This window comes from Ailuropoda melanoleuca, chromosome 5 (genome assembly GCF_002007445.2).
Source record: "Ailuropoda melanoleuca isolate Jingjing chromosome 5, ASM200744v2, whole genome shotgun sequence".
In the NCBI taxonomy this organism is placed as follows: domain Eukaryota; kingdom Metazoa; phylum Chordata; class Mammalia; order Carnivora; family Ursidae; genus Ailuropoda; species Ailuropoda melanoleuca.
In genome coordinates, this window is record NC_048222.1 from 32,102,964 (window position 1) to 32,236,331 (window position 133,368).

A 133,368-nucleotide genomic window follows, 5' to 3' on the forward strand; every position below is an offset into this window, starting at 1 on the left:
GGCTTGGATGGCTATGTATTTCCCCCTTAGGACTGCCTTTGCAGTATCCCATAGGTTTTGGACCGTTGTGTATTCATTCTCGTTGGTCTCCATAAATTGTTTAATTTGTTTTTTGATTTCCTGGTTTATCGAGTCATTCTTGAGCAGGATGGTTCTTAGCCTCCAAGTGTTTGAGTTTCTTCCAGGTTTTTCCTTGTGGTTGAGTTCCAATTTCAGAGCGTTGTGGTCTGAGAATATGCAGGGGATAATTTCAATCTTTTGGTATTGGCTGAGACCTGTTTTGTGTCCCAGAGCATGATCTATTCTTGAGAATGTTCCATGGGCATTTGAATAGAATGAGTATTCTTTGGTTCTGGGGTGTAGTGTTCTATATATATCTATGAGGTCCAACTCGTCGAGTATGGCATTCAAAGCCTTTGATTCTTTGCTTAGTTTTTGCCAGGGTGTTCTGTCTATTTCTGATAGTGGGGTGTTGAGGTCCCCTACTATTACTGTGTTCTTATCTATATGTCTCTTTATTTTGGTTAAGAGTTGGCTTGTGTATCTTGCTGCTCCCCTGTTGGGGGCATATATATTAATAATTGTCATATCCACTTGTTGAATACTTCCTTTAAGAATAATATAGTGCCCTTCTGTATCTCTCTCTATGGCCTCTAGTTTAAAATCCAGTCTATCTGATATGAGAATTGCTACTCCAGCTTTCTTTTGAGGTCCATTTGCGTGGAAGATGGTACTCCATCCCCTTACTCTAAGTCTGAATGCATCTTTGGGTTCAAAATGAGTCTCTTGTAGACAGCAAATGGATGGGTCATGTCTTTTTATCCAATCTGCAACCCTGTGGCGTTTTATGGGAGAGTTTAAGCCATTTAGATTGATAGAGATTATTGACAGATATGATTTTAATGATGCCATTTCTCTTTAAAGTCTTTGTATCGGTTGTGACTTGCTGCTCTGTATCACTCTTGGGGCCTTTTTACCTTTATAGAGCCCCCCTTAATATCTCCTGTAGGGCTGGTTTCGTGGTTACGAAATTGGTTAATGATTGGCGATTTTGGAACGTCTTTATTTCTCCATCAATTCTGAATGACAGCTTTGCTGGATAAAGGATCCTTGGCTGCATGTTTTTCTCTGAAAGAGCTTTAAAAATGCCCCCCCAAGCCTTTCTCTCATTCCAGGTCTCTGTAGACAGGTCTGACGTAATCCTGATACCTTTGCCTTGGTACGTGAGAAATTTCTTTGCCCTGACCGCTTTCAATACTGTATCCTTGGATCTAATATTTGCGAATTGCACTATGACGTGACGTAGGTTTGTCATGGTTGAGCTTGGGAGGGGTCTTCTCTGCCTCTTGGATTGGACACGAATGCTTGTTTCCCTTGCTAGATTAGGGAAGTTTTCAGCTACAATTTGTTCAAATATCTCTTCTAGACCTCTGTTTTTCTCCACCCCCTCGGGGATGCCGATGATTCTGACATTGGATCGTTTCATTGAGTCAGTGATCTCCTGTAACCTACATTCGTGGGTGTGGATTTTTTTAAGTCCAGCTTCTATTTTCGTTTTTTCTTCTACTAACCCATCCTCCAATTCGCTAATACGTTCCTCTGCCTCAGTGACCCTGGCTGTCAGAGCCTCTAGTTTTGACTGATTTGGCTCATAGAATTTTTAATTTCTGCCAGATTCACTCTCATTTCCGCCCTTAGAGATTCTATATTCTCATTAACATTTTCGTTAATACTTTTTTCAAGTCTACACATCATCTTGACCATTGTTACTCTGAATTCCATTTCTGATAATTTGGTTACATCCATATCCATTAGTTCTGTGGCAGAGGCCACAGACTCATTGTCTTTTCTTTGCTGGGGGGGACTTCTTCTTGTCATTCTGATGAGGAGAGGTTGCAGGGTTGTCCAGAGCCCAAATTATTGACCGGGACCCAGGCTGTGCACCCTTGTTTAATAGGGATCTTAGGGATGTGGGCTCTTCTTTAAAGATTTTATTTATTTATGTGGCAGAGAGACAATCAGCGAGAGAGGGAACACAAGCAGGGGAGTGGGAGAGGAAGAAGCAGGCTCCCAGCGGAGGAGCCCGATGAGGGACTCCTTTCCGGAACGCCAGGATCACACCCTGAGCCGAAGACAGGTGCTCAATGACTGTGCCACCTAGGCACCCCGGGTTGTGGGCTTCTTGATTTTTCAGCCTGCCTTCTGGGGGAGGGGCCTGCCGTGCCAATGCTCAGGCAACCTTATTTGGGTAGAGTCTCCGTGTCCCCTGAAAGAGGGGATGGGGATGGGCACACTGTGAGCCCGTATTTCCAGGCTTTTGTTTTCTGGTGGCTTTCCCTGGCATTTTGCTGTGCCTCTTCTGAGAGTCAGAGCAACAGTGGCCGAATCTCAGCCTCTGTCTCAGAACAGAGGGATCACGGACCATTCTCCACTGATGTTCTGGCCACTTTAACTCTGTTACCGTTGGTGCTGCTCAACTCTGCAGCGTCCTGGGATGTGCGCCCACACCTGGCGTCCCAGCCCTCACTTCCAGGGCCGGCGCATCTCTGTCCTTTGTGTGTCTAACGCCGCCAGCCGCCCGTCGCCAGCCACCCCGTGCGCGCTCCCGGAGCCACCGGTCTCAGTCTGATCCAGTGAGCACACTGGAGTTCCGGAGTTCCGGAGTTCCGTGAGATGCCTGGTGGCGTGTGCTCCCAGCTCACGGTCTCAGTCTGCTCTCTCGTGGGTGCAGGTCCGTGAGTCCGCCTGCTCCCCCATGCGGGTGGCTACCACTTCCCAGTGCCCAAAATCGGCGGCTCCCTCCCCCTTCCGTTTATCTTCCGATATCTGTGCGCGGTTTCATGGCTCCCCGCTTCGGACCTCAATACTCAGCGCTGGAGATGTTCATTTGTAGAGATCCAGATGTATCTTCCTGTGTCTCAGGCTGATTCCGTGGACATTCAGGCTGGTCTGGTACCTATCCAGCTCGAATCAGGACCGGCTCTAATGCAACTTCTTTTCTATAATATTCCTTAATGTTTATCTGTTTATTATTAAAACACACAGATGAACGTCCAGATGGAAGAGCGGAGTAGGGAAAAGAACACAGAGCTTCCTACAGTAGCCAAATTATAGAAGCAACCCAAGTGTCCATTGACAGATGATTGGATAAAGAAGAGGTGAGAGGTATATGCAATAGAATATTACTCAGCCATGGGGGCGCCTGGGTGGCACAGCGGTTAAGCGTCTGCCTTTGGCTCAGGGCGTGATCCCGACGTTATGGGATCGAGCCCCACATCAGGCTCCTCCACTATGAGCCTGCTTCTTCCTCTCCCACTCCCCCTGCTTGTGTTCCCTCTCTCTCTGGCTGTCTCTCTCTTTGTTTAATAAATAAATAAAATCTTTAAAAAAATATTACTCAGCCATAAAAAAGAGTGAAATCTTGCCATTTGCAATAACATGGATAGACCTAGAGGGTTATCGTGCTAAGTGAAATAAGTCAGTCAGAGAAAGACAGATACCATGTGATTTCACTCGTATGTTGAATTTAAGAAACAAACAAGAAAAGACAAAGGAAAAAAAAGAGACAAACCAAAAAATGGACTCTTAACTATAGAGAACAAACTGATGGTTACCAGAGAATTGTTGAATCACTTTATTATACACCTGAAACTAACATACACTGTATGTTAACTATACTGCAATTAAAATGAAAACAAAAACAAAACAAAGATTTGTAAGTGGGTCTCCTTCACTTATGTCCTAGGCACTTTTCAACTGATGTTTAAATTGAGTCCCGAGGTGAGACTAGACACACATTTTAAGANTCTCCTTCACTTATGTCCTAGGCACTTTTCAACTGATGTTTAAATTGAGTCCCGAGGTGAGACTAGACACACGTTTTAAGAGTAGGTTCTTTTTTTTTTTTTTAAAGATTTTATTTATTTATTCAACAGAGATAGAGACAGCCAGCGAGAGAGGGAACACAAGCAGGGGGAGGGGGAGAGGAAGAAGCAGGCTCACAGCAGAGGAGCCTGATGTGGGGCTCGATCCCATAATGCCGGGATCACGCCCTGAGCTGAAGGCAGACGCTTAACCGCTGTGCCACCCAGGCGCCCCTAAGAGTAGGTTCTTTATTCCCTGTAGTTCTGTGGTTTTCCTAAATACAATCCCTTTGGTTTTCAAAGCTAGGCATGTTAGGGGCTCGTCTCTCCTCGGCAGGACCTAGGGCCTAGTGCCTGATGTCGGGCACAGACCCCTTGCTTCTCAGCAAAGTTTTGTATTTTTGAGATTCCACTATATTTTGGATTCTCATGCCTGGGGTGGGTTTTTTGATTTTGGCAAGAGTGTCTCTGCCTCTCTTATCTGTTTGATGCTGCCCTTTTATCCTTTGTTGTGGAGGCTCGGATCTTTTTCAGAGGTGATTATTCTATTTGTAGTTGTAAATTCGTTGTGTCCATGGTAGGAGATGGGTTCGGGACCTTCGTAATCTGCCATGTTGAACCAATCCCCCGACACCATCTTGATTACCATTGCTTTGCAAGAAGTTTTGAAATTGGGAATCGGAGGTCCTACTACCTTGGTCTTCTTTTTAAAGATTGACTATTTTATCTCCCTTGAATTTTCCTGTGAATTTAAAATCTGTTTGTCAAATTTTAAAAAGGAGCTGGTTAGGTATCCCATAAAGATTGTGTCGAGCCTATAAATGATTTGGGGAACATTGCCACTCGAACAATATTAAGTCTTCTGATCTGTGAACATTTTTCCATTTACTTAGGTGTTTTTAAATTTCTTTCAATTATATTTTGTGTTTTTCAGAGTATATGTTTTGCACTTCTTTTGTGAAATGTATTCCTAGTATTTTATTCATTTTGGTGCTATTGTAAATGGAGTTGTTTTCTTAATTTCATTGTTGGATTACTTATTGAAAGTGTATGGAAATATAACTGATTTTTATATATTGGCCTCTTATCCTTTAACCTTGCTGAACTTGTTTAATCATTCTAATAGCTTTTAATTAATTCCCTAGGATTTTCTATGTACAAGACATCTGCTAATAGAAATAATTTTACTTCTTTTTTTTTCTGATCATGGTGCACTTTATCTTCTTTTCTTGCTCTAGAATATCCAGCACAATTTTTAAAAAAGATTTTATTTATTTATTTGAAAGAGAGAGAGAGAACATGAATGGGGAGAAGGGTAGAGGGAGAAGCAGACTCCCCACTGAGCAGGGTGCCTGCCATGGGGCTGGATCCCAGGACCCTGAGATCATGACCTGAGCTGGGCCATAACCAACTGGGCCACACAGGCACACAGTGTTTAACAGAAGCGGTGAAAGTGGACATTCTTTTCATGTTGCTGATCCTGGGAGGAAAACAACCAATCTTTTGCCATTAAGTAAAGTGTTAGCTTAAGGGTTTTCATAAATGCTTTTATAATGAGATTGAGGAAATTCCCTTCTGTTAGTAGTTTGTTGAGTTTTTATCATGAGACAGTGTCCGATTCTATCAAATGTTTCTTCTATCTGTTGAGAGAAGCATGTAACTTTTCCCCCCTATTATATTAATATGGTGTTTTACATTGATTGCTACGGATGTTTAACCAATCTTGCATTCCTGAAATAAATTCCATTAGACATATCTGTAACGCTTTCATGTTGCTGAATTTGATTTGCTACATTTTGTTGAAATCCTTCCTTTTTTCTTTTTTCTTTTTTCTTTTTCTTTCTTTCTTTCTTTCTTTCTTTCTTTCTTTCTTTCTTTCTTTGTGTCTACATTCATAAGGGATATTGGTGTGTAGTTTTCTTGTCTTATGATATCTTTGTCTGTTTTTGGTATCTGAATAATCCTAGCCTCATAGAGAGGATTCCCTCCTCTCCATTTTGGAAGGGTTTGTAAAGAATTGTTACTAACTCTTTCAGCATTTGGTACAATTCACAAATGCAGCCATTTGGAACTGGGCTTTTTTGTGGAATAGCTTTTGACACTTGAGTCTGTCTTCTACCTCTTTATAGGTATATTCAGATGGTCTATTTCTTCTTGAGTCAGCTTTAGTCATTTGTGTCTTTCTATGAATTTGCCTATTTTATCTAAGTAAGTTAACCCTTTGGCATATATTTGCTTATGATAATCTCATGTAATTCTCCTTATTTCTGTGTGGTCAGTCATAATATCCCCTCTTTCATTTTGATCCCAGTAATTTGGGTCATTTCTCTCACTCTTTTTTTTTAGTGAGTCACGTTGAAGATTTGTCAGTTTGGTTGGTCTTTCAAAGGATCACATTTGATTTAGTCCGTTTTATATATTGTTATTTTATTCTTTTCTCTATTTCATTAACTTCCACTCTAACCTTTACTTTTTCCTTCCTTTTGCTTGCTTTTGGTTTAGTTTGCTCCCCTTTCATGACTTAATGTGGAAGTTTAAGTAATCAATTTGAGATGTTGCTTTTTCATATGGGCATTTACAGCTATAGATTTGCCTGTCAGCCCTGCTTTAGTAGGACCCTCTGGGTTTTGATATGATCTGTCTTCATTTCTATTAATTTCAAAGTATTTTCTCATTTCCATTTTGATATCTTTGACCCTTTGATTATGTAGAAGTGTGTTGTTTAATTCTGTATATTTATGAGTTTCCCAAATATTCTCGTAGTTGAAGACAGACCAGATTTAATTAGTGTCACCCTGTTCTGAGGATATGAATCACAGAACCCAGGTGTTCAGGGAGGGGCGTTTCTCCTGCTCCTCACATGAAGAAGCTCTGGGCATCGTCTCCTCTCTACGAAGCTCATGAGCCTGAGAAGCCAAGCTATGATTTTCTAGATCTGAAAAATACTCCAAGGATAACAACAGCCATTCTCTCTGGCTTACAGCCTATATTTAAAGTTTGGCCTAAATGATGATTCTCTTGATTGTTCTATGGCACTTTTTGGATGGTTTATGTTTTTTCTATAATTTTTAGTTGTTTTCAGAGAAGAGGCAGCCCTTAAACCTTAGTCTACTGTGTTACTGGAAATGGAATCCTCATTAACAGTTTTTCACTTCTGCTATTCATTAGGCACCAGAGTCAGTGCTAGAGTATAAGTCGGATTTGTGTCTTCCGTGAGCCAGCACCAGTCTGTGAACTGCTACTCAGCCCATAAAAACATACATACAGAAATTCAAAGTGAGTGTAAGCAAGAAAGCTCTACCTTCTCCTCTCTGAGACTGGTCATTGCCAAGACAAAAATGAGCGTGCAGATCATGTCATTGGATCTACTAAAACACTGTGACTGTTAGATGTTTGTGGACCAGAGATGAAATAGGACAGTGTCTATTTTTTTTTAAAGATTTTATTTATTTGTCAGGGAGAGAGCACAAGCAGGGGGAGTATTAGGCAGAGGGAGAAGCAGGCTCCCTGCTGAGCGTGGAGCCCGATGTGGGACTCGATTCCAGGACCCTGGGATCATAACCCAAGCCAAAGGCAAATGCTTAACCGACGGAGCCACCCAGGCACCCCAAAGTAGGACAGTCTAAAATGGAGTGGTTTTTTAGACTTTTGTGGAGGCCACTAAAACCTAATACAATTATGGACACTCTCCTCAGAAATATGTGCGTGTATCAAGACATGTAAAATGTCGGTGTATGTATGTGGATCGTCTGAGGTGATACAGATCTGGGTTTTTAATCCCAGGAAGAGACAAACGCCGGGAGAAGACACGATGAGCAATCACTTCATCAACCGACAATGCGACTCCACTCATGTGTGAGCAGGAGCTGGAGTGGACAAACCCGGACCCATAACCAGCATCGAGGGAAGAAGTTGAAAGGTGCCATTTATGAGTCACTCCTTCATCCAAGCAGACTCGTGTGCCTGCACTGCACCCGGTCAAGTTCTAGTCTCAGATCCTGGCTCCAGATGTGGAAACTCATCGTTCATTTCCATTCCTGATCGCCAATGACCATTCCCAGAACTTGTACCTCTCTTCCCAAGTAAAGGAGTTCCACACATAAACAATGTTGATGGGGCAGAGACCACCTCCATCCGTAGAGAGGAGAACCCAGTTTGCCAAACAGGCTCGCAGTTAGTTGGACGTGACGTGACGGGAAGCGTCAACAGTCACGTGACCACCTGCCAGTCTCTGACTCAGGACACATGACAGACACACTGACACGGCATCCATGCACTGGGCACAGGTGGTCTGAGTGGTGTCACAGTAGCGTCATGCAGCTGTCAGGGCAGCAGCGATAGCAGTCGCAGCCTCAGGGTCCAGTGTCCTGCATCAGGGGAGTCTGCGGTGTGGACAGTGGCATCAATACCCAGCAGCAGGGCACTGGCTGTATGCGGGCCTCCATCTAGGGTCCACTGTGGATTCTGTTCCTGGCTGTGTGGCCTCGAGCCTCTTTAGTGGCTTTCCTTGAAATAAAACAAGCCCTATATACCCTCTCTCTTCCCTAAGTTTCTCTGTAATTATACGTATGTATCACAAGAAGTCAAAAACCCATGTAGGAAGAGTTTCCAAGAGCAAGATCTCACACATTTTTTTCCAACTTTATAGAGATATGATTGACATACACCATTGTGTAAGCTTAGGGTACAACCTGTTGATAAATATATTTCTACACTGCAAAATGATAACAACCATTACAATCACAGCATTAGCTAACACCTGCATCATGTCACATAGTTACTGTTTCCTTTTGTGAGGTGTGAACATTTAAGACCTACATTCTTAGCTGCTCCGAGATTTTATGTTGAGCTGATAAGCCCTTCCTCATCTGCCACCTGGCTGTGCCCCATGGGAGAGAAAATATGTTTCTCCCAGCGTGTCTTGAATTTTTCTTCCTACAAAAAAAAAAATTTAAAGATTTTATTTATTTGTTTTAGAGAGAGAGAGTGGCTGCATGTTGGGGGGGCAGAGGGAGAGGGAGAGAATTTCAAGCAGACTCCACACTGAGTGGAAAGCCTGACTCAGGGCTCAATCTCATGACCCTCAGATCATGACTTGAGCCAAAACCAAGAGTTGGACACCCAACTGACTGAGCCACCCAGGCGCCCCCCAAAAACCATTTAAATGTGTAAGACCCCTTCCCACAATGAGGGCTCTCATCAATGATTTCAGTGCTTCCCTATCCGGAGGAGCCCCAGGATTGCTTGTGGCTTTGTTACAAAATACTCAGGCCCCTCCCCAGACCTACCATCTTAGAATGTTGGCCATGGGCCCAGGAATCACTTACTGAATAAGCCCTACAAGAGAGGCTGATGCACGGCCGTGTGGGGATCCTGCTTCATGTACCTGTTACTCAGTGTGGGATCTGAGACCAGCAGCAGCACCAAGCTTGTTCTGAACCCAGACTCTCACGCTCCGCTCCAGCCTGTCTAGATCTTCACAGTCCAGGAAATGCCTGTGCGCACTGAAGGCTGGGCCTCCCTGGTCTACGTGCCTTCTAGACGCAGAACCAGACTGTGCGGTATCCTCTGGGTGTGCTCTGATCAGCGTGCTTAGCCCTGAGGAGTCCCGGGTTTGGTCCTGTTCCTTTCTCTTCTATGGCCCTCACCCCCTTGGTGACCTCATCTACGCTGAAGGCTTTAAACATCTTTAATATGCCATCACCTCCCAAATCTATTTCTCCCACCCGGATATGTCTCCTACCCTGCAGTCTGTATTCAACTGCCAACCTCACTGCATTTCCAGTAGACGTCCCAGACTCCACATGCCTAACCCGGATGCCCGTGATGCTGCTTCCCCCAGTGTCCCACTTCCAGAGTCTTCCCTGTTTCCACAGAAGGCACCCCACATTTCTACCTGCAGTCTGAAATCCTGGATGCCCTCCTGGATTCCTCCTTCTCACCACCCAGAATGAACCCTTTAGCACATGCTGCAAAGTCCATCTGTAAATATCTCCAGCAGTCAATCGCTTCCTATTATTTTCCCTCCTCACACCCCAGACGGAAAGCCCATGTCCCCCCCGGGACACTGCGCTGGTTTCCTGCAGCTTCCCTACTGGTCGCTCAACCCACACCTCTCGATTCTGCACAGCAGCGAACAGGTGCTGCTACAGAAAATCGATCCCAGCGATCTGTCCTTTCTTGTAACTCCACGCCTCACTCAGAGAAAACTCAAAAGCCTTCTCATATCCTCAGGCCTCCGTGACGTGGCTGACATCTGACCTCATCTCAGCTGCTCTCTGCTCCAGCCGCGGTGGCCTCCGCACCCTTCCGTGAACACAGGCCACGCTCCCGCCCTAGTGCGTGTGCACTGGAGCTTCCCCGCCGGGAACAAGCTCCCCCCAGACCTCCTCTTACACAATTCCTTCGTGTCCTTCAGACCTCTTAGAGGTCACCTTCTCCCCTGATCGCTGAAGTAAAGTAGCTGTCCCACCGTCCCCGTCCCAGCACAGGTGCTCTCTGGGTCACCTTCCTCACAGCTCCTGCCAACTCCCTATTTAAACCCTTCCCTATAAGGGGCGCCTGGGTGGCACAGCGGTTAAGCATCTGCCTTCGGCTCAGGGCATGATCCCGGCGTTATGGGATCGAGCCCCACATCAGGCTCCTCCGCTATGAGCCTGCTTCTTCCTCTCCCACTCCCCCTGCTTGTGTTCCCTCTCTCGCTGACTGTCTCTATCTCTGTCGAATAAATAAATAAAATCTTTTAAAAAATAAGTAAATAAACCCTTCCCTATGTACTGTGCTGACACAACACACAGCTCCCCTCGGATCACCCTGGTTTGGCCTGTGCACCACCACTTACATGGGGGCTTTTATACAGTAAATACCGTCCATGCATTTTTCTTCCTTATGATTTCCTATTGTTTTCTCTAGCTTAGGTGTTAGAAGAATACAGGATATCATGTATGTAGCATATTAAATATGTGTTAAACACCTGTGTATTTTATTACTAAGGCTTCCAATCAACAGTAGGCTCTTGGTTCTTAAGTTTTGGGGAGTCAAAATTATACCTGGATTCCTGACTGCACAAGCAGGCCATTGCCCCAGTCCCCACTGACAGACAAGTGGGGTCTGCCCCTCACCACGAGAACATAGTCTCCACAAGACCAGCACGTTTTGCCTCATCTTAGTTTCACTGAGCTGTCCTAGATGAGGAAACATAGCACGGCCTGTATGAGGCACATGACGATTATCATTTGGATGAAGGAGCAGGTAGAAGACGTCCCTCTTGTAGATGAGTGTCGGGCCGCAGCTGTCCGTGGCAGCTCCCGCCTCATGTGCACCCACCTCACCATCTGTGCTGCCTCTCTCTTCTCACAGGGCGGCCCTCCCCTCCCTCACTCTGCTCAGCCATGTGTCCTGCACAGCCAGCACAGCACACCGAGTTCTCCCTTCAGAAACGCTGTACTTAGGCTTTATGGGTCCTTGTCTCCAACCGCACAGAAATCGACCTCAGACTCTGCTTCATAAATCCATGAACTTGGATCGGAGCAGCCCTGAGATCACTGGAACTAGGGGCCGGGAGAGAGGACAGAGCAGCAGGGAAGGCAGAAACTAACTGAAGTTTAATAAGGATGAGAATCTCTCAGATTCCTCCTCTCTCTACCTCCAGAATCTAAAGAATAATCCAGAAAACAGCTCTAGAAGGAGGGGAACACATGGATGAATCTGGAAGTTCATCTCTCCATACCACAGAGACTCCTGTGCGCGGGGGCTGACCGAGGCCTGTGGGAAGGACAGCCCCACGGACACCTGCTGCTGTAACTGATGGGGACATCCAAGGAAGGAGACAAAAACTCACACACAAGAGCAAGAACAGGCCTGATGCTCCAGAGAAACAAAGAGAACCCCCTCCCAAATGGGGGCTAGGGCAGGACCTAGGCCTGAGCCTAGACTGCCCCAGTCACAGGAAGCTCTGGCTGCCGAAGTTCCTGGTGACAGGTGACGTCCAAGTCCCTGTGATCACAAGTCCCAGGGAGACAAGTTTCCACAGAAGGGGGAAGGACACGGAGCAGAGAGATGACCCAGCTGAGGGGTGAGCACGTCACCCCCATGATGTACTGAGCACTGACTGGCCACAAGCCCTGTCCCTGCTCAGCTCCTCATAGCCTTCTCCTGCCCCACCTGTGGGGGCAACACAGCACAGCGACCACACGGATTCTGGAAGGTTCTCAGTGCTTTCACTTTTTTGCTGTCTCGATTTTACAAATCTCCTCTTTTATTACCTCATCAACACCACATGCCAAATGTTAAAAAACACAAACTCGGGGCACCTGGGTGGCGCAGTCATTAAGCATCTGCCTTCGGCTCAGGGCGTGATCCTGGCATTCGGGGATCGAGTCCTACGTCAGGCTCCTCCACTGGGAGCCTACTTTTTCCTCTCCCACTCCCCTGCTGTGTTCCCTCTATTGCTGGCTATCTCTCTGTCAAATAAATAAATAAAAAATCTTAAAAAAAAAAAAAAGACACAAACTCATATCTGGATTCTGATTTTCAATAGGGAAGTAAGTCATTCGTACTCAGCCCAACCTGAACTAAAGACAGGGATGAAGACAGTCCAGCCCAGCCTCTGCTGGAACAGGAGAGCACATGAGAGAAGAGAGCGTAGGTCAGTATGGGGAGGGGGTGTGGTGGGCAGGGTGGGCCAGTCTCCCCACCTCCTCACATTATGCGTATAGGAACACAGACACATTGTGACACTTTTTGCACAAAAAGGAGTCAGGGGTTGTTGGTGTCACCAAGTGGGAGTGTGGACAACTCTTGCATCGCTCAGTCCCCACAAGGCAGCTGGTCTCACTCTGTGAAAAACAATCATGTACAAATTTAGGTCAATCACATAAGTGCTGACATTCTCAATAGCCCCCTGCATGCTCACAGTGTCCCTAGTGCCCCAAGCCCTCCCCACGTCAGGCCCCCCGAGGTCTCACCTGCAGTTGCCGTGAGAGGCACATCACAGCCCTAGGCAATGTCATCACCTGGGGGGAAAGAACAGGAGCAACGGCTGGGTGAGCTCCCCACAGGGTCCTGTCTACGCTACTCCAGGGTCTCAGGGGTCACCCCCTCCACACTTACATACAGCGTGACAGTAGTTTCCTGTTCTTCTACCTGTGGAAAGAAAACATCATGTCAGAGGCCTGGACAAGGCCGGGCTAGGAGATCTAGTGGAAGCTCCTACCGTGGTCCAATATGAAGTTCGTAGAATTGTGACTGAAAACCCAGAACGGGATCAGGAAACATGAAGAACGAGGTGTGTGGTCACTGGACCACCTGACTTGCTGGAAGTCTGTCCTCAGCAGGGACCTTCCTCCCTGTCCTGTGACTGCTGGGAATCAGGTCCCCATCACCAGAATTAGCAAAATGAAAACCTGCCCTTCCTTTTCATTAGTGTCTTGCTACAGAGTGAGTGTTAGTGATCAGCTCCGGAGCGAGCAAGTCCAGGTGTGGACGGTACTTCCCAGTAACAAGGCAGGACCATCTCGGACCTGGGAAACCCCCTCAGTGGGATGAGGAAACTCAGTTCTCTACCTGAGCGCGTCTTTCTCCACATCACAGCTACAACCACCGCAGCGATCACAAAGAGATCAGACCAGCAATGACGCCCACGGTGGGCTGAGGACGTGGCTCTGGAAAGGGAAGGGAAGGTGAGAGGCCCAGACCTGTAGCCTGAGCCCTCACTTTGCCACAATTCTCCAGAAGGTCTCTGGTTTCCCTGACAAGAGGCTCTACCCCCAAACCCTCCTTACCCCATCTCAAGGTGATGGGCTCAGGCAGTGCCTCATGCTGCACATGACACGTGTATCTCTGCTCCTGTCCAGAAGGCACCACCACAGCTGCCCACTTCTGGAAGGTCCCATCTCCTGCAGGCCTGGTCTTCACAAGCTCTGTGTCCTGGGGCAGGTCCTCCCCATCACGGTGCCAGGTCAGGGTGATCTCCGCAGGGTAGAAGCCCAGGGCCCAGCACCTCAGGGTGACATCATGGTCAGAGATGGGGTGGTGGCTCACATGCGTTTTGGGCGGTTCTGAAGAAGAAGAATCAGAAAATCCACACTTTGGTTTACCTTTATGGAACAGCATTCATTTGACCACCCTGAGGTGGACAGGACAATTGGTTTGGATGAAAAAAGCCAAAACCCAGACACCATCCTAGCCTTTGGGATCTCCTAATCCTTGGAAAATTCTAGAATCAGGGAGATGGCCCAGGGTAGGACGCTGTAGGTCTAAGGGGGAGTGCACACTATTGGTCCTGACAATGGTGGCTGGTGATTGAGTCAGAAAACCTGGAGTCAGATGTCCAAAGATGTTCTCAGAGGAAGAACAAAGATATTCTCGGATGGAGGCTAGGTCATGGTACACAAGGTGGCTGCCAGGGTCAAAGGGAACCACTGATGGTCTCCACCTGGCTCCCGAGAGAGACTGGATTCCTCAATTGTCCTTTAGAGAAAAGCGGCCCTCTGGGTGAGTCACTCAATAGTAGAAATATTAACACAGAGGCGGATCTCCCTCTCCGCACCGATGGGGAAGGTGGTATTCTGACCTTAAGTCCATTTTCCCTTCCTGGTGGGAAGCCAGCCCCAGTGGAGGGGAGATGGGGAGGCCCCCAGGCCCCTGGTACCTGCGCGCTGCAGCGTCTCGTTCCGTTCTTCAGGTACCTGCGGAGGGACTCCACGCACGTGACCTCCAGGTAGTTTCTGGAGTGCTCTGCGCCACCGGCCGCCTCCCACCGTGTCCGCCGCGGTCCAGGAGCGCAGGTCCTCGTTCAGGGCGATGTAATGCGCGCCGTCGTAGGCCAACTGCTCATACCCGCGGAGGAGGCGCCCGTCCGGCCCCACGTCGCAGCCAAACATCCCCTGGAGGGCGTGAGAGCCTGGCCCCGCCCCCACGGTCAGAAGGTCACCGCCCCCAAGGATAAGCGACTAAGTCCAAATGGAAAGTAAAACCGCTTAAAAGTTCCGGCGGGCTCTTCCAAGGTCGGGGAACTGGGGTTCCCGCAGACTCGGGGTGACGATCGAACCCCGGAGACTCGGGGCGACCCCGGCACGTCGGTGGGAATGGGGGTCGTGACGTGGACCCGAACCCGCGACGCTCACCCGCCTCGCTCTGGTTGTAGCAGCCGAGAGCGACCCGTAGGTTCCGTCGCGAAATCCGTGCGTGGTCTTCGGCGCCCCGCGTCTCCTGGTCCCAATACTCCGGCCGCTCCTGCTCCACCCACGGCGCCCGCGGCTCCATCCTCGGGTTCGCCGCATCGCTGTCGAACTGCACGAACTGCGTGTCGTCCACGTAGCCGACTTCCCAGTACCGGGGCTCCCCGCGGCCGGGCCGGGACAGGGCGATGGAGAAATACCTCAGGGAGTGCGAGCCTGCGGACGCCGAGGGGCTGAGACCGCGCCCGACCCTCCTCCCGCCGCGGGGCCCGGGGCGCAGGTGCAGGCGGCCGGGAGGGCAGGGGAAGGGACACCGAGTGGGGGAGCGCAGGACGGAGGCGGGGAGGGACGGGGGAGCACAGGCGCGGGCGGGGCNGGGGGCGGCTGGGGGGTCTGCGGCGGGGGGAGGGGCGGAGAGGCAATTCCCCGGGGGTCCCGCGTCCCCGCCCGGCGGTCCCCTCGCTCCCGCCCCGCAGAGGCCCTTTCCTCCCGCCCCCGCACTCGCCCGCCCAGGTCTCGGTCACGGCCAGGGCCCCTGAGAGCAGCAGGAGGAGGGTTCGGGCCCCCACGGCCCTGACCTTCAGGGTCTGAGGTAGGTGCGTCCCTGTGGGTCTGGGGACGACTTTGGAACTTGGAACCGCGGTGCCGCTGATTGGCTTCTCCAGAAACGCGACACCCAATGGGAGTGCGAACTGTGGCTGCGTCACTAGTATGCAGGCAGAAGGGAGGCGTGAAACCCAGGGAGAGAGGGGTTCTCTAGCACTGGGCTTCCACGCCCCAGACACCGCTCGGGCCTGAGACCCTGAGCTGCAGGCCCTCCCGGGGACCTGCGACTTTGCCCCGACCCCTCGCCTACTGCACAGAGCGCTCTTTGTCACCCTGTCTCCCTGAGTCGTGGCCCAGGAGTTGTGTGTCAGTGATTCTCAAACATTTTGATCGCAGGGTATATCTATGTTCTTACAAATTACTGAGGATCCCAAGGATAATTTTGCGTCTATGGGTTATTTCTATCAATATTTACCATAGTAGGAATAAAACTGTTAAAAATTAATTAATTCATTTAGAATCATATTAATAACCCATGACATGAACAGAAGTACTGCTTTTATGAAAAATAACTGTTACCCCAAGTAAACAGGGCAGTGAGAAGAGGGGATTTTTGTTACGTTTTCCAGTTTTGCAAGTCTCTTTCTTGTTCTTGTCTGTCTCATTAGAAGACCCCTGGATGTTCAGATTTGCTTCTGCATTTATTGGGTTGTTTTGGTTGAAGTATATGAAAGTATTTACAGCCTTGCACGAATATAGGGCAATGGTATGTCTTATTACCTTTTCAGATAATTATGGATAGTCATGTTTGGTACTATATTAAAACTCCACGAGTTGTACTTTCTGTAAGGTTATTCGCAAAGTGGCACCTGAAACAGTATCATATGTCCTTCTCTGTTACATTAAAATCCACAGGCCCAGCTTGCACACTGAATGGATCTTGCACTAATGCTTGATTTGTTTTAAAGTAATGTGTTGTTTCACTAGGTTACATAGGTGTTCCTATGTTTATTAGACTGCAATCAAATGATCATAACATCCCATTTGTTTTAATATTACGACAGATCCCTACAGGAGAGTTTGTCAGTGGTGAGACGCTGTCAAGCTTATTGGTGGATCACAAGTTTTCCAAAATTCTGATTTTCTCTTGAGAATTTACAGTTGACCAAAGCAACAAGTACTCTCGGCTGTCATGTGTGAGTTGATTTTAGTGAAGGGGTGATTCATGTTCATTTTCCAGAACCTGTCAGCCAAATACCCTGTCCAAATAATCCAAGTTTCTGTGTCATTCATTCCTTCAAGTAAAAATGGCGTTTTGTAACAACAGCAACAACAAAAGCCCAGGCCAGTTAAGTTCATACAAATTATTTTCCTTGGGGTTTAGGGATATGCTGTACATCCCACATCATCAGATAAGACATGTTTAAAATGTGGATTTGAGAGTAATTTATTAAGATAATAATTTTTAATGCTTCATCCAGGATATTTTCAAATGATACTAGTTTTTTGTGTGTTTGTTTTTTCCTTTGAGGCACTTTATTTGCACGTGTGTATTACATCCCTAGAAAAAGAATCCAAGGATTTTCCCTCCTGAGTGTTTTCGTCTTGCTTCTCCGTGTTCCATGATGCCAGCTGAGGCTGTGAGGACAATGAAACCAAACTGGAGGGATGGGGGCAGATTCTTCTGCCATTTTTGTTTTTTCTTTTTTAATGTTTATTTTTAGTGATCTCTACACCCAACATGGGGTTTCAACTCATGACACTGGATCAGTAGTCATACACTCTTCTAACCGAGCAAGCCAGGTGCACCTATTCTGCCATTTTTCTAGATTTTTGCGTTGTACATCAAATCTGGGGCTGATCACTCCACACACGTTTAACCTGCCTGTGAGGTTCACGGCAATGTTCCCAGCTCGGCGATCACTGATGATTTCAAATTCACCAATATGACTGTGCTTTATCACAGCTGGAAACGGGACGATGACTTTGGAGCATGGCCTGAGAAGAACCAGGCATTTGCCTATCTTTTTGGCATTGTTACTGCTCTTGAAAGAGTCTGGCATGGGACTGTTATGGTGGCTTGGAAAGATGGTGGAAAGAGTGTTTTTGTTTTCTATGGAAGTAAGTAGTGGTGGAGAATAACAGCTATTGCCCTGTGGACCAACACCTCCATTCTTGCTAAGTTTTACCTCAGTGCGAATGTCAACGTGGTGAAAAGGCAAATAATGTCTAAGTAATGTTACCAAAATAGATTTAACGTCATGGATTCTGCGAAAGGGCCTCAGGGACGTCAAGCGTTCCAGGGACCACACTTTGAGAACGGCTGCTCTGAATGACCCTGGGAGAGTCTCCCAGCTGGTCCTGCCCTGGCCTCCTCTTCACTCAGCAGAATCCCTTTCCTGAGCTGCACGCTGCCTCTGAAAACAGCTCTGACTCTAGCCCCTGCGTGCGTCTAGAAGAGAACTCACCTCCTGGAAATGTGCTGGCAGAGAGTGTCCCCAGTCTGGGAAGGGAGGTGGAGGGACAGGGATTTCCCTTTGGGAATTGGGAACAGTTTGCACTTGAAAGCGCCAGACCCACGCATAAGCGACTTCGATTTTGTGACACACCAGCCTCATATGTATTCACAACCCAGATGGAGTCTTCTGTCGTCTGTAGGAGAAATCTCGTTGGTCTTTTCCCTTGACATCTGACTCGAGGCCCGCAAAGCACGCAGAGCGGTACCGTCCAATGCAACGTTCTGTGCGGAGGGAATTGTTCTGTGTCTCGCCGTCCAGTACGGTGGCCACAACAGCATGTGGCTCTAGAGATGCGGGGGGCACTTGAAGTGGGCCTGGGGTGCTGCATTTATAGTTGTTTTAAACGAATAGGAATTTAAGTAGCCATAGGTGGCTCGTAGCTACTATTCAGACAGTACGTATCTAGAACGCTCTTAGTTTTCAGGATTCTCCTCAAGGAAGATACTGTGTGACTCATAGGTGTATGCGTATTAAATTTATCTTCAAATGGAAGTCATGGGTTTGTCTATGTGGGTCTGAGACATATGCTTAAAATACAGCCTGAAAGTGTAATTAATATGCATTATAACAGCTGAAGTGCACAGATATTAACCAAGACATGATGTATCACATCAAGGTCATAAGTGTTCAAAAATGCCCATCCCTGGGGCTAATCGACGTGTCTGTTATTTTCAGTGTCTTGTTGGTGTTTGTGAATACATGGTAAACATTGGAGGCACGTAAATCTTCACTGAGCCCAAGCGAGAACAATTATTGAACACAGCATACATCAGATACCTTGGAGGCCCTGTACATACTTGCAAAAATCATAAAGCAGAAGATGGGCATCTTAGATTCCACCCGCCTAGAGACTTTTACTTCTTTCACTTCCCCATGCTTTTGCCCAAATTCAGACAATTCTCTGTGTTTCCCTTCACCCTCGACACCCTCTGCTCTTCATTTCTACCCAGGGGAAAATATACATGAAATGTTTGCAGCTGTGGGATGAGGAATCTCTAAGCATGGCCCAATGTTGAAAACCCATAAAGAAAAACATGAAATTTCGGCATGTCAACCACACACGCACAAAGATACAAACACGTGTCATGATCAAACTAAAAGACACAAAACAGTTGTGACAGACAAAAGGGCAACCTTCTTCAGTGTTCTTCAGCCCAAGAACACCCGGCGCACCTGTGGGCATTCAAGTTGGATCTATGCCTTGTTGCAGTGGGAGAGAACGCACCCCTTTGGGGGCCGGGGACATCTTAATATGAAGGTGTTGGAACCTGTAAGGGCATGGGCTTTGGAGGGGTGTTCTTTTGTTTTTGTTTTTGGGGTTTTTTGACAGCTTATTTTATTTTTTTCCAGTTTTTAAATATAAATTCAATTAATTAACATACAGTGTATTATTGGTTTCAGAGGTAGAGGTCAGTGATTGGTCCGTCTTATATAATACCCAGTGCTCATTACATCACGTGCCCTCCTTAATCTCCATCATGCAATTATCCCATCCCTCCATCCCCCTCCCCTCCAGCAACCCTCAGTCGTTTCCTATGATTAAGAGTCCCTTATGGTTTTTCTCCCTCTCTGATTTCATTGTTTTATTTTTTCCTCTCTTCCCCCATGATTCTCTGTTGTTTCTTAAATTCCGCATATCAGAGAGATCATATGATAATCGTCTTTCTCTGATTGACTTATTTCGCTTAGCATAACACCCTCTAGTTCCCTTTTGGGTGGGGGTTTTTGAAGAAGATCTGCGGAAGCTGGGGCCCACTCCCGACTGCGCGTTGTCGGACGTGTGGGCGATTCCATGGCGATTCAGTGAATCCCCTCTGCAGGCAGGGCCAGACCAGAGCGAGGATAGAGCCGTCACGGTAAAGAAGCAGTGATTGCTCACACTGGCTGACACAGGGAGATGTGTGTTGTGTTGTGGGCTGTACAGCGCCTTGTTTTTGTCTCTAATGACACAAAGTGATGTCGTGGTTTCCGAGTAGCCTTGTCTGATGCTGATGTTCTGTGGGATGACTGGCTTATGTCCCACAGGAGAACAATATGGCCAAGGGGTGGGCATTAGCCAGCTTCTGGCTACACTGAGGGCCAGCTCTTAGTGTCAGACCAGTTCCCAATGTTGGTGGCTGCTGTTTCTTCTCTGTTAATTCCATATTTTAAAGATTTTATTAATTTATTTATTTGAGAGAGAGAGAGCTAGAGCAGGGGGAGGGATAGAGGAAGAGGGAAAGGTTCTCAAGAAGCTTCCATGAGAGTGTAGAGCCTAACAGAGGGCTCGATCTCATAACCCTGAGATCAGAACCCGAGCTGAAATCAAGAGTTGGACGCTTAACCGACTGATCCACCCAGGCACCCTTTAAATTCCATATTTTAAAATAGCTACATCTTATGGGGCGCCTGGGTGGCACAGCGGTTAAGCGTCTGCCTTCAGCTCAGGGCGTGATCCCGGCGTTATGGGATCGCCCCACATCAGGCTCCTCTGCTATGAGCCTGCTTCTTCCTCTCCCACTCCCCCTGCTTGTGTTCCCTCTCTTGCTGGCTGTCTCTCTGTCGAATAAATAAATAAAACCTTTAAAAAAAATAAAAAATAAAATAAAATAGCTACATCTTATTCAAAAAATAATTAAAGAATTGATGTTTTTGTTTTCTTTGGATAAACACCCAAGATCAGAATTATTGGGTTACATGGCAATTTGCTATTTTTGTACACTTGGAAAGAATGGAACATTTTTTCTTTTTTTTTTGGTTTTTGCATCTTTGGCTCTTTAAAATATTTTATTTTATTTCAATTAATTAACATATAGTGTATTATTACTTTCAGAGGTAGACTTCGTGATTCACCAGTTGACTATAACACTCAGTGCCCTAATTCTCATCACCCAGTTACCCCATCCCCCCACCCATCTCCCCTCCAGCAACCCTCAGTTTGTTTCCTAGAGTTAAGAGTCTCTTATGGTTTGTCTCCTTCTCTCTTTTCATCTTATTTTTCTTTACTTTCCCCTATGTTCATACGTTTTGGTTCTTAAATTACACATATGAGTTAAATCATATGATATTTGCTTTTCTCTGGCATACTTTGCTTAGCATAATACCCTCTAGTTCCATCCATGTCATTGCAAATGGTAAGATTTCATTTTTTGATGGCTGAGTACTACTCCATTGTATGTATACACCACATCTTCTTTATCCATTCATCTGTCGATGGACATCTGGGCTCTTTCCATATTTTGGCTATTGTGGACATTGCCGCTATAAACATCGGGGTGCAAGTTGCCGTTCGGATCACTACGTTTGTATCCTTTGGAAAAATACCTAGTAGTACAATTGCTGGGTTGTAGGGTAGCTCGATTTTTAACTTTTTGAGGAACCTCCATACTGTTTTCCAGAGTGACTGCACCATCTTGCATTCCCACCAAGAGCGCGGGAGGGTTCCCCTTTCTCTGCATCCTCACCAACATCTGTTGTTTACTGAGTTGTTAATTTTAGCCATTCTGACTGGTGTGAGGGTGTGAGGTGGTAACTTGTTGCAGTTTTGATTTGTATCTCCATGATGCCTACTGCTGTTGAGCATTTTTTCATGTGTCTGTTGGTATTTATATGTCTTCTTTGGAGAAATGTCTGTTCACGTCTTCTGCCCATTTCTTGACTGGATTATTTGTTTTTGGGGTGTTGAATTTGATATGTTTTCTATAGATATTGGATGCTAGCCCTTTATCTGATAGACATTTGCAAATACCTTCTCCCATTCGGTAGGTTGTCTTTTGGTTTTGTCAACTATTTCCTTTGTTGTAGAAAAGTTTTTATCTTGATGAAGTCCCAATAGTTCATTTTTTAAAAGATTTTATTTATTTATTTATTTGAGAGAGAGAATGCACAAGCGTGAGAAGGGGGTAGGGGCAGAGGGAGAGGGAGAAGCAGACTCCCCACTGAGTTGGGAGCCCAATGTGGTACTCGATCCTAGGACCCTGGGATCATGACTTGAGCTGAAGGCAGACTCTTTTTTTTGTTTTAAGATTTTATTTATTTATGTGACAGAGACAGCCAGTGAGAGAGGGAACACAGCAGGGGGAGTGGGAGAGGAAGAAGCAGGCTCCCAGTGGAGGAGCCCAATGTGGGACTCGATCCCGGAATGCCGGGATCACGCCCTGAGCCAAAGGCAGACGCTTAACGACTGAGCTACCCAGGTGCCCCCTGAAGGCAGACTCTTTTTTTTTTTTTTTAAGATTTTTTAATTTCTTTATTCGACAGAGATAGAGACAGCCAGCGAGAAAGGGAACACAAGCAGGGGGAGTGGGAGAGGAAGAAGCAGGCTCATAGAGGAAGAGCCTGATGTGGGGCTTGATCCCATAATGCCGGGATCACGCCCTGAGCCGAAGGCAGACGCTTAACTGCTGTGCCACCCAGGCGCCCCTGAAGGCAGACTCTTAACCGACTGAGCCACCCAGGCACCCAACCAATAGTTCATTTTTGCCTTTGTTTCCCTTATCTTTGGAGACATGTCTAGTAAGAAGTTTCTGGGGCCGAGGTCAAAGAGGTTGCTGCCTCTGTCCTCCTCTAGGTTTTTGATGGATTCCTGTCTCACGTTTAGGCTGTTCATCCATTTTTAGTTTATTTTTGTGTCTGGTATAAGAAAGTGGCCCAATTTCATTCTTCTGCATGTGGCTGTCTAGTTTACCCAACACCATTTGTTGAAGAGACTGTCTTTTTTCTACTGGATATTCTTTCCTGCTTTGTTGAAGATTAGTTGACCATAGAGTCGAGGGTCCATTTCTGGGCTTTCTATTCTGTTTCATTGACGTATGTGTCTGTTTTCGTGCCAGTACCACACTATCTTGATGACTGAAGCTTTGTAATATCTCTTGAAGTCCGGAATTGTGATGCTACCAGCTTTGGTTTCGTTTTCAACATTCCTCTGACTACTCAGTCTTTTCTGGTTCCATAAAAATTTTAGGATTATTTGTTCCAGCTCTGTGAAAAAGGTCAATGGTATTTTGGTAGGGATTGCGTTGAAAGTGTAGATTGCTCTGGGTGGCATAGACATTTTAACAATGTTTGTTCTTCCAATCCGTGAGCATGGAACATTTTTCCATTTCTTTGTGTCTTCTTCATTTCTTTTGTAAGTGCTCTATAGTTTCCAAAGTACAAATCCTTTACCTCTTTGGTTAAGTTTATTCCTAGGTATCTTACGGTTTTTGGTGCAATCATAAGTGGAATCGATTCCTTGGTTTCTCTTTCTTTAGTCTCACTCTTAGTGTATAGATATGCAACTGATTTTTGTGTGTTGATTTCATATCCTGCCACTTTGCTGAATTCCTGTATGAGTTCTAGCAATTTTTGGGTGGAATCGTTTGGATTTCCCACATAAAGTATCACGTCATCTGCAAAGAGTGAGAGTTTCACTTCTTTGCCGATTTGGAAGTCATTTATTTCTTTATTATTTCTTTTTTTATTTCTTTCTATAGTGGATGTTGAACAATGGTGGTGAGAGTGGACATCCCTGTTGTTTTCCTGACCTCATGGGAAAAGTTCTCAGTTTTTCCCCATGGAGAATGATATTTGCTGTGGGCTTTTCATAATGGCTTTTATGATATTGAGGTATGTTCCCTCTATCCCTACACTTCGGAGAGTTTTAATCAAGAAAGGATGCTGTATTTTGTCCAATGTTTTTTTCTACATCCATTGAGAGGATCATATGGTTCTTGTCCTTTTTCTTATTAATGTGGTGTATCATATTGATTGATTTGTGGTTGTTGAACCACCCTGGCAGCCCAGGGATAAACCCCACTTGGTCGTGGGGAATCATCCTTTCAATGAACTGTTGGATCCTACTGGTTAGGATCTTGGTGAGAATTTTGGCATCCATGTTCATCAGGGATATTGGTCTGTAATTCTCCTTTTTGGTGGGGTCTTTGGTTTTGGGATCAAGGTAATACTGGCCTCATAGAATGAGTTTGGAAGTTTTCCTTCCTTTTCTGTTTTTTGAAACGGCTTCAGAAGAATAGGTATTAATTCTTCTTTAAATGTTTGGTATAATTCCCCTGTGGAGCCATTGGGTCCTGGACTCTTGTTTGTTGAGAGATTTTTTATTTCTGCTACAATTTCTTTGCTGGTTATGGGGTCTCTTCTTGTTTTCTATTTCTTCTTGTTTCAGTTTTGGTAGTTCATATGTTTCTAGAAATGCATCCATTTCTTCAGATTGCCTAATTTGTTGTCATATAGTTGCTCATAATATGTTCTTTTTTTTTTTTTTAAGATTTTACTTATTTATTTGAGAGAGAGAGTGAGAGAGATCACAGAAGGAGATGGAGAAGCCAACTTGCTGCTGAACAGAGAGTCCAACGCAGGACTTGATCCCAGGACCCTGGGATCATGACCTGAGCTAAAGGCAGATGCTTAACCAACTGAGCCGCCTGGGTGTCCCAATATGTTCTTATAATTATTTGTATTTCTTCAGTGTTGGTTGTGATCTCTCCTCTTTCATTTGTGATTTTATCTATTTGGGTCTTTTTTCTTTTTGATAAGTCTGGCTAGGGGTTTATTGATCTTATTAATTTTTTCAAAGAACCAGCTCCTAGTTTCATTCATCTGTTCTATTCTTCTTCTTTTTTTTTTTTTTAAGATTTTATGTATTTATTTGACAGAGATAGAGACAGCCAGTGAGAGAGGGAACACAAGCAGGGGGAGTGGGAGAGGAAGAAGCAGGCTCACAGCGGAGGAGCCTGACGTGGGACTTGATCCCAGAATGCCAGGATCACACCCTGAGCCGAAGGCAGACGCTTAACCGCTGTGCCACCCAGGCGTCCCTGTTCTATTCTTCTTTTGGTTTCTATTTCATTGGTTTTTGCTCTAATCTTTATTATTTGTCTTCTCCCACTAGATTTAGGCTTTATTTGCTGTTCTTTTTCCAGCTCCTTTAGCTGTAAGGTTAGGTTTTGTATTTGAGACTTTCCTTGTTTTTCGAGGAAGGCTTGGAGTGCTATATACTTCCCTCTTATGACTGCCTTTGCTGCATCCCAAAGGTTCTGAACTGTTATGTTTTCATTTTTATTTGTTTCCATGAATTTGTAAATTCTTCTTTAATTTCCTGATTGACCCATTCATTCTTCAGTAGAATGCTCTTTAATCTCCATGTATTTGTGTTCATTCCAAATTTTCTCTTGTGATTGAATTCAAGTTTCAAAGCATTATGGTCTGAAAATATGCAGGGAAAAACCCCAATCCCTTGGTACTGGTTGAGACCTGCTTTGTGACTCAGTATGTGATCTATTCTGGAGAATGTTCCATGTGCACTTGAGAAGAATGTGGATTTGTTGCTTTAGGATGAAATGTTCTGAATATATCTGTGAAGTCTACCTGGTCCAGCGTGTCATTCAAAGCCCTTGTTTCCTTTTTGATCTTCTGCTTAGATGATCTGTCCATTGCAGTAAGTAGAGTGTTAAAGTCCCCTACTATCATTGTATTACGATCAATGTGTTTCTTTAATTTTGTTATTAATTGGTTTTTATATTGGCTGCTCCCAAGTTAGGAGCATAAATATTTACAATTGTTAGATCTTCTTGTTGCATAGACCTTTTAAGTATTATATAGTGTCCCTCTTTCATCCCTTACTACAGTCTTTGGTTTAAAGTCTAATTTGTCTGATATGGGGATTGCTACCCCAGCTTTTTTTTGATGTCCATTAGCATGATAAATTGTTCTCCACCCCCTCACTTAAAATCTGGAGGTGTCTTTGTGTCTAAAATGAATCTCTCCTAGACAACATACTGATGGGTCTTGTGTTGTTTTTGTTTCATCTAATCTGATATCCTGTGTCTTTTGATTGGAGCATTTATCTATTTTTTCAAAGATTTTAATAATTTATGTGAGAGAGCGAGCAAGAAAGAGAGCACAAGCAGGGGGAACTGCAGAGGAAAAGGGAGAAGTAGGCTCCCCGCTGAGCAGGGAACCTGACATGGGCCTCAATTCCAGGATTCTGGGATTATTATGACCTGAGCTGAAGGCAAACGCTTAACCAACAGAGCCACCCAGGTGCCCCTGATTGGAGCATATAGTCCATTTACATTCAGAGTAATTATGATAGATAATGAATTTAGTGCCATTGTATTACCTGTAAAATCACTGTTTCTGTTTATTGTCTCTGTTCCTTTCTGGTCTTTGTAATTTTGGGCTCTCTCTTCACTCAAAGGAGCCCCTTTAATATTCCCTGCAGGGCTGATTTAGTGATCACAAATTCTTTTAGTTTCTGTTTGTCCTGGAAGCTCTTTATCTCTCTTTCTGTTCTGAATAAAAGGCTTTCTGGATAAAGTATTCTTGGCTGCACATTTTTCTCATGCAGGACCCTGAATATATCATTCCAGTCCTTTCTGGCCTATCAGGTCTCTGTGGACAGGTCTGCTGCCAGCCTTTTGTTTCTACCCTTGTAGGTTAAGGACCTTTGTGTCCCGAGCTGCTTTCAGGATTTTCTCTTTATCCCTGAAATTTGCAAGCTTTAGTATTGTATGTCAAGGTGTTGACCTATTTTTATTGATTTTGAGGGTTGTTCTCTGTGATTTCCGGACTTGAATGCCTGTTCCTTCCCCAGATTAGGGAAGTTCTAAGCTATTATTTGTTCAGATAAGGCTTCTACCCCTCTCTCTCTTCCCTCTTCCCATAGGACCCCAATTATTCTAGTATTGTTTTGCTTTATGGTATTGCTGATCTCTTGAATCCTCCCCTTGTGATCCAGTAGTTAGTTTATCTCTCCTTTTCTCAGATTCCTTACTTTCCATCTTTTTGTCTTCTATATCACTGACTCTCTCTTCTGCCTTGTTTATCCCAGCAATTAAAGCCTCCATTTTTTATTGCATATCAGAAATAGGCTTTTTGCTTTTGACCCAAATAGATTTTAGTTCTTTTATTTCTCTAAAAAGGGATTCTCTAGTGTCTTCTATGCTTTTTTTCAAACCCAGCTAGTATCTTTATAATTGTTGTTTTGAATTCTAGTTCCAACATCTTACTTATATCCATATTGATTAAATCGCTCCAGTGAGTACTGCTTCTTGTTCCCTCTTTGGGGGTGAGTTCTTCCATCTTGTCATTATAGCCAGAAAAGAATTGATGAAAAAGAGGGAGGGGCACCTGGCTGGCTCAGTCTGTTAAGCGTCTGCCTTTGACTCAGGTCATGATCCCAGGGTCCTGGGATCAAGCCCTGTGTTGGACTCCCTGCTCAGCAGGGAGCCTGATTCTCCCTCTCCCTCTGTTGCTCCCCCTGCTTTTGTTTGCTTGCTCTCTCTCTGTCAAATAAATAAATAAGGTCTTTTTTTTAAAAAAAAAAAAAAGAGAGGGAGAAATACAAAAATAGGAACAATCATACCAGAAAAATATACACCACACAAATCAGAAGAGAACAGAAACCAAAAAGAAAACAAAAGAAAAGAAAAATGAGAATAACATCAAACAAGACGTTGAACAGAACAGAACAATAAACTAGACCCTGGGTGTATTTTGGTCTGTTTGCTAGAAGAAACTAGATCCCAAAATAGGAAAGAAAGAAAGACTTATATATATACAAAAATGAAGTTGAATATAATGAAAGGAAGCCAAAAATGAAAAAAAAATAAGTGTACAAATGAAAATTTAAAAAGACTTAAAAAAAGAATTGATAAAGTAAGAAAATAGCTGAAAGGAAAATAAAATATAAAATTGAAGGACTAGAAAATAATAAGAAAAGACTATGAATGCTATATACTTCTTTTCCCAAGAGCTGTAGTTTTACAGTTCTTTACGGTCAGTGAACTTGGTATTCACTGGAAGTTCCAGCTGGTCTTCTGGGGGAGGGGCCTGTTGCACTGATTCTCAGGTGTCTTTGCCTGGGCAGAGTTGCACCACCCCTTGCAGGGGGCTGGGCTCAGGGTAAACTGCTCCAGAGCTGGTGTGGGGGATGAAATGGCAGTGCCCCAACTCCAGCCCCGGAGCTGAAAGTTCATGCCCCCCCCACTCTTCAGTGAGCCCTCAGAGAAGAGCAGTCAACCACTCTTATCTTCCTGGGTTCCGTCCAAACTCTGCATTCACCCAGCCTGTGATGGAGTGTTTTTTATCTCATGCATGTGACTCCGTTTGGAGTCTCCAAACTTTATGCACTCCTGTGTTGCGCACCTGTACCACTCCTCCCAGCGGAGGGAAGGGGGTCTCACTGCACTTTCTGCCTCTTGCTGTGTCCCTGCTCGGAGACCAGTCACCCGACGGGGCAGCAGTTTGCGGTATAATATATTCATAAGAACTCTTTATTTTTGAGAATATAATCTTATGTAATCCTTAATCTCCCATTATCTTTTCTCCCTTCATCTCCAGCTGCAACAGTAGGAACAAATTAAGCATTATTTTAAAATGCTGTTACAAAAATCTTTGGTTCCTGTCCTTTTCCTGCAACTGTTCCACCTACATTTGTCCTTGTCCAGCACCTGAACTACTTTCTTATTTTTATTTATTTATTTATTTTAAGTAGGCTCCACACCCAGGATGGAGTCCAACACAGGGCTTGAACTCACCAACCTGAGATCAAGGCCTGAGCTGAGATCAAGAGTTGGACGCTCAACCAACTGAGTCACCCAGGTGCCCGACTACTTTCTGATTTTTAACTAGTTCCCTTCCTTATGAAGCAAAGCCCACTTCTCCACGAAGAGCCTAAAAATACCAGATACTCACTTTTCCAGAATGCTTTGCTGCATACACAACAAAGATCCATTAATTGAACACACTCAAGCTGTGAATGGGAAATATGATGCGAAAAGCCCAGCAGAATCATGGTTCTGTGAGGGTGGTGGTTCTTGAGTCCAGTTTCTAGAAACAGCTGTGGCAGTGGTGCTCAGCACTGTCCATGGTCAAGGGTATTTGCCAAGCTTTGGTGCATGTGCCCAGGTGCTAGGGGCAGTGGTGACTTCACCAGACTGGTTCTATAGCACAAATTTGGGGCATTATTCCTGGCTGCAGAGCTCCCAAGCCTCTCCTGATATATCCTCTAAATCCTGTCAGTATATTCCTTCTCTAAGCAGTGTGCCTGAGTCAGAAAGCTGACATGGCCTGGTCAGCCTTGCCTCAGTTCTGTGAGCTAGCCTATATCCTTCCAAAACATTTTCTTTTTTTTTTTAATGTCTGTTCAGATTTATTGCTCATTTTTTCAATTAGGTTATATGTCTTTTTATTATTGAATTATAAGATTCCCTTACATTCTAGACACAACTATATGGTGTGAGGTAGAGCTCCAACTTCATGCTTTTGCACAAAACATTTTGTTTTGATTTGAGTTAGCATCAGGTTCCATTACTTGTCTAGGTAGCAAATGTGAGGTGAGAAGAGTATGAGCTGGGACGCCTGGGTGGCTCAGTGGGTTAAGCATCTGCCTTCAGCTGAGGTCATGATCCCGCGGTCCTGCGATCGAGTCTTGTATCAGGCTCCCTGCTCAACAGGGAGTCTTCTTCTCCCTCTACCCCCTCCCCCTGCTTGTGATCACTTTCTCACTTTCAAATAAATAAAATCTTTAAAAAAAAAAAAAAGAAAGTATGAGCTTCAAGTCTATTTTTTACTTACTCTGTGACCTTTAGCCAGTTACCCTACGTCTTCTAACAGATAAGAGGGCACCTCCCACTTTGAGCTGCTCTGGCTGTAGAATTTGGATGGCCCCTCAAAGTCTGTACTGACTAATGAACAACAGGTTGAACTGCTGATTGATGGTACCATCCCTTTCCCTTCCTCCCTCCCCCCCCAACTGAGGGTTCTCTTTTAAGTTCATAACATCCTAAAGCAAACAGGATTATCATCTCTTCTCTTCCATCCATTTTCTTCCCTTACAAACTTTGTGAGGTGAGACTGGGAGGGAGGGCATTCCAGAAGCTAAAGGAGGAGAGAGACAAGAGGGAATAGAAGGAGCTCCCTAAAAGCTCAGGGAGGGTCACCTGGCTGGTTCATGAGACTCTTGATCTTCGGGTTGTGAGTTTGAGCCCCATGTTGGGCATAGAGATTACTTAAAATAATAAATGAAGCTCAGGGATCAGAGAGACAGACATGACTTTAGCCTTACCATCTTACAGATGGCTTCTTATAAGGAGCTTCCTCAGAACATACATACCACACATCTTAGAAGTTGGGACGTGGGATAGAATGTGCAAGTGCTCAGTTTTCCTCCCCTGTTTTCAAAATCTTTTGAGAGCTTTCCAAGTAAGCCCCTGGTCTTTGCTATTTCCCTCTCTAATCCATCTTCTACTCCATATCCCAAGGTGGCTTTCTAAAGTACACATTAGATCATGTCTTGGCCACCCATGTTGCTGCTTGAGTCATGGGCAAATGACTTAAAATTTCCAAGTCTCAGTTTCCTCATCTGTAAGGTGGGGATAATAATAATACCTGCCTCATGGGGGTTGTTGTGAAGATTAAGTGAAACTGTAAGTATGTTTCTGTAGCATAATGCCTGGTGCATGTCAGGAGCTTGGATGTTAGCTATTGCTATTATTGTCATTTATTGCTATTGGAAAGGACTTAGACTGCCCGTGTTGCAAAACAAGCATGTGCTCTGGAGGACAGGAGCACTGGCTAAGGAGTCAGACACACCTGGCTTTGAATTCCAGCTCTACCACCTTTACTAGCCGTATGAGCTTGGGCAAGTCAACTAATCCATCTTCTGATTTTCTCTCCATAATAGCGTAAGAAAATATTTCCTCCCAGGGTTTTTGTGAGGGTGAAATGAAATTACTTATGCCTATCAGAATTAAGTTAGGCTAATTCCGGGCCCTAAATGAGCCATTTGCCCTGGACAGAAAGGGATCTAAAGGAAAATTCTATTGTTATTAAGGAATTAAGCTCTCTCTTTTTCCTTCACTACCCTCAGTGAAGTTTCAAGACTTCCCAGAAGTTCCACTGAACACCTTCTGCTTACACATCATTGGCTAGCTGGGAGGGAGGCTAGCATGATAATTTTTTCAGCTGGACAAATTGTCACCCAGAATGACCTAGGGTTCATAGAGGAAGTGAGGCTTCTGCCAACAGCTACGTGAGCGAGCTTGGAGGTGGATCTTCCAGCCCAGTCAAGCCTCTAGATGGCCATACACGTGACCAACTGCTTGGTTTCAACCTCATGAGAGACTCCAACCATACCACAGAGCTAAGCTGCTCTCAGATTCCCAACCCCTAAAAACAGTTTCAGGTAATCAGTGTTGTTTTAAGCCACTAAACTTTAGGGCAATTTGTTATGCAGCAGAAGGGAAACTAATACAATAGGCAACAAACCCCAGGAATAGTAATTATCTAGGACTTTATCACCAATAGAAACCATAGCTATTTTCTTTTTTTGGTTTTTTCCTTTTCGATTCTTTTTTTAAGTTTTTGTTTTAATTGCAGTTAGTTAACATACAGGGTAATATTAGTTTCACATGTACAATACAGCAATTCAACACGTCCTCACGTCACCCAGTGCTCGTCATGACTGGTGCACTCCTTAATCCCCATCACTTGTTTCACCCATCCCCTCACCCCCCTCCCCTCTGGTAGCCATCTGTTTGTTCTCTGTAGTTAAGAATCTGTGTCTTAAAAAAGAGAGAGAGAGAGAGAGTCTGTTTCTTGAAACCATAGCTATTTTCATATCACATTAAAGTTGCTGTAGACATTTCAAAATATTCTTTCTACTCCTCTTTACTTCAGAAGTACAGTATCATTGGATCCACCACTAGGAATACATGACCACAGTCTTCCATCTACTTACATGTGTGTGGTAGAGCTCGCTAGCCATTGTGCAACTCTGCTCTAGTGATCACTGTGTTTCTCACGTTGGTGACTCCAATATCTTTGTTCCTTTTTAGAAATGTATTTTTTTTAAGCAGGCTCCATGCCCAATGTGGGGCTTGAACTTACAACCCTGAGATTAAGAGTCACATGCTCTACCAACTGAGGCAGCCAGGTGCCCCATTTTTTAGGAATTTCTATTAAAAATTGTTTGTTGATCAAACAGACAAAAGAGGTGAGTTGTTTCCATTGTTGGTTCAAGTCTGCAAACCAGGCAGTTCAAATTCTTGACTCCCCATAAGGCAGCTTGACCCTTTGTAATGTGAACAAGAATGCAGCCTAGAGGTGTGGATGAGACGCTTTAAAACATGTCGAATAGGTTAGGTAACTGTTACAGAATATTATTTGAGATAATTAATTATTGCTAACACATGATGCAGGTGTATACAGTTATAAGTGCTGTTATCGGCAGAGATTTATTTTTCTTTTACTTTCCCCCTTAAACTCCCTTTTTGTATACTGTCTATGTTTTGAAATAAAGGCGTGAACACACAGTATGTTGTACAGGTGGTATTTGTATACTGTTTCTCCTTAGAAAATACTGAGCATTTAAAATAAGAAAACTGGAGGGCACCTGTGTGGCTCCATTGGCTAAGCGTCTGCCTTCTGCTCAGGTCATGATCTCAGGGTCCTGGGATCGAGCCCCACATTGGGCTCCCTGCTCAGTGGGGAGTCTGCTTATCCCTCTCCCTCAGCCCCTCCACAGACTTGTGCTCTCTCTGTTGCTCTCTCTCTCAAGTAAATAAATAAAGTCTTAAAAAAAAATTACCCAATCTGAAGATTGAAGAAAAATAAATAGTGCTCAGAGACCTGTGGGACATCAAGATTGCCAACGTATATCTAATGTTTGTATCCAAAGAAGAAAAAGAGGGGAGAGAGCTAAAAGGGAAGACTTTTTAAAAGAAATACTGGTCAAAAAAAATCTATATATGCAAGAATGTAGCAAGCCTCAAGTAAGATTAATGCAAAGAAATTCATACCTAGACACATCATTGTCTAACTGTTGAAATACAAAGAGAAAAATCTGAAAACAGAAAGAAAAATCATCACATACAGGGAGCATCCATACCACCGTCGGCTGACTTCTCATCCGAAACGATGGGGGCCAGAAGACTGTGGGGTGACATATTAAATGGGCTGAATGAAAAATTCTCTACCCAGCAAAGCTACCTTTCAGAAAGGAAAGTCACATAAAGACATTTCTAGATAAAGACAGAAAATCTGTTGCTAGCAGAGCTGCCTTTAAGATACACTGAAGGATTTGTTCAGACTGAAAGGAAATGACACCAAAAAAAATGACTCAAATCCGTGGGAAGAAATTAGGAGCACCAGAAATGGTAAATATGTGGGTTAATAGGAAAGATTCTAGAAACATATTTTTCCTCATTTCTTAACTATCTTGAAAAGCAGATAAAAAAGCAATTATTAAAACACTGTATTACTGTGTGATGTGGTGTATACGATAATAAAAATCTTGTAAAAAACCGAAGGGTATAAAAAACAAGAACCGTTATTTGTAGGAAGGCACGGAGAGCCATTCAACATCGTGTGCAACAAAACCCAGATTCCTGGGAGGACAGGATTCTCGAGCTATTGCTGCTATAATCCATATGCCTATTTGAGGATTAAGAGTCAATAAAGGTGATAAAACCAGATAAAGTATAAAATGTGCCTTGTTTTATAACTTACACGTATCTCTTGAAATATCATTTTACTTAACATACAAATTACTTATTTCTCTCTAGGTTCAAGAAAAACAATTTACTCAAAAATCATACAAAAATTGAGTTTCAACAATGTCACTTGGAACCTTAAAATAAATCACAGTAGTTTATAATAACGGAATGCTCTTATAACCATACACATATGTACATACATCCATACATGGAGGAGAAGGAAAACTTCTTACAATAGAATACCAACCATTAGAGTCAGAGGAATGACGTAATTAGAAAGTCACCATTTAGGGATGCCTGGGTGGCTCAGTCGGTGAAGCGTCTGCCTTTGGCTCAGGTCATGATCTCAGGGTTCTGGGATCAAGCCCCATATCCAGCTCCCTGCTCAGTAGGGAGTCTGCTTCTCCCTCACCCACCCCCCATTCTTGGCTTGGGCTCTCTCTCTCTCTGTTTCAAATAAATGAATAAAATCTTAAAAAAAAGAAAGTGGCCATTTAGTAGATATCACAGTAAAAATTGGGTTAGCCGAGAGTCATCATCAGATGCTAAAACTAGTTAATAAAAGTTTGATGAGGAATAGAACACCTATATAGTTTCCAAATACTTGTTAATTGCAAAGGCAAAAATAGTAACTTTGCAGTGGAGAAACTTGATACACACCCCCTTAAATAGGTGATCAAAGTTACCATCACTAGTAATGATACAAATTGACATCATGTTCCCCACCAGTAAGAGGAACACAGTATCATTTCTATGGTATTCTTGTCAAAAGTATGTAACTCCAATTCAGTCAGGAGGAAACATTAGACAATTCCAATTGAGAAACATTCCACAAAATAACTTTTTTAAGATGTCAAGATTATGAATGACAAAAATTTAGGAACTGTTCCAGATTAAAGAAGACTAAAGGGACATTACATAATTTAATGAATAATCCTGGATTGGACCAGAAATTTTCCCCCCAACTTTATTGAGGTATAACTGACAAAATCATAAGATGTTTAAAGTGTACAATGTGGTGATTTAATATACGTATACCTTGTGAATCGATTTCCCCATCAAGTTAATTAACACATCCATCATCTCATATATTTACCTTTTATTTTGTGAGAACATTTAAGGTCTACTCTTTTAGTAAACTGCAATTATACAATACAATGTTGTCCAGTATAGTCACCATGCTGTACATTAGATCATCCGAACTTATTCATTTTATAACTGACAATTTCTATCCTTTCACCAACCTCTCCCTGTCTCCCCCACCTCCCAGTCCCTGGCAATCACTTTTCTACTCTCTGTTTTTATAAGCCTTTTTTTGGGGGGGGGTCAGATTCCCCGTAAGTGATAACCATGAAGAATTTGTCCTTCTCCACCTGGCTTATTTCATTTAGCATAATGCCCTCCAGGTTCATCCATGTTGCTGCAAATGACAGGATTTCCTCATTCCATTGTGTGTGTGTGTGTGTGTGTGTAGTACATTTTCTTTATTCATCCAAAAAAGTATTATTTACTATAAAGGACATTATGGGACAATCGGTGAACTATAAATAAGGTCTGTAGATTAAAGTAGTGTCTCAATGATATGCTAGCGGAACATTATACTCCACTTAAGTAAAAGGTTATCCTTATTCTTATGAAATAAATACTTTAGCACTTAGGGATAAAGAGGTGTTGTGTCTGCAACTTACTTTTATTTTTATTTTTTATTTTTTAAAAGATTTAATGTATTTATTTGACAGAGAGAGAAACAGCCAGCGAGAGAGGGAACACAAGCGGGGGAGTGGGAGAGGAAGAAGCAGGCTCATAGCAGAGGAGCCTGATGTGGGGCTCGATCCCATGACGCCAGGATCACGCCCTGAGCCGAAGGCAGACGCTTAATCGCTGTGCTGCCCAGGCAACTTACTTTTCAATGGCTCAAAAAAACAATACATGTGTCAATAGAGATAAATGTGTATGTATTTTTGAATGAAATGATAAAAGAAAACTACATATGTATAAAGAGAAGTATAAATGTATATACAGAGAGAAAATGATAAAGTAAATGTGGTTAAAAAAAACAACTGGGGAATATATATAGTCCAGGGTCTATGGGAATTCTTCGTATTATTCTCGAAATTTTCTATAAGTCTTAAATTATTTCAAAATAAAAAAAAGAAGCAATTTGGATCAAATGTTTTATTTTACCTTTATTTTGTATATTTTTTACAAATCCAATTTAAAATGAAATGTCAAAGAAAGGGACAGGTGATGAAGACCACGTATTATGTTATTTTCCTTGCATTATTGAATGTAATGGAACACAAAGGCCAGAGTGGGACGTGTACATGTATAAAAATTAATGTGAATTGAGGTATAATGTCAGCAAAATTGAAAGAGCATCTCACATGTGTCCAGCCTGAAAGGGCATCTAAATAAGATATGTCTCTCCACAGGTATCTCTCAGTGTAGCCAGCTCCCTCTCTCTGTTTCCTGTACACATTCTGGTACCATCAAGGAAGAATTCTTATTTTGTGAGTCCTTCTGGAAGCTCTAAAGGCTTTAGGCATTTTGAGAATGGTAAAAATATTTTTTGCCAAATAAAACTTCGGAAAGAAAACCTTCACTTTCTGCACAGATGGAGGCCCTGAGATGCTTGGTAATGCATCTAATTTTGCTACTCTCATGAGAAAGGGAACTTTTCACATCCCTCGTTGGCTTTTTTATGCAGACACACACTGACAACAAGATTTTTCTAACAACCCTGAAAAGAGGGTTTGCTCAATAGCCCTAAATGTCACCAACTTGACCAGAGGCAGATCTTTGAGTCAAATACATTTTAAAATTTGCTGTAAAGATGAGAGCAAAACATGAATTCCTTCTCTACCGCACACTTCAGGAGAATATGCCTTCAAGCACATTTTTGAACTAAGGGCAGAAGTTTTTTGTTTTTGTTTTTTTTAATTTAAATTTAAATGTTAGTAGTTAACATACCGTACAATGTTGGTTTCAGTAGAATTCAGTGATTCATCGCTTACCTACAACACCCAGAGCTCATCACAAGGGCCCTTTATATACCCATCCCCCATCTAGCCCATCCCCCACCTCCCTCCCTCCATCAACCTTCAGTTTGTTCTCTATCCTCTAGAGTCTCTTACAGTTTGTTTCCCTCTCTCCTTTTTCTTTCCTCCCTTCTAAGGGCAGAAGTTTTACTTTAACCGAAATTTTAAAAAGAGAGGGGAAAAAAATCCACCCTTGTGATGAGGTTGGGGAATATACGTGAGGTTCGGTGGGGTGGAGTCCGGAGCCGACGACCAAGAAAGAATTCTTGAGGCATCTTTGGTGCAAAATGGTGGTTTATTAAAGCACGGGGACAGGACCCGTGGGCAGAAAGAGCTGCTGCCCCAGGGTTGTGAGGAATAGCCTATTTTATACCCTCAAGTGGGGAGGGGGCTAGGGATAGCCTAAGTCTCTAAGGAATTTTGGAAGCAAGGTCTCCAGGACCTTGAGGGGGCTGGCTACTGTTGGGAAAAGGTCATTTATTACCGTCTAATAAAACCTGAGTCATGAGACCCTTCAGATGTGTTTCGGTGGGCCATAGGCTTGGGGGATGATTGCCAACACGTATCTTGCAGGGCGGCGGGGGGGGGGCGGTTAGAGATAAAGGAAGTTTCCAAAGGAATTTTTATACATTAAAGTAGACTTACAGGATCTTGGTGGAGGGGAGGGGGTCAGGCCAGGACTGCCTTTTGCCCTTAGCAAAGTATTAACATCGAGGCAGCTGAGTTCCTAGAGGAATGTCACCATGCCTGTTTCAAGGACTTGTCAATGGGCTGTAGGTAGTAAGGACTATTTCTTTGTCCTTTAGGGCAGCCAGGAGTGCCTGAGGAATGTTACATACATCCCATGGGGGGTGGAGTTGCAGGGTGTCAGCTTCTGCTTTGTCCTCAGCTTGCCTTCCGTTCCCTCATCACTTGGGACATGAGAAAAAACTTGATCTATGCATTGGCTTACCTGGCATATACTTTTCACCACGTGAATAAGTTAAACCTTTCAATTCAGTGTTATGAAGTCAACAATACAGATGCTTCCTAAAAATTTAAAACATACCTGGTTAAATAATCGATAAAAAATAAACTGGAGGATATGCTTATCTACAACGGAGTTGTGATACAAAATTCTGGCAATTTCTTTGAAAAGAGAAATCTGCAAATTTCTGGAACACCTCAGAAGTCCTTCAAAAGTTATTTCTACCTTGATGGCTCCTACCTTGAACCATAGACATGCAATCCATTTCTTCTTATATAAGCCGAATCAAAGAGGTTAAGATGCTGGCCTAACTGAAGACGGATTCATTGATCTTAGACCAAAAAAGTAATTGAAGTTTAACTTAAACACACTTGAAGAATTCTGGTATTTCTTGAGATAGGATTATTCTTGCCTTGATTTTAAAAAAACACTCTAGAAGCTATAATTCCATTTGTAACAATACATCTTATGAATCTGCAAGTGGGGATTTTCAACACTTCTGATCATCAAAACAAAAATTAAAAATTGATTGAATGTCCAACAAAGCATGAGTGTAAAGACCAGCTTGCAATTCAGTTTTCTTATTTAAGCTAGATAACAGCTTTCTCACCGACCTACACATATATTGTAATTATTTTATGGAGGTAAATTTTACATCCAGTTAAAGCACATTGTTAAGTATGAACAGTTCTACGAATTTTGACAATGTATGCCCCTTGTGACCACCAGTTCAATCAAAGTGTAAAACATTTCTAGCACCTCAGAAGGTTCCTTCACACCCCTTTTCAGTCAATTCTTCTGTTCCAGAGCCAACCACTATTCTGATATCATCATTGATTCGTTTCGACTGCTCTTAAACTTCATATAAATGGAATCATAGCATATATACTCTTCTATGCCTGGCTTCTTTTGCATGTATTTTATGTTTAAGGTGATTATCAATAAAGCTGCTGTGAACATTCCTGTATAAGTCTTTTCAGGTGCATATGTTTTCATTTCTCTTGTAAATACCTAGAAGTGAAATGGCTGGGTCATGGAATAAGTTATGTTTAATTTCATGAGAAATTGCCACAGTGATTTCCAAGCAATGTATGAACATCCCGGTTGCTCCATATCCTTGTCAACATTTGGTTTTGTCTGAACTGTATATCTAATTTTAGCCATTCTAGCGGGTGTAACGTGGTATTTCATTATGGTTTTTGTTGTTGTTGTTGTTTTTTAAAGATTTTATTTATTTATTTGCAGAGAGAGAGATTGAGAGAGCACAAGCAGGGGGAGCAGCAGGCAGAGGGAGAGAGAAGCAGGCTCCCCGCGGAGCAGGGAGTCTGATGCAGGACTCAATCCCAGGACCCTGAGATCATGACCTGAACCAAAGGCAGACACTTAACCAACTGAGCCAGCCAGGCATCCCGTTTGTTGTTGTAGTTGTTGTTTTGTTTTGTTTTTTGTTTTAGAGAGTGGAGAGACAGAGGGAGAGGGAGAAAGAGAATCTTTTTTTTTTTTTTTTTAAGATTTCATTTTATTTATCTGAGAGAGAGGGTGCGCGAGTAGGGGGATGGGCAGGAGAGGAAGAGGGGAAGCAGACTCCTCGCTGAGTGCAGGGCTCTACCCCACAATCCGGAGATCATGACCTCAGCCAAAACCAAGAGTCAGATGCCCAACCAAATGAGCCACCCAGGCACCCCTCATTATGGTTTAAATGTGTGTGTCCTTGATAACTAACAGCATATAGTCAAATCGGCTTTTTGGTTTACGTGCTGTAAGTTTGTTTGTTTTTTTTAAAGATTTTATTTATTTATTTGACAGAGATAGAGACAGCCAGCGAGAGAGGGAACACAAGCAGGGGGAGTGGGAGAGGAAGAAGCAGGCTTCCCAGCAGAGGAGCCCGATGTGGGGCTCGATCCCATAATGCCGGGATCACGCCCTGGGCCGAAGGCAGACGCTTAACTGCTGTGCCACCCAGGCGCCCCAACGTGCTGTAAGTTTTAACACATGTAGACCTGTGCCACCACCACCACAATCAGGGTATAAAATAGTTCCATCACCCTACATAGTCCCTCATGGATCCCATTTTGTTTTATGGCCCAACCTTCCTCCCCAGCCTCCTTCCATTCCTAACTCCTAACAATCACTGATCTATTCTTTGTCCCCATAGTTTTGTCTTTTCCAGAGTTTATGTAGATGGAATCATACGGCATGTCATCACTGGAGCCTGGGTTCTTTTACTCTACATTTGAAATTCTCTCATGTTGTTGCCTATGTCAAAAGTTCTTTTTTAGTGTTTGTGTGGCATTCTACTATACGGGCATGCCATAGTTTGGTAATCTGTCCTCCTATTGAAGAACACAGTTCTTTCCAGACTTTGACAATTATGAATAGAGCTACTCACTAGATAAACATTCGTATTTGGTTTTTGTGTGAACGTAAGACTCATTTATATAGGGGCGCCTTGCTGCTTCAGTCGGAAGAGCATGTGACTCTTGATCTCGGGGTTGTGAGCTCAGGTCCCATGTTGGGTGTAGAGATTACTTAAGCATAAAATCTTTAAAAAAAAGATTTGTTTATGTAGGATAAATAGATAACTGTGACTGCTGGGAAATAAGGTGTGTGTATATTAAGTTTCTAAGACACTGACCAACTGCCAAATAAAGTTTATTCAGATTGCTTGTGCCATTTTGTACACCCACCAGCAACATGTTAGAGTTTCAGTTGCTTTGTATCTTCACCACACTTTGTATTATCAGGTTTTTTTAAATTGTAGGCATTCTAATAGGTGTGTCTCTGTGGTTTTGTTTATTTATTTATTTATAAAAGATTTTATTTATTTATTTGACAGAGAGAGAGACAACACAAGCAGGGGGAGTGGGAGAGGGAGAAACAGGCTTCCTGCTGAGCAGGGAGCCCAACTTTGGGGCTCAATCCCAGGACCCTGGGATCATGACCTGAGCCGAAGACAGGCGCTTAACGACTGAGCCACCCAGGCGCCCTCTAACTGTGGTTTTAATCTGCATTTCCCTAAGGGCTACTGATGTTGAATTACCTTTTCAGGTGTTTAGTTGTCATCCATATATTTTATTTGGTAAGCTGTCTGCTTAAGTCTTTTGCCCATTTGAAAAATGGAGTTTGTTTGTTGAATATTAAGAGTTTTTTATATTCTGGATACAAGTCCGTAGTGAGTTATATGATTTGTCAATCTTTTCTCCCAGACTATAGCTTCTCTTTTCATTCTCTTAACAGTGTCTTTTACAGTTCAGTTTTCAGTTTTGATGCAGTGCAGTTTGTCAATGTTTTCTTTTAGGGATCATCGTGATTTGGTGCCATATCTGTGAACTCGTTGCCTAAACCAACATTATGAAGATTTCCCCCTATTCTTTTTTCGAAAAGTTTTATAGCTTTAGAGTTTATGTTTAGATCAATGATCCGTTTGGGTTTAATTTTAGTATAAAGTTGCAGTTTAGTTCATGATGGTGACGATGACGATGATTTTGCATACGGTTATTTAATTGGTGTTCTAACACCATCTGTTGAAAAGACAACCGTCTCTCCATTGAGCTGTCTTTGTCAAAAAGCGATGGGCCATGTTTGTACGAGTCCATTCATGATCTTTACATCCTGTTCCATTGATCATATGTCTATTTCTTTATCATTACCACACTGCCTTGATCCCTGAAGCTTTATAGTAAGTCTTAAAATCATGGAATATGAACTCTCCACCTTTCTTCTTTTTTGAGATTGTTTTTGTCTACCCAATTTCTTTGCTTTTCCACACAAATTTTTAAGTCAATGCGTCTGTATCTATAAATACTTCTGCTGGAGTTTTTATTGGAATTGCTCTAAATCGATAGATCATTTAAGGATCATTGACATCTTAATTACAGAGTCATCCAGTCCATGAATGTGGCATTTCTCTCTGCAAAACTCATCTTTGATTTACTGCATCAGTACCCTATAGTTGTCTGTCTGTTTGTTAGCAGACATACCTTGAACAAGTTTTGTTAGAATATTTCATTTTCTTGAAGCTTTTGTAGATGGTGTTTTTAAAAATTCGATGTCCAATTGTTAATTGCTAGTACCTAGGAATGTCAATTTCTAGCTGTTGACACCAAATTCTGCAAACTTACAAAACTCATTTATTAATTCTAGGAACTTTTTTTTGTAGATTCTTTGGGATTATATGTAGATACTGTGTTGTGTGTGAATAAGATCCTCTTCTTCCTTCCTTTCCAATCATATATCTTTTTTCTCCTGCCTTATTACACTGGCTAGGACTTTCAGTATGATTTGAATATGTGTGGTGACAATGTTTATCCTTGCCTTCTTTTTCACTTCAGATAAAAAGCATTCAGACTTTTACTGTTAATAAAGATAATTAATATATATAATAAATAATATATAATAACGTATCACTACAGCATATTATGATAATTATATATATCCTTTTAAAATTAGTTTTTAATAATAAATGAGTGCTGAATTTTGTTAAATATGTTTTGTATTAATTACTATCATGAGGCTTGATTTTTTTAAAAAGATTTTATTTATTTATTCGACAGAGATAGAGACAGCCAGCGAGAGAGGGAACACAAGCAGGGGGAGTGGGAGAGGAAGAAGCAGGCTCCTAGCGGAGGAGCCTGATGTGGGGCTCGATCCCATAACGCTGGAATCACGCCCTGAGCCGAAGGCAGATGCTTAACCGCTGTGCCACCCAGGCACCCCTGAGGCTTGATTTTTAAGTCTGTTAATATGATGGGTTACATTGACTGACTTTTTAATATTTAATTATTGTTGCATTCCTGGGATAAACCCTAGTTGGCCATGGTATAGAATATTTTTTTAACACGTTGGATTTCACTTGGTAGTATTTTGGTTAGGATGTTTGTTTTTAGTTTTTGTGAGGGGTGTTGGTCTGCACTTTTCTTCTGTCATCTTTACCTCATTTTGGTATCAAGATAATGCTGACCTCATAATATTTCGGAAAGTGTTCTTTCTTCTTTTATTTTCTGGAAGAGATTGTGTAGAACTGATGTAATTTCTTCTTTATATGTTTGGAGAATTCAACAGTAAAGCCATCTGGACCTCGATTTTATTTTGAAGTTTTTTTTTTTTTAATAAAACTATGAAGTCAATTTTTTTAATAGATATAGAACTATTTGGGTATCTATTTCTTCTTGGGTAAGTTTTGGTAGTTTGTAGTTTTTAAGGAATTGGTTGATATCAATTGGTCCATTTATATGTGTTAGAGATGCTCTTAGTATCCTTTTATGTTTCTAATGTCTGCAAAATATATAAAAATACTTCTGTTCTCATTTCTTACCAGAAATTTATACCTTCTTTTTTTTTTTCTTGGTCACTATGGCCAAAATACTATTAATTTTACTAATCTTTTCAAAGAACCAGCTTTTGGGCTTATGGGGTTTTTTTTTGTTTTGTTTTTTTTGTTTTGAGAGTGAGAGGGTGAGAGGGGTAGAGAGAATCTTAAGCAGGCTCCCTGCTGAGCACAGAGCCTAAGATGCAAGGCTTCGTATCATGACCCTGAGATCATGACCTGAGCCCAAATCAAAAGTAGGATGCTTAACTGACTGAGCCACCCAAATCCCCCTCAAAGAACCAGCTTTTAATTTCTTTTTTTTTCCTGTTTTGAATTTCATTGATTTTTGCTTTTATTTTTATTATTTCCTTCTTCTGCTTACTTTGGGTTTATTTGCTCCCTCTTTTCTATTTTCTTGAAGTGGAAGCTTTCATTGTTGATTGCAATTTTTCTTTTCTGATACATGTATTTAATGCAATAATATTTACCTTGGTGCATGGTTTAGCTGCATCCTGGAAATTATTTTATGTTGTATTTTTATTTTGTTCAAAATATTCTCTAATTCCACTTGAGATTTCTTTTATAGATCATTTGGAATAATTAAAATAACTATGAAGTATTTGGAGATTTTTCAGTTATCTTTCTGTTACTGATTTCCACTTTAATGTTAGATAGAGCTCTTACTTTGTATGATTTCAATTATTTTAAATTTATTAAGGTTTGTTTAATGATTCAGAATATGATCTATCTTGGTGCACATGTGTACTTGAAAGTGTATTCTGCTGTTGTTGGGTGAGGTGTTCTCTAAGGGTTTGTTAGATCCAGTTGGTTGATGCAGTTGTCCAGTTTTTCTATATCTTTGCTGATTTCTGTCTCCTGTACCACTGATTTCTGAGAAATAAAGTCACCAACCATAATTGTGGAGTTGTCCATTTTTCCTTTTATTTCCATCTGTCTTCACTTTTATTTTGAAGCTTTGTTACATACATATGTATTTAAGATTGTTGTGTCTTCTTGATGAATTTACCCATTATCATTATGTAATGTATTTATTTATTTAGGTAGAGAGAGAGTGTGTGTGTGAGCGGGGAGAGGGGCAGAGGGAAAGGCAGAGATTCTCAAGCACCCCACGCTCAGCACAGAGCCTGATGTGGGGCTCAATCTCAGGACCCCAAGGTCATGGCCTGAGCCAAAATCAAGAGTCAGATCCTTAACCAACTCAGCCACCCAGGTGCCCCATGCAATGTCTCTCTTTATTCCTGATAATTTTCCTCACTCTAAAGTCTACTTTGACTCATATGATTCTGGATCTTTCAGCTTTCTTTTGGTCAGTGTTTGCTTGGTATATCATTTCTTGATTCTTTTAATTTTAACTGACCCTTATATTTAGTGGATTTTTATAGATAGTGTAGAAGTTAATTCTTGATTCTTTTATCCTTTATAACAATCTTCATGTTCTGATTGGTGCATTTAGACCATTGAGACCAAATAAAATTATTGATATGCTTGGCTATAGGACTGCCATTTTATTCTTTATACTCTGTTTGTTCTGTTTTCCATACCTCTGTCTCCACTCTCCTGACTTTTTTGGATTGTTTGAAATTTTTAAAGATTCCATTTTATAAGCAAAATAAGTCAGAGAATGATAATTATACGATTTCACTCATGTGCAATTTAAGAAACAAAACAGATGATCATAGGGAAAGGAAGGGAAAAATAAAATAAGATAAAATCAGAGAGGGAGACAAATCATAAGAGACCCTTAACTCTAGGAAACAAACTGAGGGTTGCTGGAGGGGAGGTGGGGGGCGATGAGGTAACTGGGTGATGGGCATTAAGGAGGGTACGTGATATAATGAGCACTGAGTGTTATGCAATGGATGAGTAACTGGACTCTGCATCTGAAACAAATGATACACTATGTTAATTAATTGAATTTAAATAAAATAAGCTATAAAAGTGAAAAAAAGATTCCATTTTAATTGACAGTGTGAGCTTTTGACTGTATCTCTGTGTACACTTTTAAAAATTCATGATTTATTTTTTAAGTAAGAAATAAAAATACATCCTCTCAAGTTACTACTGACTTTGTTTTTTGATTGACAGTTATGAATATGGCAGGGAATATAAGACAGACAACTCTGAATGTAATTTATTTACTGTTTTTCATTTGTCTACTCCCAAAATGGATTTGAGGCAACATTTCTTTGCATGGATTCAATTTACTGTCTAGTGTCTTTTCTTTCAGCTTGAAGGATTCATTTTAGTATTTCTTGTAAGGCAGGTCTGATAATAACAAATTATGCTTTGTTTATCTGGGAATGTCTCAATTACTTCTTTATGATCTCCACTCCCCAGTTTGTTTTTTTGCTATTTTTTTAAAGTTTTGCTGGATATAGAATTCTTGGTTGACCGTCTTTCTTTAAGTACTTTGAATATGTCATCCTATTGCCTTCTGGACTCCATGATTTCTGATGCAAAGCCAGCTGTTAATCTTACTGAGGATCCCTTCTGATGCCATTTAACCTTAGTTGCCTCCTAAAAGCTCTATCTGCAGATGCAGTCACATTGGGAGTTAGGGCTTCAACATTTGAATTTTATGGGGGACACAATTCAGTCCATAATAAGCACCAACAGTGAAATTTTCATGTCAGTTATTGCACTTTTCAATGCTGGAATTTCTACTTTGTTCGTTTTTTTTTTTTTTAATATTTTATTTTATTTATGTGACAGAGAGACAGTCAGCGAGAGAGGGTACACAGTAGGGGAGTGGGAGAGGAAGAAGCAGTCTCTCAGCAGAGGAGCCCCATGTGGGACTCGATCCCGGAACGCCGGGATCACGCCCTGAGCCGAAGGCAGACGCTTAACCACTGTGCCACCCAGGCGCCCCATCTACTTTGTTTTTTTTAAAACAAAATTTCTATTTCTTTAGTGATGTTCTCTATTTGGTGAGACACTTCCCTCATACTTTCTTTTAATTCTTTGGACATAGTTTCCTTTAATTCTTTGAACATATTATAATAGACGATTTACAGTCATTGTCTACTAGGTTCAATGGGCATTCACTGGTATAGTTTCTACTGGCTGCTTCTCCTCCCCTTTGAATGAGTCATACTTTACCATTTCTTTGTGTGTTGAAAACTGAACGTCTAAAATAATGTGATATCCCCCCCCAACTGTTTAGTTTTGTTGCTATTTTTTAGTGATTTTCCTGAATTAATTCTGTAAAGTTTGCATTCTTTGTCGTGGATGACCACTGAAGTCTCTGTGTGGTTAGTTTAATGGTCTTCTAATGACCAGACAGATTTCCTTAAATGCCTTGAGCCAATAAATCTCCTAGCTTTTGTCAAGGTCTGTGTGCGCATGTTGGGGTATGGCTTCATTTCTCTGACAGGCAGTTTACAACTAACTCTGCCTTTATTTTCACTTCCTGCTTGTGCAGAACCTCACACTAGGTCAGAGGTGAGAGATTAGGGCCTTCCCACGTCTTTCCTAGGCACATGAACAGCCCTGAATATTCCTGTAGCCTTCTAGATACCTGGGAATATTCTACGGTCTTTTAGAGACCCTTTTGGGCAATGTCATTCCCAGATACTTATTTTCAGTTTTTGTTAGCTCCAACTGGTACTGCTGCCTCAGGTAATGCTTGTCACTGATTATTTTTGATAATGCTTTGCAAATAGAACTGTTTGCACAGAGTCAGAAAAAATAAAGACACTTTCTGAGAATGGAATTTTTCAGCAAGCCACCAAACAGTTAAAGTAGAGATCATTCTCTGGGGGTGGGGCTTTGGAGGAGCTCCAAACCTGTTTTGTCCTGCCAGTTGCTGCTAGATTACTGGTTTTCACAGCTACCATAGTTGTGATGTTGTTGGTTTTCAAGTCTACCATGGAGCCGGTGATAAGAGGATAGGACTGGAACAACTTAAAATGCCACAAAGCTCATTGTTCTTACTGAAACCATTTTTCCTGAGGAACCCTTCCTTCGATTGTTGCAAGTCTTTGGTTAATTTCTAAAAAAAGTTCTAAAAAAATTGATTTTGGCAAATTTGTCTGTGTTTTCTTTGCTTTTAGAAGACTATTTTTAGAGGTCCTTACTATGCCATTCCAGAAGTTGGAATTCCTAAATCTTTTTTAAGGGGTTGGTCTAGGGATATGTGTACTTAATTTTTCACAGTCTATTTAGAATTAATATATTACAACTTTCAGTGGAATATAGAAACCTTGCCACCTTATAGGTTATTTTGCCCTCCCCCATTTGTTGTAACTGTCATACATAGATTACAACTACATCCATTGAGAACTCCATCAGACAATGTCCTATTTTTGCTTCCAACTCTCATGTGAATTTTAAAGAATGTAAAAGAAAGAAGAGTTTATGGTATTTACCTAAATATTTGCCGTTTTCATCATTCTTCCTTCATTCCTGACATTTCTGATGTGAAATTCACAGTTGCTCTAATTGTTGTTTTTCTATATGTGATACTGTTTTTCTCTGGCTGTTTTCAAGATATTTTCTTTGCCTTTAGTTTTCAGCAGTTTGATTATGATGCATTTGGGAATAGACTTCTTTGAGTTTTTCTTGTGTGGAAAGCGAGCTTCTGGAATCTATAAGTTTATGGTTTTCCCCCCATCTTTTGGAAGTTTTCAGCCATTTCTTCAGATATTTTTTTTCTGCACCAAATATATATTTTTAAGATTCTATTTAATTATTTGAGTGAGAGAGAGAGAGAGTGAGTGCACAAGTGTCAGGGAGGGGCAGAGGGAGAGGGAGAAGCAGGCTCTCCGCGGAGCAGGGATTCTGTAGTGGGGTTTGATCCCAGGACCCCAGGATCATGACTTGAGCCGAAGGCAGACAGTTAACTGACTGAGCCACCCAGGCGCCCCTGTTTTTCTTTTTATTATGGAGTATTATATATTTTTTGGGTATAAGTCCTTTCTCAGATATACGTATTGTGAATGTTTTTCTCTCAGTCCACGGCTTGCCTATTCAATTTCCTAATGGTGTTTTCTGATGAGCAAAACCTTTTGTTTTGATGAAGTCTATTTTAACAATTTTTTCTTCTGATTAATGTTCTTTGGGTCTTTTGTGAAAAAATCTTTGTCTACTTCAAGTCTGCAAGGATGTTCTCCTATGTTTTCTTTTTTTTAACTTCCTTTTCCCCCTGTTAGTGGAGATATAATTGACATGTAGTATCAGTTTAAGATATATAACATAATGACTCGATATATGTATATATTGTGAAATGATTACCACAGATATGTTAATATCTATCACATCTCACAGTTATAATTTTTTCTTGTATGAGAACTTTTAACATTTACTCTGTTAGTAACTTTCAAATATACAAATACTTTATTGTTCACTGTAGTTGCCTAATGTTTTCTGTTACAAGCTTTATCATTTTTTTTTTAAAGATTTCATTTATTTATTTGACAGAGACAGCCAGCGAGAGAGGGAACACAAGGCTCACAGCGGAGGAGCCTGATGTCAGGCTCACAGCGGAGGAGCCTGATGTGGGGCTCGATCCCATAACGCCGGGATCATGCCCTGAGCCGAAGGCAGATGCTTACCGACTGCGCTACCCAGGAGCCCCCAAGCTTTATCATTTTTGTTCTTATGTTTAGGTCTGATCTATTTGATTTAATCTTGCCTATGGTGTAAGGTAGAAATCAGGTTTCATCTTTTCTCTATATATTTATCTAGTTTTTCCATCCAGCATTATTCATTGATTTTACTCGTATGTATTAAAAACTAATTTTATCTTTGGGGCGCCTGGGTGGCACAGCGGTTAAGCATCTGCCTTCAGCTCAGGGCGTGATCCCAGCGTTCTGGGATCGAGCCCCACATCAGGCTCCTCTGCTATGAGCCTGCTTCTTCCTCTCCCACTCCCCCTGCTTGTGTTCCCTCTCTCGCTGGCTGTCTCTATCTCTGTTGAATAAATAAATAAAAATCTTTAAAAAAAGACTAATTTTATCTTTAATTTTCCTCTTTTTAAATGCATTATTTAATGCTTTACATTAAAATTACAAAAAAATCACAAAATTTATTCAATAATTATATATCAATATAATTGATTTCTTTTGTAATTCTATGTATTGTATTTTATGCCCTTCAAATTATTATTTTGAGAATGGGTCCCTAAGCTTTAAGATTACTGAAGGTGTCCAAAGCACACATATGTTAAGAACCCCTGGTGAGGTAAAAAAACACTTAGCTTTAGAATCAAAGAGACCTAGGTTTAAATGCTCATTTGCTGCTTCCTAGCTCTGAGACCTTGGGCACATCACTTAACCATAATTCATCTTCCATACTTCCACAGATTCAATAAATGTCTATTGAGCACCTGCTACCAGCTGCTGTTTTAAATCTTGTGGATCTTATGGATTTTAATACAGACAGATGGAGATAAGCTTTCCTGTACAAAGTTTACAACTGAGTGGGGGAAGCAAGTGAGTCAAGGGGTCATTACACAACACTGTGATGAGTGCTTTGATAGCAGAAGGAGAAAGCTATGGAAAATGGGGGGTGGGATTCCCAACCCCGACTTGTGGAGTCAGGAAAGATTTCCAGGTAAGGATGCTAAACACATTGCAGGGATAAGTGGGTATTACCCAAGCAAAGGGGAAGAAGAGCTATCCAGATAGTGGGGGTGAACACTTAAAAGACATGGGGATGGGGAGAAAGGACCAGTAACACAAGGCATGACTGCAGATGGGGTCAGACAGAATTTTGTAGCCATCTTAAAGACATTAGCTTCAACCTAAGAGAAATGGGATGTCATTGATGGGTTTTAATCATTGATAGGTTGTGACAGGATCAGAATACATTTTTAAAATTCTGCATTACAGGCATCACCGCTGGAGGCAGGAACTATGATTTGGGGATTGCTGGAGAAATCCTGTGGCCAGAAGGTGAGCGCATGGGTTGTGGCAAAGGGAATGGAGAAGAATGCATAGGTTTGAGAGACAAATAGGTGGTAAACTCAATATAAGTGTATACTGGAGGCTCTGGGACATGAGGGAGATGGGGCCATCTCAGATTTCCCGTTGGACCAACAGGACGAATGGTGGTGCCATTCACTGGAAAAAGAGCAGGCTTATAGGAGAACATAAAGTCAGATCTGAATTTATGGGCGTGAAGTGACTGAGTGAGAATGTTCAGCAGACTTTTGGCCATATTGGCCAGAAAATTGGAAGAGGGGTTTGGGATGGGAAGCCATCTGTTTCCATATGGTAAGATGCCATAGGCAGCATTCCTTCTTTCCTCCCGACCTTCGTTCAACATCTGTTGAGGATGTATTCTACCCAGGATGTTGGGGATACAGCAGTGAACAAGAAGACTGGGTTTCTGCCCTTAACCAGTTCACCGTTTACCTCTCTCAACTTGCTCTTAATCTATAAAATGAAAATAATAATGAGATCAAGTGAAATGAGGTGATGTGACGACACCTGCTCTTTTAATTTGTATATTTGTTTCTCCTCCCTAGTGCGGGAAGAGACGGTAACTCGGTTACTTTTGCTTTTGTACCCTCCCCACCTAGGCTCTTCCGCGCAGGCGCCCTGGACGGCCCTGAGTGGGGGAGGGGCGGGCCCGAACCTGCGTCTTCTTCCCGGGGGCCAGGACCCGGCCGCGCACAGGGTGCGGGCTGCCCGTGACGTCATCAAGCTGCGCAGCCCGCAGGGCGGGACCCGAGCGCGACAGCGCGGCCCGCGGACCGGGCTGGCTGGTGTGGAAACGAAACTGAGGGAGGAGGCGGCGGCTCTGGCAGCGGCAGGGCCAGGCCTGGTGGTGGCGGCGGCGGCGGCGACGGCGGCCTGACGCCCCCCTCTCCGCTCCCAGGCAGCTCACCCTCTTCCCTCAGCGTGAGTGCCGACGCGCGGCCTGGGGGGAGCGGGCGGGCGGGCGCGCGGGCTCAGCATCCCTCTGTCCTCCACCGCCGCCTCGTCCGCCCACCGGCGGTGGTGACCCTCGCCGCCCCTTCTCTCTCCCCCACTTCCTGCAACCCTCCCCCCGCCCCCCACCTGCTCCTCCAGCTCCCGGCAGCCCGAGTTGACGCTGACAATCGTCTCTGCGCACACATTCACACACTCACGTTGTTTTCAAATGAAAAGCCTGGCCGGGAGAGAGAGCTCATCTCCTCCCACAGTGAATAAGGGTGCGAAACCGACACCCTGGGAGAGCAGACTGAAGAGGGTATTTGAACCCCCGCCTTGGGGGAGCAGCAGGTAGAACCAGGCCTTTTGCCTTCCACGTAGAAGTTCCTTGCCTGGGCAGCTGCTTCTGGCCTGTGTCGGTCACTTGCGCGGGGCACTGGTTAAGGTGTGCAGCCTTCGCTCTCGGGCCTCAGTTCTTTCCAGTGGAAAACGAGAGGGTTGGAGTCGTTGGTTTGGAAGGCCCAAATCGCAGGTGGTTTGGGGAGGAGCATCAGTATCCTGCCTTTCACCCAACCGCTTACTCTCCTTTTTTTCACCCACCCCAACGCAGTCAACATTGAGTTTCCCTGTGCTTGCAGTCTCCCAGAGTCGCTAAGAATCAGATGGCCCGTTTTGCTTTTGTTATGGGCCTTTGGGGGGGGGTGGCATTTAAGACAGTGGTTTAAAGTGAAATGTGGTCTTGCTTTCTCTTTGTTCAACGTCCCCCGTTTTTACTTCCCCAGGATAACCCCTGCCTGTGGCTAGTAAGAGGCTGCCTCCTTAGAGAAAAGAAGATTATGCATTGGGTTGACTGGCTCATCCTTGAGTTGTAGAGAAGTGAACCATGTGATTCAGGGTTTTGTGACGTTGAGGGGATCGGTGGTATCTTTGCATTTCATTGCTCTCTTGCTGCTGTGATCCATGTTAAAAGCCTGTTTTGTGCCTCTGCACCTCCCCTTCCTCAAGGAATTGCAGCCCAGCTGGTCACCCACCTGTTTGCTCCTGTATTTTGAGTTCTTTCTCTTTTCTGAGTCTCCTTATAGCCCATCAGTTGTGTGTAAACCACACTGTATTCACTTACTACTCTCGCTTGCTCTTTAACTTGATCATGACAGAGTTTCAGGATGTCATACTCACTTCATTCCGTCTCATTACCACCCGCCCCCCATCATAATAACCTCCCATATACCTACCGATGGGCGTGGATGATGTGTGACGTGGTGCATGATTGTCTCCATTCTGTTTTCATGGAGGTGTGTTGGTATTGTTAAAATTATTTTTACACCAGAGCCCTACGATGTGGCTACTTCCAGCTTGAATAGTTTTCCCACCCTTCTATTTTCTCAGTTCTGAGTCATTCCTTACTTCCATTCCTTACTCTCATTAGAAACTTACCCAATTCTTATGTTTTCACACATCCTGAAACAAACCAGAACCAGTATTTGTATCATATAATGTAATCTCTTAATTGTCTTGGTGAAATAATAATTGTGATGGAGCAATCATTCTGGGATGGTCCCTTCACCTTGGAAATATTGGTTGATACTCGTTAGATTTCATAATTAATGTCCAGTATACGTTGTTGTCACACATGGCCAGTGTTGCACGAAAGGTATAGAATAATAAGTACCCAAGGTGCTTTTCCCCCCTGTGGCTTGTAGAGTTGATCCATGACTTTTTGGTATCTGACATCAAGGCCCTGAGGCCTCTGGGTCTGTGAGCACCACACATTTTCCAGTAAAACTAACAGCTATTATTGAAGACTAGAGCTTGGCTAGCATCCTTCCTGAACCTAAATTTGAGGAAGAGGCTATTCAAATGCCGGCATTGGAAGCTGTTTGGAATTGCCAAATCCCATCCCATTGATGATTTATATTTTGGAATCCTTGCTCTGATCCTAGTGGCTCTGACAAGGGCAGCTGACTATCTGAATTTATGGTTGCAGTAACAATGAGGAGGAGAAATGATCCAGAATGCACTGCCCCTATCAAGAAACAGAAGAAAAGAGTTGCAGAACTTGCCCTGAACCTCAGTGCTGCGTCTGGTGATGAACCTCCCTCTTCCGTCAATCATGCAGCAAAAGGTACGCTTGCCCACGTGACATGAGGCCACTGTCCATCTGGTTATTTGAATCCCTGGTGCCTGAATTGGCCAGAGCACAGTCTGTTGCCCCTGAGGAAAATTAGGCAAGTTCTACAGAGAGATGTTGGCTGTAGTCTCTCTTCCTTTCTGCCCATTCCACTAGGAATGTGCAACTTGTTTGAAATAAAGAATTGGCATTTTTGCAGTAATGCCTTAGTTCTGTGGCTAGTCGTTCAGCAGGTGGCACTCTTTTGCTGCCTTAAACCAGTTGGAAGTAGTGGTGAGCATTGAGTGCCCTGTGCTCTTAATTGCTGTTAATGATCCTGGGGCTCTTTCACAGGAGATGGGCTCTTTGCTGCAGGGATCTGGCCTAATTCCCCTCAGGTTTTTGCATTCTTTTTTCTCAGTTCCCTCAACTGTTGTGATCAGAAACACCCAAATGAATTGGAACATCCCTTTGTTCACTGTTGACATTAAGCTCAAAAGATTTCACTGATCTTGTTGAAACTAACATTTTGCTTTGCCTGTTTTTTAGGGTTATGGACATACACAGTGTCTGTAGATGCCTTTCTGTGGAAGAAGTTATAGAGTGCCTAGGAGCTTGCCTCAAATACCAAGCAATTAGAAGCATTTTCATTTGCATTTACCTTGACTTGCCAGCTGTATTCATTTCCTAGGGCTGCTGGAACAAAGTACCACAATCCGGGTGGCTTAAAACAACAGAAGTTTATTCTCCATAGTTCTGGAGGTTGCATGTCTGAAATCCAGGTGTCAGCAGGGCCAGGCTACCTCCGAAGGCTCCTGGGAAGAATCCTTCCTTCCCCCTTCTAGCTTCTGGTGGTTGCTGGCAATCCTTGGTATTCTTCGTTTATAACAGCATAACTCCAGTCTTTGCCTCTGTTGTTCCTCTGTGTGTGTCTGTTGCACATTTTCCTTTTCTTAAAGGGGCATCAGTCATTGAATCATGGCCCACCCTAATCTCGTATGACATTATTTTAATTTGATTACATATTTTCAAACGTCATGTTCCCTGGTGCTGAGTGGACATAGCTTTTGGGAGGAACACTATTCAGCCTGGTACACCAGCAGTCTTCCATTTTGGAGCCTTTGCTGGATCACTGATCAATTAGAATGAAATTTGGTAACAGGCTGGTGACTGAAAGGGTGTGAAGCATCCTTTGAGAGTGGTAGGAAATACAGTTTACAAGTGGTAGGCTAATTGAAGGGTGGTTACTCGTCAGTTGTACTGAGAAGCTGGTTCAGAAAGGAGAAGCAGTACAGCTGAAGCATTTGGTGCAGCTGTGGTCCCCGGTGAATAAGAGACTCTTATAACCTTGTGTGTGGAGATATGAGTGCCTTTAAAGTTGTCACTGGATTCCAGGATAGCGGAGAAAGGCTGTAGGTAATTGAGGTTACTAAGTAAGAAGGCAAAAACATAGTAGGTGTACTGGTTCCAGGGACTATTGAAGAAAGGGAGTTTTGCTTTTCACCTGGGATTTGAGCAGCTTGGTGAAGGTAGTCTCCTTAGGTAGAGCTCTGGGTTATTGGGAGAGATGGCCTGTACGGGAAGAAGGGAGAGCATGTCTGGGAGAATAAATGTACTCAGGTGCTGGAGGTATCTAGTTCTAAGTGGATCTCAGGGGGCATCTTCTTGCAGCAAAGAGAGGCCAACTGACAAGTAGAGGGAGGCATATGGTTAAGGATCTTTTAAGGGAACCAGTCTGATTTAAATTTCAAGCTTTTAAAATTGACTGAATTGAGATTGTCTACCCCCCTGCATTTCCCTTAATTGTACCAAATAGCTTTAACCTTTTCTGGAAGTAGCACCATGTGATTCAGTTAGGATTGACTATTGCTGTTGTATGTACAGAATGGAAATCTAAATGGCCAGTACCTTATATGCGTTTGGCAATAGGCCATTTGGTACCTTTTTTTTCCCCCAGAGGGAATGAAAGAGAGGGAGGGAGGGACAGGGAGAGAGAGAGAGAGAGAGTCTTAGGCTCCATGCAGAGCTCCACATGGGGCTTGATCTCATGACCCTGAGATCATGACCTGAGCTGAAATCAGGAGTTTGGATGCTAAACCCACTGAGACACCCAGGCGCCCCTGGTCCTTTTTATGTTTCTGAAAATGAGGCAGGAGGCAGAGGCAAATAAACATTGCTAGATTTCCCTGTTTTAGCTTAATTTAGCTTTCTCCTTGTCACAAAAACTGAGGGCTGGAGTTTGGTGTCTTCATCAGCAAAATTGCTCCCTGTACTCCATACCTGGCGTGGAATAAATGCTCAATAAATATTTACTGAATAGAATTGATTGAAGGCAACAGTAGTATCTTTTCCAAGAAGCTTAAAATGCTTCATCTATTTCATTTTGCCCATCCCTCCTCCATTCTGTAGAAGATCATTTCATTATGTACTTAACATTTATATCCTCTCTGTTCTGAGTTGGCTTCTCTCTTTTTTTTTTTTAAGATCTTATTTATTTATTTGAGATAGAGCAGGAGCTGGGAGGGGGAGAGGCAGAGGGAGAGGGAGCCCGACAAGGGGCTCGATCCCAGGACCCCGGGGATCATGACCTGAGCCAAAGGCAGATGCTTAACCAGCTGAGCCACCCAGGTGCCCCCTGAATTGGCTTTTCTTAGGCGTCCCCTGGACAGTGTACCCTGGTAGTTTACTGTCTCGCCAGAAGCTATATATCCACTGAGATTTCTATGCAGCTTTCCTAGTCAAGTCATTGCATTAAAGCAAATGTGTTTCCTTCTGCTTCAGCCACTTCTACCTGGACATACTGTTGAACAGATGATGGACACATGCTCTTTAGGGAGTACAAATAGAAAAACAAAAAAATAGTAGTTACTATTTCTGTCTTTCTGGGCCTTATTTGTGCTTTGTCTGCTAGATCAGGGTGGTGACTCATTAATAGGTCTATTTAGTTTAATGAGTTTGTTTATTTTACTTTATCGACAAGGTAAGTGTGTTGCCAGGTCAGAGATTGAGATCTAAAGAGAGAAAGGGATGTTGTTGTAACGGCCGCTGTGGCATCATGTGTTCTTTGCGTATCGTAAGAGGAGTTTGAAGGCATTTTTAAGCCTAAATAAACTCTGGGAATTTGCTATTAAATAACAACCTTTTGAAGTAAGAAGAGGCAGATAGAGGTCATTTTGTTCTTTCTGGTTGCTTCTCTCAGGGAAACTATGGTCTAGACTCCAAGACAATTTCCTTTTCTCCTTAGCTGTGCATCCAGTGTGGGCTCCTGGCCCTCCTACAGCATGTTGCCTTGGAAGTTGCCAGGCCCTTTTGCACGCACCACACTAGTAGCGCCTTCCCCTCCATCAGGTTTAATTCTTCCCTAAGTAGGCTCTTCTCCCTGAAACACCATCGCTTTCCTGTCAGCCCAGATTCATGACCTTAATCAAAAACTTCCTTTATCGGTATCTGTTTAAATTGCTCTAACGAGTTACCATTTGTCTGGCATGAAGGAGAAATTGAGCCTTTAAACAGGAATGAGTATATTCCACAGCAGTTGTTAGGCAGGATGTGATATTTATTAAAATCCATAATTTATTCCTCTGTATCTGTGCACTGCTCACCTTGGCCATTAATGGTTGGAGCTGCCTCTCCCTATGTGTTGTCACTGTCATTTTTAATCTTGGCATGTTTGCCCTACTGTTCTGTTGCCATGTAAAAAATTTTGCCCTGCTGTTCTGTTGCTATGTGAGAAATTTGAACTTGTATTCTTTAAAATGACTTAAGAGTAATGATTTCTGTCAGGTAGAGAAGAAATCTTAAAACTCTAAATAATGTTTTGGGCTCTCTTTTAGGTTTTAGAAGGGGAGCTCCTGGGGAGGTAAATGGGAATGCCACCCAGCTTTGGCAAGTTCTTAATGAAATTAATCATTTTAATAGACTGACCTTATTACTCCTGTTAATTTATATCTTCATTACAAAATTGTCTGCTCAGTGTTCGCTGAATTCTTATCAGTCTTGGGAAATGAAATCTCCCCTTTAGTTACTGCTGCAGCCATGACAGTTGTCTTCTTTCCATCTGATAATTGTGGCCGCAAAGGCCCAGGGGTGAAAATGGGCAGTGGCTGTGGTGTCTGTGGACATCAGGGCTAGTCTAGGCAACTTTGTCTTAAATCATGTCAGGCTAAGAATTGGCTTCAAATACCACATGAAATAAAAGAGAGAAATAAGGCTTACCCACCACACTTCTTGATCTCACAAAGAAATGCCTAGTAGGATGGTATTTTAGCTTCCATTCACCTCACTCTCAGAACCAGTACAGACATCTGTACGCTGGGTAACACCCAGGGAAGAGGAACGGAGGGGAAAGATCTCTGTTCCAGAGTCTGGTGCTGGTATTTTGCACCAGAGTCACCACTGATTTGCCTAATGAGCCCTCCACCCAAGTTTGGTTCTCTCTGTCATTTTGGTCCAAGAATGGTATGAAGACAAAGCAAACAAAAGATTTCTCTTTGAGATCTGAGGGTGGTTTGTACCCTGCATGCGGAGGAATGATGTTCGTGCCATGGATGAGTGCCCACGGCTGGGTCCTCAAGCAATCCTAACAGTCTGGCAACTCCACCTAGAGCTGGATTGAGGGCACGCTCTTCTTTGATAAGGATTCCAGGTTTTCCTAACCTTTTTGTAGGTCGACCTGTGAATCCCAGAAAGCCGGTGAAAGGAATAGTAACTGATCTAACATCGTAGCTTCTGGTTAGTCAGGACCCCGGATCCCTGGGCTATACAGAAATAGCCTTTAGGGCAGAGCTCAGGGAGCCACCCGCATTCCTGGTACCCCCTCTTTCTGTACCAATCAGTACAGGTTGAAGGCGTGGAAGCGACCAGGTGAAGAGCAACTGTGCCTGTGGGAGCGCGGTGCTTCCGCGCATGGGCCCTCTGTTGTAGGGTGCGTCTCTTCCGTGTGTGGGGGGTGAGAGGCGAGAGACCCGCGATTAGTCTTGAGCCACTCCAGAGGTCTTGCCCCTTAGATCTGCTGTCCTCTGAGCTTGGTCTGGAAAGGAAGCAAAGTCTTCTCAAGGAATGGTACTTTATTTCTTTATAGCTTTATTTTTTTACACTAATTTTCAAATGAATATATTCTTACTTCTCACACAGAAAATGCAGAAAAGTGCAAAACAGAAAATAAATATAACCTCACCCCACAGTTTCCATGGTTACTCATTGTTAATGTCTGGGTCTTTGCTTCTGAGTGGCACTCTCTGGCACTCTGTGACATGTGCTGCATTGGTCTGTGTAAGCAAGTCAGCTCCTTATCGAGGGAATTGGATAGCTTCCTAAGAGGAAGGGGTAGGGGTGCCTGGGTGGCTCAGTCAGTTAAGCACCTGCCTTCTGCTCAGGTCATGATCCCAGCATCCTGGGACTGAGCCCCAGGTTGGGCTCCCTGCTCAGCGGGGAGTCTGCTTGCCTGCCCTTCCCTGCTGCACATGTATGGTCTCTCTCTTACTCTCTCAAATAAATAATTTTTTTTTTTTTTTAAAGAGGAAGGGGTAGATTTGGTTCCTCTCATATAGGGATATTCTCAACCAAAATTTCTCTTTGCTAACTGCTAACTCTTAAAGCCAGAATGTTGGTTTTAAGTTTATTCTGATTTTTTCAAACATGTTCATAGGCTTTTTCTTTCTTCTGCAAAATGTTACATCCCTAAAAGAAAAAAATGCATGTTTATTTTAGCAATCTGATTTTTGGGTTTTTAAAATTATTATTTAAATATATTTTTTTCACGGACCAGTCTAAGTTATTTATTTAAGCCATCTCCTGCCATAAACAAAAGGATGGAAGGTCAGTATACTGTCATCATTTGACACAAGTAAGGAAGGTGAGCTTAGGGTCCCATGTACTTTTCTGGTCCTCGTGAAGAGTCATGGTCCAAACCAGTGCTGTGGTCCCTACTGGGTAGTGGTCCAGGTTCTCTTTATTCGTTTTCATAGGCAGTTGGAAGTGGATTCATGTGAGAGTTATGGAATAGAGTGTGACTACAGTTTCCCCAGGGAAAGGGCTTGGACCTGTTGCAGAGATGGGGGTGGGTGACGAACTCAGGGCTCTCTGTGCTCTCTGTGATGCGACTTCAGGAAGACTTTCAGCATACTCACTCCCACACCAGGGAGTGCTATGAAGTAGGGGAGGGCCTCCCACATCTGAGCTGAGCCCTCCTCATCGCCATGGGTGCCACTCAACATGGACTGCCCCAGCTGTGCCCCAAACCCACCTAGCAGCCCAGAAACCCAGGACCCAGCTGCCACCACCATTTTCAACCTGGACCTTAGTTACCTGATTTTTAAACTCTCTGAGGGTAGAATTATTTCTTTAGTAGAGTGCCACATTGTATATAGCATGGACCTTTTATAGAGCCAAAGTTGGTGTCTGATCAATTAAACAATACCAGTGTTTTGTTCTCTTGACGGGTCTGACAGATGCCCTATTTCAGCCTGCTGGCCAGAGGGTGGGGGAATGGGAGTTCTTAAGTAATAGTCCAAGGAAGGCCCAATTCTGTATTAAGATATAGGCATTTCATACTCATGCTTAAATTCTTTGTTGTTTAACCTTTTAAAAAAAAATTTAAAGACTTAATTTTTTTTTAATGGCACCAGGTTATAAAGCAGCTTTATTTATTTTATTTTTTTTTTTTTTAAAGCAGCTTTATTTAAAACCGTCTTTGTCAAAGTTGTAACACTGGAACAAAGTTAAATGTACCTAAATGAAGCTTGAAGCTATTTTCGTTAATAGTACAAATTTTGTCCAAATTTTGGGTATTACTATTTTCAAGTTTTCTCTTCTATATGAAACTATTAAAAGGAAAATTTGGGTATTACTATTTTCAAGTTTTCTCTTCTATATGAAACTATTGAACTATTAAAAGGAAAATTTAAGTATGTTACAGCTCCTAGATTACTTTGTACGTGCCTCATTCTATAAACAAATGTATTAGTAATGAATATATTAAGGCCATCAATCAAGACTTAAAGATTTTTTAAAAATTCATTGTAGTGAGTACTTAATTTTTGTTAAATGGGAAGACTCAGTCCAGGTGTTGGAGATGGAAAGTTGAGTGTGACACAGTTCTTGCTCTCCAGGAGAGACCCTGGCCAGTGCTGTGCTGGTGGTGCTGAGCACAGTGCGAGTGGGAATCAGGCCTGGGGTGCTAGGGGAGAGCATTTTGCTCTTCTCAAATGCTAACCCTGAACAAGTTTGTGTTCTCATGGGGAAGTGGATGGATCAGTGCAGATAGGCTTTAGAATTATGTCATTGCAAGTTATGAATACCTGAATAGTGACCATTATGGATCTTTGAAGAATTATTTTACACAGCTGCCTTTCCTCAACACCTCCCACAAGCAGCCAGGCTTTGACTCATCAACACAGATAGTTTAGTGTGTAGGGCAGGGTGATGATGGAAGAAGAAGAACAATTACTCCTGTAAAATGTCACAGCTCAACTGTGAGCCAGCTCTTCTCTGGGGTACTGTCTGTAATACCTGTAAGTTTGAAGGACTGTGAGGACAAAGGAAACTAGGAGATTAAACAATCAGAAACTGTTAGTCCCATGACAGAATTGTTGAAAATGGAGCTAAGTATCCGTGTATGGAAGGTGATGTTCAAATAATAAGCAGCAGAAATAATAATATCTTCAATAAATACATCTTATATTTGACAGTGTACTTTCAAACATTTCATTTAATCTTCATACAAGCCCATGAGGTAGGTATTATCATCTCAGTTTTGTAGGGGAAAAATTGAAAAGATGGGAAAGGACACCTGATATTTTGAACTCCCATCATGTGTCAAGTACCATTAGGAACTTTCAGTGACTTGCCCAAGATAACATAGTAAGAGGTAGAGAATACATTTGACCCTGGGTCATTTAATGAACTTGATGTGTGCAGTGCATTTTCTGAACACTAGTTGGATAAATGAAGCGTGGCCTTCTAGAGGTATTTGATGCCGAAACTCACCTGAATATTTTCTTTTTTTCTTTTTCAGCATCTACCACGAGCCTAAGTGGATCTGACAGTGAGACTGAGGGGAAGCAGCACGGCTCTGACTCTTTCGACGATGCATTCAAAGCAGACTCCCTTGTGGAGGGAACTTCTTCTCGCTACTCCATGTATAATAGTGTCTCCCAGAAGCTTATGGTATGTCAGTGCTTGGGTTGGGTTCCTAAAGCTCCACCAGCAGAGTAAGAGAATGGAAATTGTATTGGTGTGAAAAGGGGAAAAACTAGGGCATGAGTTTTTCCTGTTTTCCAGCTACTGAAATTTAGTAAAGTGTGGCCCCCTTCTTAATAGAAGTATCGGTCACATCTGAATCATCCGTGGGAAGTGGCTGTGCAGGCCTGCTTGTCCTGTCCTGTCCAGAGCTGGATCACCCTTTGGTCTCCTTAGTAATGAAAGCTTATCATGAGTACATGTGAACGTACTTCCCTACACATGGACGTGTGTGGTTGGGTAAAGAGGCTTCATGATGTGAGTTTTTGCTCTATTGAGTGATTTTAAGAGAAATGACTAAAATCCTGCTCACTCCCGGGTGCCCAAAATAAATGAGAGTAGTACAGTCTTTTATGTGACTTCGAAAAGAAGGTCCAGTTTTCCTTCCCAACTTCTGTACTCTGTTGATATACCAGAAGGAGGAAAGTGACGAGGAAGACCTGTTTGCTTTCCTGATCAGACTTCAGTATAAGTGCACAAAGGTTAGGGAAATTCAAGGTTGCTTTCTGGCTACTTTAATTTTAAAGGTATAAGTTCTTTCATTTTCTTTTGTATTCATTTAGGAATAAGAACTGCCACGTATGTCATAGGATTTTAGTTTGTGGCCCCAAGGCTACAAATTTGGGGAAGTGGACAGTGGGGAGGCTTGTGACTCAGTCAGCCTTTTTTTGTTTGTTTTTAAAGATTTATTTATTTATTTGAGAGAGAGAGTGGGAGGGGAGAAGCACAGAGGGAGAGGAAGAGAGGGTACCCCCCAGTCAGCCTTTTTGACCTGGGGAGAGTTTTGTGGCTACTATAGGAATTCTGTCCAGCTCTTGACTTGGTAATGCCCCTTCCAAAGGGAATATAGACCCTCGAGGGGGGATTACATTTTCTTAGGATTGGAATTATTTTATTGGATAAGGGTCCTTGGGGTCTGGGATTGGGTCTCTGATTTTGGGGGTATATAACTGGACCCAGTGACTCTAGAGTTTAGTGTGAGCTTATGGACAGTTGTGACATTAAAAAAAATGTTCCCAGGGCGCCTGGGTGGCTCAGTCAGTTAAGTATCTGACTCTTGATTTCAGCTCAGGTCATGATCTCAGGGTCGTGAGATTGAGCCCCGCATTGGGCTCTGCACTGGGCGTGGAGCCTGCTTGGGATTCTCTCTCTCCATCACCCTCTCCCCCTTCTCTAAAAATAAAAAGTTCTTGTCCAGTGTCTTAATGGTACTTATGCGTCCATACCTCAGTGTTACATGAAGTGAGTTTTCAGTTAATATCTTGATAAGTGAACTCTACAGCCTTCGTTGTCTTTACCTAGTAAGGCTGTTTGAGTGGCTGAGGGTAGGGTAGAGTCGCTGCTTGAAGCAGTTCCACTGTAAACTTTGTCCTCTGTACCAACTCAACTCTAGATCTGCTTTTCACTTAATCGGACAAATTAGCTGGAAGGGCAGTTGTGCAGATGTCCAGTGAGATTCATTAAGTGCTCTTGGTGCTTTTAATTACAGCTATGAGGTGCCTTCTCATTTATCCAACTTCTGGTTGCCCTAGACTTTCACTTCCAGAGTAGATAGCCGCTGGGCCCACAGTTAAACTGCCGTTACTTATTTATGCTTATTTTCTTCATTAGGCTAGAAGGAAAACTTTTGGCCTTACTCATCTTTGTTTCTCAGAGTTTAGTATAATGTCTGACACGTGATAGGGGCTGAGTAGATATCTGTTTGTTTATGTAAGTGCTCCATTATTATCTGTTTATTTGTATAAATGCTCTGTTTTGTCTCTTTTTCAGGCCAAGATGGGCTTCAGGGAAGGTGAAGGATTGGGTAAATACAGCCAGGGTCGGAAGGACATAGTTGAGGCCTCTAATCAGAAAGGTCGAAGAGGCTTGGGTCTGACACTGCAAGGCTTTGATCAGGAGCTGAATGTGGACTGGCGAGACGAACCAGAGGTAACTGGTGAGGGGAGGAGGAGACAGGAAAGCCAACTCGTGCTTTCGTATGCATGGTTTTAAGTAGCCGTGGTAACAAACTAGAAGTCTCCAGAGGCAGTGGGAATTGGAACTGAGTTTTTACATGGAAGATACTGGGGATGTCCAGAATGGAAACAGAAGAGGTATACTGAGGGAACTATATTAGGGTGAGGATTTGTTTTCTGTTAAAGACCAGTGGGTAGAAAATGCTGGAAAGCAGAGTTTGGCTCCACAAAGAACTTTAATAAATAGATGCCCCTTTCCACTAGTGGCTAAGGTACCTCACAAGGTAATGAGTTCCTTCTGCTGAGAGGATTCAAAGGGGTTGGATGAGGACCTGCTCTCCCATTGGGTGAGTGACTGGATTAGGTCCCCTCTAAGGTCCTGCACCTCTACGGGTTTGTGACACCCCAGCTTTTATGTAGGTGTTTGTTTATACTGTATAGCTTTCCTCTTGTGGGTTTAGTCTGCTTATCTGCTTGGGTACCGGTTTTTTTTAACCCCAACTACCGAAAGAGATTCGTATCCTTTTTCATGGCACAGATGATGTTGAAATTTTATTTTTATTCATTAATATGTGTCCTATCTTATTTCACAGAGGATTCGAAGTAGGTATAATGAAACAACTAAAAATAATGATGAAATATTGCCATTATAGAGTTGAAGCTAGAGAAAATAGAACACAAATGTCTAGTCTTCTGTGTAGCTGGGTAGTTGAGCTTCACATGTGGCTGTGAACTCTGGAGAATTGATATTTTGTCTCTGTGATGTTCCAGTTCAGGAAAGAACTCCTGTGAATTGCACATGATAAAAGCCTAATAAGGCTTCAGAGTAAGATGCTGACAAGCCAGGAGCTAATGGCTTCTGGGGGTGGTCCTGCTATGTTGCCTTGTAGTTGCGAGGAGACGAGACCAGCAGAATAGCATGAGACAGCGCAGAATAGGGTAAATATTTGTAATTGGGTGTGAGGCGTAGGTTTTTACCTCAGAAATTCTTGGCGCTTTTCATGTCCTCATTTATATGAAAACCAGTAAAGAGTCCTAATCCTCATAGTGGGGCAGAATTAGAACCAACTTAGCTAAACTCAAAATCTCAAATTTGCCCATAAAATCTCTATTTTTAATGGAGACAGGCTATTGAAATTCCTTTTTGAGGCAAGGCTGTCCTAATTATCATTTACCGTGATTCAGTTTTTCTCCTACAAAAGATGCCCTATTTCTTGGTTAAGAGTTTGGCTTAACTATTAGTTGGTATCCACTTCTTTAAGGTAGATGAGTCTGGGTCGCCTCAGGTGGCTGTCCAGTCCTGGAGTCACTGCAGAGGAAATGCCTGGTGGCTTCTGCAGCCCAGGAACATGGAGTGCCAGGTTTGACCCTCAGACAGAGTCCACTTTGCCGTCCGTTTTTCCTTTTGATGTTCACACTTCTGTGGGGAGCTTGAGTCTACTTATTCTCTCCAAAGGGACATCCAAGTGTACACGAGCTTTCTTCCCCATACAGTTTATAACTTACAACCATTTATAAATGGTTAAAGGTGATGGATTTGACTGGGCGGGGGGAGCCATGATTCACTGCCAGATTCAAAAGGGCTTCAGTAAATTTTCTTTTAAACTTTTTCTCTGTTGTTGATGGTTGGCCTGCTCTCAAGACCTTGCGTTGTGTTACCATTTTATGCCTTTCAGAGCATGTAATATTACCTTTAATCACATTACTTCAGTTTGCAATGGTGAATCTCTTCTCCACACTTGCTTGGGAGGCCGCGTGTAGAGCTGCCATGCAGGTTAGCCGCCTGTTCAGGTTTTATAATCCATGTCTCCAGCCCAGTGAATGTAGTCCTGGCTCACATTAGAATCCTCTGGGGTCTTCTAAAAAATATGACTATACCCAGTTTCTGCCTCAGACTGACGGAATCATATAGTCTGAGGGTGAGGCCTTGTTAGCAGTACTTTTTAAAAGGACTGTGGAAGGGTGCTTGGCTGGCTAAGTTGGTGGAGTGTGCAACTCTTGATCTCGGGGTTGTGAGTTCAAGCCCCATGCTGGGTGTAGAGATTACTTAAAAATAAATAAAATCTTAAAAAAAAAAGACTGCAGGTATTTCTAATGTATAATGTAATTCAAAAATTAAGAGAAAGCACCATTGAGATGCCAGTTTCTGCTCTGGGAATGAAGAGGCGAGGAATCCCCTTTGTGAATAACACTTTGAAAGACATCAGGAGGCGAGACTCATTGCCACTGGGTCTTCCAGGTATAATTACCTTTTCATAGACTTATACCCTGTGTGCACTTCTCTGTGCCCCCAGTGCTCTGATTGTAGGCACCTTGGGTCAAGGACCGCATCTTTTTAACCGCATTCTGAGTACTTAGCCCATAGTACATATTTATAAATAATATTGGAACAAATTAAAGAAACTTTGAAGCTTTGGGAAGATTCTGAAGATTCAAACTAGAATTGTAGCTGGCCTTCCAAAGTTAACCTTCAGGATCCTGGCTCAGTTCTCATGTCTGACCAGCACATTTGGCCTCAGCTTCCCGGGCCCTTCCATCTGTCTGAGTCCCTTGATTGTTTTGGGGGAAGCCCTTGCAAGTTGGGGCATAGCAAGTCTTCCCTGACTTACTTGCCTCTTTTTTGTTTGTAGCCCAGTGCCTGTGAGCAGGTGTCATGGTTTCCAGAATGTACCACTGAAATTCCTGACACTCAGGAAATGAGCGATTGGATGGTTGTGGGAAAGGTAGGATTTCAGGAAAATGTACCTTGAATTCTTGGCACTTACCTCCTGACTTTTCTTCTTGAGTCCAGTGTGTATGTATGTATGTATACTCATAGTTTAAGAAAAATGTGAATCTGACCATTCTGGCAAGAACGAAGTTTTGTCAAGATGGTGTGTCAAGGGCTTTACAGATATGCCCCTGGGAGATGTGACAGGGTTTTTTTTCTCCCTGTTATTTAACTTGCAAGGCAGCACAAAATGCATAACTTACGTCTTCCTCATGGATGCTTTTTAGAGTAGCTTATTATACATTTGTGTATATGCTGGTCACTGCTGGGCACTGTTCCAGGTAGATGAAAAGACACTGTCCCTGTCCTCAGAAAATAATGAGGGAGTTGTTACAGAGGGAATTTGTTTAATCTCCTTCTGGAAAACTAAGAATAAAGTACATAACTACCAAATCAGTATGGTCTAGAGAGCAGTTCTCAAGTGTAAGGCCCCCTGGGGATCTCCCAAGACCCTTTCAGGGGCTCGAAATGGTCAAAGTTATTTTCATAATGGTACTGGAAAGTTATTTGCTTTTTTCACTCATTCTCTCACAAGTGTCCAGTGGAGTCTTCCAGAGGCCGTATCACAACCAGTTGAATGCAAATGCAGAGAGGAGAGTCTAGCCATCTTATATTAAGCCAGATAGTAAAAGATTTGTAAACACGAAAAACAGTGCCACTCTTCTCATTAAAAATTTTTTTGGGAAATATAGTTATTTTTCATAAAAATATTTATTTTTATAAAAATACAACATAATGTATTGTTCTTTTATACTAAACAAAAATTGTCTCAGTTTCTAATAATAAATGTTGATATGTACATATCCCCTCCCATGAACAGAAGCTCTTTGGGATCCTCAGTGGTTTTGAAATGTGTAAAACCTGGGAACACCCAAGTTTGAGCATCGTTGTTTTAGAGATAGCCTCACTCAGCCATGAGGTTGGATTTGACACCTCTGTGAGAGTTTCTTGAGCCCTTGTTATTTCTGATGCTACCCGGTCAGTGCCTGGTGTCCTACAGTTGTACCCCTCACAGATCAAGAGGCTTCCTGGTTGAAAGGCTTCTGTCATTTAGGGCAGTCCCCATCCTTCTGCCTCCATGCTCTGGGGGCAGACAGCTTGAATGTTTCCTTCCTGTTTGCTTTTCTCAGCCTCAGCATTCATGAGTCTTGTATCCATATGGTGCTCTAGTCAGAGCACCCAGGGGGCTGCTTCATCTCACAGCCATCTGGAGTATAGCCAGAGGGATTTAGGATTTTCTCTTTCCCGCCCCTCAGGGATTGATGTTCTTGGCAGAGACTCAAGCTCCTTCTTGCTCTACTCACTTGGAACCCTCGTTTCTCCATTCATTCCCCCAACTGCAGTCATACATGGTCATTATTGATTATTTTCTTCTTTCTGTAGAGAAAGATGGTTATTGAAGACGAGACAGAGTTTTGTGGGGAAGAGCTGCTTCACAGTGTGTTGCAGTGTAAGGTAAGGCCTGTGACTGGAGCCGGGCTGGAAAACCTCGTGTGAGGGCATATGCTGGGCTCTTCCAGTTCTTTTGAATTGGTTGGGGGGCGGGAGGAGCTGAAGTTTAGCTAAGATTTTTCTCACAGATGAGATGTGTGGCTCGCTACATTTCTCCAAGGTATCCTTTTTCCTGGAGCCTTGTAGTGTTGTGCTGTCCCTGTGGTCAGTAGCCAGGAAAGGCTCCACTTAACCTCAGTGGGTCGGTTCATCACAGTCCTGAGGGGGCCTGGTGTAGTGAAAGGTTTGGAATCATTCGTTAGTGTCAGATAGACCTGAACTCACATCCTCGTTTTGCAGCTTTCTTGTTGTGTGACCTTGGGCTGGTTGCTTTAGCTGGTCTGAGTTTGAGTTTTCTCATCTGTAAAATGGGGAGAAAATACTTCCTGGGATTGTTGTGAGAATTAAATGGGATAGTCAGCGTGAATGGGCAAATGTTAGTCTCTCCTTGATAGCTTTTGGCGTGAGTTTGTGTCAGGAAGTACATTGCCTGGGGCAGGATGAGCCAGGGAGACTCTGAGGAAGAAATGAGTTGGAGAAGAAGCCTCAGACCAGCCTCACCAAACTTATTTTTTTTTGCAGGCAGAGGGTTGGGAATATGCTTGAGGTGACTGGAACTCAGGTGAAGCGAGGCTTTTTTTTTTCTCAGGGAGAAAACTTGGGAAGGGAGAAGGGATCTCTACTGTGTGAATAGGTGCCATCACAAAACACTGGGCCTGGTTTACTTTGCCCTCTCTCTGACTGAGCCTTAATATCAGAGCTCTGTCCCTTGGAAAGTTGCTGCTGGAGTGGAGAAACAGATTTGCTCTGAGGATTTGTGATGCCGACAGGTGGCTTTGTGCCCACCCACAGGTGCCATTTATTAACCACTTACTGTGCAGGGACATGCTTACATTTTATTTATTTATTTATTTATTTACCACTTCACCCGTGAGGTAGTTGAGGCTTGGAGAGATTGAGCAGTTTGTCTAGGGTCACACAACCGGTCATTTCAGAGCTGGGATGCAGCAGTATTGTCACTCTTCCGAGGACTGAGTTGGGCTCCTCAGGCTCTTAAGTCCCCTGTCCCACCCTGGAGGGCGACGCTCACCTCGACTTTCTGATTCTTTCTGTGCAGAGTGTGTTTGATGTTCTGGATGGGGACGAGATGCGGCGAGCTCGGACCCGGGCCAATCCCTACGAGATGATTCGAGGAGTCTTCTTCCTAAACAGGTTTGCTGACATTCCCCACCTCTCCCCTCCCCTGACACGCACTGTTCCACCTTTTCGTCTGAACCTCCACTTTCCATACATCTGGCGTACTGAGTTGCGTTTTTCCGTCTGTATTGCAGGGCGGCAATGAAGATGGCTAACATGGATTTTGTGTTTGATCGCATGTTTACAAATCCACGGGACTCTTGTGGGGTGAGAGCAAGATTCTTTGTCTGAATTCATAGTGCTAAATGGGCTTCCGCTTCAGTGGCCCAGAAGTTGCCATTTGTGCAATGCTAGAAGAGTATTCCTGCTGTGTGAGAGAGATTTTGCTTTGAGCTCCTCAAAGTAGGTCCCATGGTGCTCCTGTGGTCCCAGGGGTGCTCCAGTATGCAGTTGTCTCTAGGGCTTCAGGCCCCGAGTTGTGGCCCCCGACTCTGCAGGTCCTGCTGCTCACCCCAGGGAGAGGTCGGTAGGGCACGCGGCAGTGGCAGAGGGACATTTCTGGGCAAAATCAGCAGTTGTGACATCCGTAGGCTCAGGGAACAGGGAGGTGGAGGGTATGAGGTAGAGCATGGGCCCTCCTCCTGCATCCATTAAACAGGTATTTATCCTGCTCCTACTATGTGCCAGGCACCAGAAATAGGATTTTGGATGAGGTAGATGTGATCCCTTCCTCCGTGGCACTTAGGTTCTGGATGTTCTGGTGGATTCGAGAACTGGCAAGGGTTCAGGGTGGGGATGTTTGTAAAGCCTTTCTGTGGAGGCCAGTTGCTGCCAGGGTGAGTATGTAGTCCTTAGAGTGAGCTCGTTTTCCAAATTCGAACTTGTGGCATCATCTGACATGGGTGCCGTGGCTGGTATGAGAAGGAAGTGCCCAGGGAAATGTGCATATTGAATGAAATGTGAGCACCTGGGTCCTTTCACCGGTTTATTGAAACTCAGTATCCTGTCTGAAAATCTAGGCTGTGGTGTTCAGTGAGGGGTTGCGGGGCAGGAAGTACAGCGCTTACATCGCAGGTGGTGTCACTTAAGTTCATCCCTTCTTTGGGCCTCAGCTGCCTCATCCCTGAGATTAGCCCTACTAACGTGTCAGAGGATTGGGGTAGGACCAGAGGCCCTTAAGATCTGTTCCATTTCTAAGATCTGTGATTTCAGATGTGGCCACTTTCCCTTTCTGCCTTTCTGAACCAGCTTTGTGTGGGATCATAGTTATTAGATTTTGGCCCTTCTCAAGAAGTGGTAGAGCAAAATGATTTTCTACTTTGCTACATCTCATTCCTCTGAACACAGACACACCGTAATGATAGAGAAAAAGGAAATTTCATTCTGGCATTCCCTTCAGGGTTTCAAAGCACTTTTACTCAGGCCCAGAAAGTTAGTTCTCTAGACAGTGAAGGGCCAGGAGCCAGCTGTTCCCAAACCTGTCTCTGCTTCACTCACTCTCCTTCCACTAGGGCCCCTGATTATCCACCCGCTAAAGGAACTTATTTTCCAAGTTCTTTAATGTTTCAGTTCCACCTCCCTGTTTCCCTCCATGCTGGCAAAACTGGCATGTGAACCCCTCCAGCCCCTAGGCATTTCTCTCTCCTGGGTCTTCCTCCCTGTTTTCCAGGACCAGCAGGCAGCACAAAAGGGCTCTTGGAATTAGCATCTTGAGAAAATTAGGTTGATATAATGTTGGTTTAATTTTCTGAGCACTAAATGATTTCCTTTAAACCCCTGCCTGGCAGAGGAGCTCTGTCAAGCTGCTGGGAAGCACAGCATCATTTTGGGCTTTTGAATGTAAACGCCTCCAGCAGCTGGGATCTGGTTATTGTCTTTTGCTGTCAGGAAAGTGAAGGAGGCACCAGGGTTGTACCATTCAGGTCAAGGGTGGAGATGTTAGTTACGTCGGAAAAGGTAGCCGTGTTTGTAACGCTGCAGGCACCTTCTTGACCTGAATTGATTGTTAGTGGCCATGGAGAATTGCCCTTTCAGAGATGTTTCTCTGCACTCCACTATAAAAAGTGATTTCTCTCCAGCCCCTAGTGTTTTCTTCTCTTTTTCCATCTCTTTTTTCCCCTGAGGACCCAACAGGCTGGGTGTGTTTTTCAGGAGAGCAGAGATGCTCCAGAGCAATCACCAGCAGAGATGGGAGCGGCTGAAGGCCCAGGCACACACCTGGGTTTGCTAGGGCCTCTGGCTCTTGGATCAGGCAGATTTTAGAATAAGAGCATGGAGAACTTGAAGCTTGGGCAGGCGTGGGGAGGTTGGAGGTGGGAGGCAGAGGGGACTATGAGGTTTTTCACTGGCATTCTGGTTCTGTGGGTTGTGGTAAGAGGAGAAGAGAGACTAGGTAGGGAAACAAATTGTAAATAAGAATTGGAAGAGACAAGGGAAAGAAGGGAGTTTAGATTCTTTGGGTATATGCTAGCCCATAATAAACCGTAACATTATGTGTGGGCTTTGTGTGCCTGGGGGTGTTGCTGAGGCAAGTAAACGTTGCGTGTGAAGCCTTACAGGAGACAAAAACTGAATGTGGATCTTTGAGTTCCGGTGGTATCTTAGAGGAAATTAGACAGAACTTACAAAGTGCCCACTGAGCATGGAGTACTACATGAGGCGATGGAAAAGGACAAGAGTTTTGACTCTAAGGAAGTTGATCCAGTTGAATATTGTATTATCTAATGTTTGTTTAGTATTCACAGTTTATAAGCATCTTTAACATATGGTACTTTAATCCCACAACAGCCTCGAGAACCTACATTAGTCCCAATTTACAGTTGAGGGAGCTTGAGCTTAAAGGCATAGATTGTATGCTGCCCTTAACTGCACAGCCAGTAAGTGGCAGAGGTGAGAACTCCAGCTGTCCTTTCTATGAAAAGACCTTTTGGTCATGACCTGTGAGGGTTACATGTCTTGAAATCAAAGAATGAGATCATACTTATGCCCTCTTTTTGGAGGTGAGATTTTTTCATTGATTTATTTTTCCTTCCTTCTCCCAGTCTTCCTCTGGGCCAGCGGCTTGCTGGGAGAGCCTAGAGCCTAGGGCTAGGCATGGCCAGTGGTGAGGAACGTTGTTTTTCCTCTTTCCAGTGTGTGCAGGTCTTAAACTTGTGACCCTTGCCTCATTACCACTGTGCTGCCTAGAACATGCTACATAATGTTCTCAGCAAATGCCGTTAGGTCTTTTTTTTGTGTGCAAATGAATATAATCCAAAAATATGAATAATTGATGGCTCAGGAACAAAGAATACTGGGCTAGATTGGTGGGGAAGCAGAGAAAGAACTGATACATCTCAGCATGCCTGGGTGGGTTTGTCATAGGATGACGAAGTTTATTTTTAGCTGAAGTCAGTTTCTCCAGAGACTTCTTCACTGTTTTGATAAAGCTGGATAGCTATCATCAGAGGCAGGGCCCTTTTCACCCAGAAAGTGACTAGATTGTGAACATTCGTATTTTCCATTTCTTTCTTAAAACTGTTTCCCCTAAAGCTTTCTGATCTTTATCTAGCAGTTACAGAACTCTGGACAAGTACTCAGCCGTGACACACCTATGGAGAGGGAAGGCCAAGATGCCCAAGCTCCTTCTCTCTGGATGTTCCTCAGGGTCCTCTGTAGTCACCTGCCCTAGAGCTCAACCTCTTGTTGTCACCAGTGCAGATGGCTTATCCCCTCTGCCTCGGAGCTAGGTCGGGACAAGTAGAATTCACCCTCTACGACAGGTGTATAAAAGAGAAACACAGTATGGGCCAGTGCTGGGTTCAGTGTAAATTTCAGATTATGAGTTGAAAGGTACGGAGTAACCAAACCTATAATCCGGTAAAAATTCAAATGATTATTATAATTTAGTTACTCCTAAGGTGGGCAGGTACTCTGGGGGCTGCCTGGAGGCTACACACCAGCGTCTTCTTCGCCCCCTGCCTTGTCAGCCTCTAGTTCTGCGTGCCGCCCCATGCGCCTGGCTAGCAGAGGGGCAAAGGCAGGAGAAGGGAGTGCAAAAAAGGAGTCTCAGTGCACTATGATATCTTGGATTGGGTTCTGGAACAAAACAAAGACTAACAAAACCTGAATCAAGTCAAACTTAGTTAATAGCAGTGCCCCAACAATGGTTTCTTAGTTTTGACAAATGGCCATGTAAGATGTTAACAAAATTGGAATCTGGATGAAGAGTATATGAGAACTCTGTCTTTGCAGCTTTTCTGTAAATCTAAAATTATTCCACAATAAAAAGTTAATTGAAAAAAAATTGGGAGAGCCAAGAAGGAAGGGGAGAAGGGAAGCAAAGCCTGTGGTTTGGAAAGGTAGGCCCTGTGACTGGGAGGGGGAGATGTTAGAGCCCCTCAGGCTTTGGGTAGGAAGACCTGAGTCCAGCAGTCAGGCTGACTGCATTCCGATTTAGCTTTTTTGCACACAGGCTGTGAGCAGGTTGCTTTGTCTCTTGGTGTCTTTTTCCCTGTCTGTGAGTGGGGGTTATAGCATCTACTCTGCCCTGTGGGACTCTTGTAATTACGGCAGGATATGGTAAGGAAAGGACTCTGAGAAACAAAAATGCATGCTCCCGATTCCTAGTAAGATGCTTTTATTAGGAGTCTGAGCTGGGCCCTGTGGTTGAAGGCATTAGGGCTATTTTGAGGTGGGGATGGGCAACTCCACAGGGCGGTGACCACAGAGGATACACACCTGAGTCTTGTGGCCCCGGCGGGAGCTTTGCTGTGTGCTTGCTGAAAGGCTCATTTTACTCCCCCTGCATTCTCCTTCCTGTTCCCCATTGAGCCAGACTTTTCCCCTTCCTCCCTTGTCCTCCACTTGCCTTTGCAGAAACCACTGGTAAAGGACCGGGAAGCTGAGCTTCTGTACTTTGCTGACGTCTGCGCGGGCCCAGGCGGTTTCTCGGAGTATGTGCTGTGGAGGAAGAAGTGGCACGCGAAGGGCTTCGGAATGACTCTGAAGGGCCCTAATGACTTCAAACTGGAGGACTTCTACTCGGCCTCCAGTGAGCTCTTCGAACCCTACTATGGTAGGGACATGGAGGAGGGTCCTGGGGGCGATGAGAGATCATCCTCTCCGAGGACTTTAAGTCAGAAGCAGTGATTATCCCCTGGGCATGTTTTCTTTACTAGGTCTCTCAGCCTGGGGTTTCCAGTCCATGTCGTGAAGGTCTTGGTTCCCTCTAGACTGTCCCTTTTTACCCCACGCCTGTAGGATGCAGGTTAAACACTTCACTAGGCAAACTCTCATCAAAACCATATTAAATCCTCCTTTTTTCTCTTGTGGTGACAGGAGATAATGAAACTGCCTGATCTCCGGCTGAGAGTTGGCAGAGTTATTAACAAATACCAACCGCAAGCCCGTCTCGGGCCCTGGGCGCCGGCTGTGGAACGCGCTGAGTAACAGCGCAGCCCCACGGCAGTCCCCTCCGCTCGTTCTTGATGGCTGTGATTTGGCAGCAAATCCCGAGTTCTTCTGTAACAGTTCTTATTTAAAAATTGATATTGGTTTCTAAATGTAGGTGCTTTAAACTCAGCGCCAGCCTTGAAGAGGAAGGCCCTCTGTTTCAGTTGATGACTCTTAGCTGGACAACTCTTTTTGAATTCTGCTTTAGTACAGCAGGGCCCTGTTTTTGCCTCTTGGTCCATCACTGCAAGGCAGCTTTGCAGGGTAGATCTTGCATTGAGTTCCTCCTCACAGGGCCTTTCCTCCCGGTCCTCGAGGAGAACCTGTGTTCACAGCCCCCGAGAGCTAGTGTCCCAGCTCCTGGGATGCACGGGGTGGATAAGCTAAATGTGAATTTTGTGTCCTGCCAGGTGAGGGTGGGATCGATGGAGATGGAGATATTACCCGCCCGGAGAACATCACTGCTTTTCGGAATTTTGTCCTGGATAACACAGATCGCAAGGGTGTCCACTTTCTGATGGCCGATGGGGTAGGTGATCTTCTGTCCATAGGGTGATGCTTTAGGGATTTATCATGTTAGAGGCTTGTTTTGTTTTATTTGGTCCTTTGCTGCCCCAGACGGTGGTGGTTCACTATTCAGATAGTAGGGATGTATGATGTACGTTTTTATTCTTTTTTGCACATATTTTCAATGATTCCTTTGTCAGTGTTGTAATGTTGTGGACATCTTTGCTTGGAGCAAGTGGCTTCTTAGTTCAGTTCCTCAGAGGGGCTTGGTTGGCTGTGAGAGATGATAGGGGAAAATCCTGACCAAGATGGACGAGGCAAAACTGGGAAGAACATTTCCATCATTTGTCACCTGGGTGTGGCTCCTGGTAGAGGCTGTCCTTACACCCCTAAGCCTCTGGATGGCTGACAGATGACCATATAACCAAAGGGAGCAGCTCGGGGAACCCACAGGAGGCTCTGTCAGTGTTTGGGCTGAAGTGAACATTCAGGGAGTCTTGTTCTTTGGGCAGCCGCTTGAGGACCGAGGGGATCCCACTGTAGCTTTCTCACCTAGAAAGCTGATGCTGCAAGTAGGCTTTCCTGGAGGGAGCCACCACTTACTCTAAGAGGAAGGACAGAGAATGTGGCAACTGCTGCAGGGTCACATGTCTAGAGTTAAGAAGAGCCTCGGAGCGCCTTGGGTGGCCTCTCAAGCAGTAACCGCGTAGAAAGCTGAAGGAGTGCGCGGGGTGCAGCATGGGATCTGAGGATGCCCTGGCTTACCAAAGCACTGTGCACAGCAGGGAATGACAGACAGGCTTGGGAGATAAAGGGGGAAGGGTTGCTCCCGCTGGGCAGATGGCCTGATGGTGCTCGGGAGGCGGTTGGCACCATGTAGCAGCCAGAGTGCGAATGCAAAGGTTCTCTTTCTGCTTAGGCAACATAGACTGGTGACTTGGGCTTTTTTTTTTTTTTTTTTTTGATTGACCCTACAAATACACATGCATTTTGAGAAACATCTATAAAACCTGAGGACATTACTAAACAATTTTTGATTCTGAGTTGTTTAGAACTGAGTGAGGGAGACCTGGTTGGGCTGGAGCCAGCTGGACAGAAGTCAGCCTCCTTTACTTTTTAAAAAAATTATTGTGATAAAAAACACATACAGTGTGCCATCTCAGCCATGCTTTTTTCTTTTTGTGAAATTGAAATTCTATAGCCAGTAAACAACAACTCTCCTCTCCTCCCTCCTCCAGCTGCTGGCCCCCCTTTACTTCTGTGTGAGCTTGGCTCTCTGTTCCCTGCTGGTGTTTCACAGGGAGGGAGACCACTCCAGGAATGGCAAGGCACATGCTTTGAACAAACACCCTGGCCAGAGACCCTGCCAGCTGGAGGAAGAGACTCCATGGTCTTGAGACAGGAAGGGGGTTTTGGTCATCAGAGAAAGAGAGATTACTGTGAGTGTCAGAGTTGTGCTAACTTTTCCCCCATCACCATACTGGGGCCTGTTCAGTGATCAGCACAGTGGCTGAGTAAGCCCAAGCAGAGTAGTCACACTGCTCCCTGGCTCTTGGACTGACCAGGGCATTGTGTGTCCTATCTTGTAGGTGGCCTGTGACCAGCCAGTATTTTTGCCTTTGTCCTCCCTTACTCTTCCCCTGGATTCCCACACAGGTTTTACAGTTTTTTTGGACCATCTCCTTGGTAAAGTAGACTGGGTTCTATCCCCTGGGAGTGCTGGAGCAGAAGAGGGCCTGTTCTAGTAGCCAGGCCTGGCTCCTAGTGCTAGCCTCAGCCATGCAGTGCCATACGACCACACAGAAATAATTTAAATGCTGAGCTGTGTCTCTGTCAGTCAGACGTGGAAGTCAGTGAAAACAGTTGAAGATGTCTCAGTGACGATGGGGTGGGGATGAATGAAGTCCTCACCATGTCTCTTTCCTCTTCCGATTCTTACTCTCATTTCAGGGTTTCTCAGTGGAGGGGCAGGAGAACCTGCAAGAGATCCTCAGCAAGCAGCTGCTGCTCTGTCAGTTCCTCATGGCGCTGTCTGTTGTCCGAACAGGTGACGCTTCCTCAGCTGACTCCCCAGCCCGGGACCTGTTAGGGGCCCTGTTGGACGAGAGCGTGTCCAGGGCTTGGGAGTAACACAGACAAACTGCTTATACCAGGTGACAGGTGGCTAAATGAGGAATTTAGGGAAGTGAGTACTCTAGAATCCCCGAAGTCCCCTCTAAAGCTGAGTCTTCCCCTTAAATTGCCTCTTCTAATGGGCCCAAGTGGTGGGTCCCTGGCTTTGTCACGTTTACTCCCTGAGATTACCTTACCGCCCCCTGGGATAGAACCCACTGACTGGTGTTGGTGTTTCTGCTCTCATCTAGGAGGCCACTTCATCTGTAAAACCTTTGACCTGTTCACACCATTCAGTGCCGGGCTCATCTACCTGCTGTACTGCTGCTTCGAGCGAGTGTGTCTCTTTAAGCCGATCACCAGCCGTCCTGCCAACTCCGAGAGGTGAGGCCCCCCTGCATTGTGATCAGACTGGTTGACTGCATGGTAGAACAGCAAATCCTGATGCACCTCTCTGGCATAACTACTCGAGCTGCATTTAAACCCTGATCTTAAGGAGGTCATTAGAGCCAGTGGGAGTCAGGGTTTGGATCCTCATGGTTCTGTGGTGTGCCACTTCAGCCTCTCCCACCTTCTCCACAGGCCTTATTCCTCACACTTAGGTGGGGGATCCTTGGCTCGGTCCAGGAAGGAGAAGGTGACCAGAAGAAGGGGCACCTGGAGGGACATGGGCTGGACAAGGGCAAGGGGGCCACCAATCAGAGGCACTGTTGACATTCTAGTTGGGACACAGTACACAGTGCTCCTACATGATGTGAGAGAAGATGTGGCCAGTCTGAATTGCTAGGTGGCTTGTTAAAAACGCAAATTTCTGGGCCCCATTCCTGGAGAGTCTGATTAATTAAGTCTGTAATTAACAGACTCCCTAGTGATGGTGATGCAGCCAGCCTGGCACAGGGCAGTTGGGAACCACTGCTACAGAGGGTAGAAACACAGCCCAACAAAAAGGAAAGAATTGAATTGAACTTTCCCAGCAAAGTCTGTGCTGTTCTTTGTGCATGGACTTAAGACTGTTTAGCTTTATGACTCAGCAAGGAGTTTGGGGAGGAGGAATGTGGGGGAGAAGCCCTTGCTCAGTGGACTGACAGGGTGTTTTCTGCCAGGTATGTGGTGTGCAAGGGCCTGAAAGTGGGCATAGATGATGTGCGGGATTACCTCTTCGCAGTCAATATCAAACTCAACCAGCTGCACAACACCGATTCTGATGTCAGCCTTGTGGTCCCCTTGGAGGTGATCAAGGGAGACCATGAATTTACGGACTACATGATACGGTCCAACGAGAGGTAAGCAAACTGGGTGTTTTTTGCCGACGCCACTGGGATATCAAGGAAGACCAGAGAACAAAGGACTGAATGACTGGCTCTTAGTATCACTTGGTCAGTCCTAAAAAATTGGTAACTAGAATTGGTCTGCTTGTTCCAGGGCTCCTTAGACTTCAGGGACCCTTGTCCTACTCCCATGCCCTGTCCCAAGGGTGGCCAGTGGGAACCTGTTTGGTACAGCCCCTGCCCATGAGAGTCTGAAGATGATGGTAAAACCTGATAGAGAGCAGTCTTGTCCTGTGTCCCTGGAGGCAGGACTAACTGCTCTTTAATTGCTTCTGTTCGTGAAAGACTGTCATGGTTGTTGCCTTGTGAAGCTCCCTGTTTGAAGACCGGAGATGGCTAGGAAGCAAGTATGCAGCATGCTTTGGAAGTTTCTGGTATTAAAGCTTTTTTGCCAGTTGATGAATTCCCCAGATGGGTGATCTGAGTGATGGGTTTTGTTTTTTTTTTTAAACCTTTTTTTGATTCCCCACCCCCACTTCTTGTTACTGGTAATAATTTCAAGTAGTGAGAGTTGGCTTAGTTTTCTAAGTGGGCAAGCCTTAGAGAAAAGTTTTTTTTTTTTTTTTTAAGATTTTATTTATTTATTTGTCAGAGAAAGAAAGAGATTGAGGGCAGAAGGACAGGGAGCCGCAGGCAGAGAGAGAAGCAGACCTCGCTGAGCAGGGAGCCCGACGCAGGGCTCGATTCCAGGACCTGAGCCGAAGGCAGACACTTAACCAACTGAGCCACCCAGGTGCCCCTAGAGAAAAGTGTTTTGAGGTACGTTGCAGAGTTGTATAGTAGCAGTGAATCAGTAGAAGTGCTTTCTCACGAGGCAAAACAGGTGTTGGAAAGGTCATTTCTAAGGATACAGTCCTGGCTCCCAGAGAATTTTGAAGGTACAGGTGGCCGTGGAGAGTCACAGAAGAAGAGGAAGTCTACCCATTTATCCATCATCCTACAGTATTTTAACTTTCCACAGTACTGCCACATAAGCTTTCATCGTGATGGTAATGGAAGGTACCAAGGTAGAGCAGATACTGAACTTCAGTGTGTTACACGTGAGGAAGCAGGCCCGAACCAGTCTAGAGTCAACAAAACCAGGGCTTTGTAACATTTCTGGACTTCTTTTTGCTCAACTGTGGCAGAACTGGACTTCTCAGGGGCGCCTGGGTGGCTCAGTCAGTTATGTGTCTGCCTTTGGCTCAGGTCCTGGGATCAAGCCCCACATCGGGCTCCCTGCTCAGTGGGGAGTCTGCTTCTCTTTCTCCCTCTTCCCTTCCACCCTGCTCGTGTTCTCTCTCTGGCCCATTCTCTCTCAAATAAATAAATAAATAATCTTAAAAAAAAAAAAAAAAGGAAAAGATAAAGAACTGGACTTCTCAGTGCTCCCAAAAGTGCAGTGTTTTAGCAATCCTATATCAAATTTGTTTTCTCTCTTTTCTTAAACAGATTGATGTATAATTCCATAATTGAAATGGAAATCTTTGTGTACACTTCAGTCATTTTTGACAAATGCATATATCCATGTATCCTACATTTCTATTAAGATTAAAAAAAAACATTACTATAACCTCAGGAAATTTCTTTGTGTCCCTGTCCATCAATCCTGAAGTAACCAATCTTTATTTTTATTGTCTTAGATTAGTTTTGCCTGTTCTAGAACTTTGTATAAATGGAATCATACATAGACATTTGTGTGTGTCTGGTGTTTTTCTCCTTACCATAGTGTTTTTTGAGAATCTGTCATGTGGTGTTTGTTCCTTTTTATTGCTGAGTAATAGTCCATTGTATGGACACATCAAATTTCTTCTGTTGATGGACACTTAAAATATTTCTAGTTTGGGGCTGTTATGAATAAAGTTGCTAAAACATTCTCGTGCAGGGCTTTTGATGGACAAATGTTTTCATTTCTCTTAGATAAATATCCAAGAACAGAAATTCTAGGTCATAGGTTAGATGTGTATTTAACTTTTTAGTAATGCCATGCAGCTTTCTAAAGTGCTTGTACTAGTTTATACACACTGCAGCAGAGTGCGAGAATTCTGATTGTTGTATCTTTGCCAACATTTGGTATTATTAGTCTTTCTCATTTTAGCCATTCTGGTGGGGGTGTAGTGTTCCACCATTGTGGTTTTATTTTTTTATATATTTTTTAAATTGAATATTGTATTAGTTTCAGGTGTACAACTTAATGATTCAGTGTTTATATACATATATGAAATGGTCACTACAGTAAGTCTAGTTACCATATGTCACTATACAGAGTTGTTACAGTATTATTAACTATATTGCTTATGCTGTACATTATATTCCCGTGTCTTATTTATTTAACTGGAAGATTGTACCTCTTAATCCCCATCCCCTGTTTTGTCCATCCCCCCACTCCTTTCCCTCTGGCAGCCATCAGTTTGTTGTCTATGTCTGTTAAGTCTGTTTCTGTTTTGTTTTTATTTGTTCATTTGTTTTGTTTTTTCGATTCCACATATAAGTGAAGTCATATGGTTTTTGTCTTTCTGTGTCTGACCTATTTCACGTAGCATAAAAGCCTCTAGATCCATCCATATTACAGATGGTAAGATTTCATTCTTTTTTTCATGGTCAAGTAATATTCCATTGTATGTATTCATCTTCTTTATCCATTCATCTGTGGATGGACATTTAGCTTGCTTCCATATTTTGGCTATTGTAAATGACAGTGTGATGAACTAGGGACACATATGGCTTTTCAAATTAGTGTTTTTGTTTTCTTTGAATAAATGGCTAGATGTAGAATTGCTGGACTGTGGTAGTAATTCTATATTTTTAATTTTTTGAGAAAACTCTATCCTGTTTCCCATAGCGTGTGCACCAATTTACATTGCTACCAACACTGCACAAGGATTCCTTTTTCTCCACATCCTTACTAGCACATGTTATTTCTTTTCTTTGAGGTGGCATCTCTTGTGGTTTTGATTTGCATTTCTGTGATGACTAATGATGTTGAACCTCTTTTCATGTGGTTATTGGCTGTTTGTATATTTCTTTTATGATGTGTCTCTTCAAATCTTTAGACCATTTAAAAATTGATTTGTCTTTTTATTAAATTGTAGTAACTATTTATTTTGAATACAAGGCTGGTTTCAAATATATACGTTGTGAATATTTTGTCCTAATGCGTGACTTACCTATTCATTTTCTTAATGGTATCTTTTGATAAGCAGAAGTTTAAAATTTTGCAATCATTTTTTTATGGTGTTTAAATATACATAAAATAAAGTTTACCGTTTTGACCCTTTATAAAATGTATAATTCTGTGGCATTAAATATAGTCATTCACATTGTTCTGGAACCATTATCACTGTATATTTCCAGAATGTTTTAATCATCCAAAAGAGAAACTCTGTAGCCATTAAACAATAACTCCCCATTTCCCCCACCCCAAGCCCCTGGTAAACCCCTATTATACTTTCTAGCTCCATGAATATGCCTGTTCTAAGTACCTCGTATAATTGGAACCATACAATATTTGTTCTTCTGTGTCTGGCTTATTTCACTTAGCATGTTTTCACAATTCATCATGTTGTAGCATGTGTCAAAATTTCAGTCCTTTCAGGGCTAAATAATATATTCCATATGTATATGCCACAGTTTGTTTATTCATCTGTTCTTGGACATTTGGATTTTCCCCACATTGTAGCTATTGTGAATAATACTGCTCTGAATATTGATGTGCAAATAACTGAACCCCTGCTTTCAGTTCTTTTCTGTAAATACCAAAAAGTGAAATTGTTGGATCATGTAAGTAGTTCTGCTTAAGTGGTGCAGCTACTGAAGAACTGCCATACTATTTTTTATAGCACCTGCCCCATTTCACATTCCCACCAGTAATGCTCCAGGGTTCCAGTTTCTCCACATCCTCATCAGCACCTGTTATTGTCTCTCTCTCAGTCTCTTTTTTGTTTTTTTGTTTCTGTTTTTGTTTTTTGGATAATAGCCATCCCAGTGGGTATGAAATGATAACTCACTGTAGTTTTGACTTGTATCCCTAATGATTAATGATATTGTACATATTTTTATATTGGGCTATTTGTGTATCTTCGTTGGAGGAATGCCTATTCTAGTCCTTTGCCTATCTTTAAATTGGTTTGTTTTTCATTTTTGAATTGTAGGAGTTCTTTATGTATTCTGGATATTAATCCCTCATCAGATATATGATTTGAAATATTTTCTCTCATTCTTTGCTTTTTTCCCCCCTGTATTGATTATGTCCTTCAGTGTACAGTTTTTAATTTGATGGTAGTTCAATTTAGTTTTTCTTTTATTGCTTATGCTTTTGATGTAATATTTAGGAAGTCATTATTGAATCTAACATCATGAAGGTTTTTGCTCTGTTTTCTTATAAGAGTTCTATAGTTTTAGCTTTTATATATAGGTCTTTGATCCATTTTGAGTTAATTTTTGTAGATGTAAGATAAGGGTCCAACTTCATTCTTTTGCATGTAGATATTCAGTTTCCCCAGCTCACTTGTTGAAATGCGTTCTTTCCTCATGGAATGGTCTTGGTGCCCTTGTTGAAAATCATTTTATCATATATGCAGGGTTTGTTTCTGGGCTCTCTATTCTGTTCCATTGGTCTATATGCCTGTACCACAGTTTTGATTACTCTAGCTTTGTAGTAAGTTTTGAAATGAGAAAGTGTGAGTCCTTCAATTTGTTTTTCTTTTTTACAAGATTATTTTGGCTATGGGGGCCCTTGAAATTCCATATGAATTTTAGGATGGGTTTTTCTGTTTTTGCAAAAATTGCTTTTGGGATTTTGATAGGGATTGCATTGCATCTGTAGATTGCTTTGGATAGTAGTATTGTTATGTTAACAATATTGATCTTCCAATCCATGATGACAGGATGTCTTTCCATACATTTATGTCTTTTTCCATTTTTGTCAGCAGTGTTTTGTAGCTTTTAGTGTATAAGTCTTACAATTCTTTAATTTATTCCTAAGTGGGGCGCCTGGGTGGCTCAGTTGTTAAGTGTCTGCCTTCGGCTCAGGTCATGATCCCAGGGTCCTGGGATCGAGCCCCGCATTGGGCTCCCTGCTGAGTAGGAAGCCTGCTTCTCCCTCTCCCACTCCCCCGCTTGTGTTCCCTCTCTCGCTGTGTCTTTGTCAAATAAATAAAATCTTTAAAAAATAATAATAATTCATTCCTAAGTATTTTATTCTTTTTGACACTATTGTAAATGGAGTTGTTTTCTTAATCCTTTTCAGATTGTTCATTATTAGTGTATAGAAATGACTGGTTTTTGTGTGTTGATTTTTGTATCCTGCAAGTTGGCCAGATTTGCTTATTAGTTTTAATAGTTTTTGGTGGAATCCTTAGGGTTTTTTGCATAAAAGTTCATGTTATCTGTGAACTGAGGTAATTTTACTAATTTTTCTTTCAGTTTGGATGCCTAGAATTTTTAAATTTTGATGAGGAAATTAATTTATCAATTTTTTCTTTTTGTTACAGGTGATTTTTTTTTTCCCTAAATAGTCTTGGCCGACACTAAAGTCATGAAAATATTCTCCTGTTTTCATCTAGAAGTTTCATTCATTTAGGTCTATAGTCCACCTGAAATTAATTTTTGAATGTGGTGTGATGGTAGGGGTTGAAGTTCTTTTTTTTTCCTTATAGCTATCCCGTTCTAGCACCATTTGTTAAAAATACCTTCCTTTTTCCATTTAATTGCTTTGTCACTCTTGTTGAAAATTATTTGACTATATGTGTGTGTGATTGATTATATCTAGAACACTCTGTTCTATTCTATCAATCTGTTTGTCTGTCCTTTGCCATATTCTCTTGATGACTGTACCTTGAAACAAGTTACCTTGAGGTCGGTAGTGTATGTTCTCCAGCATTGATCTTCTCTTTCAAGACTGTTAGCTAGTCTAGTTTTTTTTTTTTTTTTTGCAGTTCTATGTAATTTCAGAATCAGTTTGTCAATCCCTACAAAAAGCCTGCTGGAGTTTTGATGGAGATTACATTGAATTTATGAATCAATTTGGCGAGAATTGACATCTTAACAAAATTGAATCTTCCCATCCATAAGTAAAAAAAAAAAAAAAAAGAAGGCCAATTTATTTAGTTTCTTTAATGTCTCTCAGCAGAGTTTTATAGTTTTCAGTATAGAGGTCCTACACATCTTTTGCTAAATTTATCCTTAAGAATTTTGTGCATTTGGATGTATTTTAAGTAGTATGTTTAAAATTTCATTTTCTAGTTCATTGCTAGTAAGTGGAAATACAATTGATTTTTGTATACTGACTGTGTGTCCTGTGAGAATGTTTACTTATTGGTTCTATGAATTTGACTATTTCAGATACCTTATATAATTGGAATCATGCAATATTTGTCTTTCTGTGACTAGTTTATTTCACTTAGCATGATGTCCCCAAGGTTCATTCATGTTGTCTCATGTTTCTTAATTTCTTTTTTTTTTAAAGCTGGGATAATACTCCATCGTATGTAAAGGAGTGCCTTGTTGGCTCAGTCAGTAGAGTATGTGACTCTTGATCTCGGAGTTTTGAGTTTGAGCCCTACATGTGGCGTGGAGTTTACTTAAGATAAAAAATTTTTAAAAATAATCCATCGTATATACATTACCACATTTTCTTTATCCATCTGTCAGTGGACATTTAGGTTGTTTCTACATCTTGGCTATTGTGCATAGTGCTGCAGTGAACATGGGGCTGCTGATATCTTTTCAAGATCCTGATTTCAGTTCTTTTGGATAAATGCCCACAAGTGGAATTGTTGGATCGTATGGTAGCTCTGTTTTTTTTTTTTTTTTAACTTGTCTTATTGCACAGACTAATTCCTCCAGTTTGATGTTGAATTGAAGTGATAAAAGCAGGCAGCCTTGCCTTATTCTTTCTTTCTTTTTTTTTTTTTTTTAAGATTTTTTATTTATTTATTTGACAGAGAGAGACAGCCAGTGAGAGAGGGAACACAAGCAGGGGGAGTGGGAGAGGAAGAAGCAGGCTCCTAGCGGAGCAGGGAGCCCGATGTTGGGCTCGATCCCAGAACCCTGGGATCACGCCCTGAGCCAAAGGCAGACGCTTAACGACTGTGCTACCCAGGCGCCCCGCCTTATTCTTGATTTTAAGTGTAAAGTGTTTAATCATTAAGTATGGTGTTGGTAGGTTTTTTAAGAGTCCTTTATCAGGTTGACAGAGTTTTATTCTATTTTGAGTTTGTTTAGAGTTTTTATCATGAATGGATATTTGATTCTGTCAAAAATTTTTTTGTATCTATAGAATTTATTATGTTATTTTCTTTATTCCATTAATACAGTGAGTTACATTGAGGGGTTTTCAAATGGTAAACAAATCTTGCATTTTTGGATATGGTTTGATTATGAGTATCACTCTTACATATTACTATATTTGATTTACTAATATTGAGTCTGTGTTCATGAGGTATATTAGTCTCTAAATCTGTGTTCTCTGTTATTCTTAATGAATTGGCCTTTTGTCATTATGAAATATCCTCCTTTACCTCTAGTAATACTCTTCGTCTTGAATTCTGCCTTGTCTGGTATTAATATAGCTACATCAGCTTTCTTTTGCTTAGTATTTGTTTGGTTTGTCTTTTTATGTCCTTTTATTTTCAACCTGTCTTTGTCTTTGTAAATAACATATGCTTGGGTCTTACCTTCTTGTCCAGTGTGACAGTCTCTGCCTTTTAATTAGAGTGTTTACATGGAATGTAATTATTGATATATTTGGGTTTAAATCTTCTGTCGTGGTGGTTTGATTTCTGTTTATCCTGTCTTCTTTTTGTTTCTCTGTTCCTTCCTTTTTGGGGAGGAAAGTTTGGTATTTTTTAATAGTCCTTTATATCTCTTGGTTTTTTCTTTTTTATACTTTTTGTGTTCTGTTTTAGCTGTTTCAGAGATTACAGTATGCATCTTTATCATGCTTTACCTTCAAAAAGTATTCTACTTCATGAACAGTGTAAGAACCTTACCATAGTAAATATGCATTTACTTGCATATGCGTGTTCTTGTTTCATATAAACCCTACTTGACCTTGCTGTTATTTTAATTTTAAACTATAAAGTCCATGTCGTCTTTTAAAGAGATTTAAAGGTACACATGCCCATATAGGCATATCTCGGAGATGTTGTGGCTTTGGTTCTAGACTGCCGCAATAAGATGAATATTGCAATACAGCAGGACAAATTAATTTTTTTGTTTCTCAGTGCATATAAAGTTATGTTTACACTATACTGTAGTCTGTTAAGTGTGTAATAGCATTATGTACAAAAAACAATGTACAAATCTTAAAAATACTTTATTGCTAAAAAATGCTGATCGTTGTCTGCGCTTTCAGCAAGTTTTAATCTTTTTGCTAGTGCAGAGTCCTGCCTCGGTGCTGATAGCTGCTGACTGATCAGGGTGGTGGTTACTAAAGGTGGGGTGGCTGGGGCAATTTCTTAAAATAAGACAACAATCTCTAAAAATAAGACATTTGCCACACTGGATGACTCTTGCTTTCATGAACAGTTTCTCTGTGGTATGCAGTGTTGTTTGATAACGTTTTACCAACAGAGCTTCTTTCAGAATTGGAGTCGGTCCTCTCACACCCTGCCGCTGCTTTATGAACTGCGTTCATGAAATATCCTAAACCCCTTGTTGTCGGCTCAGCAGTCTTCACAGCATCGTCACCGGGGCTAGATTCCCTCTCAAGAAACTGTCTTTGCTCATCCATAAGGAGCAGCGCCTCATCTGTTAAAGTTTTATAGCAATTCAGTTCCATCTTCAGGCTCCAGAGTTCACTGATCACAGATCCCATAACAAACATAATAATAATGATGATAATAATAATAAAGTTTGAGATATTGTGAGAATTACCAAAATGTGACACAGAGACATGAATTGAGCAAATGCTGTTGGGAAAATGGCACCAGTAGATCTCGACACAGGGTTGCCACAAACCTGCAGTTTGTAAAAAATGCATTATCTGTGAAGTGCAGTCGTGTGAAGTGCAATAAACGAGGTGGGCCTGTATTTGTAAATTTAATCTTTTTTTAAAGGTCCTTGATATTGACTGACCTATTTACCCGTTCTGGTGTTCTTCATTCCTTCCTACAGACCCAGGTTTCTATTTGGAATCATTTCCCTCTGGCCCAAAGAATTTCTTTTAGCCTATTTTTGTTGGGCAAGTGTGCTGGAGTAATTCCTTCAGCTTTTGTCTTTTGAAAGTGTATTTATTTCCCTTTCATCTTTGAAGAATATTCACTGGATATAGAATTCGAGGTTGGCTATGTTTCTATTTCAGCACTTGAAAAATAATGTTCCATTGTTCTCTGCCTTCCTTGTTTCTGATGAGAAGTCAGCCATTTTTCTTACTGTTTTTATGCATGTTGTGTGTCCTTTTTCCTCACTGCTTTCGAGATTTTCCCTTTATCTTTGTTTTCAGCATGTTGACTATGATGTGTTTATATCTGGTTTTCTTTGTATTGATTCTGCTTGGGGTTGTCTGACATTGGATCTGTGGATTGATTTCATTTATCAGTTTGGGAAAATTCTTGACCATTATCTTGTCAGTATTTTTGTCCTGTTCTTTTCTCTGCTTCTGAGACTACTTATTTATGTTAAACTGTTTGCTTTTGTCCTATAGAGCTTCAATGCTTGTGTGTTTTTTTCATTTTTCTCTCTCTTTATGTTTCAGTCCCCATGTTCACTGATTCTTTTCTCTACTGTTTTCAGTCTGCTGATAAGCCCCTCAAAATCATTCTTCATCTCTAATATTATATTTTTAGAATCATTAGATTCTAATTCTAAATTTTAAATATTTACAATATTTATTTTGTTTCTAGAATCTTTGTTTTTTAGAAGTGTGGATTTTACATCTCTGCTGAAATCCTCTATTTTGCATGCACATTGTACATCTTTTCTGCGAGATCCTTTAACATGTTTTTCAGTTATTTTAGGGGCCCTGTCTGATAATTCTAGCATTCGGATCTTGTGCTGCTGGATTGTTTTCCCTCTTGCTAGTTGGTCACATTTTCTTGCTTTATCTCATGTCACGTACTTTTTTATTTAATGCCAGACATTGTGTGTAAAAGAACATTGGGGATTAAAGTAGAAAGGGCAGCTGTTAGTATAGGGTTTAGTCTGCAGTTGAACTGGGTCTGGATTTTGTTGTTGCTTTATTTAGACTTAGTTCACTACTGCTTTCACATTTTTAAGGATGGGATCAGAACCCTCCTTTTTAGCAGGACTTGGGAGCTGAGTGTCTGAAGGGTTTAACTCAGTTCTGCTTTATTGTAAGCAGGCCCCATGTAACTGTGCCTTGGGGTGTGGTCAAGGGAGTTCTCTTTCAGGTCCTCCACCCCTCTTCCCCAAATGTAGATAGCACTGCTCTGGCTGAACTTCTCTTTTTTGATGTCTTTTGGCTGTCTTTTTTGGTAATCCTTCTGAAATTAAATTTTTTTTTCCTCTCTCCCTCTCTCTAGCCACTGTAGTCTGCAGATCAAAGCTCTGGCCAAAATCCATGCCTTTGTTCAAGACACGTAAGTGTTGCCCACTCCCCAGAATTCACCTATTTCAAGGAAAGATTTAAGCTCTTTGTTTATTTCATTTCAACAAACGTTTTAAAACATCTACTCTTTTATCTTACACTCTGCTGTGGTCTGTGAAGAATGCCGGAGGAGTATATGACATGAACCTTGCCCTCCCAGACTTTGTGGTTGTGTTTGGGCAGAGAAGAGTAACCCAGCAGAAGGATACAGGAAGAGTCAGTAACTGCGTCAGGGGGCGTAGAGTGGCGTAGTGTGAATAGAACACATAACGTTGAGGGGACACGGAGTGAAGAGTGATCCAGAGAGGGGAGATAGGATTGGTCAAGGAGAGCCAGCCCTCTGGTAGGGGGTGAGCATAAGCTGAGTCAGCTTTCTGGGACAGAGTGACATCCACTGGGATGGATTTAACGTGGCCTCTCTCAGCAGAGGAGGAGCCAGAATGTGCTGACGGGTAATTGAGAGAAGGCTGTGTGGGGAATTCTGGCATCCAGGGTGGTCAGGAAGGCAGTCCCCCTTCCCTTTGTGGTGGGAATGGGAGGTCATCCCATTCTGTGTACATCTGAGCACCCATGCTTCAGGGGCAGAGCCGTGTGAGTGTTGTCAGCATCCTGAGCTGATGGCCGTGTGGCCTCGGCATGTGTGTGCACGTTTATTCTTGTGGGCTTCCTCTCTCTGGGGTTCTGAGGGGTACGCCTTTTGGAGCTTTTCATCACTTGTTGGCTTCATTTTCTCAGGACCCTGAGTGAGCCTCGGCAGGCAGAGATCCGGAAAGAGTGCCTTCGACTTTGGGGGGTGAGCATCTCCCCAGCCCATTGTTGCTGCAGGGCAGGGAAGCTGTAGAGAAGAATGGATTGACCAACCCTGTCACCTTAGGGTCTCCCCTTGTTTGAAAATGCCTGCCTCCCCTCCCGACGTTCCAGAACCGGATGTTTCAACATTTTTAGGAGTTACCTTCGTGGCCCTTCCACTGTCAGTGTGGTCCTGCAGTTGGGTCAGAAAGGGCAAGGGTGGTGGGTGACCAGGCCTCCTTTTGCTGCTGGGGCCCGGTACTGCAACACTGCCCACAGAGAGCCCCAGAGAGAGGGAAGTGGCCTTTGTGGTGTGCAACCACAGGGCCTGAAGTGGGGCAGTGGCTGGATTACCCACCTCCATCTCCTGCTTCCTAGCCCCCTTTGTTAGGTGCCATTGCCTCTTCCCCCGTCTGGACCTATCCCCTCGCCTGCATATGCTCACACACAGCCTTTGTGGAAAGTGCAGTTGAAAGTCAAAGCTCGTTGCTGTCTCCTTTCAGATCCCAGACCAGGCTCGAGTTGCTCCTTCTTCCTCAGACCCCAAATCTAAGTTCTTTGAGCTAATCCAGGTAAGTTTGTATCTGGTGAAAATAAAAAGTTGAGAGGCCTAACTTTGGATGTGGAAAGTATCGCTGAGATCCCCCAGATGTCTGGCCTCCAGAGGGTTTGTGCAGGCACCTCCTGGGCTCTGACGGGCTAGGCTGAGGCCACCACAGGTGGGAACCTTTGGTATAGGGTGTTGAATTCCCCAAGAGCCCATCGGGTTGCCTGAAGCCTCTTGTCCTGAGATGTGATGTGCTCAGCATTCCCACTCGCCCAAAGGGTGGGGTTGGCTGTCACTCCCTGGCGAGTTCAGAGTCGCATGAGATTTGCCTGCAGGGAAGACAATGAAGTGTGGGATGATCTCAGGCAGGGGAGCTGGGCAGAGGCCAAGAGGGGCCGTCAGGGGAGCTCCACAGTGGGGCTGGCCTAACCCTAGACTCCCTGTTCTGTTTCTGGGGAGCTGGTCCTTGGACTTCTTCTGCCCGGTTTTTCTTCCTAGCACCTGATTTCCAGCTTTTCTCTGGGCTTCATTTAAATCTGGCCTAGATAGTGGGCCATTGTGCTGGTTTTGTGGGGTCAAGGACTGGAGAATGTGGTTAAGATGACCTCGAAAGAGTAGCATGTGTACATTTTTTCTAAGTGGGGTGGAGAGGCCACTTAACTGCTCTCAAACCAACTACTGATGAGTCCTCGCCTTCAGTTTTATTGAAGGGGTGGGGTGGCTTTTATATTCTGGTGACATTTCCTTATGGCTCTGGTAAATTGATCTGTACTCAGGGACTCGGTGTTCTTTCCCTTCCCAGCCTGTCCTAATAGGTCCTAAAGGAACACTCCAAGCAGATGGAATTAGATCCCAGTTAATGTGTGGTTAGGTAGAGCCGGGGTGCAGGGGGGCATGTTTCAGAGAGCCAGTTCTTCCTGTCCCTCGCCTCTCCCAGCCTGCCCCCACCCCCATATAGGCACCCTTACTGAGCGCTGTCCATTCCCCCAACCCAGCCGTGTTTTCTCTGACCCGGGGCTGCAGGGCACTGAGATTGACATCTTCAGCTATAAGCCCACACTGCTCACCTCCAAAACTCTGGAGAAGATCCGCCCAGTGCTTGACTACCGCTGCATGGTGTCTGGCAGCGAGCAGAAGTTCCTCATTGGCCTGGGGGTAAGTCTGCTGCTGGCTTCCCATCTAGCCTTTGGGGTGGTGGAACCTTGGTCTCAGTCTGTGGGAGTCTGGACAGCTGCCTGCCACACTTGGTGCGTGTTCTCTTAGCACCAAGGAGCTGGGGCTTTGACCCCAGGGAGGGTATTTCTTAAAGCTTCACTTCCTTTCTTCCTCTGAGTTAGCCAAGTGCCATTCATTCATTCATTCCGTTTTTCATTCATTCACACATTTGTTGACTCATCTCTGTGCATTGCTAAAGGGAACGCTGCTTCTTTTCTTGTGACGGTAAGCTTCCTAGGCTAGCAGGATGGTCAACAGGCTAATGTGGCTTGAATCCACACAGCCGTTTCTTTGCAACACCATCCATCCTCATCCTGTCTTGCTCTGGAGCCCTTAGAGTCTAAGATAAGGGAAAGCCTTGACAATTTTTTCTTTCTTTTTTTTTTTGTGAGAAAGCGGGCGTGTGTGTGAGCGAAAGGGGGAGTGGGAGAGGGGGAGAGAGAATCTTAAGCAGGCTTCACGGCCAGGACTGAGCCCAGTGATCTCTCAGCCCTGAGATCATGACCTGAGCCGAAACTGAGAGTCAGATGCTTAACTGCCTGAGCCACCCAGGCGCCCCAAGCCTTGGCAATTCTGTATCTTAATTGGGTAAAGTCATCATTGCTCTTTCTTTCTACTCTGCCTTGTATGTCTGTGTAACTTTATCTCTCTCCCTCACTTACTTGTGTTCTCTCACACTTGATCTTTTTCTTTTTACTTGCGGTTCCCCCCCTCCGCCCCGGCTCCTTCTACAACCTCACCTCAGAGAAATAGACAGCAAGCTTGATCTTTCCTGATGGCTACTCATCGTGGCCTTAGGCCTTTTGAATGGTGCCCTGGGCCTGTTCCCTCTCACTGGGACCACCAGATCCCTATTGCTGAAGTATAACTGGCTAATCTCTCCTAGACATTTTCTTCTGACATTTCCCAGCCCCATCAGCTTATAGCTGCCGACAAAAAGCCCATTTGAGAACTGAGCCTCTCACCCCTCGATCTCCATGCCTGCCTGATGGGGCCCTTTCTCTCTGCCCATAGAAGTCCCAGATTTACACATGGGATGGCCGCCAGTCAGACCGCTGGGTCAAGCTGGACCTGAAGACAGAGCTACCCCGGGATACTCTGCTGTCTGTGGAGATCGTCCATGAGCTGAAAGGGGAGGTCAGAGGTGGTTCTGCTCACGTGTTCTGGCCCTGCCAGCTAAGCTGTATAGCTAAGCTCCCCCTGAGTTAACTGGGTTACATTGTATGGTGCTTGACAGGGCCCAGGGCTGGGGGAAGGCTTTGTGATGATTCCTCCTCCTTGAGTAGTTGCTCTAAACCATGATATGTTGAGGTAGGAAGGACCACAGTCCCCATGTGTGGAAGAGGGGATCTCGGTCATCTCTGGGCAGTGAGGGCCCTAGTGGGCCTGTTGGGTATTTTTTAGCTGCTGATTTTGCTTTTACCAGGGATCCCTTGAGCTTCGGCCATTACAACCATACAGATGACTTTCAGAACGGTCAGTGGGAACAGTTGACAGGATTGGGATGCTAGGCCCTGGCTGGAGCATCATGGCGGCCGCCTCTCCCTGGGTTCCGGGGGGCTCATCACCCAAAGCCTCAGATCTCTGCCCGTTTAGAAGTCTGGGCCAGTGTGGTGCTGAGAATGAGCTGGGAAGGGGGGCAAGAGAAATATCCTGTGTCTGGAGTCCTTCTCTTGTCTGGCTACAGGTAGAATGGAGGCCAGCATGCCATGGTGGGCAGAATGGGCCCCGGCCAGTGCCTGGCAGGGTGGGCAGTGTACTTATCCTTCTAGGGGAAGGCCCAGCGGAAAATCAGTGCCATCCACATCCTCGATGTCCTCGTGCTGAATGGCAGCGACGTGCGAGAGCAGCACTTTAACCAGCGGTTTGAGCTGGGCCCTGGGGAGGGAGGGAGGGCGGGGTAGGCCAGGGCAGCTCTGGCAGCAGCCTCCGGGGCTTGGCCCCTCACCGAGGTCTTCCTTGCCTGAGGATAGCCTTAGTTTCCCTTTCCCATCCATTGGCTGGTTCCAGGGGCAAGGAGAGGAATTAATATCGGCACCACAGAGTTTGCTAGGGCATGGCCTTGATGGCCGTAGATTCCAGCACACTTGATTTTGCCACAGCTGTTCAGAAGTGATGTTTGTGTTAAGGTTGAGCAAGACGATAACCTTATGGAGAGAGGAAGGGTCTCTAAAGAACATGTCTTAAGCATGGGTGGTCCCATTTCAGTCTGTTCATCTGGATCCCTTTTGTTTGTGGACGGATGCCTGATCCGTCGTGGGGAAGGGGACAAAAAGGGACATCTGACACCACCGTGTTGTGACATCACTGCTAAGGCGATTCTTCTGTGTGGTGTGCTGTGGTATCAGTAGTTAGGGGGGAGTGGACACAGGTGGTAAAGACCGCAAAGCCCATACTTGAGGTTGCCTGGAGGGGACTGAGCACACCTCCAGGCACACTTCAGGACTGCCTCCCGGGACAGAGCCGAAGGGGGAATCCAGAGAGCACAGGCCTGCATAACGAAGGCAGTGGAGGAGGGCGGGGTGGGCTTCCTGGGGGCGGGAGTGCTGCTTCTCGGAGCAGTGGTGCTGCACACTTGACGTGTTCCCTCACGGCTGGCGTGGAAATGCCCTGGGGGCAGGGGTGCTAGTGGAGGCGCCTTTGCTTGCCTCTGAGAGTCTCTGTTTGAACTGTAGAATTCAGCTTGCTGAGAAATTTGTGAAAGCTGTTTCCAAGCCCAGTCGGCCTGACATGAATCCCATCAGGTGAGCATATGTTCTCTCTCTTCCAAACCCCCGGTCCCCCATTGCTGCTTTGTGGCCAGTTCCGGCTTCCCCATCCTGTGGGGGATGGGAGAACTCAGTAGGGGGGACCAGGCAAGGTTGGCTTTAGAGAGAAGACTACCCTTGGTGAGTGAATTGTTTGGGTTGCCAGGACAGATCCTTCGCCCCAGAGTCTCTCCCCAACCTGCCTGTCCCAGTGGGCCAACCTGCAGAGGAGAGATTCGTTCCTAGGGGTTAAGGTGTCCCCATTTAAGATGCACGTGCTCACACACCTTGTGAATCGCATGTGCACGCTTGAATATCATTAGCATATCACCTGGCCTTTTCATTTTTTTCAGGTAAGAGAAGGGTGCTAAGGGAATGGGAGTTTTTGAACATGAAAAAGAGAAAGTTTGTTGTCATGTTAGATAGTGTGAAAGTTCCAGGCCCCCGAGGGAGGAGAGGAGGATGAGGACAGTCAGGGAGCCAACAGATGGAGAACAGTCTTTCCAGGCTGCTCCCAGGTCAGAGGTTATTACCTTTGGGGCTTCATGTGACTAGAGAGTGAGGTATCTGTTTACCCTTTATGCAAAATCTGTCTGCCCGGTCCTTAGGGCCACCTTCCAGGGACCCTCCCTGTGTTGCTGGTGGTCTGGTTGCTGGGGCCCTGGGGACATTACCCGGTAGCAGTTCCAAAGATGTATTCAAGGGCCCCCAGAGGTGGAGGAGTCCTGCCTCCTGTGGTAAAAGGCTTGTTAGAACCGTTTGGAAGTAACTCTGCTACAGGAAGCCCTAAAATCCACGGCAACAGACCTGGGCATGAGTGTTGACCTCGGTGCTTCTCGTGGTGACAGGGAAAATCACTTAGGGTGGGAATGCTGGCGGAGACGGCTTTGTCTGCCCGACCTTGCCCTCTCATCCTTCTTCCATAACCATGTTGTGCTCCCCAGTTGCCCTGGGGCAGGCCCAGAGTGGTGTTTGGTAGTTCTGAGCTAGGGGCATGTCTGTGGGGAACAGCGGTGAGCCAGCCTGGGGGTCCTCATTCTGGTGGGGTGGGGGTACAGGGACCCAAAGCAGGGGACAAGGACAGGCACCGCCTCCTACCTCCTAGCTGCTGCCAGACAAGAATGTCTGCCCCCTCAGTCCCCAGGAAGCCTTTGTCCCCTCTCTGTCCCTCTACACACAGGGTGAAGGAGGTGTACAGGCTGGAGGAGATGGAGAAGATCTTTGTCAGGTGAGTGACTCTGTCTTAGCTCAGGATTTGAGAGGAGCTGGGGTTGGGGGTGCAGCAGTGTTTTTTGCAGAGCTGGGTTGCGGGGGAGGCAGTGAGTTGGCCCCGTGGGCTGCCTCTGACCCCCCTGCTGCAGCCACGAGCCCCCCGGCTGCGCGCTGATGCAGCACCCTTTCGGGGGGAGCAGGGCGGGTGTGTGTCAGGCAGAAATACGGGCTCACTGACGCCGTAATAGTTACGGTCGTCCCTGTGAGGGGCAGAGCAGCCAGCTGCTTGAAATGCTGTAAATCCCAGCTCCTGGTGCTGACAGAGATTGAGCCTGGAGGGTAGAGGGGGGCAGAGCTGCTTCCTCGTATTCTTGGTGGTGTGCGGGGTGCTCCGGTCTGTGAGTCTTATCCTGGGCTTGTGCCCACCACGGCCAGCCACAGGAGCTGGGCCAGGACTCCATGGTCTCGGGTTAACTCTTTAGTGGCTACTGAGATGCCTTTGGTGGTGGACTGAAGGCCCAGTGGCACCTCTGGTCTCGGATCTTACCCTTACTGGTGTCATCCTGAACCCCGACCGCAACAGCAGCGACAGAGCAGGGCCATCTGTCATGCTTCTGCCTCCACTGTGTAGTTGAGAGTTTAGAGCCCGAGTCCTACGTCCAGCTCTGCACAGACTCCCTTGCTGTGTGGCCTGGAGCAGCTCCTGTCTCTGCCTCAGTTTCTTATGTTGAGCTGAGATAAATCCTGTGGGTGGTGAGGTTTTGATATCAGCCAGAGACTAATGTGAGGGCGCGTTCGTGCTCGCTCGCTCGCTTGCTCATGTACGCACTCACACTTCCTGTTGACTCATCTCGGGGAGATCAGGTTAGAAATGAAGATCATCAAGGGCTCCAGCGGCACTCCGAAGCTCAGCTACACAGGGCGGGATGACCGGCACTTTGTGCCCACTGGCCTCTACATCGTCAGGACGGTGAACGGTAGGTGATGGGGGATTGTTCCCTGTCCTCTTTCCCACGGCCGGGATGATGGCCCAGACCCTGACTGAGCCAGAGCCAAAAGCTGCCTGCTAAGGTGCACAGCGGCCAGGCTGGCATTTCTTGGAGGTGTAGTTTGGAGGGGTGGGGACTGCATTCCCCCCCGCGCCCCTCCCCCCACCCGGGGACTGGTTTGGGGCTGGCGAGAGAGGAGCGTAGTTGGTCTGTGCACAGATCATGTCCTCATGGCAGGAAAAGGGCCTTCTCAAGGGGGCAGCAGCAGATCCAGAAAGTCAAGCTTGGCCATTTGCATCCTCAGTACCATCCCTTTCTCTTCAATGCCCTCTAGCTAACAGAGCCCTTTCTTTGCCACGGTCCCAGAGTTGTCGCCCTGGTGGCAGGTTGAGAAGTAATTATCTTAGGTGTCCTCCTTGAGCCTCTTCAGGCTGGTGATCAAGGCTGTATCCTCAAGGCTGTTCTCTGCCTGCTTTTTGGAAGACGGGACTGGAAGAACAGGAGTGTAGGAAGACACACCCGTATGTTGGTCTGGCCCTGTCCCCTGTGAATAACGTGTGTCCTTTACGACCTTTCCCTCTTCCTTCTGTCAGAGCCGTGGACTATGGGATTCAGCAAAAGCTTCAAGAGGAAGTTCTTCTACAACAAGAAGACCAAGATCTCTACCTTCGATCTCCCTGCAGACTCCATTGCCCCATTTCAGTAAGCGGCCCTCCTCCGTGCCTTCCCCCTCCATAGCTTCAGGTGCTCCTGCCAGGATGCCAGCCCCCTTGGGGCACACCCCAAGTCCTAAGAAAGATGGTGCCCAAGCAGGGGCCCTCCTGAGCGCGGGCCGGGCTCCTCCCAAGGGTGGGGATGTGGCCCTCTTCTGGGTAGAGGCTCAGTGAGAGGCGAATGATGCCAGTATCTGCTGTGATTGTTGAGGGTCCTCAGTGGGCAGGGCCTCACCCAGGCAGGGCATCTGCCCCCTTGGAGTGGCCACTGCTTGCGTGACTTTCCGGTACTGGCCTGATAGTGGGAACCTACTGAGGGCCTGCAGCCATGCCCCTTGGGACTCAAGGTCCTAGTCGTCCCTCATTAGGACCCAGTGTCCATTGGCCAGATTGTTAGTCCTAGGTTTTGACAGCAGCCAGCAGCCCTGATGTGCCTGTAGTTAGCCACGGACACTAGTTTCTGTTGCCACACTAATACTGTTTTCTTAAAGCGGCAAACCAGGACTATCAGTCACTGTAGGAATCCAGATGGACACAATTAGCAGCAGCAGCTCTTTGTTGGGAAAAGCTGGTTCCGGAAGTGAGGAAGGAGGAGCTGGGGCCTACTGGGTACCCTTCTGGCTGCCAGAGAGAAGACCCTTACCCGGAGTCAAAGGATGCTCCCCCTCCCCCCCCGACCCTTAAGAACCAACCCTCTAAATCACGGTTGCCGGGGCTGGGGTGGTGATCTCTTGGTCCTGCTCCACCGGGGTACAGCCCTCTGACCTCCTTTCTCTTCCTTCTCCCCAGCATCTGCTACTATGGCAGGCTCTTCTGGGAGTGGGGGGATGGCATCCGTGTGCATGACTCCCAGAAGCCCCAGGACCCAGACAAGCTGTCCAAGGAAGATGTCCTCTCGTTCATCCAGACACACAGCGCCTGAGGGCGTGGGAATGCCCACCCCTGCCGAATGACCTGTCGTTCTCTGAGTCAGGGCGCTCTGCCTGGGGCTTACAGGACTGGTTTTTTTTCCCCTTCAAGGAGAGGGACTGGGGAGCACAGTCACTGCAGCCTGGTCATTAAGGGGTGGGTGGTCTCCTCTCCATTCTCCCTGAAGAACTCAGTCAGGGGCCTTCAGAGGACTCTCACGTTCCTTCTGGGACACCTCTTGAACTTCCCTCCCCGGAGACCTGCCTGCCAGGGCTCAGCCTGAGGCTGCTGCTCCCACAGTGGGTTTGAGGTCCAGGCGCAGGGAGCGTGCGGCCGGTGGAGGACTTGCCAGAGAACAGCAGGGCCTTGGCTCTGCCATTCTCTCTTGTATCCTGTAGACTCACTTTTCTGAGTTCCATGCACTGCCCTGAGGGCGGCCATGCTCCTGCTCTGCCCAGCTTTTTATTGGGCCAACCCTAAGTGGGTGTAGGCCAGGGGCAGCTGCTCTACAAATCGAGGGTTTGCTTCTTTGAACTTGCTCTGTTTTGATGCCAAGTTGGAGAAGATTTTGTCTCCTCCCCTGACCCCTGACCTGGTCTTCCCTGGAGTTCTTCTCAGCCGGACCTCTGACAGCCCGCAGGCCGGGAAGGGAGGCATGTGGGCCACACATCCCTGACGCTGTGTCTCGACACAGGTAGTGTCTTGGCAGGGGGTGTGACTGCCTCCTGGGGTTGTGGAGCCTTCCTGGGCCCCATCCATCCCCTTTTGATCTGAACCTGGGCAGCTCTAGAGGAGGAAGCAGCCTTGCAGACCTGCCTTTTTCTATGCCCCAGAGTAGTGGCCCCCTGGCAACATGGGGTATCTCTGTGGTTGGGTCACACCTGGCCCTTTGGCAATCATGGCACCCCCATTTGCCACAGCCACCTTGCGAACCCCTCCCTTCGTTTTTCTTGCCCAATAGGAAGTACAGTCACTTTTGTTTGTCCTTTTGTGGTCACTCCATTTCCTCTGTCGTGGCAGAGGGGGAAGAGGGGAAGCTGGGCAGTAGCTTTGGGTGGGGGAGGGCACCTGTGGTTGTTTTTAATGGGAAATACCTCTCAGAGATGCTCCTATGGGCTCCCTAGGGCCCCATCCCAGTGCCAGGCTGGTTTCCATGGAGATAGGGCACTGAGACTCCTGTGAGGTCAGAACTGTACCTGGGGGGAGGGTCTCCAGCCAGCATCCAGCCCCTCCCTCCCCCTAGGTTGGCGGCAGCACCGCTGAGAAAGCTGTATTTCCACCCAGTTCTGGGTATATCAGTGTGTCTTGCAGAATCTTGGATCATTAAAGATAAACATATTTTTAATGCCTGTGTGGCTCTGTGCTGGGGCTATTGGCTGTTTGTCCTTGGTGCTGTGTGGTCTGGGATTGGCTTGGATGAAACTGCTTGGGCTGGAGAAGGGGGGAAGCTCTGCTTAGGAAGAGGGAGAAAAGCAGATTGGTTTACTCAGAGCCTGTGTAAGTTCCTGGGCCCCACAGGCCCTGCTCCTTGCTTCTGGAGAGGGGCCCAGGAAGAGCCCAAGAAATTATGCAGCTCCTGTTGGAAGCAGGGACTGGAGAATGAATGAACCTACAGCCCAGCGGGACAGTGAGGCACCTTCCCCCCTTCACATAAATCTCACAGCTCACTCCCTGGTGGCACTGTGACAATCCAGAATCAGTCTGTGTGACTAAAATAACAGAGGTGTCAGACCAATTAGTGTCACTAGACTGGAGGAAGAGAGGGAGGGAGAGATGGTTTCACTGACCCCTGGCCAGCCTCCCCTCTGTTATGGGCCTACACTGGGAGGGGGGAGAGTGCTGCACTTGGGGTGAGGCATGCAGGTGCCAATGGCACCCCCCCTCTCGGCTCAGGGCTGCGGTTTCTCCACCAGCTCCACAGCTCTGGTGCTGGCCTCCCACAGCCTGCCTCTGCTTGGCTCCTTCCTTCACCCGGGCCCTGAGGGTCCTTCCTTGATGTCTCATGGCCTTAGCTCTTGGGGCAGCTCCTTTCCTTGTTTTCACTTTCTTAATTGGTGTAGTCTCCACGCCAAGCCCTAATGTGCTCTACCTTGCTCCGGCCTCTCACTCCTGACCCTCCCGGTCCGGGGGCTGGGAGCAGAGTTGAGGGTGGGGGTACGTGTTTGCTGCTCCTGGCCCCTGCTCCAGTCGGCCCTGCCCCTACTGCTTCTCCCAGGAGCCCTGCCTGATTTACTGGCTACTGTCACCATAAGTCTGTCCGGTCATTACCAAGGCTTTTGCTGCCCACTTCCTCTGCCAGGCCTCACCAGCCCTGTTTGCCTCTTGAAGATGGATTAACTCCGTGCTCCCGTGGGACCTCCACATGACCACTTCAAGTCCCCAGTCACCCTCTGTGCACAGGCTGCATTTTTTCTGCCATAATTACAGGCAGTGGCACTGACTAGAGGGCAAGACAGCATGTCTGTGGGGGCAGTGGATGGTTGGCGTCATGCCTAGGCCCTGGAAATGGCTCCCAGAATAGTTTTGGCTTTAAAAATGCTTTCCGTTGTCTTACTCCCCACTTAAGCTGGGGACTCACCTTCGCAGTGCCCCTTCCCCCCTTCCTGAATTCTAAGCCAAGCACTTCCCCTTGAACATCTTTTCTTCCTTCACTCCTGAGTGCCACCCCCACTAGCCTTCAGCTACAGTCAGTCCATGACATTTACTCAGCAGACGGGAGCAGCCTGGCTGTTCTTTATTGCCTTTCCCTTGGGCTGAGGGAGGAACCAGCACACAGTCCTTCTGGAGACCCAGGCCCCACAGCAGGACCAGGAGGTGAGACGGGCTGGGCCCACAGGATGCCCTGCTCCAGTGTCTGGGTTGGGGAGAAAGGCTCCTGTACCTTGGTTGTCTTGAGGCTTGAAGGGCCTGCTTGGTAGTGACCAGGGGCCAAGGGGAAGCCTGTGCTGACCGTGGAGGCATCTCAGGCTCACAGGGTCCAGTAGGTGTAGACGAGGGTCAGGAGGATGAAGATGGCCACAGAGAGCAGCATGTTCCTCCGGTTCTCTTGCCGAAGCAGCTTCAGCTCCTTCTCTAGGAGAAAACAGGGTGGTGAACAGGTGGGCCCCTCTGCCACCCTCCTCTGCCTCTGCGTCTCTGGCAAATGGGTGTACACGCTGCTGAGAGCAGAGGTGTTCCCGCCCAGCTTCTCTACTTCTCCACAAAAATGACTGTCCTCCTTGATCTGCCCAGATTCTCACCACCTTTTGGCTACAGATCCTGGCCCAAAGGAATCCCAACACCCAATGCTGCTCAGCCATTTTTCTTCAAATGCAGTGGAAGTTGAGGATGGAGTGTGTGAGGGGGTCATCAAAAAGGCCACACCTGATAGCCATGCTAGGTGTTGGCATGGCATCACCAGGTGAGTCCTCTGGCCTGTCGCTGCCAGTGGGAGGTGGGGGTGGGGTGCTTCGTGGGACTCATCCTTTCAGGGGGTCTCATCTGGCCGACTAGAAACTCAGGGCGGCTGGGACTTTTGGGGCCTGATACTGGAGTAGGGACAGGGTGGGGCCACACCATCACGGTGCTTCCAGCCCTGCCCCCTGCTGGACGCCCAGCTAAGCTGGAACCAGGGATGCTAGGGGAAGGCAGGGTGTGCCCACAGGGTGGTTGGGCTTGCCTCTAGAGGAAGCCAGTCCTGTTCTATGACCACAGGGCATCCATTCATCTTGAGTGACGTGCAGGTGGGCGGTACTGTGCTACCTCTCAGGTAAACTGAGGGCTGATGCTGCGATGGTAAAAATTACTAGGCTTGAGGCAGAATGGCTATCCCTCCCCTACTGTGTGAAGGAGGGGGTAGGTAGCTCTGGGCAGGCCAGACTGAGACTGGGGCCCAGGTACGGGTGTGTGTGTACATGTGCTGTGCTTACAGTGTTGACTCAAACTGGTCCCTTTGGGAGATTCCCTGTCACCTGGACTGTTCTGGGGCTGATTCTTGGCAGATCTGGTCTCTCAGGGGGAAAACAAAACCGAGAAGTCTGAGGAACCTCTGCAGACCATCTTCCTCTCAGGCTGGCTGGGGCAGGGTTGGGGTAGGTGTGGTCCTAGCTGCCCTCCTCTGCACCCTCCTGGCTCTACCTGGCTCTGCTCCCAGTGCCCAGAAGGTGGCAGCATTGCTCCACCCACAGAAGCCCTTCCTTCACCTCTAGGGTTTTCCTGGGATGGAGTGTGAGGTGGGAGGGGAGAGGGGGGTAGGGGAGGACAGATCTCCCAAGTCTGGGTGGATGTGAGAGTCTCTTCTGGACCTGACCATAACCATTCCCCTTCATCCCACAGAGGAAGAACAGACCCATAGGCCTCTCCATCTCCCCTGGAACAAAGGAACAAACCGGCTCTCCTTCCAGGCTGCCAGGCTTACAGTGGGTTCCTATGGCCTCAGCAGAGAGGGGTGGGGGTGCGGGGCGGTCGCAGGGTGGTGGTGGTGGGGGGCTCCCTCCCAAAGAACCTTCTTGATCCTTATGACCTGATGGGCTCCCTGGGCTATCTGTCCCCTCCTGACCCTGGGACTGGAGGATGGGGCTGGTAAAGGGAACTTTCTTACCATAGTGGGAGGCTTTGTTCATCAGGCTGTTTTTCTCCTTCTCCAGAGACTTCCTGTGAGGGGAGAAGGAGTTTTATGGCTCAAGCCCTTTTCTTCCCATCTGAGGGGCAGCTGACATACCGGGGCAGGATGGACGAGGGGAACAGGGGCCCACATCTCCACTGGCAAGGGGTAGGGTGAATGGAAGCTCAGGGCCAGGGCCCCAGGATAAATATGAGGGGTCGGGAGAAGGCAGGAGTCTGGGACAGACACATTACCTGGCCTCTGGGCTCAGCTCCACCCCATAGAGCCTGGAGTTGACAGCCTCCAGGTCTCTCCGACACCGCAACAGCTTCTCCTCCAGCCCATCGATCTGAAACACACGGCACACCCGACAGATAGAGATGGGGGGCAGAGCCTTAAAACTTTCAAAACAGTTGGGATCCTGGGATGGGGAGGAAGGAGCCTCTAGGAGTCTTCTTGGATAGCGCCCTGCCTCCCCTGGCCCTGGCCCCCCAGCCACTTGATTTGCTGTCCTCTGCCTCCACACAGTGTGGCCTGAGCCCCACCAGAAACAGCTCTGGGTGTGGTGAGGTTCTCGCAGCGGCCCCGCCTCTCTGGACCAAGCCTGGGATGGGGGCAGAGGGCAGCAGTCCCTCAGTCAGCTCTGTGTCCCCAGCACACGTCCTGGCTGCGCCCACAGCGGGAGCCAGCAGAGCTCGGGAATGCGGCAGGCGCCTGCTGCACAGGCCTAGCCTAGAATGCAGTGAGGTGCCGCCTTTCCCTAGAGCTCCACACACGTGAGGGACGGGGGATTAGACATCTCGGGGACAAAAAGCAGGGGTGTTTTTTGCATTGACACACTTTTTAAGGTAGTCTTAAGTTGTTAATATCTATTCTCCCATGAGAATCAATAAAAAAAAATCACTGAGTATTAAAAAAAAACAACCCACACAGCTCAAAAACTTGTTTCTTTCTGACTTGGTTCTTGTGCAAAAACATTGCCTATCATCAAGGCAGCCATAACTTGTAAGGCAAAATAGCTAAGCTCCTCAAAGGCTGGCTGCCAAAGGTATCAGTTTTCCCATTTGTTTTGATTATAATTTCAGAGCTGTGTTCTTGGACAAATAATATGAGCTGTAGGAAAATGTTCTGTAAAATACTGGACTGGATGGTCCAAGCCTGGTTCCTGATCATACATGTGGCTTTGAAAGTTCATCTGTGTCCGTCTGTCCCCAGGTGTCTGTCTCATCAGCCACCTCTCTGGGCCCAGGTCTGTTCCAGCACCTCTGCCCTGCTGGCGGGAGCCCAGATTTCAGTGGGCGGGAAGGTTCAGAGGGCCTGTGTCCCTCATGGCAGCTGACAGAATAGTGCCTCAGGTCCCCAGGACGCTCGATTTTCCATCCGACTTCACTCACTCTTACCACATCCCTGGGAGGAATTGCAAGTACGACCTCTATTTCACAAATGGGAGACTGGGATCCCCAAAGGGAATGACTTTTCTGAGACAAACTGGAGCACCCCTCTCCTTACTGGTCTCAGCCAGTTCTGTATCTAGTCGCTTCTAGAAAGGCCCCTGTGGAGATGGTAATCAGTGATTCCAAGTGTGGATCCCAGAGTCCCAGGCAGGTGTTTTGGGGTCCGTGTCAGGAGAGATGCACTTGAAGCCTTCTGCCCCTCTCCTCAGCACCTACCCCAGCCATTTCTGGGTCGGCCACTTTGCCTTGTCCCAATGCCTGCCCCAAATGACACACCATCTAGTCCCTTCCCAACAGCCTCAGCTTGCTGCCAGCTCCAGCTCCAGAAGCAGAGCCCTGTGGGGGGGAGCAACCGAAGAGCCCCGAGGTAACTGCCCGGTTAATTGTATCATTTCTCTGCTAATTGGCACCAAAGTAGGGCTGTCCTGGGGAACAGCCTCAGCAAGGAGCTGGGGCCTGCGCCTGGGGAGGCCAGAGGCCATCCGGGAACCTGTACTGCAGGGAAATAAGCACCAGGCAGCCAGGCTCAGGGAATCGTGACGGCCTGATGTGATGGTCCGTGGGGCTAGATGAGAAGAGCAGGCACTTCAGGCCACCACGTGGCCCACTCGTCACAGCAGCACCCTCAGCCCAGACCCTGGGGACCCTGAGGCTTGCTGCTGCCGTCATGTAGAAACCACAGGCAGGGCACCAAATTCCACACTAGGTCCCAAAGCTTAATTTTTGAAGCACTACCCCCTCCACAAGGCCTTCTCTGCTGCCCTTGGCTGGAGAAGTACCACATCCTCCCCTTGGCAAACGAATTAGGCCTTCTCTCTTAAGGCTGACAGCACACCAGGTCATCACAGCTATGAGCATCGAACGTCACCTTCCTAGACTGGGAACCCCTAGGGCCTATGGTGTAAACTCACAGCCCAGGGATCAAGTGTCACCCAGACTGGCCCATTCCGTTTGTGTATGTGACGGCCTGGCTCCTAAGGATGCCCGACTGTGTAGCTCCTATCCTAGAATGGTGGCCATCGGTCTCTCCTTTGTGGTCACCAGAAGGCCTGGCCTGCTGCAGTCTTTGTAGCCATGGAGGAATGACTCCGGTTGGACGTGGATGGGGCCGAGGAGCTAGGGACAGATCTAGACCTCACGTAACAACTAGAGGCTGAAACCCTCCCCTAGTGCCCACAGAAGCTCAAAGAAGCCAGGAGAAGCAACTACACTTGCACACAGATTATGTACTTTGCTGCTAACCCAGTGCAACTCTTTAGTCCTGGGATAGATTGCTTCCTGCCATCCCTTGGGCCAAGTCCTAGTTCGCATGTCATTCTGGGGAGAAACAGCTTGGGGATTTCCGTCCCTAAACACCTCTGGAAGGCTACCAGGTGCCCAAACAAGTGGTAATTGGGCCAGAACACGGCTGGGAACTCATGCTAAGCAAAATCTTTAAACTGAGATTGGCAAACCACAAGTGGCCAAGCCATTCTGCCGTCGTGCTCTGGGCAGGGCCTGTGGAGCTGGCAGTCGGAGGCCTTTATCTGAACAAGCCCAATTTATCTGCAGTTCCACTGAATATCCCCACTTTCATTTACCACTTTTTAATGAGGCTTAAACGGACGAACACAAATCAAGGTTTTAGGGACTCAAGTTCTAACCTCCCTCTATGAATATTTATGTCCTGCTGACAGCTCTCTCTGATTCCCTTCTAAATAGCAAGTTCCCCTTTTTTATAACCCAGCTGTTTGATGTGGGCTGAGTGAGGGGAGGCTGAGGCTGTCAGGAAGCTCTTCAGTAGGCCACAAACCCGTCCTCAGAAGGTGACCCCGTTGGCAGTCAAACACCCTTGAGCATTTGCTGAAGCAGAAGCCGGCTCTCGAGCAGCTATAAGAAGGGGTGCAAAGATTCAGAGGGACCTGGCTGCAAGAAGGCAGGAGGGAAGTCAGGATGCATCTTTTAGTTGTGGCTGGGGTCAGGAGTGGTGCCTACAGAGTGGGGTGGACTCAAGATGGGCCAGAAACGGGGGAGAGGACCCAGAAAGTGGATCTTAAAGGCAGCCCCTCCTTGGGTGTTCAGTCAACTTTCGATGGCATGCGTGTGAATTACACGCTGCAGATTTCCCAGTGCAACTCTAAAGTCCTTGGGTAGCTTTCTCTTGCTGCCAGGCTAAAGGCAACAGAGCACAATACAGCCAGGACAGGAGAGAGGGCACAGGGTTAGGACCAGAACAAGAAGACAAATGCCAGGAAGATTCTAAACACATAGGGTGAGAGCTGGGCAAGCAGCTGGGAGCCCAAGTACCCAGAAGCCTGAAACTGTGGGTCCTGAGAAGTGTGGTAGTGAGGAGTACGGGCTGTAATCGGGTGCCTCAGCTTGCTGCTCACCTGCCCTCTGAAGGACTTCCTCAATTCTGTGTCTCATTTTATTCCTGTGTAAAACAAAGTTCATGTTTCATATTTCAAAACGTCGTGAGGATGTTATGAGGCCATACGTGTAAGGTGCTTAAACAGTGCCGAACACACACACATTAAGAGTTAAATAAGTGTGTGCTGTCATTATTAGCAGAGAATGGTTTCCACTTGATATTTGGGGAACAGAGAAAGAAAAGTGAGTTAATATGAGATTAGAGTAAGAGAAAGAGACAGAAGTGGGGGTGTGTGATGGAGAGGAATCTCCACCCATCACTGGCTGGCAGCAATGGCAAGGGGAGGCCGTCTAGCTGGGATATGGCCATCCTCTGAGTCTGCAGAGGAGGGGTTCAGCAGTGACGGGGCGGCTGCAGGGTAGCCTATCAGAACAGCACTGCCTCTAAAGCCTAGCCCATCCAGCTGGCTCAGAACACAGCATGCTGGGAACCTCATGTTCCTGCCTGGGGAGGAAGCTGGGCTGGGCTCTGGAGCCGGCCCCAACCTGCTGAGGGTTGGCCCTGTGGCACCCGGGGATGAGGCCCAGAGCAGTGTCTAAGGGCACACAGACTCAGGTGTGGTCTGGGTGTGGATCAGCATCTGAGGAGACATGGAACGGCAGGCGGGGACTGGCAGTTGGAGACCATGTTTACCCACACCATGGCCCGGCATCCAGCTAAGCTGGGAGCAGAAATGCGAAGCCCAAGGACTAAAGCAGAAAGAGGCCCCGTCAAAGAGACTGGACCAACTCTAGTAGGAAGAGAAGGTTACACTCTGGAGGCCACAGAGGTTCCGAGGACTCCTGCCCAACTGGCTGGATACAGGGTTAACCGGCAGGAAGAGTGTGGCCGGGCCAAGAGTGGCTCAGGTACTGAGACTTGCGTGGAGCTAGAGGGGGCAGCACTGCTGGTTGTGACTGTCACAGGCAAAGTGGTAAAAGCCGAGGTGGGGACTGAGATGAGGCACTCATTCAGGCACAGTGTGGGAACGAGAGTGGATACCCCCTCTGTAAAATTACATTAAAAAATATCCATGCATTGCATTTATATTCAGAAGACCAAGTGTCCATTTTTATCCAGGGACAAAGAACACTGTGTCTCTTTGACGTAATGGTGAGGTGAAGCACGGCTGCAAAGGGACACTAGAAGTCAGAAAGGTGGTGGTATGAGCTTTCTACCAGTTAGCAAACTGCCTTCTGGCACTTCACACAGAGTTGAGGACTTGGTAGGTGTGAAAACCCGTGTGCTGCGCGGTTCAGGGGACCGAGAGGTAGGTGGTGAGTGTGCAGGGTGTCCTGGTAGAACAGTTGGTCCTTCACCCTGAGACCAGACCATGGGGACTGCTGGTCTGAGCCCAGAAAGGAAGATGCAGAGCGGGAGGGAAAAGGTATGTAAGGTAGGCAGTGGGAAGGAGTTGAAGGTCCCAGAGGAGGCCCTAGAACCGGAATCCATAAGTCTGTGCTTGAGAGGCCCAAAAGCGATTCTACCACAGACAGGATGAGAACCTCTGCCTTTCTGACCCAAGCGCAGACTGGGGAATCAGAGCCTGGAGCCTGGTGGGCCGCTTAGAGAGTGGGTAGAAACACAGGCTGGGGCAGGGGCGTATCCTGCATAAGAATGAAGATCTGAAGTCAGGCGGCAGGCAGTGGAGGTCAGCAGAGGCCCCGCCCCAGCTGAGTGGGGCCGCTGGTCCTTTGGCAGGTGCTGAGGGAAGCGAGGGTGGCTTCTTTGCAGTCACCAGGGGCAGAGACTCGCGCTGCAGCCTTCCTCAAGCGCCCTTCGGATGCCGCGCCTGCCGTCCAGGAGCCCTGAGCCAGCTAGGCAAAATCCCCTCTGCCACCTGACTTGGGGAATAACACCTTATTCTCAGAGCTTTAGGGAAGTCTCCCTGGGGTCCTATAACGCCATAAAACCACTGTATTAAGAGAAACTGTAAAATTCGTCTGAAATCCCCAGGAGGCATCTTTTCAGAAGTGTGGAGCCTCCTGGAATCAAAACCCCGAGTGAGGCCTCTTTGGGGACAGAGAACCTGAGTGCCAGCTCACGCACACTGGTCAGGTCAGGCCCCACGGGGGCGCAGGGGGGCCGCTCTGGGTCTGGCGGCTGCCGGGCCCCCGTACACAGCTCACATTCTGCTGACAGGCACGCACAGGCTGCCGCTCCCCTGTTGCAGGTGCTCCTCCTGAGGGTGGCTGAATGGTGCTCCCGTGAGCATCCTGATGGCCTGGGAGGTGGCTCCCCACCCACCCCAAGCTGCTGTCTATGGCCAGGCTTTCTTCTGGGAAAGAGCAGAAAGCACCCTCAGGACTTAGAGCTCTGGGTTACGCAGGCCACTCTGCTTTCTGGTTTAGGTAGTTATTTCTTGTTTTCTCAGCCTTGCTCTCAAGAGCTTCTGGCCAGTGACTGCCAGAAGTTGCTGGAACAGGTTAACCTCAGGAGTCAGGCAGTGGTCAAGGGGCATATCCTACAGCTGCCCAGCCAGGTACTTGCTAATAAAGAGCATGGTGTGGGGGTATCTAGATGGCACAGCACAAGTCAAAGCAGCTTCCAGAAGCCAAAAGTCCACGCAAAACTAAACCATTCTACCAGCAGCAGCGAGCACTTCTATAGCACGAGCTATATGCCAGGCACTGTTCTCAGCACTTCACCCACAGAATGCTCGCAATAACCCTATGAGGGGTAGGATACCATCAGTCAGCAGTCCCCCCCACCTGCTGGGAACACGCTCCAGGACCCCGGTGGATGCCTGAAACCACGCATAGTACTGAATCCTGTATACATATGATGTTTTTTCCTATATGTACACACCTATGATAAAGTTTAATTTATGTATGAGGCACAGTAAGAGATTAACAACAATAGCTAATAAAACAATTATGATGGAAGGCCATATATAAAAATTATGTGAATGTAGTCTCGCTCTCAGAATATCTTACTGTACTGTAGTCACCCTTCCTGTGCTGATGTGAGGTGAAAAATGCCGACGTGATGAGGTGATACGAGGTGAGTGACGGAGGCACTGTGACACAGCGTTAGGCTGCCATCCACCTTTTGACAGTATGTCAGAAGGGGGATCATCTGCTTCCAGGCCGAGTTGACTGCAGGTAACTGAAACCTCGGAAGGTAAAACCATAGATAAGGGGGAACTCCCGTATTCACCTTTTGATGGTGAGGAAGCTTGGGCCGTGGGGATGAAGTCATTTGTCCAGGGTCACTGGGCCAGTACCGGGGGGGGGGGGGCTGGGCAGTCCGAGTCTGTGCTGTTAGCTGCCACCCCACATACCGGCCCTAAGCCTCAGCTCCCGGGAGTAAGCCCCACTCCCTGTAGCCCGGGCTAGGCAGTTTGCGGCAGCTTCGTGTAGGCTACCGACGTCTGCGTCAACTCTGCAAGGAAGGGACTATTTCCGTTTTAGAGAAGAGCGAACTCCCAGTGTAGAGGTTTCAAGCAAGGTCATTAATTGGGAAGTGGCAGAATTGAGGGTCTGAATCTGAGGTTTTTCTGCTTCAGAGCTTATGTTCTTTTCAACACTTCAAGCTCTTTCTCCAAAATCCCTCATGAAAACATTCATGACAAAGAAGGGTTCTGTGGAACAAAGTCATTCCACATCCTAGTCGAAGCCAATCTAAGCTTGTTGATCTGCTTTCAACAGATTCTCTACTCTGAATAATCTTGTACAAGGGCTTTGCCTGGTCTCTGTCCACGTAACAGATACTCTCTGTGAGGGAAGAACTTGACTGAAATCTGCGTGGAGACAGTGAGACGGGAGCAGAGCGCCTGTCCTCATGTTGAAGGCAATTACCCATCCCCCCAACTTCCGGCTTCTCAAACATCCCTGGCACCCTCCCCCAGATTGCCTAAACCACCACAGCACCCTCCCCAATTCACACAAAACAGCCTCAGTTTTGAGACGGAGAAAGGTGAGCTAGGTAGGCCTGATAAGCCCTTCTTTCCCCAGTGGGTAGCCAGGCCTTTCTTTTCACGTGCCAGTTCACAGCCCTGAGAGTGGTGCCAGCTGTTTTATCTCCAGCCCAGCAGCCTGGGAACTGGATTTCTGGAAATCCACTCATTTTCACACGTCAGGGAGGCCCCAGGACATTTATTATAATCGGTAAAGAGGCCAGAACACCTGCCCAGATGGTCTGTGGCAAGAGCGCTGGGGTTTTCCATCTGAGGCCATTGGGCCACACGGCCAAGTCACATGAGGGTCATGGGCCTCGATTTTCCAGGTGACCAGCCTCAAACCCCAAAGGGCCGATTGCCCTGACACTGCTGAAGGGATGTTTTTCTATGGAGGCGGCTCAGGGCTCTGTGGGGACAGAAGACAAAAACCTCCATCCATGTCTCCCCAAATCATAAGAAGTCTCTCTCCCAGGCTGAGCAGATGAAGACCGTAAACCTTCCCAGTTTTCAATCAACGAACAATTTTCAGGACAAGCAGAGAGCCAAAGGGCTTGTCGTTTCTCTGGAGACTCACCGGCCCCCTCCGCCACCCCAGGTCAGGCACACGAGGGGCCCTGCTGAAACACCTGCAAGCTCTGAGACCTTGTGCCGTGCTGAGCAGCTCTACAAGGAGAGCCACGTCAGTCCTTGCCTGAAGCCTTCAGCTGTCCCTGGGCCAGAAAGCTGTGTGGGGTTTGTTTTCTCCTCTTTCCCCCAATATATATTTTTTGATAAATTAGGAAAAGCTGCTTCATCGCTGAAAGGCTCAAAGCACTGTTCAAGAACTGGCATCCACCCCGTGCCTTATGAATTCATTAATTAAGATGCTGGCAAACAGCCACTCCACACACGCTGACATCCAGCCGCGTTAGGTAATGAGGTTTTAGTCTCCTGACCCCCGTCAGGTGGAATGGAGCCAGACACAGGCTGCCGAGAGAAATCACCTGCCCGACGGCAACCTGTCGCTCGCGCCTGCAGCAGGTGACGCTCATTTAATGGTCAGCGGCCCTTCTCCCAGCCCCTGGACGGCTGGCTCCCTGGCAAGGTGGTGTCCAAGTGCCTGCCCCACGGTGGCCTCCCAACCTCTGGCCAGTGAACCACTCCACGCGGCCCAGACGGCAGGGCCAAGGGTCCAAGTGCTTCCTCCAGCCACTCAAGCCAATTCAGTAAATATTTATTGATGGTCCACTAAGCTGTTTCTGCACCTTGTCTCAGAAAATTGGTAGATGCCCACACCCCCAGCCTTGCGCACAGCCTGTTTCAGAACTGTGACTGTCTACACCTTTGTGGTGGAGGACGTAACGAAGAGGACGTAACCACCGGCTGACCTGAGCGCGGGACCAGGGCAATCGGAGGCTCCTCATCCCTCCTCTGACCTTGGAATGTACATTCTGCCCACTGTTCCCGCACTGGGAGGTGTTCCAAGGACATAGCCTTGAGAGACCATGTGTTGTGGAGACCATCTGGACAGTATACGTGACGGAACCCAGTTAAGGCCTCTAAACAAACTTGGAAGATTTGGCGGGCGGGTGTGGAGATCTCCTCCTCTTATTCACTGCCCGAGACAAGCCTCACCTCTAAGCTCTCTTGTTAAACCTGCCACCTACCAGCCTGGAGTGGCCTGCCTCTTTCTTGGGTCTCTCTCTGTCCTCCATGGAAAGGGGTCAGTTTGCAAACCAACAGCTTGGTGCTTCTGCCTCTCTATGCCCGCAGAGAGCTTACAGCAGTGGCTTACACTGAACAAATAATTACAATGTCAAGGTTCTTTCCTCCTGTGCTCATTCTGCCTAGGTAATTTTCTCCCGTCAATATACCACCTCTTTTTCTGTTAAGGATTCTGGTGAATTTAGATGACTCCCATTTACTTTTCTTTCCTATAGCAGATACTACTCGTTGGCCAACAACACTGCTTCCCACCCCCCCTTGCTTTGCCCACTCCACTACAGAGGTTAGAAAAGTTCAAGAGATGCTTTCCCATGCTCATTGCAGCCAGGGATGGTCATGATCCAGTTCTGGCCAATGACATGTTCCAGAAGTCCGCTGGAAAACTCCTGGGACAGCTTATGCTTTGCTGATAAAAGGGACAGTATTGTGGGGTGCCTGGGTGGCTCAGTCAGTTAAGCATCTGCTTTAGGATCCTGGGATCGAGCCCCGCATCGGGCTTTCTGCTCAGCAGCCAGTCTGATTCTCTATCTCCCTCTGCAATCTCTCTCAAATATTTTTAATATAAAATTTTTTAAAAAAAGGACAGTGTTGTAGTTCCTTTATCCTTCTTCCTAACTTAAAGTTGGATATGATGACTGGAGCTGTGGCAGCTCTCTTGTGAATATGAGGAAACAGCTAAGAGAATGCAGAAATACCAGCCTTGACTTAGCTGAGCTTTTGAACCAATGCCAGTAGCCATTTACCTCCAAATTTGTTATGGGGAAGAAACTATATTCCTATTTACTTAGGTCAGTTTTCTGTACCTTGTAGCCAAAGTTTCCATCTGATAGATTTTTGTACTAGGGACCAAATCTAACCCACTTATCCCCCTTAAGATGTTGGCTAAAACACCACACATCTGTTAAGATCCACTGGCTGTTGAAACATCTAAAGACACCAAGCTGAATGATCTAGCTGTGAAAGAAAAGTACAATGACCGAGTAACATCTCATTACTATCAGAGGTTACAAAAACAGAAACAGGATTTACATCAGCCAAAATCCTACCAGATTAGACTGAAATGCAGCCTTTCCATCCTTCCACACATTAAAATCAGTAGCAAACCGGTGCTTTCTCATCTGAATGCTCTCTCGTTATTCAGAATTAACTCTCAGAAGGTAAACTCATAGCCAGTCTTTTCCAACTCTGAGATCTTACAGGGTGGCAAATGAGTTGGATAAAAAGACCTTGAGAGGAGACGTGAGTGGAGGCTGCTAGGGGTTGCCTTGGTTGTCCTGGGAGGTAAATGCCCGGTACAGCTGGCCCAAGCCAGCCCTAGGGGTGAGTGCTGCCTGCTTGGTAATTGCTTCATTACAAGTGGAGACTGTTTGCAGATGCTGAGATCACTCACTTGTGGGGGTTTTATTGCACTCGTCAGATTAACAAACATTTTGATTAAATCACCACTTCATTGGCTCTGAGCACACGACTTTTAATAAGAGGACAATATCCACCGCCCCTGAGCATCAGTGCACATTCAATACTCAGATCTGCTGGGAGCAACGGGCGAACAGGTGGGGAGACAGCCAGATGCCAAGCTTTTCCTAAGGTGCACAGTTATAGATCTCAAATCTTAGAATATCCAAGCAAAAAGTAACCTTAGAGACCAAGATCACAAATGTAAATATCTACATTGGTATTGACAGAATTAAAAAAAAAATGAGCCAATGTGACTGGTAAAGACACTAGGAGAGCATATGCCCACCAAATTTAAAACATTTTAGAAACCTGTGTCAGCCAAACAAAAGACGTCTGTGATCTGTATTCGGATCACAGTCAATGAACTTAGAACCCCTGGTGAAATTCACGGTCTTCATATTACAGGAAAGGAAACTAAATCTGAACAAGAGGGCTGGACTTAGCCATGATGGAAAACTGCAGAACTATAAAGGCTACTACCAAGGGCACTGTTTGTTGATTATCTCCACCCCAAGCCAGGCGTGTGCTAGGTATTTCACACACATGGTCTCTTCAAAACCACACTTGAGTCTGGGAAAGCATCTCTTGAGCATTTCTAACCTCTGCAGTGGAAGTGGGCAAAGGAAGAGGGGCTGGAGACCCACTGGCTCCTATTTCACACATATGGTATCCTCAAAGCCACACCTGAGGTTACAAATCAAAACCATAATGAGATACCACCTCAAACTCGTCAGAATGGCTAAAATTAACAACTCAGGAAACAACAGGTCCTGGCAAGGATGTGGAGAAAGGGGAACCCTCTCACACTGTTGGTGGGAATGCAAACTGGTGCAGCCACTCTGGAAAACAGTATGGAGGTTCCTCAAAAAGTTAAAAATAGAGCTACCCTACGACCCAGCAATTGCATCACTAGGTATTTACCCAAAGGATACAAACATTGTGATCCAAACAGGCACCTGCACCCCAATGTTTATCGCAGCAATGTCCACAATAGCCAAACTATGGAAGGAGCCCAGATGTCTATCAACAGATGAATGGATAAAGAAGATATGGTGTGTGTGTATGTACGTACACAAAGACACACACACACACACACACATATACACACAGAATATTACTCAGCCATCAAAAAGAATGAAATCTTGCCATTTGCAATGACATGGATGGAACTAGAGGGTACAATGCTAAGTGAAATAATTCAGAGAAAGACAAATACCCTATGATTTCATTCATATGTGGAATTTAAGAAATAGATGAACATAGGGGAAGGGAAGGAAAAATTAGATAAAAACAGGGAGGCAAACCATAAGAGATGCTGAACTATAGGAAACAAACTGAGGGTTGCTGGAGGGGAGGTGGGTGGGGGATGGGGTAACTGGGTGATGGGCATTAAGGAGAGCACTTGATGTAATGAGCACTGGGTGTTATATGGAACCGATGAATTACTAAATGCTACCCCTGAAACAGTATATGTGAACTAAGTTGAATTTAAATAAAGAATTTAAAAAAATTAAATTAAAAAACCCCACCACACTTGAGGTAAATTGCAATCTGCAGTAGAGACTGCACACTGTCCACTAAACATGGTAGGTCCTTCTTCCACAGTGATCGAGCTGTAGCTGGGCACGTGGCCTCCTAGCCAATGAATGCATTTCCCAGCAGCTCCTTGCAGTTGGGTGATGTCTCGAGTCATAGCTCACATCTTCGCCAACGGAAGGTGGGCACTCTAGGGCTTATGACTTTTTTTTTAAGATTTATTTATTTGAAGAGAGAGAGTGTGTGTGCACGTGCAAGTGAGCATGTGAGTGGGGGGAGGGGCAGAGGGAGAGAGAGAATCTCAAGCAGACTCTCCACTGAGCTAGGAGCCCAAGACAGGCTCGATCCCACAACCCATGAGATCATGAACTGAGCCGAAATCACAAGTCGGGCACTTAACCAACTGAGCCACCCAGGCACCCCTGGGCCCACGACTCTTAAGACAGTGATGCTTATGCTTCTTCCACTCTCTCTTTCCCTGCCAGTGGACATGTCAATGGAATGTGACTTAGTTCCATTCATGAGGTGACATTAAGGCACTGAGGGATGGCAGTGTCACAAGATGAGGGGAATATGGCAGAACCACTCTAGACCAGGGATTGGCAAGCTGTGGCCTTGGGGCCAAATACAGTCCATTCCCCCCCCTTTTTTTTTTGTAAATAAAGTTTTATTGGAACACAGCTACACCCACTAATTCACATATTGTCTATGGCTACTTTTGTGCTAAGATAGCCTATCTAAGCATAGCTGATGCTCATTTACGGTAGTTATGTTCTGTAAAGTTGCTGCCAGCAATGAATTAGCAAATACTGAACCAAGTTAGATTCCTACGAGCCTCTGGTCCCAACAGTTTTATCAAGTGATTAATACAAAACCTTGTTTTTTGTGTGTTTCTGTTCAGAGACCTTATTTAATATATATTATTGATTCATTAACAGTGAACTCACAGCCAACAGCACTATAACTCAACTCTGAACAAAGCCTATCTAACACCTATTTTCTCTGTAAGGCAAATGCAGCCTTCTTGCACTTCAGGAAAACTAGACAGCACTTCAGCACGACACTTGAGGGCCATTTTAAGCAACAAAATCACCAACAAAAAGCACACAGACACGAAAAACATGGCACTAAACAGACCACAAAAAGGACACCTGTTTACAGTATAAGCTGAAATAAGACGGCAGAGCGTTACCTTGTTCGACCTTAGCTGCACCTCAGGGGACAGATTTTTCACTGGTTTTTGAATCACTGCAAAAGCAATGCAAGTACTGATTTGGGGGATTACAAGTACATTTTAGCAGGAAGGCAAATTTACAAATACGGAATCGGTGAATAATTAGGCTCAACTGTAGTTACAACACAGACCATATGGCCCACAAAGCCTAGAAATGTACTATCTGGCCATTTATAGACAACATCTGTCAATCCCTGCTCTACCCTATTAGAAAAAAATAAACTTTCTGAAGACACTGAATTTTAGGGTTTTTCTGTTACAGCAGCTATTGTGTCCTAATCAGATTATAAGGTCTATGCTTTTTCCACCATATAGTGCCACCTCATTTTACCATACTCTCTTTTAGAGGGAGGTTCATATTTCCACCAACGTTTTTTTTTTCCTACCAGGTAGGCCAATTATTTCTCAAGGGGTGGTAGTAAAACTTCCTGCATCAGCATGGGTGTGTGCAGCTGTTAAAAATGCAGATTCCTGGGGGAGCTTGGCTGGCTCAGTCCGTAGAGCACGGGACTCTCAATCTCAGGTTTGTGAGTTCAAGCCCCATGTTAGGCATGGAGCCTACTTTTTAAAAAAATGCAGATTCCTCATTGAAAACGTACACCCAAGCCTTACTGAATTACTCAGGGTGGGAGACAATTCAACTCTCCATTTTTAACAAGCTCTGCAAATTATTCTTTTTTTTTTAAAAAGATTTTATTTATTTATTCAACAGAGAGAGACAGCCAGCGAGAGAGGGAACACAAGCAGGGGGAATGGGAGAGGAAGAAGCAGGCTCATAGCAGAGGAGCGATGTGGGGCTTCGATCCCATGACGCCGGGATCACGCCCTGAGCCGAAGGCAGACGCTTAACCGCTGTGCCACCCAGGCGCCCCTCTGCAAATTATTCTTAATGCATTCTAAAGTTTGAGAACTACCAAACTGGCAGTAAGCTCACGAAGACTACTATCCTGTGTCTCTCTGGTAACTCCTGGGACACAGAATAAGATGCACTAGAGCGCAAATTACCTGCTGCGTCTCAGCTCCTTCATTGCTTCAGCCTGGGCTCTGCCTGAAACCTCAGTTTCCCCATCGGTTTAAAACTCTCAGAGGCTCGTAGTGAGGACTGGCTTAGAATGCAAATGATGTAGCAAGCAGCAGTTGCTCAATATGCCTCAATTTTCTTTCCTTTCCATATGCAGTACATTATTTTTAAGCTCTTTGGGAACGTCTTCATTCCAGAATTCTCTACAAATTCCCACAGATTCCCAAAGTAATTTTCAGGCTACGAGCTTCAGTACCCCAGAGGAAAAAATTTCCCATCTCAGGAGATGTTTAAGTCACTTAGTAACATTCTAAACAGTATGGGCTCTGTCATTTTGGGGGGGGGCTCATTCACAGGTATCTATTCTTTTGGGGTGCCCCTCCCCTCCGAGATCCCGCCCCTTTCGCGTCCTCTTCACTTACACATCTCCCCTCAGGGCCTCCTAATTTCCGCGTCCCGCCCTCTTCGGGGCTTCCCCTTCACCTCCACGTCTCGTCCCCTGTGGAGGTCCCCTCACCGCTGGTGCCCCCTCGGGCTCTCCAAACTCCATCTCCCCCATCCCGCCCCTCATCTTCGGGTACCCCATCGGACGCTCTCACGCCCCTCGCGTCCCTCTCCCAAACTCTTGTCGCTTTCACTTCCTCCCCTCAGCCCCTCCTCCAACCTGCAGCCGGACCGACCCACTGTACCCCGCCGCGGGGAGAAGGCAGCTAACGACACGGCCCACCCCGCACTTGTCCCCTCACCTCTAGAGCGACGCCCAGATTCTCCCGCTTCTTTTTGGTCATGTTACTTGCCGGGATCCCCCAGTCATTATTGGGCGCACCCACTGGTGGCATCACGCATGCGCCAGCGCTCGTACTTCCCTCGCATTGGCCCTAGAAGCGGTGGGAGGCGGGGCTATTGGAGGTCACCACCTCGTTGAGGGGCGTGGCCATCTTGACGCGGCCATGTTTATGAGGGGCAACCTCTAGTTTGGAGGTCTCAGGCGAGGGTGGGCAGAGGATGGGTAGATTGGCCCGGGAGGAACAATCGCCCACCCTCCAGAGATGGTGCTCCTTTTCTTCCTAGTTCAAAACCGTTTTACATCACTGAGGCATTTTTCACCCCATCTTATCCTTCTGTACCCTTCATCCTTTTAGTGACCACCCGACTTATTTTGAGGCCATGCCCCATCCCTTGTTCAAATTCTGTCCAACGTTCAAGGCCCATCCTGAAGCACTGCTCCTACAGGAAGCCCCGCCTTGAGCCCTTTGGCACCGTGGGCTCTGATAATGACCTGTTGGTATTCCTTTTTTTTTTGTCATGTGTTTTTACTCATTTTTATTGTTTTACTGTAAGAACCATCTACGGGGGCCCCTGGCTGGCTCAGTAGGTGAAGCATGTGATTCTTGATCTTGGGGGCGTGAGTTCAAGCCCCACCCCGGGTGTAGACATTGCTAAAAAAAAAAGAAAAAAAACCCCAGAAACCTGCCTCCAAACATCACAGAAAACTTATAAATGAAAAGCAACACCATTTATCCTACCACTCTTAACACAGCTCCTATCTTTGTTCCTGTGTATTCCCTTCTAGGCTTGGTGTCAGATATAGTATTTTACACTTTTGTAATCCTATTATATAGTACACTGTAGACCTATGTCTTTAGAGATTTTTTTGTTTTGTTTTGTTTTGTTTCATTTCGTTTTTAAGATTTTATTTATTTGAGAGAGAGAGCACAAGCTGGAGGAGGGAGAAGCAAACTCCCTGCTGAGCAAGGAGCCCGATGTGGGGCTCAATCCCAGGACTCTGGGATCATGACCTGAGCCAAAGACAGATGCTTAACCGCCCAGGCGCCCCCTTTAGAGATGTTTAAATTGTGACCCCCTATGATACAAAATACTATGGGTATTTTAGCCCAGTTATCCATATAACTGAAACTGATTTCCTGATAAACACTTTTACCACCTGTGATGTACTCTATTTTCTATTCTAGTCTAATTCATTTTAAAAAAGAGTTGGTGGCAGGAGACCTATTAAGTTTATTTCCTGACCCATTAATGGATACTGAATTGCAATTTGAAAACCAGTCATAAGGATGCCTGGGTGGCTCAGTCAGTTAAATGTCTGCCTTCCGCTCAGGTCATGATCCTGGGATCCTGGGATGGAGCCCCACGTCGGGCTCCCTGCTCAGTGGGGAGCCTGCTTCTCCCTGTCCCTCTGCCACTCCCCCTGCTTGTGCTCTCTCTCTGTCAAATAAATAAATAAAATCTTAAAAAAAACAACAACAAACAGTCATAGACATTTTCTTATGTCTTCCAAATCATCCTTTGCGATAGCTGTATATACTTCCAGGTGAGTCATACATTCTCATATTGGACATTATTCTATGGGATATTACTTCCAAATAATGCCAAAGCAAAAATCTTTGCATACATAGCTCTTTAAGATAAATTCACACAAGTGGAATTATTGGGTCAAAGGGTATGATACCAGAATCAAACACATTATTTTCTGACTAGTTACCTCCCTATTGGAGCTTGCGTTTCTGTGTGTGAATGATAACCCTGACTCAGTGTTTGGGGGATGGGAGGGGAATGTTTTCAGATCTGTGTCCTCTTCTTGATATAGTCATTGAGTAATGGAGCTGGAGGGGACCTGAGATATCATCTCGCCTGGCTGCCTGACTGAGGCCCACAGAGGGAAAATGTAGTAAATTCTGTCTGAACAGGAAGCAGGCTGTTGAGCAGTTGTTTAGAGCAGTTCTCAGCTTAACACCCAGCACAGGAAAAACTTGCTCTAGATCATTGTCCATCAACTGTCAATCAACAGCATTTATTGTCAGAACACTTCACAGCATTGGTTCCAATCCCAGAAAAACCAGACTTTGTACTTCCCAATTATCATAGGCACAGGCCCAGGGGAGGTGAGAAGAGAGGGAAAAACACTGTGTTCTTTTAGAAGTGGCTTCTTATGCATTTGTTTGGCACCAAGAAAAAGCCACGGAGATCTAAGTGGGCTTCGGTCTCTTGTCTCTCTCCCCTACTCCCCTGTGAAATATTGGGCAAGTTGTCATCTTTCTCTGGAAGAGCCTCAGCTTTTCCACACCAAACCTTGTCCAATGGTTCTGATAAGGAGACTAATACTTGAAACGGGGCTGGAATAAGAGCCTATGTGGGTTGTAGCGTAAGGGGAGTGAGGGAGACTGACCTGGACTCCAGTCCCCAGCTCTGCCACTTAGCAGTGGTGAGAGTTGGGACAAGACACTTACACTTCCTGGACCATAATTTCCCATGCCTGCAAAGCGGAACGAGCTCGTGAGGCCAGGCTTGTAGGGTCATTGTGAGAGTTACTAAGTGGTCGTTGCTTTATGAACGACCACCAGAGACCCAGCAGGATTCAGGCAGCTGCTGCCAGTTTTCCAGTAAAGGGTTTCACTTGGCAACTCTTGCCGTTTGTATTTTGTTGTTATTATTTTGATACTGGTTTGGATCAGCTTTGACACTGTTGTAAAGTATCTGTTGTTAGGAGTTTGGGGCAAACACGGGGGTGGTTTCCCGCTATCAAGTGGTTCACTGCAAAAGGCAGCCCCCGACATACACAAGTGTCTCTCTGTGATGCTCTCTCCACCTCTCTACTCGTTCTTCCTGCTGAGACCATCAGTCCTGGGTTTCATGTGCCCACACGTTACAGACAGCATGATCCCGTGGTGTGGTGAGACTGAAAAGCCCCAGGTGACCCACTGAGGTCCTTTCGTCCCCCTGGTGCATACAAAGACCAGCTTTGATTCCCACGGGGGCTGTTTGGCGAGCCTGCTGCAGCTTGGCCTGGCTTTGTGCTGGAAACTCTGCCCATAGGCAGATCGATTACTGTGGACCAGCCGTCTGTCTGTCTTCCTATTTGTGAGTTTTAGAGCTAAGTGTTTAAGGGAAGTAGGCACTGCATTGGCAGACAGGAGAACGGGTTCATTCCTGGCTAGGCCGGGTTCTCACTGCATGACCTTGGGCAGATAAAGCTTCCTTTTTGGTTTTCAATTTCCTCATCTGTGAAATGGACACGGGGATGGGGAGGGGGAGGGGGAACTAGACAGCTTAGACACCCTAAGATTCTGTTTTAATGACCTTGTTATATGTAAAGTGTCTAGACATAAGGCGCCCTCCTTGGCTGTAAGGTAGACATATAAAGTAAGAACCAATCATTACCCTCAAGATAGCTTCAATCTAGTTAGAGAGACAGACTGACAACATGAAATAGCGAACACCAGACATCATATAATTAAATGTGAGCTGTCTGGTATGTACTGTTGATGCATTAGGAGCTCAGAAAAAAAAAAAGAGAAATGCTGTGGGCTTTGCGGAGGCTATGTGTCCCAGAGGACAGGCGAGATTAGGTTAGGTGAAGACGAGGAAGAGGGCACCCCAGGTGGGACCCCAAAGGGCTTCCTGTGCCTACAGGATCACCCTTTCACCTTTGCACAAAATCACTGTGTAGGCTAGCCACGGCCCTGGCTTATCTGTCACAGAGACCCTTGGGTCGATTTTCTACCCCTTGTTCCGTCCTTGGCTTGCCTGACCTGAGGGACCTGGACCTGGGACCCCAGCCCTCCCTTTCCCACCACTGCCTCGAGGGCACCTTCTCAGAGCAGGAGTAGGGGAGAGTGGAATCGTTCACTGTCAGAAGCATTTCAGGCAGGAAATGAAGAATTTCGTAGGTGGTTAAAAATACAGTGGAGGCTGATTTATGTTTGAATTTTGTTCCAGGACAGCAGATTATAGCCCAAGTTCTGAGGCAAAGGCAGCGGTGTCTTTATGGCCTGCTTGGATCAGTTTTATGTCTTGGTGGTTTTTATATGTTTCAGCGAAGCTAAGATGCTCGAACTTTCTTGTCCTGTACTTCACTGGGGAACTCATGTACCACTCTGTGCACCCGATCTCATTTTCCCAGAAAAAGAAAGCCAAAGGAGATGAAAGGGATGTTTTTGCTTGCTATTTAATTGGTATCTGGCTTTTAGCTAAATGAAATCAAATCATAAATGATGAATCCACATGAGACCCTGAAGTAGATGTCAAGTGACATCGTGAAAACAAAGGGACGGAAATCCAAATATTGTTGAATATGCATATCTCTAATATATTGATATCCATAATATCCTCTTGACCAGATAATTAGTGCCAAGATAAGCAATGCGGCCTTCCCCATCATGCTGTTATGTTTCTACCTTAATGGCTGCTATACCTTTTGTAACTGCTCATGCTTCCCGCATTTTTGTTCATGAGGAAGCTTAGATCTGAACTTGTTCAGGAATTTAGAGCACAGGTGTCCATGCACCAGCATCTTCCCTGGCTTTATTTTATTCTTCTACCTTTGTTTTCCCTTTGCTCTATCACTTCATCTATTTTTATCCCACTGTATTGTGTGCATCTTGGTAAACTACCTCAAAGCTTTTTGGGACACAAAGGAGCCTAAATAAATCAATAAATACATCCTGTGTTTGTAAATATGGCACTTTGTTCTTTCTAAAGCAATTTCACATCCATTAGCTCTGTGGACCCTCACACACCCCTGTAGGGGAAGTTGGGCAGATGTTTGATCGGCCCCATTTTGCAGGCAAGGAAGCTGAGGCACATCCGTGACCGGGGTGGCTTGCATTCCCCCATCTGTCTAGAAGACCACCTGAACACCTTCGAAGAAAAAGGCAAGAATATGAAACTAACCAGGTGACTTTTATTATTACAGGTGGATTGAGAAGGAGGAAACCAAGTTTGGAGTCACCAACTGGAAAGGACACAAACCAGGGTGCCCACTGGCTTCAGAGCTCTACCCTCCTTCCCACCAGTCCTTATCTGTGTTGCCATTTGCACCTTCTACCACTCCCATTGCTCTCACGGGTGGCACGTGACCCAAGCTGGGCAGCCAATCATAGAACCACACGCTCCTGGCTGTCGTGATTGGCTCAGAGGTGAGGACACATGACCTGAACTGGCCCAATGGAGTGCTTCAGTGAGATTCTTAAGCTCTAGCTGGGAAATGAAATCCCACCTCAGCTCTGGTTGTGGAGCTGTTGAGATGTGATCCTGGAAGTGCTGGTGGTTGTCCTCTCTTCCAGGAGGAGCAGCTCATGCGAAGTAGGAGAGAAGGCAGGCAGCGTGCACAAAGCACAACTATGGGAGGCAGGGAGAGAGCGTGCCCTGCAGATGTTCGGAGCTCAGCTTCCAGGTTCTGCTCCCTCACCCCCCTCCCAGGATGGAGGCCAGTGAACCTCCCTGTTTGAGGGAGCTAGTTTGAGCTGAGTTTCTTTCATTTACAGCCTAGAGATTTCTTAATTCATATATTTTCTAGACTTTTTTTTTTTATCCCTGAGAGAAAAAACCCTGAAGTTCTGTTTCTCTGAAGTCCAAGTTTTGTTTTCCTAGGTCTCATGTCAGGAAACTCAACGTTAAGCTTGACCAACGGGGCTTAGGCTCTGGTAATAATTGCCACCACGTTGTCAAGCATCTGTCTATAGCTGGGGCATTAACAAAGACCATGGAGCTTAGTGGTTCAGAATGACTCCGAACCTGGCTCTGTCGCTCGTCAACTGCACGAACTTGGGCAAGTTACTTAACCTCTGAGCCTCAATTTCCTCATTTATAAAAAATGGGGATAATCATAGTAGGTACCTCCTAAAATTCTTGTGAAGGTTATATGAAATCCTCCATTTTAGCATATAATGCCACACTTAGCATCTAGTAAGCACCTCGTAAATGTATTTTAATTATTTTTGGATAATTTTACGTGCAATATCCCTCAAGCTCACTCATAAGAGTGAGGAAGGACGAGTGTTCTCATATCTGTGTGACTGATGAAGACTTTGATGTGCAGAGTGGTTAAGTGACCCACCAGTCACTTAACTGGAAGGGTCTGGATTCTAGACAGTGGAGTCAAATCCAGGGTTAAAAAAAAAATCCAGGGTCATGTCTTTAAAACCATGTTTACCAAAGGACGCTGCGCTGGCTATTGTCAGGAAAACAATGTAACTTATAAAGGGCACTAACTCTCCAGGGGCAGAGTCCATTAGAGAAGCCGAATTCTGTCCGGAAGGCTGCTTGGTGAGGACAGAGGATTGACACTGGAAAGATGCCCAGAGAAAGGACTGCTTAAATTGGCTTCCCTGGGCACCTCCAGCCGGTGTCTGTCCACCCTCCTCTCCCTCTACTTCCTCACTGTCAGCTCTCAACCCCCACAGCTCACATATAAGCATCCTAGAAGACAGACTATCAGAATCAGAAGGTAATATAGAGATGGCCTGATCCCATTCGTTCACTCAACAAACATTTGTTAAACATCTACTATGTGCCAGGCATAGCAAATATAATGGTAAACAAGACACAAACGAGAAAACTGAGCCCAGGAGGGAAGATGGCTTCTCTAAGGTCTACAGAGAATTTGCAACTTTAGTAGACATCTTCCAGAGATCTCTGCCTAGCTCACAATGATCCCCCTTGCCTGAGGTTTAGGTGATCTTACCTTCCTCACCACAGTTGATTGGACCTGAGGAAAACACCTGACTGAAGCTGGACCAATCAGATTTCATCAGCCAAGAATTTGACCCTGGAATGAGATGCTGGTCTTAAGCCCAGAGAGGAAGGCACAGAATAGTCCTGTCAATGCACCAGTTCTTGGATCAACACTTGGGTCTCCCACCAGCACCACCCATCCCTTATAATATGGCTTTTCTCTTCATTTTGGGAATTTTGAAGTTATTATTTTTTTCTTCTTGTAACAAAAATAACCTAAACTAAGACTGTGGCCAAGAGTGGATTAAAACCCAAGTGTCCTGGCTCCCAGGTCTGTGTTCTGGGACCACTCTGACTGGCAGCAGAGAAGCATTTTCAAGGATCGCTCAGAACTCTGACCTTTGAATATGACCTTAGATATATCAAACACAGCCATGCCATCCAAAGGGGTTCTCAGCATTTCAGGCAAGGGATCTCTGGGAGGTGCCAAGTTCCATGATCTCTTAAAGCAATTGCCTTGGGGGTATGTGTGGTTTCCAGAACAGCGGCAGAGAATGGTGATGAAAAGTTCAGGCTCTGAAGCCGGACTGCCTGAGTTCAAACCAGTCGAGGTCCTCCACTCACCAGCTGTGAGTTGCTTTCCTCAGGTTCCTCCTCTGATATTCCCCCCACAGGGCTGTTGAAAGCCTCCGTACACGTAGAAAGTGTTTGGAATAGTGTGCAACAATAGTCGATTCTAGCTATTTACCATTACCCGCTTTTTCTAGATCACATTTTCTCACAAAACATTGGGTTTAGCTTTCACTCACTTCTGTGGCTGCTGCTAGTCTCCTGAGATTCACCTTGATCTGATCACATTTTCAGTGTGAAAACCAGCAGCATTCAAAGCCCACATCAGATACCCACATGAAAAGCAATCAGTCTCTGACATCTTATACACCTTGTACCCGTGATGAGTCAGTTGTCTCATCTCATACACTCAAGAACTGACCAGCTTGATTAAAGTTTCTCATCAAACATTCATTCAAAAATTATTTACTAAGTGCCTATTAAGTGCTGATCTCTGGACTGGGGCTGGGGGACACGGGCTCTGTTTGGTGATAGACTAAAAGATAAATGCAATGCCATGTTACCAGCACTGTGAGGGAGGCAAGCATAAGGAGCTAGGGATGTGTTCAGAATGCAGACCTAGTTCAGACTAGGGAGTTAGGGAAGGAGTCTTAGAGGAAGGGAAAAATGAGTAAGAGTTAGACAGACAATGCAGTTTCACACCCATCAGATCAGCAGACATCTGACAAAACCAAGTGTTGACAAGAACATGGAGACATGGAAACTCTGATACATTATTGGTGGAGTGTAAATTAGTACAAAATTTTGGAAAACAAATCAGCACTAACTACAAAAGTTGAAGATACACTGGCACATGAAGTGACATATTATAAGCATGTGCCTTGTTGCAATAGCCAAGAACTGGAAACCACTTAAATGTCCATTATATCAGTCAGCTACTGCTGCAATAATGCTGTGTAACAAATAATTCTTTAGAAAATCTCAGTGACTACAGCAACAAACATCTACTTCTTGCTCATAGGATTTTAGGTGAGCTGGGGTGATTCTGTTCAGATTCACATCTGCTTCATGTCTCTCTCATTTTGGGGACTCAGGCTGAAGAGACAACAGCTTGCTGGGAACTTGCTCTTCTCACAGCAAATAGCAAGACTGCAAGAGGCCAAGCTAAACCTTATAAGTACATTTGGAAGCTCTGTTTGCATCGCATTCTCTAGTAACGTAATTCACCAATTGACATATTACCAGCATGAAATTCTGTCTTGGACTAGAGGATGGTGTTGCCATTTGCTGGGACAGGAAAACCAGGTAGAGTGGCTGATTTAGGAAGAACAATGATGAGTTCAATAGAGTGGTAACCCTGAGGGCTGGGCTCCAGGGTACAGGCGAAGGGATCACAGATGGGGTGGGAGGGCAGGTGGGTGGTTGAGGGAGCCTGAAGGTCTTTGTTTCCTTTGTGCTCCAGAAAGGGTGTGGTGGGGCCTGGGATGGGCATGGCAGACACTACCTGCCACCTACCCACAGCATTCCTCTCCCTCTTTGCTAAAAGAGCCCCAATTTTCTCCACCAGTCAATGTGCTCAGGTCCAAGATGAATCATGATTGGTACAAATCACTTATGATCATCTATTCCCTTCTGCCAGTGATTGCCTAGGAGTAGACATATGACCCCATCCTGGCCAATGAAACAAAAAGTCTGCTGGGTGTTCTGGGAAACTGTTTCCTCCGTGATAAGAGACATAAGTGAGAAGAAAGTCTTCCTGTCTTCTCACTATACACATACACTTTTCTCTGCCCAAGACTTTCATTTCTACTTGGGAAACTGTTGGCAGGGGGTGTGAGGCTTGGAACTGCAGCAGCCATCTTGTCACTGTGAGGAGATACATTGAGGGTGGCAGAATGAATAAACAGAAAGAGGTTGAGGCCTTGATGACATCTGTGAACTGTTAAATGAGTTTGGGGACCCACTACCTTCAATCACTTGTCCAGTACATAATATATATCCTTATGATCTGAGCCACTGACTATTGGTTTTTCAAATGCAACCTAATTGCCAAATGCACCCTGATTGATTCGAAATTTTGAAATAACTCAAGTGTGACTTGAAAAAGGGAAACCAAATGCCACCTTAAGGGCCTGGTTGAGGGTGAGGATCTTACAATCCTCCAAGGTCCTCCACACCTGGATCCCCCACTAACTCTGACATCACCTCCTATCACTCTCCCTTGTGCACGTTACCTCACCTACACTGGCCTTTTGTTGTGGCTCAGATATGCCAGGCACACTCCCATCTCAGTGTCTGTGTACCTGCCATTGACACTGCTTGGAATTCTCTCCCTCCAGGTGCCCTCATGGCTTCCTCTCTCACTCCCTTCAGGTCTTTACTCAGAAGTCACTTTCCTGGTGACATATTCTCTGGCTTCTTTCTTTAAATTGACCTCCCTCCCAAGTCCCCTTATTCTCCTTCCTTTCCTCCATATATATTTTGCTTATTTATTTTGTTTGTTGTCTCTCTACCTTAGGGCATGGCTCCATGTCATTCACTGATGTATCCCCCAGGGCCTAAAATAGTGAACGTAAGTAGTAGATGTTCAATAAATATTTGTTGAATGAATAAATGTGTGAGTGAATGAATGAATGAAGGAATGAGTGAATGAATTTGTAGGGGCTCCAAGATTAACAAGTAGGAATCACTTCCTCTGGCAGACACCAGCAGTCTGGAGAATGACAGTGGATGGCTGGACTAATTTAGGGATGGGGCTTTGCTCAGAGGAAGTAGCAGAAAGACAGCAAGAGGGACAAAGTTTTGGAGGGGCTTCTCCAGGGTAGGGTCTCTACCTCTGTGGTTATCAAGGTGCATGGTATGGCGGGGCACCTGGGTGGCTCAGTTGATTAAGCATCTGCCCAGGGTCCTGGGATCAAGCCCCGCATCGGGTTCCCTGCTCAGCGGGGAGTCTGCCTCTCCCTCTCCATCTGCCTCTCCCCCAGCTCATGCTCTCTCGCTCTCTCTTGCTCTCTCTCTCTCTCAAATAAATAAATAAAATATTTTTTAAAAACTGTCCAACTCTTAGTTTCAGCTTAGGTAGTGACCTCAGGGTTATGAGATTGAGCCCAGTGTTGGTGTTGGGGTGTGTGCTCAGCTGGGAATCTGCTTGAAGATCCTCTCCCTCTGCCCCTTCCTCTCCTCAAATAAGTAAATAAATCTTTACCAAGGGCGGGGGGGGGGAGACATGTGGTGTGGTATTTGAGAGCACGGACTGTCCCAGGACCTGTATGTGGCCCTTGCCCCCAGCTCCCCCCAGCACACGGAGCTCCCCGTCCTGCCTCCTTCCTGGGGGCTGTTCCTGCTCCAGGCTCCTGTTTCTAGCTGGGAGGCTCCCCTCACCTGGAACGCTGACTCGAGCACTGCTTAGCCACACTGCCTGCACCCTCTGGCCCAATTTCCCCCTTCTCAGAATTGCCATTCACCGAACTTGTGTCCCCTCACCCCCCGAGTTCCCATGCTTTATGCGTGCGTGTGTCTGCTCTCCAGCCCAGCTGCGGGCCCCCTCTCCTCTCCCGTGCTCCAGCGCAGCCCACAAAGCGGGGTGGGGGGCGGGGGCATGAAGACACTCCGTAAACCCAAAGGGGGCGGGGGAAAGGTCCTGTTATTTCAACAAGACATATTTAGAGATGAGTATTCCTTTTGGGTATTCCATAAAATGGCACTTGCCCACCATCCTCCGTTTCTTCTGGTGAGGAACATATGCTTGCACACATGTTGTCGCATTGACTTCTCCAAGAACCCCAGGAAGAGGGTGCTATGATTGCCGCTTCCAGATGAGGACTCTGCGGCCCAGAGAAAGGCAGGAACCTGCCCAGAGCTACACAGAAAGAAGCAAGCTGGGTCTGAGGGGTCTGAGTTCTCCCAGGGATGAGGGAGAGAGAGCTCCCTTCCCCCTTCTCTGCCAGCTGCCTCTCCCCACCCCCCTCCCCTCTCCTTCCCCGCGGTAGACACCAGAACCCTGGCTCCGGGCAGAGCGAGAACCAGTTCTGTGTATTTGCAGCGAACAAAGGCTCAGAGCTCTTCCTAAATGGCTTGCTGGAGGCAGCAGCGTTTTTATCTGTGGCCTCCCCTCTCCCTGGCCTCCTCTCTTTGAGGCTGTGCGGAATCAGAGAGAGTCCGTCTGTATCTGTGCTGGATGCCGACTCAGGCCTGGAGTGAGCCAGATCACTGCTTAGCCGTCTCCGACGGCCTGCCTGTAAGGCTCAGACTTCTTCCTCCAACCTTCCACTCACTCCTCCAGCCTCCGCTTGGGGTGGGAGTCCCTCCTGCTCTGTGTACCTGGAGGGCTGTGTGGAGCTGGGCTCTGGTCCCTCTGAGCACCTGAGGGACCAGGGGCCCTGGGGGCGTGGGGGGAGCAGCAAAGCCTTTTGGGAGCAGAGGTCATGTCTGGTGCTGGGCAGGAAACCTTCCCTTTGTCCCTCTAGATCTGAGCCCCGCCTTTCCACACCCCGCTGCCTGGCCCAGAAAAATGTTGTCTCTGGATGCATCCAAGGGCCCAGTGAGGACAGGGAGTTTAGGAGGCCGGTTCCCTCCTGGCGAGGTTACCATGGGCTGGTCGTGTCCCTGACCCACAGTTACCCGTGTCAGACAGCCCCCCCCCCGGCTCCTCTCTCAGGGGCTCTCCACTTTCGCCAGCCTTGAGCTACTGCAGTACCCCTTGTGGGTTTCCCTAAACCCTGCCTGTATCTCTGTAAGCAATCTGTCAAACTCCCCTCACCGACAGGACATGCGGACCGAGAGGCAGCTGGGTGAGCTGGAGGGTGATTCTGGGTGAAGTCTCCCGGCTGGAGGAACCCCCGGTGAGCCGCAAGGGGGAGTTTGGGCAACTCCATCTCCAAAAGCAGACTGAGCACCTGGGGCTTCCAAGCGGGGGGCAGCGAGCGCTGGAAACAGTCGCCTTCACCTCTCCTCTGGGAAAGGGAAGACTGCCCTGATGGATCCAGACTTGTGGGCAAATGACTACGCAGTGAACAGTGATCTCCAAATGTTTTCAGCGCATACCCCATGGGTCAAACATTTTTGAGGATGTGCCCGTGTATCAGGCAGGGTCCCGCCAGGAAAGAGATGTCATATTCAAATTAGGGTAATCCAAGGAAGTTTATATATAAAGGAACCACAAGGGACTGTGTGGTAAGCAGAGCAAAGGCCACCCTTCCATCCACAGGAGGAAGGGGAGGGAATGATTGTCAAAATTTGGAGTGAGGGGGCCCCTGGGTGGCACAGTCGTTAAGCATCTGCCGTTGGCTCAGGGCGTGATCCCAGGGTCCTGGGATCAAGCCCCACATCAGGCTCCTCTGCTGGGAGCCTGCTTCTTCCTCTCCCATTCCCCCTGCTTGTGTTCCCTCTCTCGCGGGCTGTCTCTCTCTCCGTCAAATAAATTAAAAAAAAAAAAAATTGGAGCGGGAGAGCCAACCTGTGAGGCGCGAGGGACACAGCCATCTGAGGCGGCCCGCAGGGAGGGAGGCCTGAGAATAAATTCCCTCCCTGGCCTGTCCTCCTGCCAGTCCTCCCATTAGCCAAATCTTACCCGAAACCCCAGGGCAGGGTGGAGGAGGGCCCAGGGAGTCGAGGGGACACGCAGGAGAGATATTCAGCTCATACCCCCAGCAAATGTATGTTTTTCTATTAACCCTGAACACGTGCAGGGGTGCTGACGTATTACACGAGTTGAACGGTGCGCATACGAAGCCGAATCGAAAAGGTTGAGACAAAATAGAAGTGGCACCCCAACAGATTCATGCCTCCTTGGGGTGCGGGCTCGCTGCTTGGATGAAGACTGTGTTAAAGGCCATTGTCCTGTAGGAACATGCTGGGGTGATGGAAATATTATCCTGACCTATGTAGTGATTAGACAAGTGTAAACATAAGTAGACACTGGCCACGTTGTACGCTTAAGATCAGTGCATTTGGCTGAACAAAAATCTGTCTCTCACACACGCACACGCACATGCACACACGCACACGTCGGAGCCCAGCGGGTTCCCACTAGTCTGCCATGGTTCCTCCGAAAGGCTAGAGAAGCCTGTTGTTCCAGGCCCGCTTGTCCCGCTTTCTTCTCTTCTTTCTTTTCTCCCTTTGCCCACCCTGCCAAAGTGGCTGGGCCCCGCGCACCTGCCTCCGGAGGAGGCCCAGCCTCTTGTTCCCTCAGAGCAACCAGTCACGCTCACACAGCTCTTACCAGGCGCTGGAAGCCGCTCCAGGCATTTCATGTACACGAGCTCATCTAATTCCCACAACAACCTGTGAACATTGGTACTATGTGTACCTTCATTTTACAGATGAGGAGACTGAGGCACAGAGAGGGGAAGGGACTCACCCAAGGCCACACAGCTAGTAAGAGGCAGAGCTAGGATTTGGCCCCTGGGTCTGTGCTCCACAGCTATGGAGCTTCTGTTAGCTTCCCTGGGGCCAGCAAGGAAGCTGTCTGGGGCCTGATCTCTTTTCCTTTCGCATTTCCTTCAAATCCTGCTCTCCTCCTCTCGTGCGGCGATTGGTGTGGGACCGTCCGGGCCTGGGCTAGCTGGGTGGTGGCGTGCCAGTTAATGAGGTGGTCCCTCAGGCAAGTGGTCTGGGAGGCAGGAGGCAGGCCCAGGGGCTGGGCCCTCTGTCCTTCCCCCTGGCCTGGAAGAGGGAGAAGTTGATGTTTGCCCCACACCCTCACCCTCTGGGCAGCCTGGCCTCCTCTTCTCCCTGACTGGCTGACCTTGGCCTCCGCCCTTTGCCAGCCTCCTCCCCACCCTCTGCAACACATTCCGCCCCAGCCGATCCCAGCCTGCCTCTAAGCCCTGTTGAAATCCCACCCTCCCTCTGGACAGCACCCTGTCCACCCCAGCGCACCTTTGAATCTGGAAGCCAGGCTTCCTTCTTACTGCAAGTTCAGGGAGGGTAGCAAACATGTCTGTCTTGCTCACTGCCACCACCTGGACACCTTCCTGAAAGGGGCTTGGGACGGAGCAAGCACCCTATGACTGAATGAGCCGGGGAATACTGGGATGTTCACGAGCCTTGACATTGTTCTGTGAGCCAATGGCGGATCATCCGAGGTTTGTAAGCGGGTGCATTGCATCATCGGAATTCTCCCAGCGTCCTGGGGTGTTTGGGCCGGCGCCTTCCCTCCCTTCTGAAGAGTGTTTGCTGAGAGCTGTAGCAGCTGGACAAGACCCCTCCCCAGTGCCTGCGAAAGAAATGGTGGGCCCAGGCTCATTAGCAGCACGAGCCCTAGGCAACCAGGCAGGGCAGCTCTTACAAGGTCCGTTTTGCTGACTGTGGGCACCGTTAGTGCCCACCCGGTGGGGGAGAGCCTGCCCACACGGGCATCCTCCCGACAGCCTCACATCAGAAGGCCTCGGGCAGACTGAACTCTGTCACTTCACAAGACAGGTCATTTCCCTCACCAGCTTCCAAGCCTTCACCGGAGCTGTTTTCGTGTCCCGTAGCTCTGTTGGTATTGAAGTCCGGGCGGCCTGACAGCCGTGGCAGACAGCCCAGAGGCCAGCGCCCCAGGCAGACACACTCTCTGCCTTATTATTCAGCCTCGGTGGCCTCGCTGCGATTGGGTGGCATTTGTGAGCACAAAAGAGAAGACACGAGCATTCTGGAGGCCCTTTCAGAAAAGGGCACCGCAGGCCTCCTGGCTGGAGATTCTCTGGAGGTCCGGTTGAGTCTATTTTCAGCTGTCCAGGCATGTCTGTTTGCGCCCTGACCCTGGCCCCATGGAGATTTCTGCCAGAGCTGGGGTTACGGTCTTCCCCAGGCATAGGCACCCTACTTGCACACTTTCTTACAAATGGGGTGACGGTGGCACCTGCGGGTGCCAGGCCCCTGCCACAGGCTCCTGCTTCCTTCCCTCTGGCTGCCGGGCCCTCCTCCTCCCTGCTCAGGCCCTTCCAGGAAGTGAACAGAGGCCCCTTTGCTGCCACTGCTGCAAGGAGCTGCGGGTCAGCCATAAAGGACCAACTCGTTAACCGGTGCCTTCTGTGATTCAGGGCTCCTTTGTCACCCACATCATCAGCGGTGGCACCCAGATCAAAGCTGCGGCCAGCTGTGCACCCAGTCTTTTCTATCTGTAGGAGATAGTGGACTGGAGCAAGGGAGGACGAAGGTGAACTCAGGATGGAAAGGGGCCTTCCTCCATACCAGCCTCTGTCCCGCTCTGCTCCCGGCTGGCTGCCACCCCCAACCCTGTTTCTAGTCCTGGGAGCAAGGAGGGGGGTTTGAAAATTCCACCCAGAAATGGTGCCCTGGTTCCCGGCATGCCCTGTGGCCGTCTGTTGTTGATTTGAAATCTGTTCGCCCGGGAGTCCCAGTTCGGCTGGGCAGACAGCAGTATTTGCTTATTAATTTGTTTATTGATTTACTGGGCTGTACTTGGGGCTTCTCCCGGGAAGAACTCCAGACGTGTGGGCCGCCCAGCAGCCAGCCATCAGTCAGCCTCAAGTTGGGGCTTAAAATGCCACAAGGTCCGGAGCAGGCCGGCCTCGGGCCGGCGCAAAGCCCTGGACGG

At 45.8% G+C, this 133,368-nt stretch overlaps 3 protein-coding genes and 1 pseudogene across 6 annotated transcripts; 1 reads left to right on the plus strand and 3 right to left on the minus strand.

Moving 5' to 3' along the window:
- The window catches only part of LOC109490540, a 24,724-nt pseudogene extending 15,174 nt beyond the window's left edge, over positions 1 to 9,550 (minus strand).
- A 1,349-nt stretch (positions 9,551 to 10,899) lies between these two features.
- LOC100465524 (patr class I histocompatibility antigen, CH28 alpha chain-like) lies at positions 10,900 to 16,395 on the minus strand. The gene is given in 11 exon segments (XM_034661690.1): positions 10,900 to 12,700; positions 12,830 to 12,877; positions 12,979 to 13,007; positions 13,428 to 13,481; positions 13,484 to 13,525; positions 13,646 to 13,921; positions 14,515 to 14,538; positions 14,541 to 14,620; positions 14,622 to 14,766; positions 14,990 to 15,558; positions 16,370 to 16,395. Coding segments are annotated over 11 exon segments (1,425 nt in total). The 3' UTR covers positions 10,900 to 12,568.
- Positions 16,396 to 50,569: 34,174 nt separating this feature from the next.
- On the plus strand, positions 50,570 to 103,024 carry CMTR1 (cap methyltransferase 1). Of its 4 annotated transcripts, none has more exons than XR_002143865.2 (27): positions 50,570 to 50,762; positions 52,759 to 52,896; positions 60,896 to 61,047; positions 62,890 to 63,048; positions 65,705 to 65,797; positions 67,228 to 67,299; positions 68,453 to 68,547; positions 68,667 to 68,739; positions 73,330 to 73,528; positions 74,316 to 74,434; positions 76,363 to 76,459; positions 76,776 to 76,908; positions 77,628 to 77,807; positions 88,316 to 88,372; positions 89,116 to 89,173; positions 89,673 to 89,741; positions 90,740 to 90,871; positions 91,946 to 92,068; positions 92,704 to 92,795; positions 93,607 to 93,675; positions 94,859 to 94,906; positions 95,755 to 95,867; positions 96,473 to 96,581; positions 100,733 to 100,901; positions 101,482 to 101,571; positions 101,816 to 101,898; positions 102,127 to 103,024. XR_002143865.2 is itself a non-coding variant. In XM_002925082.4 (24 exons), the coding sequence occupies exons 2-24, from the start codon at positions 52,764 to 52,766 to the stop codon at positions 97,512 to 97,514; spliced, it is 2,508 nt and encodes an 835-aa protein (XP_002925128.1). In that variant the 5' UTR covers positions 50,572 to 50,762; positions 52,759 to 52,763; the 3' UTR covers positions 97,515 to 98,846. The 4 variants fall into 4 exon arrangements, 1 of the variants encoding a protein (XP_002925128.1); XR_002143866.2 differs by having other exon boundaries at positions 101,496 to 101,571; XR_859076.3 differs by lacking the exon at positions 101,482 to 101,571.
- CCDC167 (coiled-coil domain containing 167) lies at positions 100,202 to 117,629 on the minus strand. Its single transcript, XM_002925081.4, has 4 exons — positions 117,527 to 117,629; positions 102,338 to 102,432; positions 102,081 to 102,133; positions 100,202 to 100,573 (listed from the first exon to the last, which is right to left on the minus strand). The coding sequence occupies exons 1-4, from the start codon at positions 117,617 to 117,619 to the stop codon at positions 100,470 to 100,472; spliced, it is 345 nt and encodes a 114-aa protein (XP_002925127.2). The 5' UTR covers positions 117,620 to 117,629; the 3' UTR covers positions 100,202 to 100,469.
- Positions 117,630 to 133,368: the final 15,739 nt, after the last annotated feature.

What these genes read in the sequence shown, in the direction of transcription:
- CMTR1 (XM_002925082.4), top strand. Translation starts at nt 52,764, where the DNA reads ATGAGGAGGAGAAATGATCCAGAATGCACTGCCCCTATCAAGAAACAG. An exon ending in ATTGGATGGTTGTGGGAAAG is followed by an intron (nt 65,798 to 67,227) that starts GTAGGATTTCAG and finishes TTCTTTCTGTAG; the next exon opens with AGAAAGATGGTTATTGAAGA. An exon ending in GCTCTTCGAACCCTACTATG is followed by an intron (nt 73,529 to 74,315) that starts GTAGGGACATGG and finishes GTGTCCTGCCAG; the next exon opens with GTGAGGGTGGGATCGATGGA.
- CCDC167 (XM_002925081.4), bottom strand. Translation starts at nt 117,619, where the DNA reads ATGCCACCAGTGGGTGCGCCCAATAATGACTGGGGGATCCCGGCAAGT. An exon ending in GAGCTGAGCCCAGAGGCCAG is followed by an intron (nt 102,134 to 102,337) that starts GTAATGTGTCTG and finishes CTCCCCTCACAG; the next exon opens with GAAGTCTCTGGAGAAGGAGA. An exon ending in GAACAAAGCCTCCCACTATG is followed by an intron (nt 100,574 to 102,080) that starts GTAAGAAAGTTC and finishes GTTTTCTCCTAG; the next exon opens with AGAAGGAGCTGAAGCTGCTT.